The following is a 144179-nucleotide window of genomic DNA, read 5'->3' on the forward strand; positions in this document are numbered from 1 at the left end:
AGAGAAGCTGGGGAAGGCCCTGGGCAAACTGATCTGGGAAGCAAGCTTTGAACAGCAGTTGAACTAACTGAGATCTAGTGGTTGATTCCAATCAAAATTCTTCAGCAACATTATGAATATTCTGAATTAAACTTCTACTGACCAGTTGTATCTTTCTCAGCTTCTGGTAGAAAATTCTTTAGGTTTAGCATTTACATACTTCTTATAAACAACTAAGTGCTTAGGCTCTAGTGATACTGGTGTGTGTGTATGAAGAAGCAAAACTTGTTGTTGTCACTTTGAAAGAACAGAGACTCTCTTCTGCCAGGCAACCAGCAGCAGAACAAGGGGAGACAGTCCCAAGTTGTGCTGGGGGAGGTCTAGGCTGGATGTTAGGAGGAAGTTCTTTCCCGAGAGAGTGATTGGCATTGGAATGGGCTGCCCAGGGAGGTGGTGGAGTTGCCATCCTTGGAGGTGTTTAAGAAAAGCCTGGCTGAGGTACTTAGTGCTGTGGTCGAGTTGATTGGGCAGGGCTGGGTGCTAGGTTGGACTGGATGATCTCGGAGGTCTTTTCCAACCTGGTTGATTCTATGATTCTTTTACACACATGTATCCTTTTACTCAGATTCCATGATTTGTATGTAGATTATGCTGTTTCCTTTATCTGTAAAGTCAGGGTGCAGATATTATTAGATGTCATGGAAAGCTTTTATACTGGGCTTTTGCACAATGGATATATCTAGTTTTCACAACAAAGTGTGCATGACGAGCTGAAAAGTACTGGTGACTTTGTACCAATCCATTTACTGATGAAGTCAGCTGATGATCTTTATTAGCTACTCAAATGTCAGTGATGACACTCTAATAAAAGACATATTTCTGGTTTTATATTGACTGAATATTTTTTCACCTAAAATGCTAGTGAAAATAGGACATGCTGTAAGCCAATGAAGTGTTTTGTACCTAAGTGAAAATAACAAATCAAGTGAACAGTAAAAGACTTAGGCAGTTTAAGAGAAACAATATGTTAGAAGACTATTGCATGCTAATCAATAAGGTAATTTAATTAAACTGTAAAATTTCTAATGATAGACAAATTAATTATAAAGTAGCTGAAAAAGTAAAAGCTTCACCAGTGAATACAAAACCTGACAGAGAATTAGGAGAAAGAGAATAGTAAAGTGGATAATTAGGATTTGAGAAATGTGTCAAAGTTGTGTGTCTACAGCACATGTCCCAACCACAGCTTTTTCATTTCTGTGAAATGAAAGCATTTACATTCACCACAAATTGTGAATTTTCAAGTGGAAAGAGTTTATTGACTTAGTATCTGGGGTTTGGGTGTTCCCTGCCCCCCCACACTTTAGAAATCACCCAGACTAGACTCAGCCAGCTCTGGAAATATGAATGAAGCTTATATTTACAGCTGGCACAATATACAAGCAGATATTTACAGTAGATACAGTTATAGACAGAAATACACAAGGTAAAAGGTAATACAGAAACATAACTCCCCTCCCAGAAACCTGAGTCCCCAGGAGGAGGGGCTCTCAACCACCCCTGCACCTTCCCCCTGCCCCTATCAACCTTACTTCAGTCCCAAGAAAGAATTGAGGTTCGGCCAGAGATTAAGAAGCAAAGTGGGTTAAGCCAAATGGAAGGTGAGGTTAGAGAGTAAGATGTAGCTCAGTCAGCAGCCCCAGCGAGAGAGAGAGTGATGGCAAAAGTGTTATCAAATGCTTTTATTTCTTGTTCCCATACTTCTCAGCAAGGCTGTGAGCGAAGCAGACATCACCATTGTTTTCCTTTCACAGCCTGTAATCTAGTTCTTCTCACCAAAACATTCTAGCTAGCTTCAACCTAGCACAATTCAGCACTTTAATTCCTGTTTCAGTGTCAGTTAAATATTTTCTGTTTGTAACCTGTTTATATATTAGGGACCTTTTTTTGATTTATGATTATATGTTTGGCAAAATTCTGAGATCAAGGACCTTAAAAGATATTAATCTATTGTTCCAGTAAAGTAAGCAAGAAAATGAAAGCAGAATTGAAATAATTTTGACACCAAAACTATTCCCATCTTTGCCTGGTTTATTCATGTGATGGTTTGGGGGTTACCCCGCCCCCCCACACTTTTGTATTTGCCCCAGCTAACTCAGACGGACCCTGGGAATATAGATGAAGCAATTTATTTACAGCTAGCAGAATATACAAGCAGCTATTTACAATATATACAGTTATATACAATTATATACAGAAATATACAAAGGATAAACAACACAAAAGCACAACTCCCCTCCCAGAAACCTGAGTCCCCAGGAGGAGCTCTCAAACCACCCCAACACCTCCCCCGGCCCTCTCAACCTTACCCCAGTTCTCAGGAAGAAAAGAGGTGCAGCCAAGAGGTTAGGGAGCAAGGTTAGGTGGAGCAGGGTTAATGAGATGTGACCAGGTCTAAGGCAAAAGCAAGAGTGAGATACAAAATGGAGAAAAAGTCTTTCTTCTTCCCAGAGCTCTCAGCGAGACTGTGAGAGAAGTTGACATCAATTGTTTTCATTTCACTGCCCGTTATCTAGTTCTTTTACCAAAACATCCCAGCTTGCTTCAAACTAGCACAATTCAGAATACACAATTTGATCAGCTACATTTCATTTTAGGAGCTCAGCTTGAAGGATGAAGGATAAATCTAGTTTGCAACCAGGTTACTACAATGTCCTAGGCCTAATTCAGAGAAAACAGTGTTTTTATTGCTGGCTAATACTGCAATAAACAACAAACTATCGTTTTTATGGTGCTACTTTATAAAAGCATGGGATTGCCTTTGGACTTTGCAAGTTGATGGAAGCTCATGAATAATATATTCTGCCTATCATTTCATTTGCACTCTCTGTCATCTCCACTTTATTCTAAAAGGTTGTATACATATTAGGATAGTACTCAAAGACAACTAATATCATTAGAGACAATCAGAATTGGTTATCTCTGGACTGATGACTGTCTTGTTCTGGAAGCTGGGAGGGAGACATGGTTCTTTTTTTAACATTCCCATGAGTGAAATTAAGACACAAATGAGGTCATATGTCAAGATGGGACTATTTATTAAGAGAGAGGATGGAGCAAATGAAACAAAGAAGGAAATAAGGAAAGAAATAAGGAAGGACGGAAGGAAGAAAGGAAAGAAGGAAGGGAGGGAGGGAGGGAGGAAGGAAGGAAGGAAGGAAGGAAGGAAGGAAGGAAGGAAGGAAGGAAGGAAGGAAGGAAGGAAGGAAGGAAGGAAGGAAGGAAGGAAGGAAGGAAGGAAGGAAGGAAGGAAGGGAGGAAGGAAAGAAGGGAGGGAGGGAGGAAGGGAGGGAGGGAGGAAGGAAGGAAGGAAGGAAGGAAGGAAGGAAGGAAGGAAGGAAGGAAGGAAGGAAGGAAGGAAGGAAGGAAGGAAGGAAGGAAGGAAGGAAGGAAGGAAGGAAGGAAGGAAGGAAGGAAGGAAGGAAGGAGAAATAGAGGGCAGGAGAGATAGTTACCACCCCATGGTCCTTTCTCTGGGGAGGAGGGCAGGAGGGAGAGATGTTCCAGGGCTGCTGCTTACACTGGGGAGACTGAAGAAGGAAGAAATTCGTGAAGGATAGTCAGGGTGAAATTTCTCTTGAAAATTGTATAGGTTGTCTAAAAATCTGGTTTCAAGGAACACAAGAGCTGTGTCCTTTCATAAACTAATTAAAAACAATAGCAGATTTTTGATTGTTTCTTAAATTAAAGCATGCAAAGTTTCAATATCAGTTTAGGATACAATAAACTGCCATTGTTACTAAAGAAGCATTCCTTATTCTCTCAGTTGCTTGTCTCTAGCTTGTATCACCTTCTAGCTGCCAACACAGAAGCTCATAAAGCTGCATGATGAACAGGTCTGGTTAAAAATGTTTTCGTCCAGGTTCCTAAACAGTTCCCCATGGATCACTTCTCTCAGCAGCAGCTTAAATTCAGGAAATGAAAGGTGCATATCCATAATCATTGCAACAAATCTAAATTGAGACTGCTGTGATCTCGGTTGCATTTTGCATCCCCAGCTGTGCACTCTGCTGCATTGCACTGGCACTATGTCTTCTGTAATCATGTGTTGAAACATTATGAGGAGCTGAATGGATAAAAAATCAGGTGTCAAATTAAGGAAAATAAATAAACAAATAAATAAATAAATAAATAAATAAATAAATAGAAGGTGCTAGTCCTTAGCTGGGCCAGTGCCTGAAGCAGTTTACAATGTAGGTAAATCTTCATAGATGATCTGGATGAGGGCATGGAGTCAGTCATCAGCAAGTTTGCAGATGACACCAAGCTGGGGGCAGATGTGACTGAGTTGGAAGGCAGAAGGGCTCTGCAGGGGGACCTTGACCGCCTGGACAGATGGGCAGAGTCCAATGGGATGGGGTTCAATAGCTCCAAGTGCAGGGTGCTGCACTTTGGCCACAACAACCCCATGCAGAGATACAGGCTGGGGTCGGAGTGGCTGGAGAGCAGCCAGACAGAGAGGGATCTGGGGGTGCTGATTGATACCTGCCTGAACATGAGCCAGCAGTGTGCCCAGGTGGCCAAGAGAGCCAATGGCATCCTGGCCTGCATCAGGAATGGTGTGGTCAGCAGGAACAGGGAGGTCATTCTGCCCCTGTACTCTGCACTGGTTAGACCACACCTTGAGTACTGTGTTCAGTTCTGGGCCCCCCATTTTAGGAGGGACATTGAGATGCTTGAGCGTGTCCAGAGAGGGGCGACGAGGCTGGTGAGAGGCCTTGAGCACAGCCCTACGAGGAGAGGCTGAGGGAGCTGGGATTGTTTAGCCTGGAGAAGAGGAGGCTCAGGGGTGACCTTATTGCTGTCTACAACTACCTGAGGGGAGGTTGTGGCCAGGAGGAGGTTGCTCTCTTCTCTCAGGTGGCCAGCGCCAGAACGAGAGGACACAGCCTCAAGCTGTGCCAGGGGAGATTTAGGCTTGAGGTGAGGAGAAAGTTCTTCCCTGAGAGAGTCATTGGACACTGGAATGGGCTGCCTGGGGAGGTGGTGGAGTCGCCGTCCCTGGAGCTGTTCAAGGCAGGATTGGACGTGGCACTTGGTGCCATGGTGTAGCCTTGAGCTCTGTGGTAAAGGGTTGGACTTGATGATCTGTGAGGTCTCTTCCAACCCTGATGATACTGTGATACTGTGAAATGAGCACTCAGATTCTTTTAGGCATCCCCTAAATGAAACCGAGGTGGAACCAAGTATTTAGCTGAGAAGACCACTTTAATCTTATTTTCACAAAGGGAAAGGTTAGCAGCATAGGAAAGGAAGAAAGGCAAGGAAGAAAAGGAGAAGTTGGGATAGCTCTCACTGTGGATCTGGGGCATTCCTCTGGTTCGATTAACTGTCCAGGTCAGTGGGGGAACGTTCCACTGAAAGTTAATCTTCTGTTTTCTTTTATCTAACTGCTTTACATATTCATCTTCTTCTGAAAACAATGTATCCTATTCTGAGCACTCTTTTGCTCCGTCTGGCGGTGGTGCACAGGCCCAGCACCATCACTGGGGTCCTCACAGGTCTCTGGGCTCCTCTGTCTCTCAGGCATAGGCACAGGCACAGGGCTTCGATAGGATTTCATGGAATCAGCTCCACATTCAGGTGTGAATGAAAACATGTCCAGAGAAGGGCAACAAAGCTGGTGAGGGGCCTGGAGAACAAATCCTATGAGGAGAGGTTGAGGGAGCTGGGCCTGTTTAGCCTGGAGAAGAGGAGGCTCAGGGTGATCTTATTACTGTCTACAACTACCTGAAGGGCCATTGTAGCCAGGTGGGGGTTGGCTTCTTCTCCCAGGCAACCAGCAATAGAACAAGGGGACACAGTCTCAAGTTGTGCCAGGGTAGGTATAGGCTGGATGTTAGGAAGAAGTTCTTCACAGAGAGAGTGATTTCCCATTGGAATGGGCTGCCCAGGGAGGTGGTGGAGGCACCATCCTTGGGGGTCTTCAAGAAAAGAGTGGATGAGGCACTTAGTGCCATGGTCTAGTTGACTGGATAGGGCTGGGTGATAGGTTAGACTGGATGATCTTGGAGGTCTCTTCCAACCTGGTTGATTCTATGATTCTATGAAGCCTCTAATCTTGTGGTTTGATTGATGCTCCATTGCCATAGCGATGATGTTGGTTGGTGGTTTCATTCTCCAGCAATGCTGAGGCAAAACATGCAACAGGCTCTGACAAATGCACTCTTAGCTTACACCAGCAACAAAATTCCCTACCAGCAAATGCATTCGTAGCTTACACCAGCAACAAAATTCCCCACCAGCAAGGGGTTAGATTATCAAGTCAGCTTTGATGCTGTTATTTTTTAAAGTAAGACCTTTATCTGTACCACTTCTTCATTTCATCAAACTATACAAATGAAACATGATTGAATTCTCTTCCTTCACAAAGAACAAAAAACTCCTGGGAAAACAACACACTGGACATTTAAGTTTTCTTAGAGCGAAGCCAGTTTTCACTGGCTTCAGGAATTAAAAGAGAGGTAAATCCCTGTTCACTTTTACTTTTGGATCACCTTTGCACTGTAATGAACTTGCCAGACTGCTTACAGCAGCTTTGGGGCTAGTTTGCACTGGCTGTGGGAACAGCATCACTAAAACCTGGCCCTCCATCTACTAATAAAACCAAAGCTTCGTGATCATTTTCCTGTTACACTGGCTGCATCAAGACACAGAGCAAAAAAAGAAAACATAGTGTAGAAAAAAAGGGCAGATATGGAAATATAGCCTATATTCTTCAGTGAGTTTCTACTACTCATTGTCTGCTTAATTATCAGCTGCTTTCCTCTCACTCCGGTGATTCTGTCAGGTGCCTAAGGTGGTAGGAGAAGTGAGCATCCTAAAATGGTGCTAAATAAGCAAGCTAAATGGTAAAATTGCATGAAATATTTCCTATTTAGACAAGAATGTGGCTGTACTTGATCTCAGTGAAGGTCCCAAACTCTCACTTCACAGAAGCTTACCCAGCCTCTAAATCAAGGAAGCTGAGGACATGTTACTTTCTAACAATCTGTTCCTTCAAGTTAAAAAGAGCTGAACGCGATCTCGCTGGCTCCCAGTGTGGTGCTGTGGTTGAAAGGGCTAATGTGATTCTTGGCTGCATAAACAGGGGAATACTCAGCTGGAGCAGGGAGGTTATATTACTGACATAACAGCATAAATGTTTATGTTTACTCTGGGGCTTGAGGTACAAACTGTCGTATACACATCCCCTAGAGAGGTAGCTATTTTCCATGCCCATAATGTTTAAAAGACTGGTAAGAAAAGGAGACTGCTTACCACAGTAGGAAGAAAGCAAGTTATGTGGATTTAGGTGCCAAACAATAAGGTGCTAGGATCTGAAAATACTGACTGCTGTAATGGTTTTTGATAGTCTCATGTCACACAAACAAGCTTGTCCTACAGCAGCGTGAACAATGGATGAAGACCAAAGAATACCTGTACATTAAAACATTTTATCTCTGTGTTGCATCCAAACTTACTGCTCTCTTTATCCTTAATAAAGGTTTTACTTCCAACAGTTAACTTAGAAATGCTTAGCAAATATTGAAATACATGGAAAGAAGAAAGAAATTGAACACTGATATATTTAGATATGCTCATGTAGAAAGATATACAGAGCATGCAGAGTTCACGTGCATATTTCACAGTTGTCTTCATGTCCACTTCCCTTTACAGAATGACAGAATGACAGGAACATCCAGTTTGGAAAAGACTCTCAGGATCACCAAGTCCAACCTAGAACCCTACTCTACAAGATTCACCTTAAACCATATCCCTAAGCACCACATCCAAACGACCCTTAAACACATCCAGGGTCGGTGACTCAACCACCTCCCTGGGCAGCTCAGTCCAGTGCCTGACCACTCTTTCCATGAAAAACTTTTTCCTAATGTCCAGTCTAAACCTACCCAGTCTCAGCTAAGGCCATTCCCCCTTATTCTGTCTCCAATTACCTGTGAGAAGAGCCCAGCACCAGCCTCTCCATAATGTCCCTTCAAGTAGTTGTAGACAGTGATGAGGTCTCCCTTCAGCCTCCTCTTTTTCAGACTAAACAGCCCCAGCTCCCTCAGTCACTCCTCATAAAATTTGTTCTCTAAATCCTTCACCAGCTTCATTGACTTCCTCTGGACCTGCTCCATCACCTTCACGTCTCTCTTGTATTATGCTGCCCAAAACTGAACACAATACTTGAGGTGTGGCCTCACCAAAGCCGAGTACAAAGACATAATCACCTCCCTACTCCTGCTGGCCACAGCGTTTTTAATGCAAGCCAGGATGCCATTGGCCTTCTTGGCCACCTGGGCACACTGTTGTCTGTCTATTACAATTCTCAGAACCTTTTCTGCCAGGCAGCTCTCCAGCCATGCTTCCCTAAGTCTGTAGCATTGCTTGGGGTTGTTGTGCCCCATGTGCAGGACCTGGCATTTGGCCTTGTTGAAACTCATCCCATTAATGTTGGCCCATAGATCTAGCCTATCCAAGTCCCTCTGAAGAGCCTCTCTACCCTCATTCAAACCAACACTGCCACCTAACTTGGTTTCACCTGCAAACTTACTGCTGATACTCTCTATGCCTTAATCAAGGTCATCAATAAAGATGTTAAAAAAGAAGTGGTCCCAACAGAGATCTCTGAGGAACACCACTAGTGGCCACCCACCAACTGGATTTAACTCCATTGACCACCACTCTCTGGGCCCTCCTGTCCAGCCAGTGCTTTATCCAAGAGACAGTGTGCTCAGTCAAGCCATGAGTAGCCAATTTGTCTACAAGAATTTTGTGGGGAACAGTGTCAAAGGCTTTTCTGAAGTCTATGAATACATTTTCCCCCTGGGAAGAAGCACTACTTCCTTCTGATTGTGATAACAATGCTAAACAGCTTTTTATCATTAGACTGGATTTACAAAAGGGGGGGTGGGGGGAGGGGGGGGTGGGGAGACCAAATAACCAATCAAACAAAAACCCTCCAAAAATTCAAGCTTTCAATGAGGGAACCAATTCTGGCAGGACATTCCATGGGGAGATGATTGGTGATGGATACAACCAGAAATCTCAATCTTGTTTTCCCAAGCTAATACTTACCCAAAAGACTATGCTGTTTCTCTGAGAAAACAAATGCATTTTGTCTTTGAAGCGTGTTATCCATTACCTTTGAAGGGGCTGCTTTTAATAATATACAAATCAAATACATCCAAAATAAATCAAACACAGCCAAGCTTTGAACCAGATACCTAGAGGTCCTGATAACATACTCTCATTGAAAAATGTGCTGATAACGTAGCCTACATTTACAAATGCTGCTCGTGTCAAAGGCAGTTAAGGATACTCAGAATCTCATTTAGGACTTGAATCTAAAGAATAATAAAAATGAAATAAAAGTACACATAGGGCACCAAGGTGAAAGTTGGAAATACACTCCGAGCTTATTCTGCCCCTTACATTGAAAACAGCAGTTGGCCACAGCCACAGTCTGAGTGCCTCATCTTTTAACTGTGAGGTAGCAAAATTTATACCCTCAGGCTTCCTATTCTTGTAAGTCAAAGATGCTAATGATGTGCCTGCCGACCAGTGTGACAAAGAGTGTCACTGCTGAGACCCTTTCTTTGAAGCAAACTACAGATTTAAAACTTTCATTTTTTGTCATTGAAAATCCCTTCTAAAACCCTGACATCTTTTCTGACCTCACATAAAGCGCTCTAATGTAATCCTAGTGGGATCACCGGAGCATCAAAATCCACCAAAAGAGTTACCATAATAATGGTTTTTCTGATTAAAACTCAATTCAGCACAATAACCCAAAACCAAAGTATGCCATTTATCCCCCTTTTGCAAACCAGCCACTGCATAATTAGCCTGTAGTTTTAAAAACAGAAGACCAAACACTCCTCAGTACATACTGAGATATGACAGGTGTGATGGTTTGGGTGTTCTCTGCTCCCACCTCCCACCCCCCCACCCCCTCCACTTTGGAAATCACCCAGACTGGACTCAGCCAGCTCTGGAAATTAAATGAAGCTTATATTTACAGCTAGCACAATATACAAGCAGATATTTACAGTATATACAGTTATATACAAGGTGAAAGATAACACCAAAACACAACTGCCCTCTGAGAAACCTGAGTCCCCAGGAGGGGCTCCCAACCACCTTTCCACCTTCTCCCACCTCTCCACCTTACCCCAGACATTGCCTTGTGCCCCAGGGAAGAATGGAGGGTCGGCCAGGGGGATTAGGAAGCAACTGCATTAATCAGAGGGATGGAAGGTGAGGCTAGAGAGAAATGCAGCTCAAAGCCCAGGCAGTGCTTGAATGCCTTGTCTATGTTTATATTCCTGTTCTTACACATCTTAGCAAGCCTATAAGTGAAGTAGGCATCACTGTTGTTTTGCTTTCACAGTCTGTGATCTAATCCTTCTCACCAAAACATTCTAGCTAGCTTCAAACTAGCACAAGAGGCTACTGTGCTGAAAATGTGAAAGCCTTTGGCTTGAACTACAATAAGCAGAGATGATTGTCAAACTGAAGGCTTTGTTTACATCTATCACACCGAATACCTTTTGGAAAAAGAACGTTTATGAAGAAAGATTGCAAATTAGATGATAGCAGAGTTCTGAGCTTTCAGTTCAATGTCAAGATGTTACATTAGCCAAAGCAATGTGAAGGGGTACTCATTTGTATTTTTTTTCCAGGCATGTGCCATTTGTATCTGAGAAGCAAGGTTATTGGCTTAATAAAATACTCATTGCAATAGGAAATATGCTACTGAATCATCTGATGAGCTGGGCTTTCACCTCATAAAAGGTTTTTTGGTTTTCTTCTTTTTTTAAATGACAAATTTTGCCCTGAAAAATGACAGTAAGGGATGTGAAACTACCAATTATCAATCTCACATTTGGGCAATTTAAAAATGAAAATAATAGCCTCATTAACTATCAGCCTTCGGAGGCATGAAATTCCTGCTAGAGATTTGTATCCTCTGTGCAAGTTATCAGGTGTACAAGGCACCAGGAATTACAATTCTGTCTAACTTAAAATCGTTGTGTCAAAAGAAGAAATGAAAGATTGGATATGACAGAGGTGAATGAAACTGCTGTTCCTTCCTTTTTATTTCCCTCAGCTGGCCATAATATTTTTTCTGGTTTTTTTTATCCAACAGCACCACCTTGTGCCACTAAAGCTTTCAGTGCTGGTTGGATGTTTTTTTTTCTTCCAGCTCATCATCATTTCTTTTTTGTTTGTTTGTTTTAATAATAAGATAGAAGCAAAATCCTATAAGTGTTAAAAATTGTAGAGGATGCAAGCAAACTTAATATGAACAGCTCCTAGAGATTCAGGCAACAGCCTTTGGAAGACTTTTCTGATATTAAAGTAGTAAGATGTCCTAATATTTTTTAATATGAATATAGAAGGAGTAAGCTCATGAGGTTTGACAAGACCAATTGCAAGGTCCTGCACGTGGGTCAAGGCAATGCCAAGTACAAATCCAGGCTGAGGAGTGACTGGCTGGTGAGCAGCCCGGAGGAGAGGGACTTGGGATGCTGGTGGATGAGAAGCTCAACATGAGCCAGAAGTGTGCACTTGCAACCCAGAGGGACAACCAGATCCTGGGCTGCATCAGCACATGTGTGGCCAGCAGGTAAAGGGAGTCGAACATCCCTCCCCTCTACTCTGTTCTGGTGAGACCCCACCTGGAGTACTGCAGCCAGTTCTGGAGCCCCTATTACAAGAAGGATGTGAATTTGGTGGAGCATGCCCATGGATGATCAGAGGTCTGGAGCACCTCTCTTATGAGGACAAACTGAAAGAGTTGAGGCTGTTCAGCCTGCAGAAGAGGAGGCTCCCAGGTGACCTTATTGTGGCCTTTCAGCATCTGAAGGGGGTACTACAAAAAAGCTGAGGAGGGACTTTTCAGAATATCAGGGAGTGAAAGGACTAGGGGGAATGGAGCAAAACTGGAGATGGGTAGGTTCAGAGTGGATGTGAGGAGGAAGTTGTTGAGCATGAGAGTGGTGAGAGTCTGGAATGGGTTGTCCAGGGAAGTGGTTGAGGCCCCATCTCTGGAGGTGTTTAAGGCCAGGCTGCATGAGACTGTGGACAGCCTGATCTAGGGTAGGGTGTCCCTGGCCATGTCAGGGGGCTTGGAACTAGCTGATCCTTGTGGTCTCTTCCAACCCTGACTGATTGTATGATTCTATGAACTAAGTACATTAAATGCAATACATTTTTATTTACATATTTTAACTGGTATTTAGTGTCACTGCAATAAGGACATGCTCTGCCTCATCCTGTCTCACATTTTATTGTCTCCTTTATGGCTAATCTGTGCCGAAGGCTGTTTCTAGGAGCATGACTGAAAGCATGCTGAGCCATTCAGTACATCTGGTCTCACATACTCCCTGTATGTTCCAGAGGGCTGTTTCTGGTTCCTTTCATACTAATGCTTTCCAACTCATTTCAGTGTGTGAGTCACTTTACAGCCATAGGGTAACCCACAACGGACATTGCAGAATTACTGAGAATGATATTTGATCTTTTCATCTGCTACTGGTGGTGCGATATTCCACTGCTATCACTCACACAAATTCTACTGTGAAAGGAAGGTTTCCTCTCTAACTGGTGCTTTGAAAGAGGTTTTTGTAGTTGCTTAGGTGATGGCTTCTAAGACTAGGGATGAAGCATGTGTGGAAATTAAGATGTCTTGTAGAATTTCTCATTGGCAGGCTATCAGTAGCATTGCATGTGAATGCAACATTTTGGACCTCCACTCTGAGGTACCTCTTTCTATCCATCTCCCATGTATGGAGCCTAAGATCTGTTTTTTGATGTATTATCCAGGAGTTTTTGGATGTTCTCTCTCCAACCAAATGAATATTTTCAACGACTATGCACATTGGGATAGATTAAGAAGGCTGAACTGAAATCTCTAGAGACAAAGAAAGGAACCAAGTTGTTTTCACATATCCTGAATGAATTATTTAATCACTACATAATCAACAAGGAACAGAGCTAAAGTCTTTTTTAGCTTTAATCCAATAGATATTTTATGGGAGCATCTATCAAATGAGATGTGGAAAGAGAAAAGATTTGTCTATATGCCAGGTACAAAAAGGAAGCTAAGAGTCTTGGTGTGCTTCCTAGATAGAAGCATTTAGAATCATAGAATCAGTCAGGGTTGGAAGAGACCACAAGGATCACCTACTTCCGAGCCCCCTGACATGGCCAGGGACACCCTACCCTAGATCAGGCTGCCCAGAGTCTCATCCAGTCTGGCCTTAAACACCTCCAGGCATGGCATCTCAACCACCTCCATGGGCAACCCATTGCAGGCTCTCACCACTCTCATGCTGAACAACTTCCTCCTCACATCCAGTCTGAATCTCCCCACCTCCAGCTTTGCTCCATTCCCCCTTGTCCTGGCACTCTCTGATATTCTGAAAAGTGCCCCCTAGCTTTTTTGTAGTACCCATTCAGACACTGGAAGGCCACAAGATAGTCACCTGGGAGCCTCCTCTTCTCCAGACTCAACAGACCCAACTCTTTCAGTCTGTCCTCATAGCAGAGGTGCTGCAGCCCTCTGATCCTCCCCATGGCCCTTCTCTGGACATGCTCCAGCATCTCCACTTCGTTCTTTTAATGGGGGCTCCAGAACTGGACGTAGTGCTCCAGGTGGGGCCTCACCAGAGCAGAGAATTTCTCTGCGTTGTTCTTAGAACTTTATTCAGAAAGTATATTAAGAACAAAAATTGGTAGGAGAAAAGTTGTAGTCCAAACTAAATTTCAAAGTTGGATATCAAAATGTCAGCTAAGGAAAAATAAGGCAACCAAATAATTTGCTGAGTACACTTTTCTTGTTTAGTTGTTCTTAACAAGTAATTATTATAAACTGTGTGGCTCAAGTTAACATGCTTTTTTATTTCATCAGGAACTTTGGGGAATGTGTGAACTGTGTCAAAACTGCCTTTATTCAACAACAGAGCACTTAGAAGAGTACAAACTTTATAGTAATATTATTGAGATATTGCACTTATTCAGGGGATCTCCAAACCTTAACAAGGACATCAGTATAAAAAAAAATCAAGCTAGAAAAGTTGAATAAATACATGCACAAATCAAAACAAGATTTTGAAAGAGGAAAGAAAAGTAAGGAGAAATGAAGGTGTAAAACTCCAACTTTGCACTCAGCATGATTAAAACATATCAGGGAGTGATGTTAGATACGAAGTTGCATATTAATTTGTAACACAACACAACAAAAAGCAAATAACGTGATGCATGGAAAAGAACTATTGATTCACAGAACATAGGAATGATAGTGTCTCGCTGTTATTTTGTTTCAGAGACTGCTCTGGGTTTGGGATAAACAGTACAATAGAAATAGAAACAGTATTAGAATTAAAAGTTGAATAAGTGGTAAATGTGTGACTCATTTTCCATGAGACTCTATAGTGTAGAGGCAACCAGCAATAGAACAAGGGGACACAGTCTCAAGTTGTGCCAGGGTAGGTATAGTCTGGATATTAGGAAGAAGTTCTTCACAGAGAGAGTGATTTCCCATTGGAATGGGCTGCCCAGGGAGGTGGTGGAGGCACCATCCCTGGGGGTCTTCAAGAAAAGACTGGATGAGGCACTTAGTGCCATGGTCTAGTTGATTGGTTAGGGCTGGGTGATAGGTTGGCCTGGATGATCTTGGAGGTCTCTTCCAACCTGGTTGATTCTGTGATTCTATGATTCTATGATTTGCACGTATTAATAAACAGTAGTTTTTGTGCATGGTTGCATTGGCTCTTAGAGACCAGTAGCACTGTCTGCTTTCAACCATTCTGCTTGGAATTAGCTATGGTCTTCCAAATGGTGTTTGACATAGTTTGTAACAGACTAGTAGCTATAGACTGTTCCTAATAGTCATTGTGGACATGATTTTCTGCTTCGTACTGCAGACACATTGTCTGCTGTGCCATCTGCTTGCGGAGAGCATGAACAAGCCCTGGCATCTTGTAAAACGGACATAATCCTATAGAATCAAAGCCTTTTGCCCTTTCTATTTACTGGTTGTCTTGGTTTGGGCCAGTTATTTTTCTTTTCAGCTAAGTCTCTTCTAAGTGGCTCTACTTTCTGAAGATGTTTTCACAAACGGTGTCTGATTCTACAAGTGATACCACTTTATAAGGATTAGTATTCAGAAAGGCTTTTTGCCTACACTTGCTCCTATGGAAACCAATCTCACTGCTAAATGGGGTGCCTTAAAGCAAGAGATTGCATCTGCAGGAAGGAGTGTGCAGAACAAGTGACCCTAAACTGACCATCAATGTATTCAATTCCATGTATATTATAATCAGTATATCACAATGTTTAATTTATCTTTTTCAATGGTTAGTGTCCCAAGAGAGCTCTGTTAATTCTGATCTCAGTCCTGATCTGTGTGTCCACTTCCAGTACCCAGCTCCCATCTGGTACTGAATCCATTCTAGGACCTCCCCAGTGTATGCAGTGCAGCATCAGTGGTGCAAGTGACATGATTGCCATTGGGAGGTTAGGTTTTCTGTTTGCTTTGTACTTATTTGCATATGTTTTCTTATTTTCATTTTTTATTAAAGCATTGTTAATTTTCTTTTCCTATCTATAGGTCTGTCTCCTTTTTCTACCCTTTCTCATCCCCTTTGGGAAGGGAAAGAGGTTAATTGCTCATTCATCTATTTACCAGCCCAGACAGCCCCTAACCCTTGACACCATTAAAGACATACGCCATAAAGACGTACCTTGCTAAGTGCATTTGACTCAGGGAGTGATGCCTAGCCTTAAGACAAGTGATGAGAAGTAGCTCACAATAACACTGCTCAAGGTTTTCCATAGAGGGGAAAGTGACTTTTCCTTCCACAGAAAATTAGATTCTATTTGCTGTGTACAGACTCTACAGCACTGCATCTTGCGACCTCATCCACTGCTTTTGTGACACTGAAACCTAACAATTATTTTCTGTGACTCTTTTTCTCTTCTTCTTCTATTTTACCTCTAGTTTAATGTGTCCAAGACGCTGCAATAGCAGTGCTTCATCCCACCAAAGCACTTTGTTTATAACATGAATTACTTGTGTGGTGTGATATAGGGACCTGCAACCATGCCAGACTTCTTGTGAAAGTTCTGGGGCACTGTGCAGGGTGTAGATCAAATCAAATGCTTATCTTGTTTATATTGGGGCTTTTTTTTTTTTGACTAGTCCCTAAAGTTAGAGCTAGACTTATGTTTTATTTAGGAATACTCTAATTTTGTGAATCCAAAAGAGACTTCGGCAATGAAATAAAATAGAATGCTCATTTCTTATGCAGTCATGGGAACAGGTCTTAGTCCAGTAAAGAAGAGCTAAATTGCTTAGCAACATAGCAATACCTACATTGAAAATACCATCTGTATGGCAGGTACAACTGTTCTGAAACACAAAAGTGTGACAGACACCTGACAAAGGGCCCAGACTTGCTAGAAACCGATAAAAGATCAGCTTGACCTCTCTCAGACATTAACTTCCAACTAGTCACAAATGACCACAGCGCATCCTCAACTTAGGCTATATATGGAGTCCTGCTACAGAGCAAGTTTGAATTGGTCTTCTCAAAGCGAGCAGCCTGGTAGTTGTATCTTTTCCCCTGAGACTGGGATATCATCTAAGAATACTTCCATGGACTGAGTCCTCACCTTCCATTTGGTCAATGTACACTTAGAATCATAGAACCAACCAGATTGGAAAAGGCCTCCAAGATTATCCAGTCCAGCCTAGCACCCAGACCTATCCAGTCAACTAGACCATGGCACTAAGTGTCTCAGCCAGGCTTTTCTTGAACACCTCTAGGGACAGTGACTCCACCACCTCCCTGGGCAGCCCATTCCAATGGCAAATCACTCTCTCTGGGAAGAACTTCCTCCTGACATCCAGCCTAGACCTCCCCTGACACAACTTGAGACTGTCCCCTTGTTCTGTTACTGTTACCTGGCAAAGGAGATCAACTCCCACCTGGCTACAACCTCCCTTCAGGTAGTTGTAGACAGCAATGAGGTCACCCTTGAGCCTCCTCTTCTCCAGACTAAACAACCCCCACTCCCTCAGTGTCTCCTCATAGGGTTTGTGTTCCAGGCCTCTCACCAACTTTGTCACCCTTCTCTGGACACGTTCCAGTAGCTCAACATTGAATACTCATGTGTGGGAGGTTTCCCCTTTATGAGTGAGTGTTTGTACATTTTCATTTGTCTTTCTAGAAAGAAAATGTCTCATAATTAAAAGTTAAAGCTTCACTGGTCATCTAATAGTATATTCCAATTTGACATCCAAACTTGTAATTTAATTGTGTCAGAAGAAGTGCCGACTAATTTTGTGTGCAATAAATCCACACTTTTGAATAGATGTTGCTGTCTGCTTTGTGGGTGCCTCTGCTACATCAGGAATAAGAAGAAAATCAAATCCACTGCAAGGAAAGTATAAAGAACAGGCTTTTAAAAAGGTAAATAGCACCCATGCTTTGACAAACACAATGAGATCAACTCTGACCATCTTTGTAAACAGTGTGAATAGGGCAACCCAAAGGTTTAGTGCTCAAATTCAGGACCGGGTAGCTTGTGTTCTGTGTCTTCTAAAAGCACAAGAGAGATTCTCTTTGGTATGTTAGCAGAAAACGATGACCTCTTATATATCTGTGTAGCCTACTTCTAGGTGATCCTGCTCTGGCAGGGGGGATTGGACTGGATGATCTTTTGAGGTCACTCCCAACCTCTAACATTCTGTGTGCTGCTGGGATATACTTCAAGAAGTCAAGGAGCAAAAACCTAGGTGAACTTCCAGAATGTTAAAAGAATGTGTGCCTCAAAGTGGTACTAATATTTTGAATGAGGAAATATAAATCAATTGTCTCTGTTCTGTGAAACAAATAGACAGAAAAGCTCCTTCCTGGAGAATTTCAACAGTAAATTGGACAATAAATTGACAAATAAATGTTAATATTATTTTTTCCATTTTCCCCTATAATTAATACAATTAATATTAATATTTCTATAATTAATATTAATATTACCACTGCAAGAGATGTTGTTCTCACTTTGGTCAAAAATTGTGGCAGTTCATTCTATTAAAGTGAGCAGTGTGCTTAGGAAGAATTTTGCTTTTCAATGCAAAAGGCTTACTCAGTAAAACCTAAAACTATTATAAGTATTGTAATTAAATAAGATAAAGAAAAAAATTAGAAAATTTATCAAAAAAGACTCAAAAGTAATTTGTTTTGAAAGGTACTCAAAAGAATCCACAGAGTGCTGTCAAAGAGATAAAAAAAGCCCTGCTGCATTCCTTTTCAAAACACAGCTTTTAAGTTATCTTTCATTATTTGTAACAGCTGGAAAATAATTTTTCTAGCATTTCTTTCCTTTTCATTTGTCAATTATTTTAATTTCTATTCACTTTTTTCTTTGCTTTACTGTTCTTCTGAATAGACTGAAAATAAAATCATTTGCTTTTATATCATGGTAACCAATTCCATGTACACAACACTTTGTCCTACCAAACCATGTTGAAGATAACCACCTTAAGAATAATTTTTTACTTGAAGGTGGTGCTCCAAAGATAGTCTCTTATTATTTTCTTTATGATAAGTGTGAAATTAAATCAGTCATCATTTAGATAATGTCCTGGGTTAGGGTGGATCCCTCCCCCAGTAGAATAAACTCACCACAACATGGATTTTTTTGGAAAGTCAGGGAAAGATGAAATTGTATTTCTTATAGTTTAAATGTAACAGTGTTGTGGAGGGGGGAAATTAATTGGTGTGAGATGATATTTTATACAAATATATAATTTATTAATTTTCATACTCTGAACTCTCGCCACCCCCAACCACTGAATTTTAATATTAGTATTTGTTTGTTAACATGGTTATGGAAGACATTCTAGCAATAACACCAAACAGAACTATTATTATCTAGCAAACATTCAAACAATAAACAGAGAGGGAGAATCCCCATGGTCAATGTGCCACCTGGGGTCAATATGCTGCTTGCCCACTAAATGGGCTGAAACTCTTTCTATGGCAGAAGGCAGCAGAGAATTACAAAGAGGCATTAAAGCATTTACTCACAGATTATTGTTATTACCCTTGTGGGGGCTACGTCACAGTCCAGACAGTGCCCAAATGCTTTCAGGGGATTTTGTCTTGTTGGATGTTGAGGCTTGAATCTCCCTGGCTTCTGGGGAAAGTACACAGACAATCTCTGACCTTGTCTCCTGGCTTCTTCTGGATGATCCAGGGTCTGCTCCTGGTAAATCGTGGTAGTGGAGTTTACCAGGCAAGCAATAAGGCAGTGTGCAAGAGCAGCACAGCTGTGCACAGCAGAGAGAGCACAGCAAAGAGCAGGGGAGCAAAGCAGGGAAGCAAAAGCAGGTTGTTCACCTGCGTTTCTCCTTTTATCAATGTGGGCCAAGACTAATTGCCCTTTGGACACAAGAACAGCCAATCAGGATGGTAATTAGCCAAAGCATACCATATTAGGCAGGGTCCACAGGCCTGGCTCCCCCAAATATGAGAAGAGCACAGCCCTTGCACCCAGTGGGCCATAAGCTAGACACGTGGGCTTAGACAACCTAGGCCCTGGGCAGGCCAGAATTTATGGTGTCAGGTCTTTTGTGTCTGTTTGTGTCCATTTGATAGGTAAACAGGTATAAGACTATTTTGGGCCTATGGGCCCTCCACAACAAACAGTATAAGGAGAAATAAACTAATAGAGAAATACAATAACCTTAACAAAGATGGGGAAGGGGTCAAGCGGTGGCAAAGCAACAAAGCAGCAGCAGCCAAAATAGCAGCGGGGGAAGATAGCAGCAGGCACAGCTGAAGCAGCAGAAACCATCAAGGGGAAGGTCCAAGCTGTGCGTCCAGACATAGAGCTCTTGACGCTCCAATGAAATGATATTAACTTATCCATTGTTGCCATTATATGGCCTATCTCTAGAATGTTCACCTCTCCACTATGTCTAGACTTTTAGCTCAAACTGCCATAGATAACTTGACAGTTGAACTGTATCCAGGTATGGTAATTATGTCACAACACTAGCCAAAAACCTGTGACCTTTTAAAAACACATCTGGTTTAAAATGACCTTACAGGTATTATTGCATGTCTGAGATTAAAGAGAAACAATTCAGAAGAGAAGCAAATCCATTAAGTTAGTTTCATATTACAGAATAAGAGACCATGACACTTGCCTATCTAGTAAGACACTTGCCTATCTAGTATCCATGTAAGAAGATATTCATCTGTCTCTGCTCATAGTTAAGTAATAATCAAGTATTGTGACCCTTCATAGAATAGAATCATAGAATCAGCCAGGTTGGAAGAGACCTCCAAGATCATCCAGTCCAACCTATCACCCAGTTGTGTCCAGTTTTGAGCCATTCACTACAGGAAGAAAATCGAGGTGCTGGAGCATGTCCAGAGAAGGGTAGCAAAGGTCATAAGGGGCCTGCAAAACATAATCTATGAGGGGCATCTGAGACAGCTGGGGTTGTTTGATGTGGAGAAGAGAAGGCTGAGAGGTCTCATCATTCTACAATCACCTGAAGGGAGAATGGAGTGAGGAGAAGGACAGACTCTTCTTCCTGCTGTCAAGCAACAGGACTAGAGGACATTTTTTCAAGCTATACCAAGGGAGGTTTAGGCTGATTATTAGGAAATACTTCTTCACTGAAAGGGTTCTGAAACACTGGAATGGTCTGCCCAGGAGTCACTGCCCCTGAAGCTATCAAAACAGTGTGTGGACCTGCTGCTTAGGGACATCATTAAGTGTTGACCCTCGAATGCTGAGTCAAAGATTGGACTGGATGATCAAGAGCAATATAGAACTGCTTGAGAGAGTCCAGCACAGAGCCACAAGAACTATTAAGGGAATAGAACATCTCTCTTACAAGGAGAGACTGAGGCAGCTGGGGCTCTTTAGCTTAGAGAAGAGGAGACTGAGGGGTGACCTCATCAGTGTTTATAAATATGTAAAGGGTCAGTGCCAGGATGTTGGAGCCAGGATCCTCTCGGTGATGGCCAATAACAGGACAAGGGACAATGGGTGGAAGCTGAAGCGTAGGAAGCTTCATTTAAACATGAGGAGAAATATTTTTCACTGTGAGGGTTACAGAACAGTGGAGCAAGCTGCCCAGGGAGGTTGTGGAGTCTCCCTCTCTGGAGATATTCAAAACTCTACTAGACATGTTCCTGTGTGATCTGGTATAGGTGATCCTACCCTGGCAAGGGGTTTGGATTGGATGAGGTCCCTTTCAAGGTCCCTTCCAGACCCTGACATTCTGTAATTCTGTGATTCTGTGATCTTTGAGGTCCTTCCAACCACATATATTCTGTGATTCTGTGATTCTGAGGTAATATATGGCATAATCCATGGTTAGAATACCTGCTGAATGAAGACATCTAACGGTTCTGTATCTGAATCAGAGGTACTGATTTTGGCCATTAGTGAAGGATCATTGGTGCTTGGATGCCTAGGAAAGGGGTGGGGTGAATCATGTTCTGAAGACACTGTTTGCTTTGTTAAGCATACAGAGCAACTCTGCCTCTGTCACAATGCTTTTCTTGTGAGCAAAAGCCTTTACCACCCTTTACCTTCTGTTCTTGCCTTTACCTTCCTACAGTCTCCAGCATGTGGCTAACTAGACTCTATAAATGAACTGGAGCAGACTCTGCAATTTACTTTTTTCTTTCTTTTTTTCTTTTTTTTAATGTGTGTTCCAGACCTCAAGCTATTTGAAATGCTAAAAAGCATTCAAGTTTATTCTGAGCTTTTATGTGCCAGGGTGTTCTCCATGGTAACAGGAAAATGTGGTCCAATTACAGAATGTCTTAATAGTGCAGTGGTAAAAGTGCAATGCCTTAATAGTGTAGTATGGCAGGAGTTATCAACACAAAACTGAATAAAGTGCTTTTTGTTTTAGTTTGAACCATCTCTGAACAACCACTGAATTTTAAGTGGTGTGCAACATCAGACATGAAGCTGCCTGCATTTACTTAGGAATGAGAGAGGCTCATCCAGATTTTCTCGACTCTACAGTCAGGCTTCAGAAATTGCTCTGATTTTGGCATCAAGTTTGCCATTAGGCAGTTGGAGTGCCAGCTAAATGGCACCAAACTTTAATGAATTGCGTGAACTACCTCAGTTGGAAAATGTTCTTATTACAGGAAATATTGAGTTCATACAGGGCATATTTAGAGGTTTAACATGTCTATTAAGAAAATCACTCCTCAATTAACATTGTCTCTATTAATTAACAAAAGCACTGACAGACTGGCAATGTGACACACACCCTTACAAGTAGGCAAGAATTGTTAGCAAAAAATTGTGTGGGTTGCTGCCAGGATGAAGGGGAGCCATGGGAATGCAGCTGCAAATCCTCACAAAACAGCTATGAAGGCAGTGAAAAATCACTGCTAAAGCAAGGGATAAGAGAGAGGTTTGTAACGCTGCTGTAAAAGAGAAAGAAAAAGGTACAGAGATAAGAGAAAAAGAAACCAAAAGACAGAAGGGAATATTTAGAGGGGAAAAAAAATTGATTTAAAAAAACTGGAATCAATGCAGCCTTAGGAGAACTATATTACTTTTAATTGATTCAAATTACTGCATTCATTTTGTTTCCATTGGAAGGAAATAGAAATGGGGAAGAGATGTCAGGCTGACAGTAATAAGGAGAAAGAGAAAAGAGAAAAAAACCAAATGAAACAATACCCCAAACACATTATCATGATAAGAACAGAAGGAAAAAGAATATTGTTAATTTCCACTGTGGCATTCATGGTGGGCAAGAAGATTCACGGGTTCAGATGGGATCACAGAATATTAGCAGTTGGAGGGGACCCAAGTCCAACCCCCCTGCCAAAGCAGAATCACACAATCTAACACAGATCACAGAGGAATTCATCCAGACAGACGTTGAAAGTCTCCAGGAAAGGAGATTCCACAACCTCTCTGGAGAGCCTGTTCCAGTGCTCTGTGACCTTTACAGTAAAGAAGTTCCTCCTTGTGTTGAGATGGAACCTCTTGTGTTGTAATACCAGCATTGCTTATTTCTATGGAAAGAGGTAAAACACTATCATTTCAAAATAAACACTTAGCTAAAGGATCAAATACATGAAAGATTATTGATTGTGAAGAGAAGAATCTCTTGTTCCAATTTAAATACCTTTACTTTTGCTTTTTTATTAAAAAAAAAAAAAGGAATCAGAATGGATTTGAAAATCTGCAGTGTTTAAGGAGTAGCCAATACTGAGAAATAAATTCTCCTTCTTGATTTATTTCAGCAAAATTTCAGTGAAATCACTTATATCTAAAAATTATATTCTACTAAGGATAAAACTCTAGCGGCAGATCCAACCATGTGCATCTCCTTTGCTTTTGCCAAAGCAGTGCAAAAGATAATCTTTCAACCAAAAGGAGAAAAATCACTGGAGAAGTAAGACCTAAGTTTAGAGCCAAAATGAGATTCAAGCACCTGATTCCCATATCAGAAAACAAACTCTAAATTACACATCCAGCATCCCTATATAAATCACAGGGAAAGTGACAGGTCTCAGAGTTTGAACTTAAAATTTGTAAGCTGAGTGTTGAGTTGTTTAAGCTACCCATTAAGAAATGTTGAGTATCTGCTGCTTTCTAAATTTCTCCTTACATCAGTCTTCAAGGTCCCTCTTAATACAGCACTTTTTTTCAGAGCATTATATGTAGTCCTTTCAAAGCCAAAGGAGAGACCACAATGTATTTCTTTCCAAATTCAGGGGCAGGGATAGTCAAGCTGGTTCCTTTTCCTCCTTCTGTTTTATGATTGTCTAGGTTAGTAATTTCAACACCTACATAGAGAAGAGAGACATAAAATCAATTTCTTCTTCACATCAAGGCATTCAAACTTAGCTCTAAGAACTCTCAAAAGATCACCCTGCTATGCACAGAAGATAAAAAAAAGCATTCCATTCCTGTCTGTAGAAGTCCTTTGCATCCATAATTAAAATGAATCAGCCCAGAGAGATAGCAAGAACCAAAGTTCACTTCTCCTTAATTTTAAGGTTTCATTTATAAGATTAAAGTCACCTAAGAGTGCAAACCTATTGTGTCATTTATGATGCTTCATATTAAGGCTTTAGCTACTACTTCAAAAAGAAGTGGTTCTCTTGTAGGTCCTGTGTCATATTTCCAACTGTGTTTGTGTGACTCAAATCTGAATTTCAAACATCTAACAACACCAATTCAGACTGCGTTATACAAGGAGTCTTTCTTTCAGTCTGTCTGTATAGGAGAAGTGCTCCAGCCCTCTGATAATCCTTGTGGCCCTTCTCTGGACACACTTCAGCATGTCCACATCCCTTTTGTAATAGCATCATGTCTAGCTGCAGCTAGATCATCATAGAATCATAGAATCAACCAGGTTGGAAGAGACCTCCAAGATCATCCAGTCCAACCTGGCACTCAGCCCTGTCCAATCAACTAGACCATGGCACTAAGTGCCTCATCCAGGCTTTTTTTGAACACCTTCAGAGTCAGCAACTCCTCCACCTCCCTGGGCAGCTCATGCATTTTAGAAAGAGAAAACCACATTATTACGTGTTTTAGTAAGAGGAAACCACTTTATTACATATGCACAGTAGCTCTATTTCAGGATTACCAGTATTTCACATGATCCTCTTCTGCTGCCCACAACTTTTGGAGATTTTGCCTATTATATATTCAATTTTCCTGGAGTAGAATAAGCAAGGTCTTGGTGTATGTCAATATTGGTGGAAAGTAAATTGTTTTTACCACATTGAAGAAAAAAGAGAGAAAGGAAGAAAAGAGTGAAGAAAGGGGAAGGAAGGAAGGAAGGAAGGAAGGAAGGAAGGAAGGAAGGAAGGAAGGAAGGAAGGAAGGAAGGAAGGAAGGAAGGAAGGGTGGGTAGGTGTGCTTGTTTGAAGCTAGCTGGGATATTTTAGTAAGAAGAATTAGATTATAGGCGGTGAAAAGGAAACAATGGTGATGTCTACTTCACTCATAGGCTTGCTGAGATGTATAAGAACAAGAACACAAACATAGATAACAGAGTTGCTTTTGGGGTCTGGCTGCATGCACTTCTCTCTCTCTAACCTGCTGTCTGTGTAACTAATCCTTCTGCTTTCCAACCTCCCTGGCCAATTCTCCAAACTCATCTTGAATGTAAGACAAAGTCTGAGATAAGGTAGAGGGCTGGAAAGGAGGTGGAAGGGTGGTTTGGAGCCCCTCCTGGGGACTCTGGTTTCTGGGAGGGCTGTTGTGTTTCTATATTACCTTTTTAACTTGTATATTTCTCAACATAGCTGTATCTATTGTAAATACCTTCTTGTATATTGTGCTAAGCTGTAAATATAAAACTTCATTCCTTAATTTCCAGCTCAGCTGAGTCCGGGTGATTTCTTAAGTGTGAGGGGGTGGGCAATACCCAAACCATCACAGGAAGGAAGGAAGGAAGGAAGGAAGGAAGGAAGGAAGGAAGGAAGGAAGGAAGGAAGGAAGGAAGGAAGGAAGGAAACAATCTAACTACTTTCTCTGGAAAAATCTACCTGTGCAAAGCCGATGAAGAACAAATCTGAAATACAGTATAGTCCTTTAATTGTCCTAGATATGCATCAGTATACTCATCTGTATAGTACAAAATCATTAAACTTTAAAAGAAGTAAAATTCACACATAATTAGGATCTTAATAGAGTTATCATCTAAGCGTCCTGTAGGTTTCATCTGTGCTGGAGCTGCTTTATCACAGAACAGAAACAGTTCAGTGAGGCTTTCACTGTAAATTATCCTTATCTGCAGTAATTCCCAGAATCATAAAAAGATAATTTGCATATGGGACAGATAAACTGCCCCTTCTAGTATCTTCTTTTCCTCTCCTTCTTGCCTTTTCCTGTGACTACTCACAAGTTAGCTTCCCTGCCACAGAGCTTCAACAAACCTTTGTGCCTGTAAAAGCAGCACATGCTTTATCTCAAATGTGTGTGCTCTTTTACAGTTCCCCTTATACATGTTGTGCCCTTGGTATTCCCTTACTACAAGACAGATTGAGGAAGGAAGCATGAGCCAAACACAGAAGACTAAAAAAGCTGGATCTGAGGATAAGGAGATAAGAAGAGGAAACAGTGAGAAGCATGAGATGGAGAAGAGGCAAGAGAGATGCTGCAAGCCAAAAAAGCCAGTGGGAACAAGAGTGTGAAGTGAGACTGCAGGTGCCGCAACAGAAAAGTATTAATCCATAGTGCATCATGGACCACCTACACAACAAGAAGGAAGACTGCTCAGATTTCAGTAGTTAAGGAACAAGCATTAAGGGAAAAAAATATTTCAGTGAAGCTTGAAATACCCCATTCACTGGAATTACTGAGAGAAGAAAACAAAAAAAAGCAAACAAATGAAAATCATGGATTTCAGACACAATTTACATGTTTGCCTCCCTGAAGTGCTTAATATTGTGGAGTCCTTCCCATTTCTAAATATCTGAAATTCTAGACTCCTATAAAAATCTAGCCTGAATGTATCAATGTCCATGGAAATAGCTTCAGTCTGTGCATGTGAGTCTGCCACGCAATGTCTTAAATCAATAGTGTTGAATTTTAGCATTTCCCTTTGTCATGGCTGGGCATAAATCCTGCCAGACTAGTTTGGCCACTGCACCTCCTCCTCCCGTTGTAGGAGTTGAGTTGAGGAGCAGACAAAAAAAAAACAATGGAGGGTTGGCTTCCATAAGACTACACTAAGCGCGTAGCAATTCATAGAATACAATCATAGAAACAGCCAGGGTTGGAAGGGACCACAAGGATCAGCTAGTTCCAGCCTCCCTGACATGGGCAGGGACACCCTACCCTAGATCAGCCTGCCCACAGCCTCATCCAGCCTGGCCTTAAACACCTCCAGGGATGAGGCTTCAACCACCTCCCTGAGCAACCCATTCCAGGCTCTCACCACTCTCATGCTGAACAACTTCCTCCTCGTGTCCAGTCTGAACCTACCCATCTTCAGCTTTGCTCCATTCCCTCTAGTCCTTTCACTGCCTGATATCCTGAAAAGTCCCTCCCCAGATTTTTTTGTAGTCCCCCTTGTGATACTAGAAGGCCACAATAAGGTCACCTCACAGCCTCTTCTTCTGCAGACTGAGCAGCCCCAACTCTTTCAGTCTATCCTCATGTTCCTATTTTCCAAGTTCTGATTGTTTAGATTGTTTAATTCTGTGTTCATAAATATCCTTTGTGCAAATACTTGCTGTCAACTGAGAATCCAAGCAAATTCATGAAAACTGATTTTTAATAGTAATAGTTTTAATACTAATTGATTTTAATAGTAGTAAAGAACAATTAATATTCTTATCAGAAAAGTAACATTCATTGATCAATATTAATCATAACACTCTTTATAAAAATTATGTGCACTGAAATTATAAAGTACTGATGAACCAGTAATATTCAAATAGCTTTTATTTTTCATATTATTAGAGTTGGAAATTCTCAAATTCAGGTTAAATTGCCTTCATGAAAAAGACATATCATCCCCAAACACAGACAATCTAAAGAGTGTGTATTTTTAATGTGTTTTAGGTATTTTAAGTTTGTGACAGCTAAAAAAAATTCCTTTCCTATAAATAGAAACAAAATAATTGTATTTTGCAAGTGCTAATTGCCTGCTGTGATTCAGCCACTGTTTAAGTATGAATGGACACAGACAACCAGTCTATATTGGGACATCTGAAGGGGATAGAATCATAGAATCAACCAGGTTGGAAGAGACCTCCACGATCATCCAGTCCAACCCAGCACCCAGCCCTAGCCAGTCAACTAGACCATGGCATTAAATGCCTCAGCCAGGCTTTTCTTGAACACCTCCAGGGATGGTGACTCCACCACCTCCTCAGGCAGCCCATTCCAATGGCAAATCACCCTCTCTGGGAAGAACTTCCTCCTAACATCCAGCCTATACTTCACCCAGCACAACTTGAGACTGCGTCCCCTTGTTCTGTTGCTGGTTGCCTGGGAGAAGAGACCAACCCCCACCTGGCTACAACCTCCCTTCAGGTTCTTACTTCTTTTCACAGTCCTCAGATTAAGACACAGAAAGTATTCTAGAGCTTCCATTCTGCTGGTATGAATCAGTTATATACATCATAAACTACCAGCAGAAAGTGATACAGATACCTGTTATAATCCAACAATAAAGTTATTTTGGGGGGAAAATATTTCCACATAGCTATTTTGAATGGAATACACACAGAGACAAACACACACACACATATATGTATATATGGAATTTGTCTATATACACAAAAGATGCCAGAACAAGCTACAGTTTTATTCACTGTAGAAAGCTTGAGAGTGTGGTTAAAAATAATTTTTCATTATTAGACTTTAGTCAAGATAAACATAATCATGCTTAATGCTACTATTCCCTTCACATATTGACCAAGAGCTCAATATTCATATTGAATCCATTCACAACAGAAGATTTAATTAAAAGATGAGAAAACAAAAAATATAAACCTCCTTTACTTTTAAACTCTCATTGAGCAGAGGTGTTTATAAATAAGACAACAATAGAACTGGCTGGAGGGCTTGGCCCAGAGAGTGGTGGTAAAAGGTGTCACATCCAGTTGGCAGCCAGTCACTGGTGGTGTTCCCCAAGAGGCAGTGCTGGGCCTAGTCCTGTTCAATATCTTTATTGATGGTCTGGATGAGGGGACTGAGTCCAGCATCAGTAAGTTTGCAGATGACACCAAGCTAGGAGCAGGTGTTGATCTGTTGGAGGGTAGAAGAGCCCTGCAGAGGGACCTGGATGAGTTGGATGGGTGGGCAGAGGGCAATGAGATGAGATATTTTACAAGGCCAAGTGCAGGGTCCTACACTTTGGCCACAACAACCCCAAGCAGCGCTACAGGCTGGGGGCAGAGTGGCTGGAGAGCAGCCAGGAAAAAAGGGACCTGGGGATACTGGTAGATAGTAGCTGAAGATGAGACAGCAGTGTGCCCAGGTGGCCAAGAGAGACAATGGCATCCTGGCCTGGATCAGGAACAGTGTGGCCAGTAGGACAAGGGAGGTTACTCTTCCTCTGTACTCAGCACTGGTCTGGCCACACCTTGAGTACTGTGTCCAGTTCTGGGCTCCTCAATTCAAGAGAGATGTTGAGGTGCTGGGACGTGTCCAAAGAAGTGCAACAAAGCTGGTGAGAGGCCTGGAACACAGCCCTGTGAGGAGAGGCTGAGGGACCTGAGGGTGTTTATCCTGTAGAAGAGGAGGCTCAGGGGTGATCACATTGCTGTCTAAAACTACCTGAAGGGAGGCTGTAGCCAGGTGGAGGTTGGCCTCTTCTCCAGGCAATCAGCAATAGAACAAGAGGACAGAGTCCCAAGTTGTGCTGGGGGAGGTATTATAGATTGGCTGTTAGGAGGAAGCTGTTGGCAGAGAGAGTGATTGGCATTGGAATGGGCTGCCCAGGGAGGTGGTGGAGTCACTGTCCCTGGAGGTGTTCAAAAAAAGACTGTCTGAGGCACTTAGTGCCATGGTCTAGTTGAATTGGTCAGGGCTGGGTGCTAGGTTGGCCTGGATGATCTTGGAGGTCTCTTCCAACCTGGTTGATTCTATGATTCTATGCATAATGTAAATATAATCTTCAGGAAAGGAGATTGTGTGTTATTTTTGTTTGGTTTGTTAGTTTTTTAATTACCCCCCCCCCCTTTTTTTTTTTTTTTTTTTCTTATTTTTCCAGCTAAATAACTTTTTGGACAGACACATCTCTGCTGATTTAGTCAGCAATGACAGGGATAAAATAGGCAGAAAGTATTACTTAGAAAAATATACCCCAAGACAGCCTTTATATGCAGTATGGAACACTCATCTTGCAACAGTAATTTGGCTTAAATAAATTAAAAGGGACACAGCAAAGAAGAAGAAGTGATGTCAAATAGAAAACAACATGCTTAAAGTGGATGTCCAAGCTGTTTTCTTGGGCCAAGTGTAGTGGACAATAGCTTAAACAATGCTTCTCAGGCAGGAAATTAACATTGTTTAATCTTTTACAGTAGTCTTCCTATGAAATGTTAATACTCCACTGTTCCACCCCCAATAATGATAAGCTACTGGGAAAAGAAACAAGCTGTAAATATTTCACTATCAGTCTTTTTTTTTGTTTTGATGCCTGTGGTCTACCTTTATGAGAGAGGATAAGGAAGATGCAATGATTCTAATCTTGACAAAATACTAGGTATTAACAAAATCCTGCTGTTTTCCATGCTCTGAATAAATGACTTTCATGCTTCCGAGGGTCTGTTTCACTGCTTTGAACCCATTACTCAGGACACCTATAACATCTCAGAATCATTAATTCCATTAATCTCATCTGGTAGGTTAATTTCAGTCTTTTGATGTAGTCTCAGTTGAGTCTTCCCAAAACACTGCTAAATGCCTGGATACATTAAAATGATCCAAAGCAGATATTTTTTATGCATCTTTATTCTTTTCTAGAAGCTTAAATAGCTTCATTTAATTAACAGAAACAAAATAAAATCAAGACAAATAAATAGCAAGACAAATAATACAATAAGTATCTTGCCTTTTTTCTTACTCAGTTTCTTTTTGAACAATAGTCTGAACAAAATGTTGTGGGCTAATTATTACATAACTATTTAGAATCATAGAATCAGTCAGAATCGGAAGAGAACACAAGGATCAGATACTTCCAACTGTCACGGAAGGTAGTTTGGGCATGTCCCTGACATGGGCAGGGACACCCTACCCTACACAGCCCACAGCCTGCCCACAGCCTCATCCAGCCTGGCCTTAAACAACTCCAGGGATGGGGCCTCGACCACCTCCCTGGGCAACCCATTCCAGGCACTCACCACTCTCACGCTGAACAACTTCCTCCTCATAGTCACTTTGAACCTACCCATTTCCAGCTTCACTCCATTCCCCCTAGTCCTGTCACTCCCTGAGATCCTAAAAAGTCCCTTCCCAGAACTTTTGTAGGCCCCCTTCAGATACTGAAAAGACACAATAAGGTCTCATTTAACATCAGAATGGTTTTGTAGTACAGACAGTAAGGTGTTTCATGAGTGTGAAAATTTGACAATACTTTTAGTCTATTCATTTGTCATTATATCAATTAATTATGATGCTCACTTCAAGTACAGTAAGTCATGATGAATTTTATAGGTTGATAATAAATACAGTTCATTTGCAAGCCAAGTATTTTACTGCAAAATATACATTATTTCTCTCATGTACAGAGTAAAGCATTAAGACATATTTATCCTTTCAAAACTCACTTTTGTTTTGATGTTTAGAGAAACTAATTTTTATATGTGCCATAATTTAAAGGCTGTGAAATTAATCATAGAATCATAGAATCAACCAGGTTGGAAGAGACCTCCAAGATCATCCGGTCCAACCTAGCACCCAGCCCTATCCAATCAACTAGACCACGGCACTAAGTGCCTCAGACAGTCTTTGCTTGAACACCTCCAGGGACAGTGACTCCACCACCTCCCTGGGCAGCCCATTCCAATGGGAAATCACTCTCTCTGGGAAGAACTTCCTCCTAACAGCTGGTCTATAATACCTCCTCCAACACAATTTGGGACTCTGTCCCCTTGTTCTGTTGCTGATTGCCTGGCAGAAGAGGCCAACCTCCACCTGGCTACAACCTCCCTTCAGGTAGTTGTAGACAGTAATAAGATCACCCCTGAGCCTCCTCTTCTCCAGGCTAAACAGACCCAGCTCCCTCAGCCTCTCCTCATAGGATTTGTGTCCAGGCCTTTCACCAGCTTCATCACCCATAATTTTTTGCATCATTTCACCTATATTTGCATGGAGTGAAATGGTACAGGGAGATTCCAGATTCTCACAAAGTATCAGTTAATTTATTCTATACATCTCTATGCTCATATTGACTAACTGCCTATCCCACCAGTTAATTCTGTACACCTCGGTTTACATCAATTAGTCTTATGCTCCCATACCCGTGGCAAACTTGTCCCACCACGGCCAGCCAGAGCCAAAAATCCTGTGGTCTATAGAGAAACCGTGAATAGACAGCTTTGCATTTTAACACGGACTGATTTGTTGTGCTCTTCTTATTTCTTTGATGATCAAATTTCCACACTGGTATTTTTATCCCTAATATGTGACTTGGGCTCTTAGGCAGTCCTCTGCCATCAGTCTCATCTAAAAGAAAAATATTTTATTTAAGAGCTGATGTATATGAGCATATGATGAAGGCCCAGATTGATTAAGATATTACTGCCAACTGGAAATATCTTCTGTTATGCCTTATAACCATGCCTAGCACTGACTAAGAGCTTTGACAAGTATATAGCAAAACCTTTCCAGAAAATAAGTCTAACAAGCCAGTTTTTAAGCCTGTTTGGTTTAAAATGGTAGTTTGCAATGTCCTGGCAAGTCTGTTATAGTCTATACTCTGAAGAGTTAAATATTATCTCTTGGGGTGTCCACAGTCAATGAACAGAGAGTCTGAATGCAATGTAGATAATACAAGTGTCAAAACACTGGAATGTTCTTCAATCCAATTAATTGGTAGTACTTATTTCTGCTTTTTCCTGATCTTTGCAGTTTGACTGTCTGTACAGGACATTTTATTACCAGGGGACAGTAAAGAGGATTATAAAATTGTTTAAAAACTGAACATTTGTAGTGTGCTAGTTTGAAGCAGGCTAGAATGTTTTGATGAGAAGAAGTAGATTACAGGCTGTGAAAGGAAAACAATGGTGATGTCTGCATTCCCTCAGAAGTCTCACTGAGGAGTTTGGGAAGGAGAAATGAAAACATTAGATAACACTCTCACCATTTTCTCTCACTCTCGCTTGGGCTGCTTACTGAGCTGCATCTCTCTAATGTCACCTTCCATTTGGCCTAACCCACCTTTGCTTCTTAACCTCTTGGCCGAACCTCCATTCTTCCTTGGGACTGGGGTAAGTTTGAGAGGGGCAGGGGGAAGGTGCAGGGGTGGTTGAGAGCCCCTCCTGGGGACTCAGGTTTCTGGGAGGGGAGTTGTGTTTCTGTATTACCTTTTACCTTCCCTTTCACCTTTCTACCTTATCCCAGACTTTGCCTTACATTCAAGGTGAGTTTGGAGAATTGGCCAGGGGGATTAGGAAGCAGATGGATTAGGCAGCAAGTTAGAGAGAGAGAAGGAAGGCAGCCGAAGCCAAAGAGCAACTCTGTTATCTATATTTGTGTTCTTGTTTTTTTACATCTCAGCAAGCCTATGAGTGAAGTAGACATCACCATTGTTTCCTTTTCACAGCCTATAATCTAATTCTTCTCACTAAAATACCCCATCTAGGCTCAAACTAGCATAGTGAAGGATCCAAGTTAGTAGGACAAGGAGCTATTAAAAATCTGCATCTTATTAGATATATATTGATCCACACTGTCACTATGACCTCTAACTCTCAAGCAAACCTCTGAACTTCCTCTTCTAGTTTCTGTGCGTCTCTGAAGAGTAATTTAAAAGGCAGGTATTGTAATGGGATATAAAATGCTAATGATTTGATATCTAAGTTCTGCTTCGTGTTCTCCTTCATCTGACTTAACTTTAAAATAACTGCTCATTTTAAGTCTGAACATTAGAGCAGATAGTAAATTGCCCATCTTGCTGGTAAAATAAAATAAAGGGGAACAGAATGCAGAATATTTTTAAAGCATAAACTGTGTCCAGTTCTGGGCCCTTCAATTCAAGAGAGATATTGAGGTGCTGGAACGTGTCCAGAGAAGGGTGACAAATCTGGTGAGGGGCCTGGAACACAAACTGTATGAGGAGAGGCTGAGGGAGCTGGGGGTGTTTAGCCTGGAGAAGAGGAGGCTCAGGGGTGATCTTATTGCTGTTTACAACTACTTGAAAGGACATTGTAGCCCTATTCAGTGACAAGGGTGTCCTTTGCATTCAAAAAAATGACCTCTTGGTTCATCTAAAGAACATGACCAATAAATGATAAAGGAAAATAAATATTTATTTACTTACAGTTTAGGTGTCCTTGGTAAATACAGATACTCTGTTTCAAATTTCTACTTTGATATATTCATATGCATGCCTAATTTAATGCTACAGTGTTTTGTACATTTTTTTTTTCAATTACAGACCTTGAAACTACATACTCAAAGACAAATCTTTGTAGTTCTTTTTGTTCCAAAAAGTCGCTTAAAGAAGGAACTTGAAAACATAATTAACTGCAATTCATTCTTGATCCTTTCGTTCCTTCAGAGCTTATTTAAACTTCAAAGTCTTGACCCATTCAAATGATTTAAACAAATGCTCTGAAGTTGCATGAGATACATGGCAGCCAATACAGCTCCTCATAATGTGATTTTTCTTCATTGTGAAATTTCCTAGGTTGGAATGACAGAGAAAACTTGTAATGTCTGAAAGAAGAGAGTTATGTTAAGATTAATTTTATGAAAAAGCAAAATAGGCCCTAAACAAGGAAATACTTTCACCACATTTTTATCTCAGTCTTATAGGCAGGTACTTATCATGCTAAGTGCATTTGGCATATTGTGGTATTTTTTTAGCATGGTCATATAAAAACAGTCTCCAATAGCCAGATTAATACAGACACAATGAAAGGCAAAACAATGACATGGTTCATCATGCCTGGAGAATAGGATGCTCAGGGGTGACCTCATTGCTGTCTACAACTACCTGATGGGAGGTGAGGATTGGTCTTTTCTGCCAGGCAACCAGCAACAGAACAAGAGAAGCAGTCCCAAGTTGTGCAGGGAAGGTATAGGCTGGATGTTAGGAGGAAGTTCTTGGCCGAGAGAGTGATTGTCATTGGAATGGGCTGCCCAGGGAGGTGGTGGAGTCACCATCCCTGAAGGTGTTCAAGAAAAGCCTGGCTGAGGCATTTAGTGCCATGGTCTAGTTGACTGGATAGGGCTGGGTGCTAGGTTGGACTGGATGATCTTGGAGGTCTCTTCCAACCTGGTTGATTCTATGATTCTCCTGTGCACCTTCTTAATTATCTCTTTCAAAGTTCAGTATTTACTTCATACTGCCTTGTTTAGCCTTTTCTCAGTCACAACCAAACAAAGAAAAATAATGTGATGGTACAAAACCAAAACACAAAGTATATGTATATAACCAATATATGTATATTTTCTATCATTTTATTCCTAGAAACCTCAGTGCAATCACACCCTCTTCCCTTAGGAACATACAACTAGTCCTCATTACTGTTACTGATCATTGCAGACTGGCCTCTAGTCATGTTTTTGACCAAAACAACAAGATAAAAGATGTACTGGAGTGGATAATTTTATTCAGAGTTACATTCCTGACAGACACACACATGCATTTCATCTGCCCAGTTCTGGGCCCCTCAATTCAAGAAAGATGTTGAGGTGCTGGAGCATGTCCAGAGAAGGGCAACAAAGCTGGTGAGGGGCCTGGAGCACAAATCCTATGAGGAGAGGCTGAGGGAGATGGGCCTGTTTAGCCTGGAGAAGAGGGGGCTCAGGGGTGATCTTATTACTGTCTACAACTACCTGAAGGGCCATTGTAGCCAGGTGGGGGGTGGCCTCTTCTCCCAGGCAACCGGCAATAGAACAAGAGGACACAGTCTCAAGTTGTGCCGGGGTAGGTATAGGCTGGATGTTAGGAGGAAGTTCTTTCCAGAGAGAGTGATTGTCATTGGAATGGGCTGCCCAGGGAGGTGGTGGAGTCACCATCTCTGGAGGTGTTCAAGAAAAGACTGGATGAGGCATTTAGTGCCATGGTCTAGTTGACTGGCTAGGGCTGGGTGCTAGGTTGGTCTAGATGATCTTGGAGGTCTCTTCCAACCTGGTTGATTCTATGATTCTATGATCTTTAATAATGACATAGTTTAGAAACTCCTCCAAAAACTTGCAAGGTCACCCTATCATGTGTATCCATCTCTCTCACTTACTCATTTCCCTCCTCAATCAATATCACAGGATCACAGGACGTTAGGGGTTGGAAGGGACCCAAGGAGATCGTCGATTCCAACCCCCTTGCCAGAGTAGGATAATACTATCTAACACAGATCACACAGTGTGCTAGAATGTTTTGGTGAGAAGGATTAGATCACAGGCTGTGAAAAGAAAAACAGAATGATGTCTGCTTCACTCATAGGCTTGCTGAGAGGTACAAGAACGATAATCCAAACATAGATAAGGGTGTTGCATTTCTCCTGGGGGAACTGACTGGACTGCATTTTCTCTCTAGCCTCTTTGACATCTCTCTAATTAATCCTCTTTCCTTCCTAACCCCCTGGCAGAACCTCCATTTCTCGTTGGGACTGGGGTAAGGTAGAGGGGTGGGAGAAGGTGAAAGGGTGGTTGGGAGCCCCTCCTGGGGACTCAGGTTTCTGGGAGGGGAGTTATGTTTCTGTATTACCTTTTACCTTGTATATTTCTGTCTATAACTGTATATACTGTAAATATCTGTTTGTATATTCTGGTAAGATGTAAATAATAAGCTTCATTGTACTAGTTTGAAGCAGGCTGGAATGTTTTGGTGAGAGAAAGTAGATAATTGGCTATGTAAGGAAAACATGGTTGTGTCTCTTCTCTCACAGTCCCACTGAGAAGTATGGGAACAAGAAGTAAACATTAGATAACATTCTCCATTTTGTCTCACTCTGCTTTTGGCTTTAGACTGAGCAACATCTCATAACCTCACTGCCACTAACCCTCCTTCTTAACCTCTTGGCTGCACCTCTATTCTTTCTCAGGATTGGGGTAAGGTTGAGAGGGGCAGGGGGAAGGTGCAGGGGTGGTTGAGAGCCCCTCCTGGGGACTCAGGTTTCTGGGAGGGGAGTTGTGCTTCTGTATTGTTTATCCTTTTTATATTTCTGTATATAACTGTATATATTGTAAATAGCTGCTTGTATATTGTGCTAGCTGTAAATAAATAGCTTCATTTATATTCCCAGAGTCAGTCTGAGTTAGCTGGAACATCTTAAAAGTGTGGAGGGGCGGGATAGGAGCCAAACCACCACATTCATTCAATTTCCAGAGCCGGCTGAGTCTGGTCTGGGTGATTTCCAAAGTGGAAGGGGGCAGGTAACACCCAAACCATCACACAGAGGAACATATTCAGTCCCTGAAAGTCTCCATAGAAGGAGATCCCACAACCTCTCTGGGAAGCCTGTTCCAGTGCTCTGTGACCCATACAATAAAGAAGTTCTGTATATAATATGATTATTATAATATAGAATATAATTATTATAATAATATGATTATTAAACATCCATATTTTCTGTGATATAGCCTCATGTATTAAAATCTGTATCTAAATGTAACACTCTGCTATGTGAGGTACTTCATATAAGTGAATCCTTTCCGAGTTGAGAAGAAACAGAATCAGGTGGCTGACGGAGGAAGAGACACAGAGGAATGTGAAATATAAATCAAGCACTCCAAGTTTCTTTTCTGTAAAATAATAGAATAGTTTGGGTTGGAAGGAACCTTAAAGATTATCCACTTTCAAGCCCCTGCCATGGGCAGGGACACGTTCTATGAGATCGGGTTTCTCAAGGCCCCATCCAACCTGACCTTGGAAACTTCCAGGTAGGAGGCATTCACATCTTCCCCGGGCAATCCGTTCAAGCTATACTCCTTTTCAAACTGTTCTATGGCTTTGACATCCATAGAAGACCTCATCAGTGGCATATAACTTTTCAAGAAGTATCTCATGCTGTAGCCTTAAGGCTTGTCAGGTTGCTTTTTCAGCAGAGTGGAAATCTTGATATCTTTGTAGATGACTTCCTTATTTCACACTAATATTTAGATCCGAGGTCTTTCTCTTAGCTAAATATACTTCAGTATCTTCTAGCTTATTAGTTGAAATCACAGGAATGCTGCTTTCTTTACAAGAATGATGAAAGCATAGCAAATAACAGTTGCAGATGATGTTGCCACATAAAACAACCATTTCTACCATTAACATTTCCTAATACCACAGACTTTATATAACATCCTCGTTTTTATTCTCCAGTACTCTGCTGACACCTTCTGGAATAAAATACTAGTCTGTACCTTTACAGCAGACTGGTGTAGTGATAATGATGGAGACAGTAAAATATCTTACTCTGTCACATGCATCAAGGCACAAATTACGGTACAGCTTTTGCATTCTTAGTGTCAATTTGCAGTGATATTAAAGTATCAAATTCTTAGAAGAATTAGGGCAACATAATAGAAGGAATTTATTTAGATCAAAAGGATCAAGTTTCAGGAAAACAGCTATGGTGCTGTTACTGTCAATATCTATGATATTTGATGCTGTTGATAAAATCCTGGCTATTGGAGACAAAGGATTAAAGCAAAATCTCTGATTTCTTTTTTTAAACTTACTAGAGGTTAAAATTAGGAACAAGACATCTTTTCAATCCCTATCTCTGCTTCCCCATTTTATTTCTCCCTATGTTTTATTCCCCACCAATGTGTCTGAAGGTGAATGTCCTCAAGAACATAAAGTATCACCACCTGAGTGTGAGCATGACCCAGTATCCATGACCTCTACATGAAGCTGGCAAGGACAAAAGAAGATTTGTGGGAGATTTTCATCCTTTTGGAGCTGCAGCTGCAGGGCAGGCATCCAATGCATAAAAATGACAACAAATGCTTACATTTACACATCTAAACCCCCTTGTTGACATATTTAAAGACAATTTCATGGACACTCTCATCATTAATGACTGAAACGATTTTTTAAAAATCCTATTGTTTCTTATTAAAAAAACCCAAAACATTTTAAAGAATGTGTTATTCATAAAGGTTCAGCTTCTTGCCTTGGATGGCATCGCAACAACAATGCAGTGCAAAAATGATGAGTGCAAAGAGTGGTGATCAATGGTGCTAAACCCATCTGGAGACCTGTAGCTACTGGAGTCCCCCAGGGATCAGTGATGGCCCCAGTCCTGCTCAATATCCTTATCAGTGACATTGATGAAAGGACAGAGTACCTGCTTAGCAAGTTTGCTGACAATATGAAACTGGGGAGCTTGGCTGAGACAGCTGAAGGCTGCATGGCCATTCAGCAAGACAAGGACAGACTAGAGAGCTGGGCAAAGAGGAACCTAATTATGTTCAGCAAGGATAAGTGAAGAGTCCTGCATCTGGGAAGGAGTAATAAACTGCACCAGTACAGGTTAGGAGGTGATCTGCTAGAGAGCAGCCCTGTGGAGAAGGACCTGGGAGTCCTAGTGGACAACAAGCTATCCATGCGACAGCAATGTGATCTTGTGGCCAAGAAGATCAATGTGATCCTGGGGTGCATTAAGAGGAGTGTGGCCAGCAGATCAAGGGAGATTCTCCTCCCCCTCTACTCTGCCCTAGTGAAGCCCACCTAAAATGTTGCATGCAGTTCTGGGCTCCCCAGCTCAAGAGGGACAGGGATCTACTTGACAGAGTCCAATGAAGGGCTACAAAGATGATTAAGGGGCTGGAGCACCTGCCTTATGAGGAAAGGCTGAGAGACCTGGGGCTTTTTAGTCTGGAAAGAAGAAGACTGAGAGGTGATCTAATAAATGTTTATAAATATATGAGGGCTGGATGTCAGGAAGGACAGGACAGCGTCATTGCACTTTTACTCTCTGACAGAATGAGGGGTAATGGATGTAGACTACATACAGGAAGCTTTGCCTCAACATGAGGAAGAGCTCTCTACTGGAAGGGTCACAAATCACTGGGACAGGCTCTCCAGAGAGGTTGCAGAATCTCCTTCTCTGGAGATTTTCAAGACCCATTTGGATGCATTCCTGTGTGACCTGCACTATCATCCTATGGTCCCACCCTGGCAGTGGAGTTGGACTTGATGAACTCCAGAGGTCCCTTCCAACCCCTAACCTCCTGTAAATCTGATTTATAGTCCCGTCAGTCTTTCTCTGTTAGTCATCTGATTCTGCTTTATTTCAATTCAGTGAAAGGACTCAACACGAAGCACCTCACATAACACAGTACTACATTTATACACACATATTAATACATGAAATTACAACACAGATAGCAAGAATGTTTAACAGTTTCATTGATTTAGAAGTGGAACGAGTAATGCTCACTAACCAACAGAGAAACTGCATTTTAAAAATGAGAGAGAGTGAGAGGAATGGTAGAGTGACCTTGCAAATCTCAGTGAGACAGACTGGAAATGTCCCTCACTAGTCATGAGTGTTGCAGGACTGCTCATCCAAGTAACTCCTTCAACTGGATTAATGAATCTGGCTCTTACTGATATAGATAATGTACAATAATGTGAAGCAGCATTTTCTCCTTTAATATTGGAAGGAATTAAAAAAGTTCAGAGGAAACAACTTAGTTTGTATTGGTCTATAATCTGTGTGAAAAGAACTGGTGATATAGGAAGTCAAGCAATATCCATGTTTATTTTTTCTTAAACAATGTAAAGCTAATATCCATGAAGCTTGAGTTATTGCTTACCAATTTGATAAGCTAACTTCACAGGAAACTACATGCTTAAATCTTTAGAACTTCCAGTAGAAACTGTGTGTGGATACTAACATTGCTCCATCTTGTCTTGGGTTCAAATGCAAGTTCCCAGAGACTCTTATAAATTTGGTAGACCCAATGACAATTTATAGAATTTATAGAGTTTATAGAGTGCCCTCCCCTCCTCCCCCTCCTTTCCCCAAAAGACAGGGAGAGAGATAAAAGGTAGGGACACCCCAATAAATCAATCTCACTCGATTTGGAAGTTAAAAAGGAAAAGTTTAACAATAACTTAGAAAAAAGGGATTGGAGGTAGGGGAGTTTACAAAGGATAAGGAAGGGAAAACAGCAAAATACAAAACAGGGATGGATACAACCCGAGTAGTGTGATGGTGTCTCTGCCTCGTGGCTGGTATACAGTATCAGTGTGTGTGTGCGGTCATGAACGCAGGTAGTGAGCAAGAGGGCGAAAAGAGAAAAGAGACAGGAGAACTCCTGTCTTTTATACCACAGGAAGTGGGGGGGAATGGGCTAACCATCACCTGGAGTGTGGCCCACCCCTGAGGAGGGGCCGAGACCCCTAGGGTCAGGTTCAGGGTCACTCCCCCAGGAGTGTTAACCCTATACATTCCACCCCTTGGTTAGACCACTTCCACCTTCCTAAGAACAGTCTTCTTCTCCAAAGATGGGAAAAGTGTCCATGGGTTAAGAGTTCGTGAAGTCCTTCTTGGTCCCCGGCTGTATCCCAAGGCGATGTGCTCCTCTGGCCCGGTGCAGGTTGCTGAGATGTGAGCAGGGCAGGAACGGAAGAAAAGTCAGTGAAACAGGAACAGTTCTTGTTGGAACTCAGGAAAGTCTTTTTCCTCTGTGAAGAAAAAAAACATCAGGAACAGTCTCTCTTGGTGTCTGGCATCAGGGGAACAGGTGTAGATGAGCTGGCTGTAGACATCCTCTGGAGGGAAATCAGGAACAGTCTCTCACTGCAGGGCATCAGTGACGAATCAGATGCAGGGTTCTGGTTGGACGCCGTGGTGTGATGCGATGTTGTAGGACTCTGGATAGCTGCTGCTGTCATGTAGGTTCTGTTGGACGCCGTGTAGTGGTGAGGGTATAACTACAAAAACAACTTGTAACCCCTTATGAACTATAATACAAGTATTGCACAACTATGATACAAGTATTGCACAACTATGATACAACTATTATACAACTATAATACAAGATAACCTGAAAGTATCTGGAACACATGGAATCAACTCTGAGATTTCAAAACCTTTTCAGCTAAAGAGAGGTTTCTCTGAGGGACACACTCGATAACACCAGTTTCCATCATCACCCAGTATGTGTGACCAGGACCCTCTGCAGATACCACCCCTTTGATAGGTTTTCCCCCACCAGAGGCAGGAGCAACCCACACAGTCTTTCCCAGTAGATTCCTTTCACAGACTACAGGAACTCCATCTCCCTCAACTGTGGGCAGTAGGGCAGACTGAGCAGGACCAGCTCTGTTAACTGATCCCCTGCTGTTCACCAGCCAAGTGGCTTCTGCAAGGTGCTTCTCCCAGTTTCTGAGAGTTCCACCTCCCATAGCCTTCAGGGTGGTTTTCAGCAGGCCATTGTGTCGCTCAATCTTTCCTGCAGCTTGTGGGTAGTATGGGATGTGATAAACCCATTCTATCCCATGCTCTTTTGCCCAGTTGCTTACAAGGTGGTTCTTGAAATGGGTCCCATTGTCTGACTCAATTCTCTCTGGGGTACCGTGTCTCCACAGGATGTGGCTCTGCAGGCCCAGAATGGTGTTACGGGCAGTAGCATGAGGTACTGGGTAGGTTTCCAGCCACCCCGTGCTTCCCTCCACCATGGTTAACACATACTGCTTGCCACTACGAGACCGAGGCAGAGTGATGTAATCAATCTGCCAGGCCTCCCCATACCTGTACTTTGACCACCTTCCCCCGTACCACAAAGGCTTCATGCGCTTGGCTTGCTTTATGGTGGCACAGATGTCACATTCATGGATAACCTGAGTTATGGCCTCCATGGATATGTCCACGGACCTGTCTCGGGCCCATTGGTATGTGGCATCTCTTCCTTGGTGACCAGAAGAGTCATGTGCCCACCGAGCTAAGAACAGTTCACCTTTGTGTTTCCAGTCCAGGTCAATCTGGCAGATGTGGGCAGCCTGGTCAGCTTGGTGGTTATGCTGCTGTTCTTCAGTGGCTCTACTCTTTGGGATGTGAGCACTGATGTGTCGGATTTTAACTGGCAGTTTGTCCAGGCGTGCAGAAATGTCTTGCCAGAGATCAGCAGCCCAAATAGGCTTCCCTTTTCTCTGCCAATCATTTCTCTTCCACTCCTTCAGCCACCCCCATAAGGCATTTGCTACCATCCATGAGTCGGTGTAGATGTATAGCATTGGCCACTGCTCTCGTTCTGCAATGTCCAGGGCCAGCTGGATGGCTTTCACCTCAGCATACTGGCTGGATTCGCCTTCTCCATCTCTTGCCTCTGCAACCCTGCGTGTGGGGTTCCAGACGGCAGCCTTCCATCTCCGCTTGCTGCCTACCAGGCGGCAGGATCCATCTGTGAAGAGAGCATATGCCTTTTCCTCCTCAGGAAGGTCACTGTATGGGGGGGCTTCCTCGGCACGGGTCACTGCCTTCTCTTCTGCTGGCTTTCCAAAGTCAGTGCCCTCTGGCCAGTTGGTGATGACCTCCACAATGCCTGGACGCTCGAGAGTCCCCATCCTAGCCCTCTGAGTTATCAGAGCCATCCACTTACTCCAAGTGGCATCTGTGGCATGGTGCGGAGTCGAACCCTTCCCTTTAAACATCCAAGTCAGGACCGGAAGCCTTGGAGCTAAAAGGAGTGGTGACTCCGTCCCAATCACCTCAGAGGCAGCTCTGACTCCCTCATAGGCAGCTAGGATTTCTTTCTCTGTGGGGGTATAGTTGCTCTCTGAGCCTTTGTACGCCTTGCTCCAGAACCCGAGTGGGCGGCCTCTTGTCTCATCAGGAGCTTTCTGCCATAGGCTCCAGCTAGGACCATTCTCACCGGCTGCTGTATAGAGAATGTTCTTAATCTCTGGGCCGGTTCGAACTGGTCCCAAGGCCATGGCATGGACCACCTCTCGTTTGATCTGGTCAAATGCCACCTGCTGCTCAGGTCCCCACTCAAAGTTATTCCTCTTTCTTGTAACGTCAAAAAGGGGTTTCACAATTTGACTGTACCCGGGAATGTGCATCTTCCAAAAGCCCACAAACCCCAGGAAGGATTGTGTCTCCTTCCGGTTAGTGGGTTCCACCATAGTGGCCACTTTATTCACCACATCCATAGGGATGTGGCGTCGGCCATCCTGCCATCGAACTCCCAGGAACTGGATCTCTCTGGCAGGACCTTTCACTTTGCTTCTCTTAATGGCAAAACCAGCATCCAACAGGATATTAATGATCTTCTCACCCTTCTGGAAGACCTCCTCTGCTGTCTCACCCCATACAATGATGTCATCGATGTACTGCAGATGTTCCGGAGCTCCACCCTTCTCCAGTGCAGTCTGGATGATGCTGTGGCAGATTGTAGGGCTGTGCTTCCACCCTTGAGGCAGTCTGTTCCAGTGGTACTGGACTCCTCTCCAGGTGAAGGCAAACTGCGGCCTACATTCTTCTGCAATGGGGATGGAGAAGAAAGCATTAGCAATGTCAATTGTGGCATACCATTTGGCCTCCTTCGTTTCCAGTTCATACTGCAGCTCCAACATGTCAGGCACGGCTGCGCTGATTGGAGGAGTCACTTCGTTCAGGCCTCGGAAATCCACCGTGAGTCTCCACTCCCCTGTCTCCTTTCGCACTGGCCATATCGGGCTGTTGAAGGGCGAGTGGCTCTTGCTGATGACAAGCTGCTGCTCCAGGCGGCGAATCAGCTGCTGTATGGGTAGCAGGGAGTCTCTGTTGGTGCGGTATTGCCTGCGATGAACTACACGAGAAGCAATAGGTAACTTGACATCTTCCACCTTGTGGGTACCAACCACGGAAGGGTCATCTGACAAGCCAGGCATGATAGACAGCTGCTCTTTGTCTGTAGTCTCTACAGCTGCTATGCCAAATGCCCACTTGTTCCCCTTCGGATCTTTAAAGTACCCTTCCCGGAGAAAGTCAATCCCCAGGATGCAAGGTGCATCAGGGCCAGTTACTATGGAGTGCTTCTCCCACACATTCCCGGTGAGGCTTATCTCAGCCTGCAGCACAGTCAACTCCCGAGACCCCCCTGTGACTCCTGCAATTGTAACAGTATCTGTCCCCCTGTGGCTGGAGGGGATCAGAGTGCATTGGGCACCGGTGTCTACCAACGCTCTGTACTTCTCGGCTTCAGAAGTGCCAGGCCATTTCACAAACACGTCCCAATATACTCTGTTATCCCTGGCCTCCGCCTGGCTGGAGACAGGGCACCTCTAATTCTGAGCAGTGTGACTGCATGAGGCACATGGACCTGAGTTACTGGCTTCACCACCCCTTGAGCGAGAGCGCTGCCTGTGGGACACTGGGGCAACCCCTCTTCTGGAGGAGTTATTCCCTGTGTTTGTCCCCTGCAGTTCCCTTACCCTGGCCCATAGAGCTGAGGTGGGCTGGCCATGCCATCTATCCATGTTTTCCCCATGGTCACACAGTGTTCTCCAGAGTGACCCCCTGTGTGTACCCTGTCTGCTCTGGGCTGGTCTCCTGCGGGGAGGAGGAGGAGCACGGCGGCGTGTGTTCCTTATAGCTGAGACTTGCACCCATTCTGAAGGTGAGGAGCAGTCATCCTCTGCCTTCTGCATTTCAGAGAAAGAGGCTTTCAGCTCGTTCATTTCTTGGGTGAGGGTCTCTACAGTGGCAATTAAGGTTTTCCTCGACAAACTGTCTTCAAACTGTCTTAGGTCATTCACAAACTCCCTGATTGTGGGAAGGTTGTTGGGGTCTCTGCCCAGCAGCAGTGCTCCCAATGTGGGGGCATATGTGGAAGGGGCACACTGAGTCAGTTTCTTTAAGAGGGCTGGCTTCATGCGGACATCATCAGGGTCCGAGGGCCTCTGGTCGGCTCCATAAATTATCTCTTGAACCGCCATTTGCCTCAGGTATGAGATCCCCTGTTCCATATCTGTCCATCTAAGGGGATGGAAAATCATGTCATCCTTAGTCGGGTACCTGTACCTCACAGCTATCAGAAGCCTGGCCCAAAGTGAGTGGGTACCATCGAGCCTTCCCAGCTCCTTATCCACACCTCCATCCCTCGACAAGGATCCCAGCTGTTTCGCCTCCCTGTGATCTAGGTCCACTGTTTCTGCTCCTGCATCCCAGCATTTCAAAAGCCAGGCTAAAAGGGACTGTCCGTTTGCCCTTGCATACTCCTGCCTTATGTGCCTGATTTCCTTTCTGGGCGTGGAGCTGATAAGGATCACTCCATTATCAGGTCCATTTCCAGCTGGTTGCTGTTGCTGGGGGGTGCTGGTTCCCGAAGAGGTCCCTTGCCCTGGATCGGCATCTGCGGGAGGGTTTTGATTTGATCTTGCTGGCCGCGTGGTTATTGGCGCTAGGTGAAGGGGGCTGGGCTGAGGGGGCAGGGTCCGGGGGGCTGCCCTGGGCGGGACCGGAGGCGGAGTTCGGGGCGGAGCCGCGCTAGGGGCGGTCTGCCCTGTCGCCCATCCCCCGCAGTTGCAGCTGGGGCAGTGAGGACCACCCCTCCCCCTAAGCACCCTAATGGCGGCGCCCACTCGATATTTCCACGTGTCCCAGTTCACCGCTATCTTATTAATTCCCAAACCCACATTTACACACAGTGAAATAACAGCTATCCAGTACCATTTCTCGCCCAAAATATCTGGAGCTTCTGTGCTCCAATGCATATACTCAGATTGATTCCATGTTCCAGAAACATTTCTAAACACAGTGATATTACTAACAGAATTCAGGAAATAGGCATAGACTCGGGCAGGCAAATGCTTAGAATATTCCCAGAGCATATCAATGACAATCCAGAAGACATGGTAACTTATAAACTTTAACAGCCAGCCCCACAACAGCCATGCAAAAGCGTTAATGATTAAGACTTTCAGAATATCCATTTTTTAACTTCCAAATCTTCTCTGAAAGAATTCTTTCTACCTAGCCCCACGTTGAGACGCCAAATAAATTGTCTTGGGTTCAAATGCAAGTTCCCAGAGACTCTTATAAATTTGGTAGACCCAATGACAATTTATAGAATTTATAGAGTTTATAGAGTGCCCTCCCCTCCTCCCCCTCCTTTCCCCAAAAGACAGGGAGAGAGATAAAAGGTAGGGACACCCCAATAAATCAATCTCACTCGATTTGGAAGTTAAAAAGGAAAAGTTTAACAATAACTTAGAAAAAAGGGATTGGAGGTAGGGGAGTTTACAAAGGATAAGGAAGGGAAAACAGCAAAATACAAAACAGGGATGGATACAACCCGAGTAGTGTGATGGTGTCTCTGCCTCGTGGCTGGTATACAGTATCAGTGTGTGTGTGCGGTCATGAACGCAGGTAGTGAGCAAGAGGGCGAAAAGAGAAAAGAGACAGGAGAACTCCTGTCTTTTATACCACAGGAAGTGGGGGGGAATGGGCTAACCATCACCTGGAGTGTGGCCCACCCCTGAGGAGGGGCCGAGACCCCTAGGGTCAGGTTCAGGGTCACTCCCCCAGGAGTGTTAACCCTATACACATCTATGTAAGACTAATTCTACATTTCACAGTTTTTATTTAAACTCTGAGGTAGCCTAGAATGGATTTCTCTTTTGCTGCTGCAGTGATTATACATTTTGAAAGATGTTTTCTTTCTTTTATGCTTCTGAGTGAAATTTTGTTGGTAATTAAGAACATCTCATACAGAATTCAGTGGAAAATTTCACATGAAACAGACTTGTCTACAGCTTCTGAAAGCATAAAAAAACATTATATGAGGAATAGAATTTACATGCATAACTCATTCTTATCAATTGCAACAGAGCTTTGCGGTACGGACAAAGACTGCCAACCACATAACCAGGCACAGAAGACATAGGTAGTTCCACTTCTGAAATAGTGGCAAAAATCAAATTAAAAGTGCTAGCAATTACACAGAGCACAGTAATTTATCTCATGTTGTTTTATCATAGAATTATCAACCACATAATCAAGCGTAGAAGACATAGGTAGTTCCACATATGAAATAGTGGCAAAATTCAAATTAAAAATGCTAGCAATTACATAGGGCACAGTAATTTATCTCATGTTGTTTTATCATGAAATTATCAACCACATAACCAGGCATAGAAGACATAGGTAGGTCCACATATGAAATAGTGACAAATATGATATAGTGGCAAAAATCAAATTAAAAATGCTAGCAATTACACAGATCACAGTAATTTCTCTCATGTTGTTTTATCATGGAATTATCAACCACATAACCAGGCATAGAAGACATAGGTAGTTTCACATATGAAATAGTGGCAAATATGAAATAGTGGCAAATATGAAATAGTGGCAAAAATCAAATTAAAAGTGCTAGTGATTACACAGAGCACAGTAATTTATCTCATGTTGTTTTATCATAGAATTATCAACCACATAACCAGGTATAGAAGACATAGGTAGTTCCACATATGAAATAGTGGCAAATATGATATAGTGGCAAAAATCAAATTAAAAGCACCAGCAATTACACAGAGCACAGTAATTTATCTCATGTTGTTTTATCATAGAATTATCATAGACTTATACAATGGTTTGTGCTTAAGGGACCCTTAAAAGTCATCTCTTCTAACCTCCCTGCAATACACAGAGGCATTTTCAACACGATCAGGTTGTTCAGAGCCCCATCCAACCTGACCTTGGATGTTTCCAGGAATGAGATATCTGTAACCTCTCTGAGAAACCTGCTCCAATGTTTCAGCACTGTTATCATAAAAAGAAAAAGTTCTTTTTTATTTCAGAAAGAACTTTGGTTTATTACTGCTGATATTCTCAGAACAGCCTTGTGGCGACAATCTCTAAAACACTAGACCAAACGCAGCTTTTACTGCTGTGTTTCCTACTGAGAATAGAGCAAATGTGAACCAGCACTGTTCTTTCTGGATGAAGGACAAGAAAGTAGAAGTTCTGTCCCACACTCCCTTCAACTCTCATACTCCCAGAAAACACCAAAGCAGTGCTTGAGAACTTGTATGTGTCTCTTGCTTGTCTAGTAGACTGAGAAAAAAAAAAAAAAGAAAAAAATCTTTCTTCTTTAAGAGAAAAATGTTAAAAATATGTTTAGGTGTAGCCTGTTTACAGCTGTAGATGTAGCCAAGAATATAAATGTGAACAAGATCATCTACAGAAATCTTGGTCTACAGTCCTCCATGTACCCAAACCAGAAACAAACAGGAAAAAATACCCCAAGGTTAAAATTCACCATTAACATGAACATGGTGCAGCATAGAGAGAAAATAGTCATGAAATGTGAAACTGTAGATGACTGTAAGTGAAAATAAAGCATAATCAGTAGGTTCTGATGTTCCCTATTACTAGGTGTGAGGAATAGAATAGAATAGAATAGAATAGAATAGAATAGAATAGAATAGAATAGAATAGAATAGAATAGAATAGAATCGAATCAAGTCGACCAGGTTGGAATAGACCTCCAAGATCATCCGGTGCAACCTATCACCCAGCCCTGTCCAATAAACATCCCTAAGGGAGTTTTAGCCTTTTCTGGTTTGTTGTTGTTGCTGTTCTTGTTTTGGTTTTGTTGTTGTTGGGTATTTTTGGTTGGTTGGTTGGCTGGTTGTTTTTTGTTTGTTGGTTTGGGGTTTTTTTTTGGAGTTTTCTACTTTGAGCTAGATACTCCTGGTTTAGGTTTGGTTTCTTGCTTATTTTGTTATTTGCTTTTCCTCAAAGAAGGAAGAATATACCCTAAGTGTAGCAGATGGTTTGCACTCTAAGTAGACCTTTCTGACAGCTTGTTTGCCTGCAGAGGTGCTAATGCTTTGGAGCTTTGTAACCCATGGTCTACAAGTGCTACTTTTTCATGAGCTATATTTGACTATATGCGATCATCTGCTGCAGAATAATATCTTCTTGGCTTGGCAGGTGTTTAATTAATAAAGTATTACAAAAACACTGTTCATGTTAACTGAATAACATATCTCTAGGTCTCAGGAAAAATAATAAGAGAGGGGAAATGAATATCTACACCTTATCTGACCATCCAGATCCACTCACACTCTTCTAAATCATAGAATCAGTCAGGGTTGGAAGGGACTATAAGGATTATATAGTTCCAGTCCCCCTGCCATGGGAAGGGACACCCTACCCTACATAAGGCTGGCCTTAAACACCTCCAGGGATGGGGCCTCAACCACCTCCCTGAGCAACCCAGTCCAGGCTCTCACCACTCACATGCTGAACAACTTCCTCCTCATAGCCAGTCTGAGCCTACCCATCTCCAGCTTCACTCCTTTCCTCCTAGTCCTGTTACTCCCTGATATTCTGAAAAATGCCCCCTAGGTCTTTTGTAGGCCCCCTTCAGGTACTGGAAGGCCACAAGCAGGTTACCTCAGAGCCTCCTTTTCTCCAGACTCAACAGCCCCAACTCTTTCAGTCTGTCCTCACAGCAGAGGTGCTGCAGCCCTCTGATCATCCTTGTGGCCCTTCTCTAGACACACTCCAGCACGTCCACATCCTTCTTGTAATGGAGGCTCCAGAACAGGATGCAGTACTCCAGGTAGGGTCTCGCTTGAGTTCACACTGCAAATGTTGGCCTTTTATCTCTGAGAAACAAGAGTTTCTTGTGCCAGCTATTGGCAGTGTTCATGGTTCAAAATAGGAGCCAAATACATTCCCAAGCCAAAAGGAAGAAGCCATTTTTTTCTTAACGAATACTCAATGGATCACTTTTGTCACTTGATGCAGCCATTACCAAGTTGCCAGCTAGAAAGCTCGTCCTGAAAATTGAGTGCAGCTGTAGCTGTCAAGAAAAGATTGAATCTACTCATTTTTCTAGAAATTCAATAACTAATAAGCCTGGCCTACTTAACAGTGGGTTACAACAACCTGCCAACCTTGAAATAAATCTTTATAGTATTATAATGATAAACCAGAGTTCAGTTTGCTATGTGAGAATGGTCCTAGAGCATTGGTTGTGTGGTGGTATTCTTTTTTTGTTTTTTTTTTTGTAACTCTCCTTCCTACCCAACAGCCACATTTTCTGTACAATTTGTGCTGATTTATTCTTAAATATTAAACAGAAGTGGAGAGGTTTCATCTGCTTATCTTTTTTTACTCTTTTGGCACTTTTTTGTTCTTTCCAGGGAGAGAAAGAAACTTTTTTCACCCTAAAATCAAAATAACTATTTGAAGTGTTCTGGCAGTAGTTTAGGGAAATACTATTATCACTGAATGCCTTTGACAAAATTCTTAGCTTGTTTTCACAAGCAGTTTCTCTCCCTTAGGACTTGTGAGTATCTCACATTTAAAATTGGACTGTAAGTAGATATGCATGAGGTTATAATCCTTTCTGAAAGAGGCATACTTAAAACACTACAACACACTGTGGAAGTTTGATTAATATTGCCTACATGCCAATAAGTTTTGGTAGTCATTGTCAGGCTTCATGGGAAGTGACCTAACGAATGGTAAGAGAATGTAAGTAATTGAAGAATAACAGGGAAAATTGTCCATCAGCTGCAGGCTCTTCATATAGCAAATTATCAAGGAAAACATTGAACAATTAATTTTATTTTGTTACTTTCTTACAAAACCAATTTTCTGCCTTCCCTGCTCTAAGGGAATTCCTGATTGGAAATGTTTCCAATTTTCATTTGAAAGTCCTTGCAAAATTCTACCCAAAGCTAATGTTGACTGACACTTCAAACCATGCATGGTATTGCAGAAGATAACCAGAGCATATTCACATTTGTTTCTTCATTCAGTAGTAAGAAATGCAATAGGGACACACTTTCCACTTCCTTTGTGAAGGTGGCGATGAAAGGAAGGGATATACCAGAGCAGAATAAAGGACCTGGATATCTGGGTTGATGAAAAGCTCAACACAGGCCAGCAGTGTGCACATGCAGCAATCGTGTGCTGGGCTGCAGCAAGAGCAGTGTGGCCAGCAGGGCAAGGGAGGTGATTCTTTCCCTTTACTCTGCTCTCATCAGACCCCACCTGGAGTACTCTGTGTTGTTCTGGAGCCCTCAACACAAGAAGGACATCGAACTGTTAGAGCGAGTCCAGAGGAGAGCCACAGAGTTGATCAGAGGACTGCAGCACCTCTGCTATGAGGACAGGCTATGAGAGTTGGGGCTCTTCAGCCTGAAGAAGAGAAGGATTTGAGGAGACCTTATAGTGCCTTCCAGTGTCTGAAGGGGGCCTACAGGAAGGCTGGGGAGGGACTATTTACAAGGTCTTGTAATGACAAGATGAGGAGTAGTGGATTTAAACTGTAACAGGGAAGATTTAAACTGGATGTTGGGAAGAAGTTCTTTCCAGTGAGAGTGGTGAAACACTGACATAGGTTGTCCAGGAAGGGTGTGGTTTCTCCCTCCCTGGAGGTGTTCAAGGCTATGTTGGATGAGGCCTTGAGCAACCTGTTCTAGTGGGAGGTGTCCCCTGCCTATGGCGGAGAGTTGGAACTAGATGATCCATGAGGTCCTTTCCAACCTAAACCATTCTATGATTCTATATACATATCTTACTATCCCTGCTTTAAAAATGCTGCAAGCATAAGCAAAGACTTGATATTTACAGGTCCACAATTCCAGGACTGGGCTGCTTTCTGTATGGTATAAAACTGTAGACTGAATGGAGCTGCATGGATTTGCACCAAAATAGTCTGACAAGGCTGGTCGTGCCAGATAGATGGCTGAACTAAACCTAGCACTTTATAAAAAGCTTTCTCATAGTTTTAATAGTTTCTTTTTTCTACATATTCAGTAAGCTTGCTTGAAAATTCAGGGTTTTAAAAGATGATGGCCTGCTGTCTTAACTCCCATTCGTATTAATAGCAATTGTGAACATTCAATACTTGTAATACTCAAGGCTTCCTATTTCATCTTCCAAACTGGCAACTCTCCAAGCTAAGGGCTTGATTGTGTGTTTTTGTTTCGGCTGCAATATTTTGATCCATCGTGCTGGATTTGCATGTTTTTAAAGATCTCTAAATACAAGTACACTACAGTAGTGTTTCCTCCTTTTGATCTATATTTTTGGTGAGTATACAGTATTAAACATAAAATTTATATCAATGGTGGATCATTTAGACCTTCTAACTACTCATATTCTTGCTGACACACTGTTGTGCTCATCTGCACTCTCAAACACCTAGATCAATGTTTTTTTTTTCCTTCAGAATCAGAGATACTACATAGACTTTCACAGCCTATAATCTAATTCTTCTCACCAAAATATTCTAGCTAGGCTCAAATTAGCACAGCCTATGAGAGAAACTCATTCCATTCTGTATCTCACGGAATATACATATCCAGCCATTATAATATTACACTATATCTTTCCTCTCTTAGTTTTCCCTCCAGTCTCAAATATTTCCTCTTCCTACTTCCACTTGTGTTCCTCCTTGAAACATCATGAACTTCCTCCTCATCTTTAAAATGCCTAAAAGAGTTTTTCCTCTCAGTTTTCAGTCCATTTTGTTAGCTAACAGTCTTGATCAGCCTCAGAAGATGAGCAACATCCACACTGCTGCAGTTCACTGATAGCCTGCCTGGATGGGTTCGTTCATTTGGTTTGATCACAGTCATTGTCCAAAGTACTTATTGTCTAACTGAAGATTACCAAAGTTCAGCCAGGCTGCCATGTGATGTATGTGTGTATGTTCCTTAGAGTTGCATCTGAAATTGAATGTACAAAATAAAACCCAACCAAAACCCAAACCAAAGAAATTTAAGAAAGTAATCAAGTCTGAGGTTCATAATTGAATTTTTAGTCTTAACATAATGCCCAGTATCACTGAGAGTATTTGTACACAGATTCTATATGTCATTGTAGAATATAGCAGAAATGTCTTGGACAAAATCTTTCTCTAAAGCAGAAGGGGGATAACAGAGAATAGAAGATAAAGGCCTCAGATGTGTGAGATTATTCTCTCATTAAAATGAATGAGAGCTGGCTGTACACAACACTTCACAAGGGCAGATAAGGTGATGTGATGGCCCAAGAGGTATCAGTGCAGTGCAGAAATGGTCATTCTTTCACTCACTCCTTTCAAACTGGAGACAGGCTTCCAGTACAGTATTAGCTTGGATATACATGGCGAAAAGTAATGCAGTGTTATTTGTATCAATTTGCTCTCACCATTACACATGATGGCAAGTGAAAAAAATAAAGTTCTCGTTTCTTTTTAACATGAATGATTTAGATGGTGCCCTTTTCAGAACTATCAGGATAGGACATTAATTGCAGAAAACCTCTTCATCAATCACAAGGGAGATACAGAGAAACCCATTTCCTTGTAAGCATGTGATTCAGTAACAGGATTTTTAATAGTCTCATGGAAAGGCTTTGATAACACTAAATAGATGAATGTCAAGAATGGCTACCAGAAAATGCAAAGACTAGCTAGAGTCCCTGACCTTCCGTCTACAGGGCTTAGACTTGCAATAGAAAGAAAGGAATCACTGTCATGGAAAATATCACATCCAACATAAATGATAGAAGTTCTGTTTAGTGATTTTTTTGTTTGCTTGCTTGTGTTTAATGGCAAAACTAAGTTATTTCTTGCTTTTCATAGTATCATATTGGTCATTACTACTTGACAGGAAAACACAAGTTAATTTTGGCCACAGGCTCTTTGTTTGTATTCCTAGTTCATTTGGCTACCATATTTTGTCAAGGTATCTTAGGCTAAATTCTGCTCTACCCACAGCTATTCAAGTTCCACTTAAGTTCAGATCAATCTGAAAGAGGCCAAGCACATGGTTCCTGAGCAGTTTATAATTTAAAGGTTCTAGTAACAAAGCCATATCAAGTGAAATTCTTTTGTACACAGAAGATGCAAGTAGAGCTATTCTTTATTCCAACAAAAGTGGAAGTAGAAAGATAGGGAAAGATGTTTTGGGGCCATGTTTTTGTGCCATTACAAAAGCACCATGAATCAGAAAAGTCCCTCATCTCTTTCTGTCTGCACTTTTTTTATTCATGCTGCACAATGATTTGTTGTTTATTTTAATCTACTTTACCACTCTTCTTGGTTACCGTACATTTTCTACACAAGCTACTCTAAACATCTTCAGCTGCAGCAAAAGAATGATCGTTCTCTTCAAGCCATCTGGACCAGAGTTCAAAACTTCAAACAAAAGCAAATGTAAGAAAATGCATTCTGTGATATCTAGGTCTAACTTCAAATAAATAAACTAACTGTTTGTATCTTCCAGCATAGTCTGCAGTGGCTGACCTCCAATAGCAAGAGATGTTTTGTTCCAGACATCTCTCACAGTGGAAATTGGACAGTCATCAACCACCACAGGCTGTAAAGATACCTTCAACAATCTAAAAATACTCTGGACCTTCAAAAGAGCAAAGTGATCGCTGTAGTGAATGCTAGTAATCCTGAATGGACTCGGAGATAAGCAAAATGTAGTCTCAAACTCACATTCTTGCCTGAAGTGCTTAGATATTATTCTTGCCAGCTTTTGCCTCTGCTTCTGGCTGGCCAGCTGAGTCAACATGTGTAACATTTAATTTCATGCATACAAGCTTACTGGAATAGTGCCTCCTGTATGAATAAAACTTAATCTATGCTCTAGGACTTAAGCAAGGATAATTTTCTCACTGCAAATACCATCTGCTTTGCTCTTTAATTACATTACTCTCTATAATAGACTTTTTTCCTAATATAAACAATTAGAAGAACAATAACTTTTACAAGCCTATGAAAAAAGATCTAAGTATTTGACATCCCTATTACCCAGTGATCATTGTGACTACAATCACAAAGTAATGTGGATGCAACAAAGTGTTATATGATTTTGGAGTGAGGGACAAAACCGGTTAAGAGTTTATTGTCAGCCAAACAGCAGGACAATTAAAAACAATCTTTTTTAAGGAGGGGATCATTTTCTAGATTTGATTCCAGTTTCATGACTGCATAAACCTACAGAAGTCCCAAGCAGCACTAAAACTTATGGGGGTCTCAGAGCAGAACCTTCTCTGAAATCTGTTTAGTAATTTATCAAATAAAGCAAAGAAATAAGTACCATAACATTAAATTTGTGTTGTTAACCAGCCAAAAGAATTTTGAAATGTCAAAGCATGTTTGCAAACAAAAGTTATTCAACCCTTTGTATGGATTTGATTACAATGTTGTGCTTGGTCCTTGTCCTGGTAGGCATAAATCCTGCCAGGCCAGTTTAACCCTTGCTTTCCTCCTCCTGTTGTGTCAGGGTCCGGGAGTGAACTCAGATGAGCAAACAATAGGGGTTTGGCCTCAGAAAAGCCTTGAGGGCTAGGGGACTTCGCACCACATGCCAGGTGTCATTGTGCTGCCCTCAACATGCCTGCATGGTCAAATGAGGCAGGAAGCTTTAAATTCATTGGCCAAAACAATGGTGCTAGTACCTCCTGGCCAGTTTGCTTTTCAAAATGAAGTATTTAAAGGGGGATGATTTATAAACCCATGCCTTTCTGCATTCAGCCTTTCTCTGCTTTCAACATGGAGCCTTCCTGCTCACTAAAGGCAGCCATGTGTTGCAGCTAACACTAGCGGCTTAGCAGCAACTCCTTCCCCTCTGCCTAGAATATTTTATATTTTACCCAGGGATCATTACAGTGAGTTTGAAAGTGTCTTTGACACCGGAGACTTACTCAGGGACCAAAAGTGTTGTGAGTACCTATGCTGGAGTGAATGCCAAGACTCCAAAAGCATAGTTAGAATTTTTCCTGTTTTTGCATTCCTATTTTCTAAGTTCTGATTGTTTAAACTGTTTAATTCTGTGTGATTGCTTCCTGACGACCAAAAAACCAAAGAATCTCAGGGAATTTTCCTGATTTTTGAATACTAAGAATAAAAATTAATATTTGTACAGAAACTATTCATCATAACTCATAACGATTATTAATTTCCAATACAGTTCTCCAGTTCTTATATCAGAATACTATGTTTCAAATACTTAAACCCCAACACAACTACCTTTTAGAAATCTGTTATATTAGTGTTGTTAATATCCCTGTACATTAACATGTTTTTGTATGCAGTATTTCATAAAGTCAAATCTTGAGTGAATAAAATTTGGTTACATTTCTTGGCAAAAAGTGGTTTTTAATACAATTTTTTTTCTAGTTGACTGGACAGGGCTGGGTGCTAGGTTAGGCTGGATGATCTTGGAGGTTTCTTCCAACCTGGTTGATTCTATGATCCTATGAAAAGACTGGATGAGGCACTTAGTGCCATGGTCTAGTTGATTGGATAGCACTAGGTAATAGATTGGACTGAATGATCTTGGAGTTCTCATCCAATCTCATTGATTCTATGATTCTATGAAATATTTACCAAATTACGTATGTTGCCTTAATGCATTATTTTCTCTTTGTTTGTTTTTTTTTCTTTCTTATTTGCACAGTATCTTGCAGTAGAGCAGTTCATATAGAATGAATTCAAAGATGTAGACAGTGATGTTATGTCCATCCTTTGAGATGAAGCCACCAACAGTGGCTTGATAGCCTCCATATTTGTGAAAATCTTCCCATAAATGAGTAGGTTCAGCTCCCAAGCTAGCCACAGGATAACAGGTTTGTCTTTACCTTCTCTTCCTTGTTACCCTTCACCAGGCCACACCTTTCATACTACCTCAGAGAGGCAGCTGGGCTAGGCTTAAGAAAGGCTAAGGAGTAAATGATGCATTCTCACTTTCCACTTAATTCGAATAATTGACTGCCACTGCTTATTTTGCAGATTTCTGAGAAAAACCTTAGGGTCAAAGAAGTTAAATGAGCTTGAACAAAAAGATGGCTAAGATTTTCTTGTCCTTAACTGTCAAGTAGCTGACATGATATTAACCTTCTGAAGCTAAATATTCACTCACAATAGAATCAGAGATGAGGCATAATTACAATCAGAGTTGTGGATCCACAGCACTATTGAATAAAAACATATTTCTAAGAGACTGAAATGCTTTCTCTGTTGTCTTTTTTTGCACAAATTGTTTGATTAACAGAAAGTAGCATAAGCTTTTTACACTTTCCCAGTAAGCAGAGAAGTGACAAAATCACACCGAAACGATTTTTGAGAGATTAAAAAAAAAAATCAATATTTTATTTAGGAAAACCTAAATTTCAGTTTCAACTATTAAAACTATGAGAAAGCTTTTTATAAAGTGATAGGTTTAGTTCAGCCATCTACCTGGCACCTCCAGCCTTGTCAGACTATTTTGGCGCAAATCCATGCAGCTCCATTCAGTCTATAGTTTTATACTATATAGAAAGCAGCCCAGGCCTGGAATTGGTGATTGTGATGGGTTTGGGGGTTACCCCCCACACACACACTTTGTATTTGCCCCAGCTAACTCAGACGGACCCTGGGAATATAGATGAAGCAATTTATTTACAGCTAGAACAATATACAGGCAGCTATTTACAATATATACAGTTATATACAGAAATATACAAAGGATAAACAATACAAAAGCACAACTCCCCTCCCAGAAACCTGAGTCCCCAGGAGGGGCTCTCAAACCACCCCAACACCTCCCCCGGCCCTCTCAACCTTACCCCAGTTCTCAGGAAGAAGAGAGGTGCAGCCAAGAGGTTAGGGAGCAAGGTTAGTGGGAGCAAGGTTAATGAGATGTGACCAGGTCTGAAGGCAAAGGCAGAAGAGAGAGACAAAATGGAGAAAGTTTACTTCTTCTTCCCAGAGCTCTCAGCGAGACTGTGAGAGAAGTTGACATCAGTTGTTTTCATTTCACTGCCCGTTATCTAGTTCTTTTACCAAAACATTCCAGCTTGCTTCAAATTGGCACAGTGATTTTTATTTCATCATTGTGGACCTGTAAATATTAAGTCTTTGCTTATGCTTGCAGCATTTTTTAAGCACAAATATGAAAATATTTGTGTAGAATCATAGAATGGTTTAGGTTGGAAAGGACCTCTTGGATCATCCAGTTTTCCAATTTGGTCTTCCAGTCTTGAATCTTAGCACAACCTCCCCCACTGCCCAGCGTTCTCTTGGGAAGCCAGGTTGTGACAATCCACTGAATAACATTTTCCAAACACAAAGGGATACATTTCTGTGCCATCATAAACATTTCTTGGTTCCTGGTTTGATTTCTTTTCTGTTTGTTTTGGGGTGGTTTGTTTTGTGTCTGTGTGTTGTGGAATTTGGAGGTTCTTGGTTTTCAGTTTTGTTTGGTTTGGGTTTTTTTTTGCAGTCCAAGCATCAGCCATAACACCTATAAAATATGCATTCCTAGCCATACCCTTCACAGAAACCGCCATGCTGCAGGGCCCTTCACAGATACCGCCATGCCACAGAGCCCTTCACAGAAACCGCGATGCCACAGAGCCCTTCACAGAAACCGCCATGCCACAGAGCCCTTCACAGAAACTGCCAGGCTACAGAGCCCTTCACAGAAACCACTATAATACAGAGCCCTTCACAGAAACTGCCATGCTACAGAGCCCTTCACAGAAACTGCCATGCCACAGAGCCCTTCACAGAAACTGCCATGCTACAGAGCCCTTCACAGAAACTGCCAGGCTACAGAGCCCTTCACAGAAACCGCCATGCCACAGAGCCCTTCACAGAAACTGCCATGCCACAGAGCCCTTCACAGAAACCGCCATGCCACAGAGTCCTTCACAGAAACTGCCATGCCACAGAGCCATTTACAGAAACCGCCATGCTACAGAAACCGCAATTCTATAGAGCCCTTCACAAAAACCACCATACTACAAAACTTTCCTTAAGAGTCCACTGTCCTGATATTGCTGACAGAATTACAGGCCAGCCATTGACCTCAGGACAGTAGCAGTTCTGAGTCAGAGTCTTTGAGGGTTGCAAAGCCTTTTGCAAAACCCTTATTTATACAAAAAAATTGTGGCTCAAAAGGCCCTTAATCGAAAGAGTCAAAACATTGCTTTCATCTGCTTGCATGATGGCAGCCGCTGTTCCAGAGGCTGTTACAGCCTCTGGGAAGGTTTCTCCCCCAGAAGGCAGAAACTGTAAACATAGGCTATTGTTTTGGGAAGAAGACCTTGGGGTTTCAGACATTGTGAGCACCCACAAACACCTGCTGGGGACTGACCCCTGGGGTGGTGCCACAGGTTGTTTTTGGTGAAAATTAGCCAATGTATGAATTAATTATAACTTCAAACCAATCAGTATTGTACACTTGTATTAGCATCAGCCTGGTAAGATACACCTCTTCTGAACACTATAAAAATGCTGCATTTGCCTTAATTGAGCACTTCCCTTTCTGCTCGCTCTCCTTTTGACTGATACCCTTGCTCGCACACACACACGCATCGACACAGACCAGCATTCACTTGGCACTCGCTCGGCATTCGCAGCAACCAAGCTACAACCGGCTCAAGACGGCACAGTCACAGGCAGCGCTACGATCCCCGCCAGCCTTCGGAAGCCAGCGTCCAGCCTGGCCCGGACCTGTGGAAGCTCAAACAGCGCGCCTCAATCCATAATACTCTAAGACTTCTCAGAACGGAATCCGGACAGTGAGTAACTGACAAAACTTAATCTAAAGACTGAATAATTTCTCAAGTTTCAAGTGAACTCTCTCAAATCACAGACTCTCTTCATTTTAGTCATTCTGTATTGTAATTCGCAACCGCGGACAAAGAACTTACGTGGGGTAGTTATAAATAAGTTTGGGGAAGGGGATTCCTAATGTTTATAATAATAAATCTTTTAAATTGTTTCAAATTTGGCCTCTCATTTCATTCCCCAAAACCCAAACAAACTTTTCTCTCTGCAACAGTCAGTCAGGTCAACTGACTCCTGTTGCCACGTATGTATATCCCCTACCACGAGCATCGCAGTATAAAATGAGGAAGCCTACTTTTGCTGGGCCGAGTACAGCTTTATAAATCTTGTATTGAAATTGATATTAATGTGTCTATTTCATTAAATCTGCTTTAATTTCAACCTGTGGATCTTCTCTCCTTTTCCTGGTCTTTGTTTTTTTGGGGGGGTCACTGGGTAACAAAGCGGCTAATATAGTTTAACACCAGCTACGGGGTAAATGTGTACAACCATTAATTTTGGAGTGCCTGACATTATTTTTATCTAAGCTGAAATTAATGCACATTTTTCTTGAAGAATGTTTATAAGTTGGGTTTTTTTTTGCAATTCTCCAGAGAGCACTTGCCTTTATTGCCTTGAACAAATTACTGGTTAAGAAATAGTCTCATCTTACTCATTCTTCTTCCAGTGCCACATGCAAACAGCTTAAAGAGGATAGGCCATGACACAGTTAGTTTGCTGCTGTCATCTTCTGCAGCTGTAAAAAAACAAGCATTTATTTTCACTCCTTCTTTATTATCTTCTCAACAGTTTTCCCTTGATTTGAGGATCTTTCCCTGTATTTCATGACTGATGTGTGAGGTTTTGGAGCCTTTGGTGAGGAAGTTTGAATTATTTTCATCTTTAAAATATTTCTGAAGCACAGTTTGGAACAGGCAGGGCAAGCAGCAAAATGGAGAAATTTGAACTCCTGGTAAACTCTGAGTGACATCTGTTGAGGTGAGACATGGCTGCAACATGTCATGACAGCCTTTCACTGCTTATGACTAGCTTTTCTTCCATCAATCTGTAACATGTAAATCGTTTTGGCACACATCCAGGTCTTCTCAGTAGTACAATATCATTGGGCCATATGCCTGGACATAGGAACTAACCAGGACAACCAACAACTTGGAACTTGCCTAAGAAGGCAAAAACCTGCATGAAGAATGAGAAACCAGACCTTAGATAGCTGCAGTTAAGTTGTTCAAACAACAGAAACCTTTGAAAATGCCTCAGCTACAAAGAAGGGTTTGAGAGAAGATGACAACATAATGAACAAAAAGAAGATTTACTCTGAAGACTTATGTATCAGCTATTTCACCCAGGAATGTGAAAACCCTTTGTAGTTAGCATCAATAGCTCTAGATTCTTGTGCATGTGCATGTGTACAAATAACATTTAACTTCAGAGAACTTCAAAAGGAAAGGGAAGAAATGTTCTGCTTCAAGCCCTTGGGAGGCTGAGGCTGTGACAACCATTTATGTCATTGACAATTTCCATAAGATCTGAAAAAATCACCAGTGACATTTTTGAATGAGATACTTGCTGTGATAACATTCATACGTTTAGTAATAATTTCCTAGAACTGGTTTACTTTGCACAGAAGAATGTGAATATTACATGTTAATTGACACTTAGCAATTTTGCTGTACTTTATCAAAAGAGACATAGAAATAAGCCTTAATGATTTTCTTGAGTTTTACCAGACAATTATGTGTAAGGTAATTGATGTTCTTTGATCATGTCTCAGCTTGATTGTTAACTGATTACAATTGAGACTAATTTGCTTTCATAATTGAATAGCTTTCATTCCCAATAAAAGCGTTTCAGTGAATTATACTGAGTGAATTGTTTGCCTTCGAATGTTGCAAATCTAACTCAAATTGGATGGATTTCAAGTCTGAGCTGATTTGTTTCATTTGTCATCCTGAATATTATTCTGTAAACTCAAATTTCCAAGTTGAATGTTGTTTTGTTTCTTCTTTCGTTTTCCCCCTCTTGCTTGTGTGTTTCCTTAAGCTACTGCAGAAATTAAGTTGCTATTACAGAAATGTCTCTTCTGTTCTAATTTTTTTCCTTTTAGTACCCCTTGTTTTTTATTTGCTTCACTTTTTTAAAGCCAGATGCTGTTGTGACAAACTATTTGACTGATTTGGGAGCAAGATGACTACTTAGAAACCCCAGCAGTTCAATGAGCAAGATATAGATGACAAATTCTCCCACTTTAGAAAGATCTTCAAAAGCTTTCTGTATTCATTAACCCATAATTAAGAAAAAATATTAAGAGCAATATATAGTAGATACAGCTCAAGGTACCCTCAAGAGTAATCAGAAAGAAATGGCTTGGTTTAGGAATATTATCACAGCATCACAGTATCATCAGGGTTGGAAGAGACCTCACATATCATCAAGTCCAACCCTTTACCACAGAGCTCAAGGCTAGACCATGGCACCAAGTGCCACGTCCAATCCTGCCTTGAACAGCTCCAGGGACGGCGACTCCACCACCTCCCCAGGCAGCCCATTCCAGTGCCCAATGACTCTCTCAGGGAAGAACTTTCTCCTCACCTCCAGCCTAAATTTCCCCTGGTGTAGCTTGAGGCTGTGTCCTCTTGTTCTGGTGTTGGCCACCTGAGAGAAGAGAGCAACCTCCCCCTGGCTACAACCACCCTTCAGGTAGTTGTAGACAGCAATAAGGTCACCCCTGAGCCTCCTCTTCTCCAGGCTAAACAATCCCAGCTCCCTCAGCCTCTCCTCGTAGGGCTGTGCTCAAGGCCTCTCACCAGCCTCGTTGCTCTTCTCTGGACACGTTCAAGCATCTCAATGTCCTTCTCAAATTGAGTGGCCCACAACTGGACACAAGCAATGAGGTGACTATTCTGATGGAAATATTAAATGGAGGAAGAAGCACAATTCCAAAGTTTAATAAGTCAACTAAATAGAAGTGAGATAAATCCCTTAAGTTTCATCCATATTTTTAGGGAAACCATAAAGTGTTCTTCACAATGGAAAGTTTAGAAGCTTTTCTTCTGGCCACTATTATTTCCTGGGATGTTATTCAGGAACAGACAAGCTTTACAGAGGATTTTCAACAATTCAGCCACCTATATGGAAGATTTACAAAGAAGAATCAGCGATAAGAAGAAAAATATTTAACAGGCTAGGATAAATAAATGAGATTAAAAGCTGAAGAGTATTTTACTGCTGTTAACATAAAGGATTAAAAATAGGATATTAAAAGAATACTCCCTTTAAAGAACAAGAACTTAATAAGAATTAGAAGCCTTAACATTATTGGGACCATGAAATTAGTATGGAAGAGCAAGAATAGTTCTGTCAAATCTTTCAGGTAACACAAAGCAATTTTTGCTATAGATCAGTTGGAAGACCATGACTCCACAAGAGCTTCTTCAGGAACAAGGGAATCTAACAACGGGGCCAGAAATTTGTACCTTTTCTTCAATATTCTGAATGTTAAATCTCAAAATCCCTTATCATCAAGACAAAATCCATCAGAATCACATTGAAACACCCCTGACATTGTCTCCTCCCAAGACCCAGTACCAACTCACTCTTCATATTATAACTTATTATAGAATCATAGAATCAATCAGGTTGGAAGAGACCTCCAGGATCATCCAGTACAAACTAGTGCCCAACCCTGGCCAATTCAATTAGACCATGACACTAAGTGCCTCAGCCAGGCTTTTCTTGAACACCTCCAGAGGTGACAAATCCACTACCTCCCTGGGCAGCCCATTCCAATGGCAAATCACTCTCTCTGTGAAGAACTTCTTCCTAACATCCAGTCTATCTCTCCCCCAGCACAACTTGAGACTGCGTCCCCTTTTGCTGTTACTGGTTGCCTGACAGAAGAGACCAACCCCCACCTGGCTACAGCCTCCCTTCAGGTAGTTGTAGACAGCAATGAGGTCATCCTTGATCCTGAAAACGTGACCACTGAATGCTAAGAGGAAAAAGCTAACTCTTCTTTCCTCACTATGGGGGAAATGACTCAAGAATGTGTCAAGTTTATAATTCACTTCTTTGAAGGAGATACCCTACATCAATGCCTAATTGCCATGTGTTCTTAAAGTATTAGATTAAAAGAATGTAAAAAACAACAACCATTTTTCTTCCAAAAGCTGCAGTACATTGACTGAAGACAAACAGGGCTGTAGTTAGTGATCTACATAGTTTATTTTCTTTAAAACTTACTTGAAGAAGGAACATATTTAAATAATGAAAACAACTGCAATAAAAATAGTCTTATTTGCTCATGAATAATAAGACATGCAAAAAAGCATGCCTGTTTAACTAAAACAGTTAAGATGGCTTTAGTTGCATCATCACACACCGCCAAAAAGAAAAAAAAAGTGTTCTCTTTTGGACCTGCCATTATATAACTAAATCATCATGAGAGTGGTGAGAGCCTGGAATGAGTTGCCCAGGGAGATGGTTGAGACCCCATCCTTGGAGGTGTTTAAGGCCAGGCTGGATGAGGCTCTGACAAATCTGATCTAGGCTAGGGTGTCCCTGCTCATGGCAGTGGGATTGGAACTAGATGATCCTTGTGGTCCTTTCAAACACTGACTGATTCTATCATTCTATCATCTGTGCCTGTTCATGTTATGATTAGAATTTTTATTCTGGGTCAGTCACTTCTGCCAGGCAACCAGCGATAGAACAAGGGGACATAGTCTCAAGTTGTGCTGGGGAAGGTGTAGGCTGCATGTTAGAAGGAAGCTTTCCCCAGAGAGAGTGATTTGCCATTGGAATGGGCTGCCCAGGGAGGTGGTGGAGTTGCCATCCCTGGAGGTGTTCAAGAAAAGACTGGCTGAGGCATTTAATGACTAGTCGAATTGGCCAGGGCTGGGTGCTAGGTTGTACTGGATGATCTTGGAGGTCCCTTCCAACCTGATTGATTCTATGAATCTATGGTTTTCAGAGTGAGTGATACACTTGTACAAAGGAAATACAAAGAGACACATAGATATTTGCAGATAGAAAACAGAACACCAAATGTAAAAGACTGTACAGCTAAGGTAAGTGGAATGTGAGTTTTGCCTTTGGTAATTTATTAACATAATTCGGATAATATATGTGACATTAATTTAGTATGCATTTCTTTTTATTGTGGGTTTGTGTTAATTTGTTGGGTTTTTTTCTTTTTTGTTGTTTGTTTAGTTGTTTTCTTGCTTGTTTGTTTGGTCTTTGCATCTGATTTCTTATTTTGTTTTAGGTTTGGGCCATTTTTTTGGTGGTTTATTGGTGGTTGAGATTTTGTTTTGGGGTTTTTTGTTTTGTATTTTATTATGCTGTTTTACTTTTCTTATCCATACATCTCTCCCACTCTCTTATTCCCTTTCTCTTCTCTTCTGGAAAGGAAGAGTGATTAATAGAGAACTTTGGCCACTCATCTAGTGGCCATCACCTAGTAATACTACTCAGATCAGCTTTACTCTATGTTATTGTGTGCTACTTTGAAGCAGGTTAGAATGTTTTGGTGAGAGGACTCAGATTACAGGCTGTGAAAGGAAAACAATGGTGATGTCTACTTCCCTCATAGGCTTGCTGAGATGTATAGGAACACGAAATAAGAACATTAGATAATCACTTTCACTGGGGCCACTGGCTGAGCTGCATCTTACTCTCTAACTTCACTCTCCATTTTGGAACAATCCACTTTGCTTCCTAACCACCTGGCCAAACCTCTATTCTTCCTGGGCTAAGGTTGAGAGGGGTAGGGGGATGGTGAAGGGGTGGTTGAGAGCCCCTCCTGGGGACTCAGGTTTCTGGGAGGAGAGTTGAGTTTCTGTGTTACCTTTTACATTGTATATTTCTGTCCATAACTGTATATACTGTAAATATCTGCTTGTATATTGTGCAAGATGTAAATAAATAGCTTCATTCATATTTCCAGAGCTGGCTGAGTCTAGTCTGGGTGATTTCTAAAGTGTGGGGGGGCGGGGAACAGCCAAACCATCATATCTTGCCAGAATAACTTTGAAGAGGAGCAGAGAAGTATAAAAAAGCAGGATGCAGGAAACAGAATTCTGTGTGTAATTTCATCTGAAGAAGTCTGCCTAACTTCAGGCCAGTAACTTTTCCTTCCTAAGATGACAGTGGACAAACACTTCTACTGTAATAGATCTTAGGCTATTTTTCATCAAAGTAACTTCAGACTCAACCTAACTGAATCTAAAGATTGCAAAAATCTGTTTTTTCCTTTCAAAGTTTAGGCACAATCTACAGTGTATGATCAGAATGCATTGCCATTTACCTACCTGTGATGGATTATGTAAAATTAATAATCTGTATTAATTTTGATATCCAGGCAATGATTGTTAATAACTATGAAAACTGTTTATTAACATTAAAACTCACCAAAAAAACTTATTCACAAGGTTCAAAAATGCACAGGTTGGAAATTTACACATGCCAGAAACAGGCAAAACTAGAGCACTTATTTCTTAAAATGGCAAACATAAATATTATACTGGAAGAGGCTTTTAAGTATTTACTCACAAAGTGTAAATCAGACAATACTCAAAGCATGTGGAGGGGTTGCTGTTGGAGTTTCCCAGGCATTTTTCTCAGGAAGCTGGGAGTCTACAGCATAGTGATCCTCTGGATGATCTGTGTGTCTCCAGGATTCCTTGCCTTGACAGGAGACTTGCAGAGGGGCAGGCAGGATGCAATGCTGTGTGCAGTCTTGGCACAATGTCACGCCAGCTATGCAAGCTGACAGCATGCAGGCATTTAGAGCCTGCCCCTGGTAAGCTCTCCAGGAAAATTCAGGATGCATATGAGGCAGCAGCAGCACCCTGAGCTACCTGCTTAGCCCTTTTTATCATTATCCAGCCTGTGACTAATGGGGCATTGGGCATAGGTTAGCCAATCAGAATGGCATTGCGCCAGGCTTCACCACATTAGGCGAAGCCAAGGCTTTCACCCTCCCCTCCCATGGTTGCCTCCCCCAGCACAGAAGGAGGAGCAGGGGAACATGTCTGGGCAAGTGAGGGCAAGGATAAGCTCATGTTTGCCCTGTCAGGCCTATCACCACACTACCACATTATTTTCCTAGCCTCCTAGTAAAACTCTAATATAACTGCAGGATTAACCTGTAGAAGTTGGCGATTCCTTCCAGTAAATAGAAATTACATCTGAGTACTTTTCAAATGGAGAGACACATGATAACACTGATGTGTTTTGAACATCTTATTTATGGGCAAAAAAAAAAATTAAAATATTGGCATTTTTGTGCTTCATCACTCTTCTGAATGGTGAGGTCAGATCCAACATCATAGATGACAATAGTAGAATTTCCCTCTGATTTTAAGTAATTTCACTCCGTATTTTTCTTTCTCTTTTTTACGTGACATGTATGATTCTTTAGGAAAGCACAATGGACACAAGGTGGAGCCAAAGACCCTTTAAACAAGCTATTGATTGCCCTTTTTTTGTTGTTGTTTTTTAACTTGTTTAACGGGGAGATTTTTTTTTTGAAAGAGGCAGGTGAGGAAATAAGAAATTAAATTCAGCAGTTGAAACAAGATATTAAGATAATTAGAAGTGGAATGTAGCTATTACTGTCTATTATTCTATTGTAAGGAAGTTAATATATTTTTATACCAGAAAAAATTAAAAACATTTATCAGTCTATGAGGCTTTAAGGCACATATCCAAACACAGAATCATAAAATCATAGAATCAACCAGGTTGGAAGAGACCTCCAAGATCATTCGGTTCAGCCTAGCACCCAGCCCTATTCAGTCAACTAGACCATGGCACTAAGTGCCCCAACCAGTCTTTTCTTGAACACCTCCAGTGATGGTGACTCCACCACCCCCCTGGGCAGCCCATTCCAATGGCAAATCACTCTCTCCGTGAAGAACTTCCTCCTAACATCCAGCCTAGACTTCCTCCAGCACAACTTGAGACTGTGTCCCCTTGTTCTGTTGCTGGGTGCCTGGGAGAAGACATAATAACATTATTTTCCTTTAAAACTCATAGCCAAAAAAGAATGCAAATTCACAGTGAGTTTTGCATGTAAAAAGCTTGTCCTTTATCCTTATTTCATTTTTATTACTGAATAATTTGGTTTTTGTATTTTTGCTTTAGTTCATGTCAGCTTTAATTACGATATGTGGAAAAGAAAAAAGATAATTATAGTCTGGGAATGCATTTTTTTTTGTTGTTGTTGTTGTTGACACTAACAAACTTTGGAATGCTGTCGTGGTTTTTAAAGATAGCTGACAGAAATTAAACTCTCAAATGAAATTGGAGAAAAAATACAGAATTCTATTTAGAGCTAAATACATTAGAGATAGACATTACAAAGCAATTACCACATCCCTGGCAAACCCCCTTGGATTTTCCCCCAACCCGAAAACTGAATCTAATACTCCTCAGTACTCCAATCCCCACCCCTGTCGGGGTACGGAGGCTGGCGAGAGGCGAGATCAGGGTACTGACGACTGGAGACAGCAGCTTCTAGGCATCTGCGCAGCAGTGCGCTTTATTAAGGCAATGCAATGGCTTATATAGCCCCCAGAGGGGGTGTGCACAACCAGCCTGGGGCTGGCCGAAGTGGACAGTACAGATTGGCCCCAAGTTATGTGTAAGGCAGAGATAGGTTACCTGTGGTAAACAACCTGAGAGTACCACCCAGGGGGTCAGCCCCCTGGGGCAGTGCCTGCCTCAGGGGCGGGCAGATTCCACCCCCTGGCAGCTGTGTGTGGGTTGCTCACTGTTCTCAGCCTAGGCCCCTGGCCAGTAAGACTCCAAGGACACTTCCCATCACAGGGCCTGATGTTTACATTCCATACCTCGTTGCAGAAGAAAGCTTCCCACACACCCCCCCCCCCCCCCCCCCCCCCCCAGTGGCTCTGCCACCCAAAGAGGCCTGAACAAGCCTCTGGAGGCCTGCTGCTTGCTTGTGCTTCCCGATGAAGCGGCTCCCGCCACACACACACGGCAGGAGGAGGAGGAAAGGAGAAGGAGCTGACCTTGGTGTGAGTTTGTAAAGAGAAAGCAGAATTATGGGATTGAATAACAATCTTCCAGTCCCCAGAAGATTTTTTAACCCTATAGCCTCAACCTGGGACAAATGCCAAGAGTAATGTGAGAGAGAGGGAAATTAAAGCTCCTCTCATTCTAATGTGAAATGATTAATCTCTAATCCTCTGAACTGTGCTGATAAGGATTGTCATTATGCATGGAGTAAACACATTCTATATCAACTCCTCTATGGTTTCAGCAGCACCGCTCCCATCAAACCACATTTCATGTCCCCTGAAACTTGGAATATTTTTTTCAATGTTGCTTTATTTTGTTTTGGTTTGGTTTGGGTTTGTGATGGTGTGGGTGTTCCCTGCCCCCCCCCCCACACACTTTAGAAATCACCCAGACTAGACTCAGCTGGCTCTGGAAATATGAATGAAGCTTATATTTACAGCAGCACAATATACAGGCAGATATTTACAGTATATACAGTTATAGACAGAAATATACAAGGTAAAAGGTAATACAGAAACACAACTCCCCTCCTAGAAACCTGAGTCCTCAGGAGGGGCTCTCAACCACCCCTTCACGTTCCCTCTACCCCTCTCAAGCTTACCCCAGTCCCAAGGAAGAATGGAGGTTCGGTCAAGAGGTTAGGAAGCAAAGGTGGGTTAGTCCAAATGGAAGGTGAGGTTAAGGAGATGCAGCTCAGTCAGTAGCCCAAGCCAGAGTGAGAGAAAATGGTGAGAGTGTTATCTAATGTTTTCGTTTCTTGTTCCCATACTCCTTAGCAAGACTGTGAGTGCAGTAGACATCACCACTGTTTTCCTTTCACAGCCTGCAATCTAGTTCTTCTCACCAAAACATTCTAGCTAAGCCCAAACTAGCACAGTTTTGTTTCCTTTTTGCATTTTATTTCCCTGACAACTGACAGACCGGTTGTACGATCGAATGACTGATATTATTTCACAGCTGTCCTCAGCTGGTTCCTCCCACATCTACATGTCTTCCTAAAACAAATGAACAGACTTTGCAGATCAGGCTGCACTCCTCCTCATGTTAATAGCTCCAGATTTAAGTTGATAAAGAGGATTGAGACTTCAAAATTAGCCACCCTACAACTACAGCTAATGAATTACTATCTTAGCTATGAATTACTATCTTAGCTGATGAATTACTAGTCTTAGAACAGAAATTCCCAGCTACTTGTGCAAAAATAATTTTCCAATAGCTGAGATCTTCCCTGAGCTACAATTCAATTAACAACTTTGCTGTGGGAGGTACACCATTCTGCTTTTGAATGGAGAGGCAGAGTGATCTTAAAGCACAGAAAATCAGACTCAATCAATGGCAGAAGCATTTTCAGAGTGGTTGGTAACTATATTTAGCTACTAATAGAGAAATGGTCCATAATAAAAATGCTGATTTAAAATTCTATGCAAATTTATCTTCACAGAAATATTGACACATTGATTCAGTGTAAATCCAACAGAGATCAAATCGTTCTTTGTTCTGAGTTAAAAAAAAAGAGAGAGAGAACAACCTCCTCCAAAAAAATACAAACAAACTTCTAGCCAGGTGGGGGTCAGTCTCTTCTCCCAGGCAATCAGCAATAGAACAAGGGGACACAGTCTCAAGTTGTGCCAGGGGAGGTATAGGCTGGATGTTAGAAGGAAGTTCTTCCCAGAGAGAGTGATTGGCATTGGAATGGGCTGCCCAGGGAGGTGGTGGAGTCGTCATCCCTGGAAGTGTTCAAGAAAAGACTGGTTGGGGCACTTAGTGCCATGGTCTAGTTGACTGGCTAGGGCTGGGTGCTAGGTTGGACTGGATGATCTTGGAGGTCTCTTCCAACCTGGTTGATTCTATGATTCTATGATTCTATGATTCTATGATTCTATGATTCTATGATTTCCCTGTACTTATCTTTCAAAAATAAAACACCCTAAAAGAATTAAAACAAAAATCTTTAGGAGTTTGGGATATGCTTTTTAATCTGCAGTATCACTATTCTCAAATAAGAAATTTAGCTCAGTACAGTAATGTGAAAATAACAGTAAAAGGAATAAAATAAAATGAGAATTTACATTTTTTCCTTGCTGTTTCTGGTCAGTGCATTTGTAATTTTTATCTCTTGAAATGGAGTTCACTGACTGCTACAGCTTATGTTTAGATCTGAACATTAGTTCTACAGACAAAATAGAATATGCTGAAATATCACCATCCTGAACTGGAACACTGAATTTCAGCACAGCAAACTGCCAGTTGTTTTCAAAGCCATTTCTTTAAGGAAGGCATGGACAGACATGAAAGCTGTGTACTTAAAGGAAAGAAAACATACATGAAATCCTGTGGCAGATTGTTGTGGTGAAAATAAATCTGACTTCTCAAACATATTCAAAGTCAAGCTGCCACAAAATTCTGAGAGCTGAGAGTTTTATTAAGCAGAGGAACATAATGTAGTTCAAATATTCCAGTCAAGTGAAATCATTACATTTAGTCTCTAATTCAGTTCTGTAAGTGAAGAAATAGACAATATATTACTATAAATGAACTTCATCTGACAATATAAATGCCAATAATAAAGTGTTTACTGACAAATTAATTGACAAAACTAGTAGACATAGAATAATCACCTAAAACCCATCTTTTACAGGGTTTGCAACAAAGGAAAGCTAGCAATATATGAATTAAACCCAAATTGCCTTTTTCCATGTACCATCAACCTGTCAGCTTCACTTCTGTTCCTGGAAAAATCATGCCACAGATCCTCCCCGAAGCCACATTAAGGTGCATGGAGGATAGGAAGGTATTTCATAACAGCCAGAATGGCTTCATCGAGGGTGAGTCCTGCCTGACTAATCTAGTGGCCTTCTACGACTGAGTAATTACATTAGAAGACAGGGGAAGAGCTGTGGATGTCATCTATCTGGGGTTATGTCATTCATTTGACATGGTCATCTGCAAACATTATTGTCTCTAAATTGAAGAGAAATTGATTCAATTGATGGACTAATTGATGAATAACAGGTTGGCTGGATGGTCATATCCAGTTGGTAATGGTCAATGTCCTGATGGAGATCACTGATGAGTGGTGTCCCTCAGGGATGTGTGTTTCCATGAGTACTGTTTAATAATTTTGGCAGGCAAAGACATAATGTGATTGAGTGCACCCTCAGCAAGTTTATAGACAGCACCAAAATAACTAGTCTAGCTGACATGCCCGAGGGACAGGATGCCCTCCAGAGAGACCAGAACGAACTTGAAAGTGGGAGAAGGTGAAGATCATGGGATTCAAGAATGCCAAGTGCAAAGTCCTGCACCTGGACCGGCACAATCTCAGGATCAATACATGCAGGGGAATGAAGGGATAGAAAATAGCCCTACGGAGTATGACTTGGGGGTGTTGCTGGGTGAAAAACAGGACATGAGCCAACAATGCACATTCACAGCTCAGAAAGCCAACCATACTCAGGCCTGTATCAAAATAATTGTGGCCAGCAGGTCAATAGAGGTGATTCTGCCTCTCTGCTTTGGTAAGACCTCATCTGGAGTACTATGTCCAGCTGTGGAATCCTCAACAAAGGAAAGACATGAACCTGTTGCAGGTTGTGTTCCACACAGAGGAAGGACTCAAAAGTTATCATAGGGATGGAGCACCTCCCCTGTGAGGAAAGACTGAGAGATCTGGGTTGTTTAGTCTGGAGAAGAAAAGGCTGTGAGATCTTATTGTGACTTTTCAGTTATTTCAAAGATGACAAACTTTTTAATAGGTCCTGCAGTGACAGAAAAGACAATGGTTTAAATTAAAAGAGGATAGATTTAGAATTTATTTACAGTGAGGGTGGTGAAACACTGGAACAGGCTGTCCAGAAAGATAGTAGATGTCCCATAGAATCATAGAATCAAGTTGGAAGAGACTTCCAAGGTCATCCAGTCCAACCTGGCCCTGGCCAATCAACCAGACCATGGCACTAAGTGCCTCAGCCAGGCTTTTCTTGAACACCTCCAGGGATGGTGACTCCACCACCTCCCTGGGCAGCCCATTCCAATGGCAAATCACTCTCTCTGGCAAGAATTTCCTCCTGACATCCAGCCTAGACCTCCCCTGGCACAACTTGAGACTGTGTCCCCTTGTTCTATTGCTGGTTGCCTGGCAGAAGAGACCAACCCCCACCTGGCTACAGCCTCCCTTCAGGTAGTTGTAGACAGCAATGAGGTCACCCCTGAGCCTCCTCTTCTTCAGGCTAAACAACCCCAGCTCTCTCAGCCTCTCCTCATAGAGGTTGTGTTCGAGGCCTCTCACCAGATTTGTCACTCTTCTCTGGACGCATTCCAGTATCTCAACACCTTTCTTGGGTGAGGAGCCCAGAACTGGACACAGCACTCAAGATGTGGCCTGGGCAGTTTTGAGTACAGGGGAAGAATAACTTCCCTCACCTTATTGGCCACATTGTTCATGATCCAGGCCAGGATGCCATTGTCTCTCTTGGCCACCTGTGCACACTGCTGCCTCATCTTCAGCCTACTATCTATCAGTACCCCCAGGTCCCTCTCTGCCTGCCTGCTCTCCAGCCACTCTGTCTCCAGCCTGTAGCACTGCTTGGGGTTGTTGTGGCCAAAGTGCAGAACCCTGCACTTGGCCTTGTTAAATCTCATCCCATTGGCCTCTGTCAACCCATCCAGCCTGTCCAGGTCCCTCTGCAATTCTTGGAAACATTCAAGGTTGGGTTAGATGAGGCTCTGAGAAATCTGTTCTAGTTGATGTCCCTGTTCACTTCAAGGGGGCTAGACCAGGTGACGGTTAAAGGTCCTTTACAATTCTATGATTTTATGAACTGTTTTCATATAAATGTGGAGTAAATATTTTGATGCCTTTACTTTTGGTAACATATGATTTTACTCCCAAATTTGAGGTGTCTATCTAAAATAGCAGCTTTAGCTGTATTACATTATGATGTGGTTGAACTCCTTTTTGTTCTGGATGCTTGCCAAGCTGTTGTGCTTTTCTGATTTATACACTTTGTACACTCAGCAGAAGGAAAGCTCTCATTTTTTAAAGTAATTGTTCTCTGAAAATTAATGGTCCTTGGGATACTATGTAACTAAGTAGGCTTTGGAATTTACTTCTAGTTCCTAAATTTTGAAAAAAAAAGTAGTTAGGGTTCATAGTGAAAAGAATTTTCAGTAGACTGCATTGTAGCAGCTAATGCTCCATTTGGGTTCTGAATTATAAACAAGAGAGGGGAACTTGCTGGACATTCTCTTGAATGCAGACTGAATGAGCAGGGCATTGGTTGTAAAAAGAACAACAGTGGTAAAGTCCATATCATTAATTGATTTGCTAAGAGGGATAAAACAGTAATGTATAAACAATTTCTCACTCTTAGTTCCTTTTGCTTTCTACCTTCCACCTCCTCCACTGCTCTTCTGTGCATGACTGAATACCAACCTTGACTGAACTGGTATCACATGAGATATTGCTGGTTTTCTATCTGGGGGTGTAAGAAGAAGGTGGCATTGGCTCCTTCTGGGCTTTCCTTTGCCCAGAGGAGTGAGGATTTGATTTCTGTATTATTTCTAAATTGTAAATAATTGTACATAATTATAAACACATGTAAACATATTTTGCTTATATGCTTGTAAATGTAGCCTGCTGTAAAATTTATCTTACTTCCAAGCCGTCTGAACTGGTCTGGCTAATTTAATTTGAGGGGGTGATTTTCTAACCCACTACAACTGGAGAGCAAAATATGAATTTGTAATCAGCAATCATTTTTAGAATTATATGCTAAAGTAGCTTATTAGAGATTGTGATGGTGTGGGTGTTGCCCATCCCCCACACACTTTGGAAATCACCCAGACTAGACTCTGTGGTCTGGAAATTGAATGGTGCTTTATATTTACAGCTTAGCACAATATACAAGCAGATATTTACAATATATACAGTTGTATACAGAAATATACAAGTTAAAAAAGGTAATACACAACACCCTTCCCAGAAACCTGAGTCCCCAGGAGGGGCTCTCAACCACCCTTCCACCTTCCCCCTACCCCTCAACCTTACCCAAGATCTTGCCTTATGTTTAAGGTAGTATGGAGGATCAACCAGGGGGGTTAGAAAGCAGGTGGAGTAGTCACAAAGATGGCAGGTTAGGGTAGAGAGAGAAGTGGAGCCCAAAGCCCAGACAGCGACTCTCTTATCTATGTTTATGTTCTTGTTTTGATACATCTCAGCAAGCCTATGAGTGAAGTAGACATCACCATTGTTTCTCTTTCACAGCCTGTAATCTAATTCCTCTTGCCAGAACGTTCTAGCTAGCTTCAAACTAGCACAGAGATTCGAATAAAAACACCCCTTTATATATAGACATAAAAATACATATTAAAGGAAAAAAAATATAACGGAAATCAAATATTTCAAGATGAAAATTAAATAGTGTTATATTTCAGTTTAAAATTAAAGCATTTATCTGGGAAATTGCAAAAATATGGTTTCCACTTTGCAACATTTTAATGGATTTATGAACTGTCTCAATCCTGGGTGCTAGGATGGACTGGATGATCTTGGAGGTCTCTTCCCACCTGGTTGATTTTATGATTAACCTATGATTAATTCCGTCTTATGTTATTTTCATAAATATTTGAATGAGATTCTTCAGAGACAGACACCAGTTTTGCCCTGTTCTGGTTTGAATTTCTGAGCACTTCTAAAATTTTTGCTAGCTTCAATAAAATATAGAAGAAAAGCTTTTTCTTGAAAAGCAATATGGATTTGCTTGGATAAGAACCAAGAAAAAAATGGATGAGGATGCAAAATTCTCTTCACTGACTGCAATGTAAGATGCACCTGCTTATCAACCCTCGAGATACTATTAACACAACCTTCTTAAAAACATTGCTTGGAAAATAGATACTAAGCTGTCAGGCTTTTAGGTCTATAAGCAAAATCATAGCTGACTATAGATATAAAGTCTAATTCCACAGGGATAAGAAATTTTTCAAGTGCCTTATAAAGTAAGGGAAAGATTTTAAGCTTAAGAATGTTGTCTTAATGTGATACAGGTAACCTTGACAGTGATGTAGCCAGGAAACAGATAATGAAAATTCTTGCTTTGAAGATAAATCAGTTCCAGTTTCTCAGAGTAGTGATTTAATATTCAGGTTTTGTAACTCTAGCTGTTTCAAAGATGCTCCCTAAGTGTCCTCATGAGTGCTTCTAGTCCTCCCTGGCCCTGCAGGTATTCAGCTGTGCTATGTCTTCCTAAATTGTCCAGTTTAGCTTTTGGGGGGGGGTTTGGTTGTTTTTGTGATTTGTTGGGTTTTTTTTTTTTACCCTGAACAAAAAAAAGGACAAAAAAACCCCCCAAACAAACCACACGAAAAAACCCAAGCCACAATAAAGCAAACAAAAGTTCAAAGGAACAAAGCCAACAAAAACACTAAAATGAAGAAGTAAAAATGGAGAAGACTTTTAAAATAAGGAGAAATAATAAAAAATAGATCTTCTCTCTAAGGAGCTCTAAAATTCCTCCCTTCTTTCAAAGCATTTCCTACTGCAAAGCACAAATTGCAGGGAGTAAACTTCATTTCTTATTCAACAAAATGTTCCCTCTCTATGGAAAATTACAGAAAATAAAGACTCTGAGATCTGTATGCACAAAGGCATCTATTTCATAGCTGCAAAAATAGATGTAGAAACTTCACAGGCTTGAATCTTGACCAAGTAGCCTTAGGATTTAAACTTCTGAAATGTCTTATATGAAACAATTTTCATGGTGGAAGTAGGTTGACCTGAAAAGCAGAGCTTTTTCACTTTATTTTAATTATTTTAATTATTTAACTTGACTGAGCTTTCTTCACAGTCTTTATCAGCTGAAATCTCTTTAGGAACAATGCTTGCCTGAACACATTTCATTTGGGTACAGGAGAGTTTACTATTAATATTCTAATTTCTTGATCTCTTTATGTCTTACAACAAGGAGCTACAAGGATTTTTGATGTATTCCTTGGAAATATATTTCTTTTTTACACATTTTCAGTTAAAATCCTGCTCCTTTATTTAACAAATAAAAATAAGTCCTTATGCTCATTCATTGTCTTTGCTCAATCCCTCAATATTCATTTTGTTGATAAACATTTGTAAAACACTGTTGTGGTAGGTCTGATAGAATCATAGAATCATAGAATCAACCAGGTTGGAAGAGACCTCCAAGATCAGCCAGTCCAACCTAGCACCCAGCCCTAGCCAGTCAACTAGACCATGGCACCAAGTGCCTCATCCAGTCTTTTCTTGAACACCTCCAGGGACGGTGACTCCACCACCTCCCTGGGCAGCCCATTCCAATGCCAATCACTCTCTCTGCCAACAACTTCCTCCTAACATCCAGCCTAGACCTACCCCGGCACAACTTGAGACTGTGTCCCCTTGTTCTATTGCTGGTTGCCTGGGAGAAGAGGCCACACCCACCTGGGTACAATGTGCTTTCAGGTAGTTGTAGACAGTAATAACATCACCCCTGAGCCTCCTCTTCTCCAGGCTAAACACCCCCAGCTCCCTCAGCCTCTCCTCAAAGGGTTTGTGTTCCAGGCCCTTCACCAGCTTTGTTGCCCTTCTCTGGACATGTTCCAGCACCTCAACATCTTTCTTGAATTGAGGGGCCCAGAACTGGACACAGGACTCAAGGTGTGGCCTGACCAGTGCTGAGTACAGGGGAAGAATAACCTCCCTTGTCCTACTGGCCACACTGTTCCTGATGCAGGCCAGGATGCCATTGTCTCTTTTGGCCACCTGGGCACACTGCTGGCTCATCTTCAGCCTACTATCAGTACCCCCAGGTCCCTTTCCTCCTGGCTGCTCTTCAGCCACTCAGTCCCCAGTCTATAGCACTGCTTGGGGTTGTTACAGTATCACAGTATCACAGTATCACCAAGGTTGGAAGAGACCTCACAGATCATCAAGTCCAACCCTTTACCACAGTGCCCAAGGCTAGACCATGGCACCAAGTGCCACATCCAACCTTGCCTTGAACTGCCCCAGGGACGACGACTCCACCACCTCCCCAGGCAGCCCATTCCAGTGCCTAATGACTCTCTCAGTGAAGAACTTTCTCCTCACCTCGAGCCGAAATTTCCCCTGGCGCAGCCTGAGGCTGTGTCCTCTTGTTCTGGAGCTGGCCACCTGAGAGAAGAGAGCAACCTCCTCCTGGCCACAACCGCCCCTCAGGTAGTTGTAGACAGCAATAAGGTCACCCCTGAGCCTCCTCTTCTCCAGGCTAAACAACCCCAGCTCCCTAAGCCTCTCCTCGTAGGGCTTGTGCTCAAGGCCTCTCACCAGCCTCGTCGCCCTTCTCTGGACACGCTCAAGCATCTCAGTGTCCTTCCTAAACTGGGGGGCCCAGAACTGAACGCAGTACTCGAGGTGTGGTCTGACCAGTGCAGAGTACAGGGGCAGAATGACCTCCCTGCTCCTGCTGACCACACCACTCCTGATACAAGCCAGGATGCCACTGGCTCTCTTGGCCACCTGGGCACACTGCTGGCTCATGTTCAGGCGGGTATCAATCAGTACCCCCAGATCCCTCTCTGTCTGGCTGCTCTCCAGCCACTCCGACCCCAGCCTGTATCTCTGCATGGGGTTGCTGTGGCCAAAGTGCAGCACCCTGCACTTTGAGCTATTGAACCCCATCCCATTGGCCTCTGCCCATCTGTGCAGGCGGTCAAGGTCCCGCTGCAGAGCCCTTCTGCCCTCCAGCTCAGTCACATCTGCCCCCAGCTTAGTGTCATCTGCAAACTTGCTGATGACTGACTCGATGCCCTCATCCAGATCATCTATGAAGATGTTAAAGAGGATGGGGCCCAGCACTGATCCCTGAGGGACACCACTAGTGACTGGCCGCCAGCTGGATGTGGCACCATTCACCACCACTCTCTGGGTCCGGCCCTCCAGCCAGTTCCTAACCCAGCACAGAGTGTTACCATCCAAGCCGCGGGTTGACAGCTTAGCCAGCAGTTTGCTGTGGGGGACAGTGTCAAAGGCCTTGCTGAAGTCCAGATAGACCACATCCACAGGCCTCCCCACATCCACCAAGCGGGTCACCTGATCATAGAAGGAGATCAGGTTAGAAAGGCAGGATCTGCCCTTCCTAAACCCATGCTGGCTGGACCTGAGATCTTTGCCATCCCTCAGGTGCGCAGTTATTGGCCCCAAGAGAACCTGCTCCATCAGTTTCCCTGGCACTGAGGTCAGGCTGACGGGTCTGTAGTTCCCAGGTTCCTCCATCCGACCCTTTTTGTGGATGGGGACCACGTTGGCCATTTTCCAGTCTCCTGGAACCTCTCCGGTGAGCCAGGACTGCTGGAAAATGATGGAGAGTGGCTTGGCCAGCTCAGCTGCCAGCTCTCTCAGCACCCTGGGATGGATCCCATCTGGTCCCATGGACTTGTGGGTGTCCAGATGGCTCAGCAGGTCCTGAACTAATTCCTCATGAATTTCCAGGGGAACACACTGCTCCCCGACCCCATCCCCCAGTTTAAGAGGCCATTTGCATCCTCCTCCTCTCTCCTTACTGTTGAAAACTGAGGCAAAGAAGGCATTCAGGACCTCTGCCTTTGCTTCATCATCAGTTATAGTGTTCCCCTCCTGGTCCAGTAAGGAGTGGAGGGTCTTCTTGCCCTTCCTTTTAGCATTGATAAATTTATAAAAGTGTTTTTTGTTAAATTTCACGGAAGTGGCCAGCCTAAGTTCTAGCTGAGCCTTAGCCTCTCTAATTTTTCTCCTACATAGTCTGGCTACCTCCTTAAACACATCAGGAGAAGCCTTCCCCTCCTTCCAGAGGCGATACACCCTCTTTTTCTCCCCCACTTCCTTCAGGAGCTCTTTGCTCATCCAGGCTGGTCGCCTCCCCCTGCGGCTCATCTTTCGGCATGTGGGAACTGCCAGTTCCTGTGCCTTCAAGAGCTCCTGTTTAAAGTAAGTCCAACCATCCTGGACCCCTTTGTTCTCAAGAACTGCTGCCCAGGGGACATTGGAAATAAGTTCCTTGAGCAAATTGAAGTTTGCCCTCCTAAAGTCCAAGGTGTAGGTTTTGTTGAGGTGCCTCCCTACCTCCCTGTATATTGAAAACTCCACTAACTCGTGGTCGCTACACCCTAGGCAGCCTCCCACTATCACATCTCCTACCAGCCCTTCTCTGTTGGAGAGCAGCAGGTCAAGCTGAGCTTGACCCCTAGTAGGCTCGTTTAACAGTTGAGTCATGAAGCTGTCCTCCATGCACTCCAGAAATCTCCTGGACTGCCTCCTCTCTGCTGAATTAAGTTCCCAGCAGATATCTGGCAGGTTAAAGTCACCCACAAGGACAAGATCTGAAGATCTTGAGACAGCCTCCAACTGTTTGTAAAATATCTCATCTGTTCCCTCATCCTGGTTGGGTGGTCTGTAACAGACTCCAACCAGGATGTCAGATTTATTAGTCCTACCTCTGATTTTAATCCACAGGGTCTCTACCCCTTCATCCCTCACTTCTAGCTCAATGGCATGGAGTGACTCTCTAATATACAGGGCCACCCCTCCTCCTCTTCTCCCTTGCCTATCTCTCCTGAAAAGGTTATATCCCTCCAGTATAACAGCCCAGTCATGTCTGTCGTCCCACCAAGTTTCTGAAATGGCAACTACATCGTAGTCCCCCTGGTGGACCAGGACTTCCAATTCCTCCTGTTTGTTACCCAAGCTGCGTGCATTGGTGTAGATACACTTCAGCTGGGCTCTCGATTCAATTGTCCTTAGTTTCCTTCCATCTCTCTCCTTCTCAGAGAGAGTAATTTCCTCACCCACCCCCTTCAGACCTAGTTTAAAGCCCGCCTAATGAGCCCTGCCAACTCCAGTGCCAGGACTCTCCTGCCCTTCCTAGATAACTGCACCCCATCACAAGCCAGCAGGTCCGGCGCAGTAAAAGTTCCCCCATGATCAAAAAACCCAAAACGCCGCCGCTCACACCATCCCTTCAGCCATTTGTTGATATCATAGGTTCTGCTATTCCTCTCTGTGAACTCCCTTGCCACAGAGGGAACTGAGCAGAACACCACCTGTGCTCCCGCCCCATCTATCAATTTCCCCAGGGCTTTAAATTCCTTTTTAATTGCCCTGGTCCCCTTCTTTTCAATTTCATCGCTGCCAGCCTGTATTACCAACAAGGGGTAATAATCAGAGGGCTGGATTAGGTTTGGGAGTCTCCTGGTGATGTCCCTAACCCGGGCACCAGGAAGGGAGCAGACCTCCCTGTGAGACGGGTCGGGACGACAAATGGGTCCCTCTGTCCCCCTCAAGATGGAGTCCCCGACAACTACAACTCTTCTCTTTTTCTTGTTTTTTGTGGAGCTAGTCACTACAGTTGGTGGTGACTGCTCCACCCTAGGCAATGTCTCAGTGGGGTGATCCTCATCGCTCTCACCCTCTGTACCCTCTGCATGCAGCGCCTCATACTTGTTGCGCAAGGGCAGAGGAGGAGAAGGAGAGGGCCGGGGATGATTTCCCTTACTTCCCCTGACAGGGATCTGCACCCATCCCTCACTGTTTCCAGGGGCAGATTCCTTAGCAGGGGGGATCTGCAGAGCCTGCACCCACAGATCCAGCTCCCTTTCATTCTCCCTTATTGACCTGAGCCTGGACACTTCGTCCTTCAGCTCGGCCACTTCATCTTTCAGTTCCGCCACCAAGGTGAGAAGGAAGTTCACCTGCTCACACCTGGTGCAATCGTTCTCCCCCTCCCCTTCAGCAGCAAGCGAGAGGCTGTAGCACTCCCTGCATCCAGTGGCCTGGACTCCTGTGTTTTCCCAGGTCACATCAGTCTGTGTGCACACACTCATCCTGCCCTTTGTAGCACGAGTGACAGGCATAGTGCACAGAGATACTGACAGTCAGAAAGAGGGAAGAAAAAAAAAAAAAAAAAAAAAAAAAAAAAATCTCCCAGCCGCGGGAAGGCTGGCTTTTCACTCTCTCGGCTCGGCAGCCAAAATGGCGGCCGGCGCGGCACGCGGCGGGATTTTAAATCTCCCGCGGCTGACGTCACCAGCCCCGTCACAGTCTCACGCTGTATCGCGAGACCACAGCCCAGCCGTCCCCTCTGCTTACCTTATCGTGTCTCAGAACCACGGAGAGCAGCAGAACGGAGCAGCAAAACCGAACCCGGCAGCAACCCCCGCGGAGCTTTTCACTCTCTCGGCTCGGCAGCCCAAAATAGCCTTATACGTATCCTGGCTTACCCAGGCATGTTTTCCTGCTCCACAGCAGAAACAACCATGGGAAAAAAGACAAAACAACCTGGTGCCATTAAGTCTAAGGCCTTAGCCTGCCCAGGCTTGTCTTGATCCTGTGGTAAATGAGGTACACACACTCAGCTTGTGCCTCCCTTGTGCAAGGCCTATGTGTTCTAGTTTGAAGCAGGCTGGAATGTTTTGGTGAGAAGAACTAGATTACAGGCTGTGGAAAGAAAACAATGGTGATATCTGCTTCTCTCACAGTCTTGCTGAAAAGTGTAGGAACAAGGAATAAAAACGTTAGATAACATTATTCGGCATTCACTCTCACTGGGGCTGCTGGCTGAGCTGCATCTCTCTAACCTCACCCTCTGTTTTGGGCTAATCCACTTTGCTTCCTAACCCCCTGGCTGAACCTCTATTCTTCCTTGGGACTGGGGTAAGCTTGAGAGGGGTAGGGGGAAGGTGAAGGGATGGTTGAGAGCCCCTCCTGGAGACTCAGGTTTCTGGGAGGGCTGTTGTGTTTCTGTATTACCTTTTGTCTTGTATATTTCTGTCTATAACTGTATATACTGTAAATATCTGCTTGTATATTGTGCTAGCTGTAAATATAAGCTTCATTCATATTTCCAGAGCCAGCTGAGTCTAGTCTGGGTGATTTCTAAAGTGTGGGGGGGCGGGGAACAACCAAACCATCACACTATGCTTTTCCTAAATTTGGGTAAAGCAAGTCAATGGATTTGCCTAACACGGTAAGGTTTGGCTAACTGCCATTCTGATTCGCTGTTCTGTGCCCAAAGGCCCATTGATCTCGGCCCACATTGATAAAAGGAGATACGCAGGTAAACATTGTGCTTTGCCATGCTCTGCCATGCTCTTTATGCCTGTTGTTGCCTGTTGCCATTGTTTATGCTGCCTTATTATTTGCCCGGAAACTCCACTGTTGTGAGTTTACCAGGAGCAGACCCTAAATGCCTCCACACGATGGGCCTGTGTAGCCAGCGTGACATCGTGCTGAGACTGCACATCATGAGACATCCTGCCTGCACCTGAAAGTCTCCTGCTACGACTAGAAGTCCTAGATATACACATATCGTCCAGAGGAGCCAGGAGACAAGGTCAGAGATAGTCTGCCTCCTTTCCCTAGAAGCCTGGGAAGAATCAAGTCTCAGCAGCCAACAAGACAGAGTTCCCTGAAAGTGTTTGGGCACTGTCTGGGTCTGTGGCTAGCCCTATGAGTCAGGTAACAATTTGTAAGTAAAGGCTTGAAAGCCTCTTTGTAATTCTCCATTGCCTTCTGCCATAAGCAGAAAGAGCTCCTTTAGTCCACCTCATGGGCAAGCAGTGATTTGCCCTCAAGCGGCATTTGAGGACAGGAATCTTCTCTTCCAGTTTATATATATCAATGTTTATATAATTTGCTGGTTATTACTAGATCTAGATATTATCTCTAAAATGTTGCCATGACCATGTTAGACCCTGACTATTATTAAAATTAGTGGTTGGGGGTGGTGAGAGTTCTGAATATCAAAATTAATAAACAATATTAATTTGGGGGAAAAAAGTCTTGCATTAGTTAATTTCACCTTTGTAACAAACACCAAAGAATCAAACAATAAAACAATCAATAAAAACTCTTTAGAAGTTTCTTATATTTAAGCTTTTTTATTTGTCCAGAAGATGCAGAATTCAAGAACGTACTGCTGATATTGCTGGATCGTATGCAATACTGTTAAAATTTGATCTTTTAAAAAGCCATTTTGGTTAAAAACGTATGAGGTTTGTCTGTCCTTAGTGTAGATGTTTGCAAGCCAAGACTTTTCATTCTGTTGCTCCCCCTTTCAGATGATGGATAAAGATCTGCTCTAGAGCATGATTTAACTCCTCCTAAGGAGGGGAAAGAGTATAGTTAAATGAATCTTTGCTTGGAAATGCCTGTACCTTGCTATTTGAGTATAAAATGATTCTTTAGGGAATATGTCACTTCAGATACCTAAAATTCATGCACATATTGAGAACTGTGTTCAGTTCTGGGCCCCCCAGTTTAGGAGGGACATTGAGATGCTTGAGTGTGTCCAGAGAAGGGTGACGAGGCTGGTGAGAGGCCTGGAGCACAGCCCTACAAGGAGAGGCTGAGGGAGCTGGGATTGGTTAGCCTGGAGAAGAGGAGGCTCAGGGGTGACCTCATTGCTGTCTACAACTAACTGAGAGGTGGTTGTAGCCAGGAGGAGGTTGCTCTCTTCTCTCAGGTGGCCAGCACCAGAACGAGAGGACACAGCCCCAGGCTGCACCAGGGGAAATTTAGGCTCGAGGTGAGGAGAAAGTTCTTCACTGAGAGAGTCATTGGACAATGGAATGGGCTGCCCGGGGACGTGGTGGAGTCGCCCTCCCTTGGGCTGTTCAAGGCAAGGTTGGACGTGGCACTTGGTGCCATGGTCTAGCCTTGAGCTCTGTGGTAAAGGGTTGGACTTGATGATCTCTGAGGTCTCTTCCAGCCCTGATGATACTGTGGTACTGTGATATATATAAAACCAGGGAATCACATCTAGAATTGCACAACCAGTATTCAACACACACTCAGTATATTCAAGAAAATACTGAAAGACCTTCAACTTTTGGTTAAAACGAAGCAAAACCCAAAAATAAATCAAAGAAAAAAATCAGCCCAACCCTCTCCTTCCCAATCAAAATAAAAAAAACAACAAAAAGAGTCATTTTTTGGGGAGAAGAATTAGATTACAGGCTGTGAAAAGAAACAATGGTGACGTCTACTTCACTCATGGGCTTGCTGAGATGAATAAAAACAAGAATATAAACATAGATAAGGGAGTTTGCTCTTGGGCTCTGGGGCTGCATGAACTTCTCTCTATAACTTGGTGCCTAACTAATCCCGACCCTCCAAACATACCTTGAGTGTAAGACAAAGTCTGGGGTAAGGAAGAGGGGTGGGAAGAAGGTTGAAGAGTGGTTGGGATCCCCTCCTGGAGATGCTGGTTTCTGGGAGGGCTTTTAAACTTGTCTATTTCTGTCTATAGCTGTATATATTGTAAATACCTGCTTGTATATTGTGCTAAACTGTAAAATACAAAGCTTTATTCAATTTCCAGATCATCTGAGTCTAGTCTGGGTGATTTTCTTAAGTGTTGGGGGGTGGGTAACACCTAAACCATCACAATTATATTCCAGAATCCATGTATTCTACAGTATTAAAAGAAATATACTACTTTTTGATTAAAAGGTTTGTCAAATACCTGTTTGGATTTTTCAGTAGTAACATGCATCTACTGCTGTCACTGATAACCATCTGCCATGTGAAGTAGCAGTTCACAATTCAGTCTGATAAAAACAGTCTTTACAACATTCTGATATGAAACGTTCTTTTCTGTAACACAGCCTTCACAACCTGACTTCAAGGATTCTTCTTACAGCAGCTGCAGAGCAGGGAGTGGAAGAAAAAAAAATACTGTGTAAACAGTGAATTCTTTTAATCTCTTGTCAATGGACTACACAGAGAATCCAGCTGAAAAAGAATAATTGACTAGATGCTTGTGAGATTTGTGAGTAAACCCATCCTCCCCCCCCCCCCCAATCTCTGGCATGTTGCTGTCTTGTCAGACTGCTCATAGATTATAACAAATTAGAAACATCATCAGCAAGAAACTGTTGTCCCAAGGTAGGATTGCACATAAATAGTAAAAGAGTATAACCTCATCTCAGATACACCATCTTGTGTCAATATAATAATAACTTCCAACTCCATATTTTAAATTGAGTCATATGTAGTATGTATTATTATTATTGAGTCATAAGTATTATGTATTATAATTACTTCTGGAATAGATGAGATTCCATTTAAAACAATGACACTTTGAAACATATAAAGAGAAATATGGTGACTCCTGCCTTTAGAGGATAAATCTCATTTTATTCAATTCTTATAGAAGAACTTTGGCAGTTAAGTGGACCAGTGAATTGACTAGAAGTTTTGGTGTTTTTTGTTTGTTTGTTTTCGTTGCTTAAATATGTTTGTGTATTTTCTGAGGAAGCAAACAAAAGTAACTATCAAACATGAATAAACAGCTTTATGCTGCGAGACATTTTCTATGTTGCCAACATGGTGTGGTTAGATGGGATGCTATCCAGAGGAGGTTAAACTATCCAAATGCCACTGAAATTCAGTAATTAATTCTTATTTTCCTATTTGAAAATCACTGCTAGGGTGTAAACGTGCATGTGTAGATACATATTTTCCCCAAGGATCAGTGCTGGGCCCAGTCCTGTTCAGTATCTTTATTGATGATCTGAATAAGGGGATCAAGTCCATCATCAGTAAGTTTGCAGATGACACCAAGCTAGGAGCAGGTGTTGATCTGTTGGAAGGTAGGAGAGCCCTGCAGAGGGACCTTGACAAACTGGATTGGTGGACAGAGGCCAATGGGATGAGATTTAACAAGGCCAAGTGCAGGGTTTTACACTTTGGCCACAACAACCCCAAGCAGTGCTACAGGCTGGAGACAGAGTGGCTGGAGAACAGCCAGGAAGAAAGGGATCTGGTGGTACTGGTGTAGGAGCTGAACATGAGCCATCAGTGTGCTCAGGTGTCCAAGAGAGCCAATGGCATCCTGGCCTGCATCAGGGACAGTGTGTTCAGTAGGACAAGGGAGGTTATTCTTCCCCTGTAGTCAACACTGGTCAGGACATACCTTGAGTACTGTGTCCAGTTCTGGGTCCCTCATTCAAGAGAGATGTTGAGATACTTGAATGTGTCCAGAGAAGAGCAACAAAGCTGATGAGAGGCCTGGAACACAGCCCTGTGAGAAGAGGCTGAGGGAGCTGGAGGTGTTCAGCCTAGAGAAGGGGAGGCTCAGGGGTGACCTCACTGCTGTCTACAACTTCCTGAAGGGCGGCTGTAGCCAGGTGAGGGTTGGTCTTTTCTCCCAAGCAACGAGCAGGAGAGTGAGGGGATGCAATCTCAAGTTGTGCCAGGGGAGGTCTAGGCTGAATGTTAGGAGGAAGTTCTTGCCAGAGAGAGTGATTGGCATTAGAATGGGCTGCCCAGGGAGGTGGTGGAGTTGCCGTCCCTGGAGGTGTTCAAGAAAAGACTGGGTGAGACACTTATTGCCGTGGTCCAGTTGATTGGCCAGGGCTGGGTGCTAGGTTGGACTGGATGATCTTGGAGGTCTCTTCCAACCTGGTTGATTCTATGATAAAAGTATCAATATGGATACATATGCATATGTGTACCATTTACTATCTGTGTTCATAGTACAAAGGAAAATAAGAAGAACAATAGTAAATATGTGATGTTTCATCAACATTCTCAGCTGAAAATAATTCCTTAGGCACCTCTGTTTTGCTGGCATCTTCAGTGGAATATTCCAACACTATTCTACAATTTCCAGTTTTTGCTAATGTTTCCCACTATGACTAATAAGAAGATGGATACTTTGGTCACAATAGTGATCATTGTGTACTCAATACTTCATGTACTCAGCACAATAAGTAAAGTGTTGTATGCACTGCTACTCTATCATATTCATCAGTGGCTCTATTTTTTTTCTTTCAGCCTTTATTAATTCTACTACATTTTCACAAAAAAAAAAATATTATTTATTTTCTTCTTCTCTGACTTGCCTTTCTTCCAGACTTAGAAAGGACCTCATGTTGCTTCATTGGCCATCTCAATGAAACTACATTGAGGACAACAAAAACAGATCAATGCTGATTTCATCTCCCAGACAATCACCAATTGAACAAGAGGACACAGTCTCAAGTTGTGCCAGGGGAAGTATAGGCTGGATGTTAGGAGGAAGTTCTTCACAGAGAGAGTGATTGGCATTGGAATGGGCTGCCCAGGGAGGTGGTGGAGTCACCACCCCTGGAAGTGTTCAAGAAAAGCCTGGCTGAGGCACTTAGTGCCATGGTATAGATGACTGGCTAGGTCTGGGTGCTAGGTTGGAGTGGATGATCTTGAATGTCTCTTCCAACCTAGTTGATTCTATGATTCTATGTTAATTTAGCAAATTGAATGATCATTTGAATTATCATTTGATGCTGTTGGTGTTGGAGTTTTGGAAACCTTCTTGGACTTGAAGGACTATACCAATAGTGAGCATATAATACAGATCCTATAGCATTTAGCATCAGAACTATATTAATAGTCCTCTTTGAACATGACAGAAATAATTTGTTCCATTGTTACTCTATCATTCATTCTAAAACATAATGTACATCTGTGTAAATGTCCTGTGGAGCAATATCCTGGAAAGAAACAATGCACCTTTTTTAGAAAGGTGAGGGTAACATAATGAGAAATCAATCCAAAGAATTTAATTTTTCTGTAAGCAACAGAGATACAATGACTGAATGATGACTCAGTAATTCCATATTTGTTATTTTCCTGGAAGGTTTTGTGCCTCTCAATACACCATTGTCTTTTAATAATTGTCTGTAAATGCCTCCAGAATAGACAGTCCAATATTCTGCAGTACTGCTGGACAGAGCATTTGTGATACAGGCCAAGATGCTGTTGACCTTCTTGGCCACAAGAGCACACTGCTGGCTCATATTCACTTAACTTGATCAACACTCACAGGTCCTTTTCTACTGGACGGCTTTTAGCCACTCTTCCTCAAACCTGTAGCATTGCATGGGGCTGTTGTAACTGAAGTTCAGGACCCAACATTTATCTTTGTTGCATCTCGTATTGTTGGCTTGATCCCATTGATCCAACCTGTCTGGATACCTCTGTAAAGCCTTCCTACCATCAAGTAGATCAACAGTCATGCCCAATTCGAAATGGTCTGCAGACTTCCTGGAGGTGAACTCAGTTCCATCACACAGATCATACAACCCAACCTGGAGATAAAAGATTCTTCAAATCCACACTCTGTGTAAACAACACTTTCAGTGTTGTGTTCTCTCTTATTAAGTATCGATGTGAAGTAATGTAATTTAGTATGCTTCTGCCAAATTTACACTGGTGCCACTTGGAGGGCAAAGAAGACTCAATTTAGTTGTTGTGAGAGGATATTTTTCTGGTTTTAAGGGCTATGTTATTGAATTGATTTGGGTTCATGAAGCAGTAGGGTCTCACACAGTGACCAGTTGATATTTTCTCTAATGATACACAGTCTTCTGACATTCACCTGCAGCTCCTTCAATTGGCAACACAACTCCTCAACAGATGAAGACATTTTATAGGTTAGGACATGAATCTTCTCTATTCTTAGAGAGAGATCTCACAGCTTCATGTAGCTTGAGATTTACAAGATAAGATCCTTCTTTTGAAGCATATATGAGGCTGTGTACACTGCTATGAGAAGTGTGCCTGGCTCCATCTTTGTACCCCTCTGTATGAACTGCTGCACAAATCACTTCATCTGTTGGCTGTCTCTGTAAACTGCACTCAGTTCACCCATGCCTGTAGAAATGACACCAACAATCTGTATGGTGCTTTGTTTGGAAATTCTAAAGTATGGAATTCTGGAGTTTAGATGTTTTCAATGGGGTGTGTGGAAAGACACTTCTCTCTTGAATGGATTTAACAGGACAAAATATTACTGTTTTTCCTCCAATGACCAACATGTCTTCCTTAATCTTTTCTTCAAAGGGGTAAAAAAAGTGTGCTAGTTTGAGCCTAGCTAGAATATTTTGGTGAGAAGAATTAGATTATAGCCTGTGAAAAGGAAACAATGGTGAGATCTACTTCACTCGCAGGCTTGCTGAGATGTATAAAAACAAGAACACAAACATAGATAACAGAGCTCTTTCCCTGGGTTTTTTGCCTGCACTTTTTTCTCTAACTTGCTGCCTGACTAATCCTTCTGTTTCCTAACCTCCCTGGCCAACCCTCCAAACTCACCTTGAACGTAAGGCAAAGTCTGGGGTAAGGAAGAGGGGTGGGAAGAAGGTGGAAGGGTGGTTGGGAGCCCCTCCTGGGGACTCAGGTTTCTGGGAGGGCTGTTTTGTTTCTGTATTACTTTTTAACTGATATATTTCTGTATATATTGTAAATATCCTCTTATACATTATACTAAGCTGTAAGTGTAAAGCTTCATTCAATTTCCATCTTGGCTGAGTTTAGTCTGGTGATCTTCTTAAGTGTGAGGGTGCAGGTAACACCCAAACCATCACAAAAAAACAACAACTGATGTACAATCTAATCACATGTGAAAATGTATGAGTCATTAAATGCTAAGTTAAACAAAATGCATTGTATACTGCTGTAATGTTGGGTTTGGGGGCTTTGGGGCCTTTCTTTTGGCACTGATGTTTTGTTTTGGTGGGTTTTTTTTTGTTTTGTTTAATAGATAAGTTGTTTAATAGATAAGGGTTGGACTTGATGATCTGTGAGGTCTCTTCCAACCCTGATGATACTGATACTGTGATAAATAAATAAAGGTTTTCAATGTTACACTGGAATTTTATCACTTACCTGTCCAGGAGGACATGGGACCACTGGCTCTTCCATGATAATCTATTTCCTAGAATGAATAATGACATATTTTTCTTACCAAGCTTTTTTTTTTTTTACAAGCTACAACTATTTTTACAGGCTATAACTCATGTTTACCGAGCTACATTTACAGCTTGGGTGGCAACTGACAAAGAATATGGTGGGAATGTTCTGTCAATCATCACACCCTGAGAAGCATACGTTTTTATCTGTAAACAATATAATTCAATGTAAGGGGAAGAATAGATTGAGTTTGGACTTTCAATGAATGTGATGTGACTTAAATTAGATCAAATTCTAATGTTTACAAAGGCAGTAGGCATCCTAAACCCATCCCTGATGTTCTCCCATCTGCTGTATTAATGTAGCCTTTCATCTTCCCCAAAGCTCATTAGTAAAGGAAGTTCAAATATTTCATATCACGATGAAGAAGTTCAAAGATGTTTGCATGACTAATTTATCTATTTTTAACGTCTTTCTTCTGAACTTCCAATGTCCAGGACAAGCTTACAAGTTTCTGTAGATGATATATTTGAGATCTTTGCCTGGTATAATCTCAAAAGCTCTTCTATTGACAGGCAGAGGCAGCACTGTTCTTAATATTGTGAAAAGTACAGTCAAATGCCTGAGGAATTTTCCACCACACATAACCTTGCCAAAAAAAAACCAAACTAAAAACTCCATACACCCAACTGTAGGGAGGTTTGGTGAGACTGTGTTTTTAAATCTACCTTTTACCACAGAGCTGTGCTTCAGGATGCTCATCTTGAAATTATATTTTGAGGTACATTGAGATAAATCTGAAATCCTGGCACCAACAAAAAAGACAGTAGACACAGTGCACATCTTACTCTGAAATTAAAAACCAAAACAAAACAAAAAAAAGAAACACATGCAACGTAGTGTAGGCTAGGATATTACTGAAATAAAAAACTCTCTCAGGCAGCTGGAGTTAGGGAAAGGTCACAAAATTGAATTAATTTTATATTCAACAAAAGACTTAATCAAGGGTTTGGTTGCTGACTTCTCCTCATGTAATTCACTGGACCAGGCTGTCTGAGGAAATGGTTGGATCACTGTGGGAACGGAATGAAGAAGGATAACAACAAACGGGTGTTGGCCTTGATTTCCCACAGCTGCTGGCTACATTATCTGGGAAAGGATAGGTAAGTGACATAGCATTAATGAGGAGAACAAGGCATGGTTATGTAAAGGACTGGGTTGTTCTTGCCTAATTATGCTAATGTGTAGGTGTGTGCTCTATGCTCTGAGACTATACAATGAGAGCCAAAATGATCAATAAACACCTCTGGCATAATTCACATTAAATTGGTCTGGAGTCCATGTGGCATTGCTTTTGATCACACTGATCTGTGTAAGCTCTGGCCACATTCCAGCGGCGACCAGATCACCGTCTCTGGAAATATTTTTAAGTGCATAAATGTGGTGTTTAGTGACATGGTTTAGTGGTGGACTTATCAGTGTAAAGTTTGCACTAGAACTCAATGATCTTAAAGGTATTTTCCTACCTAAATTATTCTATGAGCAGTGTGATTTTCGCTCCAAAAGGCAGAATATGCCTGGATCACCAACTCTCAGCCACTGTTGGATGTCTCTCTGCTGGTCATCTCCAAAATAGCTTACTGCAAGCCAGCAGATCTGGCAAACCTTGGTTGTTTCAAAGTAGCAGACGGGTAAATGTGGATGAGCTGTTTCTGGACATCAGGTGGTGCAGCTGTATGGCCCTACACTTTCTAAAATGGATTTTCCTGCTCAGTGAAAATTAGTTCAAAGAGCTCTGTGCTCTACAGGTATGTGAGTGTCAATGACTTTCCTCCTTTTTATCCTCACTGCAGTTCATTAAAGGAAAAAAAAAAGTCTGCTCTGTTCTCATGCTTAATATTACTGCACATATTTGACATTGAATTTATGTGATCACATTGCTCATTGTTCTACTTTTTCAATTATTGCTCATCGTTACAACCTACTAATATTTTGATGATGGAGAAGGGTGAGGGTGCAGAGGTGGGTTTTGTGAGAAGAGGCCAGAGCATGTGTCTGTATTGGACAGAGCTCCAGGTGCAACTGGGAGCTTCAAAATGAACTCACTACTGCCCAAAGCTGAGTCAGTAGTGTTGGTGACATCTCTTGTAAAAACATGCTCAAGAAAAGTTAAGAAACCCTGTGCAGCAGCTGGCCAGTAGGAGAGTCAAAGAAAATATGAGAAAGAGCTCTGTGGACACCATGGTCAGAGAAGGCAGGAAAAGAGTTGCCCCAGGTGTAGATTGTTCCCCTGCAGTGCTTGGAGGACCACAATGAAGCAGGTATTCAGTTTGGAGCTCATGGAGGACCATATGGACTTGCCCAGGAGGAATCTAAATGCCATGGAGAATTCATACTGGAGTAAGTTTTCTGGCAATGTCTGTGGCCTGTAGAGAACCAGTGCTGGAGCAGTCTGTTCCTGGAGGATTGTACTCCATGAAAAAGACCCACATTGAGCAGTTTGTGAAGAACTGTAGCCAATGAAAGGGAGACTCCCATACTGCAGCAGGGAAAGAATGTGAAGAGGAAAGGTAATGGAGATTAATTATGAGCCTACAGCAACCCTCAATCCCCATCCTTCTGCATTGCCCAGAGGAGGGAGAGTCAGGAAAAAAAATACAGCTCAGCTAAGGCAGAGATGAAGTAGGAGGTGCTCTTAGCTTTGTGTTTGCTGCTACTCTAGTCTATTTCTTAACTGGCAGTAAATTAATCTCCCCAAAGAGAAATCTGTTTAGCCTGTGACAGTACATGGTGAGTGCTGTCCCTGTCTTTATAGTGATCCACTGATTTCTTGATATTATTTTCTCTCCCTGTTATTACTGAGGGGGATGAGAAAGCAGCATATGTGTTTGGGAGCCAGCCAAGGTTAACTCGCTATGGGATAACATGATAGTGACTTGCAATGTGGCTAATGTAAACACTCATAACAATGAAATATCAATAATCAAGCTATAGTCCTCAACACCATTAGTAGAGAATTCTGTATACTGAAGGAGCTCAAAGTTATGATCATCATCTCTAATTCACAGATAAAATCCTCAGATAAAATAAATCATGTCTAAAAAGTTGCCATGTGTGTACCATTATTTAAATGTTTTGCCAATTGATGATTCTTAGGAAAACAAGTGGGGGAAAAAATACCAAGAGTAATTATATTTGTTTTAGCTCATAGTACTAATAGTTAAATTTCCCATTGCACATATTTGTTTAAAGTTATTTCTTTTATTTATACTAATATCATTGCCCCCCAGTGCATAAAACTACAATCAAGTTGCCCAAGGATGTGGTTGAAACCCTGTCCTTGAAGACATTCAACATCAGACTGGATATGGCCCTGGGCAGCCTGATCTAGTTCAAGATGTCTCTGCTGCAATGGATTGGACAAGATGACCTTTGAGGGTCCCTTCCAACCCACTGCAATTTGTGCCTATGAATCTGTGGATCAACCAGAAACACCAAAGAGAAGAGGCAAGATTTGTTGTCTCAACTGCAGAATAAGCGACTCACACTGGTATGAGCAATGATCACAGTTTGATTAGTGTGCAGTGTTTCAGCTCCACTACTGCTTGCTGTTGGGTCATATTTTACTATAAAGATGAATTATATTCACAAAGTACAGCAATAATATGCAGAGGGCCATATCTACTGATAGTCATTTAGCAACATGCCTCTGCTGATGTTTATATCCTTGCCAGTTTATTCATTACAGGAGGATATAAACAACCAGGGCATTATAAAAATCTTGGAGGCTTTTCCAAGACCATCAGAAAACACAGTTCATAAACAATAAATATGACCTGGAAAATGCCTCATTTGCAGAACAATTATAGCATTGTACTCAGGGTAGCACAGTGCAGTACTATACCAACAATATAGCAGAAGTTGTGTGCTAAATTGCAATTGGTTGTGGTGGCCCACAGCATCTGTTAAGGTTGCACTCTTTAATAGTCCAGAATTATGGGAAAATGCAGTCACTTAAACTAAACTGACACTTCTTGGAATTGCAGGCATTTCTGATTGCTCTCTGAGTACAAGTAGCTTGTCTCTACATTACTACCTTTCTCACTTTGTGTCCATACCAATTTCCAATGAAAAGAAAAAAGCTATGGTATTGATAGATCAGCAGGCAAATAATTAAAAATGAAATAAAAATCAGAAGTCTGTATGTCTTGATTCTACTTTAAATTTCCCAGAGACTCAAAAATATTTAATAGATCCAATAACAATTACAGGATGCCCTTCCCTTCCTCCTCCCCCCTGCTCCCTTTTTTTCCAAATAAAAGAAATTAGATGTAGAGGAAAAGGTGAAACACACCCAAATAGTCTCACTTGAACTTGGAAATTAAAAGAGAAAACTCTTACAACAAAGAAAAGTTATTTGAGGCAGGAGAGTTACAAAGAGGTAAAGGGAAGGGAAAACAAGATATATATATATATATATATATATATATATATATATGTATGTATGTATATATATATATGTATGTATGTATATATATATATATATACATATACACACAACCAGAATGATGGCAATGGGTTTTGTCCATGTTGTAGACTGATAGCCATGTGGTAAAACAAAGAGCAGCAGGAACAGAAGGATGGTGCTGTCAGGCAGAGAGGCAGGGCAAGAGAGAACAAAACACAAACTTTCTCTGTTTTTATAAGGGGCTAGACAGGAAGTGGGAACAGGCTAAGCACTACACCTGGAGTAAGGTTTAGACCCACCCCCGGGGAGAAGTCAGATAAAGCCTTGAGAAACCTAATCCTGCTCTCAGATGGGAGTTCATAGAATCATAGAATCAACCAGGTTGGAAGAGACCCCCAAGATCATCCACTCCAACCTAGCATCCAGACCTAGCCAGTCATCTAGACCGTGGCAATGGTCTCATCCAGTCTTTTCTTGAACACCTCCAGGGATGGTGACTCCACCACCTCCCCAAGCAGCCCATTCCAATGCCAATCACTCTCTCTGGGAAGAACTTCCTCCTAACACCCAGCCTATACTTCCCTCGGCACAACTTGAGACTGTGTCCCCTTGTTCTGTTGCTGGTTGCCTGGAAGAAGAGACCAATCCCCACCTGGCTACAACCTCTCTTCAGGTAGCTGTAAACAGCAATGAGGTCACCCCTGAGCCTCCTCTTCTCCAGGCTAAACCAGAATAGCTTGAACCAGTTGAACCAGAATAGCTCCAGAAGTTGCTTCCACTTTGACTAATTCTATGACTTTCACATAATTTTGTTAGCTTAACTATTTCACCTGAAAAGATGGCTTAACTTTTGTAGTAAAGTAAATCCTACAGCACAAAAATAACCCCAAAACAAAAATAGTCCCCCCCCAAAAAACCCAGCATCATCAAAGAGGCATTTTAACCAATAAGTACATTATACTATGGGAATTACAAGCAATTACTTCTTCACTTAAGTAAGGATACTGATAGGCAGCTGACTTAAGCTTCAGTGTCAGGTATGCAGGGAAAAAAACTCTAATACATAGCCTGTATAAAGGAGAAAGGAAGGGAACAGTGTGAAGACCACCAGATTTCATTCACTTAAATCAGTACACAAGTGTTGTGCTGACAAGATTCTCTTCCTGCAGGCACATGCTTTGATTTTCCTGGAGAGTTTATGGTCCTTGAAGAGAGCTTCTTCAGCCTGTGTAATTTAAGTGTCTTCTGCCTATGAGTAAATACTGATTTCAGCTAGTTTGGTTCTAGCTGGGTGGCAAGGAAACATATTGTACTGATAGCTTTGTGCTTTTTCCATAGCAATTATTTCAGTGTAGTAATTAATAAGGTATATAAAGAACTTGTAATTTTGGTAAACAGAGTGGTGTTGACTGAAATAAATATTTAAAACTGGCTGCTTATTTCTTGAAGAACTTTCAACAATTTATTAATTTATTTATTTAAAGGGACATATTATGAGCTTGGCCTGACCTGGCTGAATTTCTGAGTTATTTCAGAAACTGGAAATCTATCAGTGTAAACCAAAACCTAACAAATAGCACTGCAGTTCTTCAGAGGATTGCAAACTTAAAGGGATCAGCTTCGTGGACTCATAGACTCATAGAATCAACCAGGCTGGAAAAGACCTCCAAGATCATCCAGTCCATCCTAGCACCCAGCCCTGTCCAATCAACTAGACCATGGCACTAAGTGCCTCATCCAGTCTTTTTTTTTTTAACACCTCCCTGGGCAGCCCATTCCAATGGCAAATCACTCTCTCTATGAAGAACTTCCTCTAATATCCAGCCTATATGATATCTAATTGAATCTCAAAGACCAAGTCTACTCTTCTCTTTTCCCATTCATAACAGACCCTATTCAAATATCTCATGACTAGGCTAGCATATCTATAACTCTTGCCCTAATTTCCATTGTGAGTGAAATTTCTATGGGTACACTTTGATCATAAATGCTATTGGAAAGGCCACCTGTGAGATATAGAGGGCACCTTTAAATCATTGCTTAAATGAATAATGACTATTTAATAAGCATTTGCTCCTGTTTATATAAGGCTACACTGTTATTCAACACTATAACACAGACAATGGATTTGGTGAGAGAAGTTAATGACTCAGAGTGTTTTATCAAAGCTCTCATGTTAACTTGCCAATATTTACTTTCCCACCAAGGCAGAAGAAAATATACAGTGATAAACTAACTGCACTGGCAAACTGTAGGGAAGCACATTCAAACAATGATAGAAAAGGATTCAACAGATTCCTTCTTCATTTTATTTGTATTAGGCCAATGCCAAAAAAACCTCAGGCTTACAGGAAAAAAAAAAAAAAAAACAAACAGCTTCAGGCAGAAGCAGGAGAAACTGATGACTTAAGACTGTTTTTTGCAGTACAATTCTGGCCACTTTAGAGATGTCCTCTGAGAGATGATCACTGAAGGACTGTCCTCTTTCCTACAAACCAGAACATTTATATATTGGATCACAATAGATTTACAAATTATTTCTCAGAATGGAGAAAAAAAGATATAGAATCCTAGAACCATAGAATCAACCAGGTTGGAAGAGACCTCCAAGACCATCCAGTCCAACCTAGCACCCAGCCCTAGCCAGTCATCTAGAAAGATTTACTCTAAGGTGTGAGTTATATTAGTCCAACTAGCAACAGAACCTTCATGTTAACTTTCATATTTTCAGCTAGGATCATTTTAGTCATTTAGAAACAGCTTCATTTGTGACAATGAACAAATGTTTACCTACAGAACTTTTAACCAGAAGATAAAAACTTAGGAGGCTGGACCAGATGATCTCTCAAGGTCCCTTCCAGTCCCTGACATTCTATGATTCTATGATGTTGCTACACTTATCTCACTACTTCTCCTTTATTCCTTTCTCCAAAGTACCAGTATAATGCAGTAATTCCCACTCAGAATAATTAGTACTGACTTTCTAATTTTATAATAGGCAATAGAAACTGAGCAACCGCCTCCACACACAGTCAGTAAGGAGTCAAAGGGAAAGTGACAGTCTAACCATGACTTTAACAAATCTGATGGTTTGGGAGTTATACCTACTCCCTCCCCACATACACACAATGAAATCGCTCCAACTAGATTCAGCCATCTGGAAGTTAAGGAATGAAGCTATATTTACAGCTTAGCACAATTTACAAGCCTATATATACAGAAATATTTACAGTTATATACAAGTTAAAAGTAGTACAGAAGCATGATAACCTCTCCCAGAAATCAGATTGCCCAGGAGGCTCTGACCCAAACCTCCTCCCTTCTGCCTTCCTCTTTTCCCTCCCTTCAGAAATAACCAGACCAATCCCTGTGTATCTCACGTGATAAATCTGGAGAGATCTGAGTTGAGATGTCAAAAAGACAACAAGGAGGTTAGAGTTAAAAAATGTTAGGTCAGATTAAAGAGTTAAGGCAGATGCAACCACACAGACTAGACCACCAGGGAGAAGGAGCAGAACTGGGAGCTCAGCAGTATGTGAGAATCACAGAATCATTCAGGTTGGAAGAGACCTCCAAGATCATCCAGTCCAACCTAGCACCCAGCCCTGGCCAATAAACTAGACCATGGCACTAAGTGCCTCAGCCAGGCTTTTCTTGAACACCTCCAAGGATGGCAACTCCACCACACTGGATTGGCAGCCCATTCCAATGACAAATATCTTATCTATATTTTGACTAGTTGCATTTCTCAGCATAAGAATAAGTGATACAATATACTGGGTTTTTTTTCTTTCTTCTCATAGCTAGGGATTTAATTTCTCTTAGTAAAATATTCCAATTAGCCTCAAACCAGCACAACAAACTATCAATATATTTGCTCTGTTGTATATTACATTCCTTCATCTAATATACTGTTTGTTTGGTCTGTTTGGTTTATGTTTTTATAGAGGTATCATTTATCTCTTTTTGTCCACAGTACCTTACATCAAAAAAAGGGAAAGAGGAGATGAAGAATGAAAGCAATATTTCACAACTATGCATTGAATCAAAGTGTGATGATAAAGCTACCATTCTAAGGTGGATAAAGGGAAGTATAAATGGACATGACCAAGTTTCTGGCCTTGTGTAATGCTAAGACTCTGAAAGAATTGACTTCAGGCAAGAGAACAACATTGGTATTGTAGTCAGTGCAAGAAACCTGAAAAGAGCAAAAGGGCAAGAATATAAATATTGAAGCTGCTATTTTGTGTTCAATTTCTACCTTTCATGATGTGTATGCTTAAAAGACAAACAAGGCAAATGTGAGGGGAAAAAAAGGAAGTAGAAGAATATTTCAGGGGAAGATTATTCTTTCCTGCTACATTGGAGTGTTTAACTCAGAAATGCTGCAAAAGAATAACAGAAGTCATCAGATAAAGCAGGAGCTTAAGACAATACAGGCCAAGAAAAATATGAACATAGTGCTACTGTTTTTTCAAATGGTCCATAGGGTTTACACAGCAGAAATGCCAAAAAATAAATTATTACTTGTAAAACTGTCTTAAGATCAGAGGCACTTTCCACACTGATACTGAATTTGTTCTCTAAAGTGTCAAGAATGGTAACATTAATTGCTCTCTCTCTCAGTTAGATTCTATTTAGTCACCATTTCTGCTTTTCACTTTAATCCAGGCTTTGCTTGAAAGAATGAAATAACCAAATCAAGCCAAAACACAACTAACTAGTAAGTGTATTTGAATTCTGACTGATAATTTCATCAATGTATTTAGGGAAGGACAGGACAGATCTTCTTTGGATTCAGTTCTCCAAGTGGAGTGGGATGTGACACTATCTTTCTCTTATTTATGCTTTCCAAAATTACAACATTTAAGCCAAAGAGCTGGAAAGCTTACAAGAACACAGGAAGATACTCCTGATTATCACAGAATAATTTAGGTTGGGAGGGACTTCTGGATATTGCTTATTCCAACCCATCTGCTCAAAGTAGAGTTGGCTAACAGCAGGCTGCTCAAGGCCATGTACAGTTGGGCTTTGAATAACACCAAAGACAGAAATTTTGCAAGCTTCCCAAGCAACCTGTTCCAGTATTTACCAGTTTCACAGTAAAAGTTGATTTCTCATATTCATATAGAATTGTTTTAACTTGCATCATTTGTTGACACTGGACACTACAGAGGAGACAGGAGGCAGCAACATCGCTTACCTGTGTTTCTACACAGGTTTTCAGTCAGTAGCTATGCTTCCTTGACGTTCACCTAATTTTTAACTCCTGTGCTAGTTTGAAACTAGATGGAATATTTTGGTGAGAAGACTTAGATTATAGGCTGTGAAAAGGAAACAATGGTGATGTCTACTTCACTCATAGGCTTGCCGAGATGTATAAAAACAAGAACATAAATATAGATAACAGAGTTGCTCTCTTTGGCTCTGGCTCTGGCCCTTCTCTCCCTAACCTGCTGTCTGTGTAACTAACCTGTCTGCTTCCTAAGCCCCCTGGCCAATCCTCCAAACTCACCTTAAACGTAAGGCAAAGTCTGAGGTAAGGTAGAGGGGTGGGAAGAAGGTGGAAGGGTCCCTATGGTTTCTGGGAGGGCTGTTGTGGTTCTATATCACTTTTTAACTTGTATATTTTTGTCTATAGCTGTTTATACTGTAAATATCTGCTTGTATATTGTGCTGAGCCATAAATAATAAGCTCCATTCGATTTTCCAGAGCGTCTGAGTCTAGTCTGGGTGATTTCTTAAGTGTGCGGGGGCAGGTAGCACCCAAACCATCACAACTCCTTAGGGGACAATGCTTCCTGATACTCAATTCCCCTAGAAAGAAATGGAACTGGCTAGTTCACAGTTGCAGTTGATTTTTCTTGTACAGAGAAGCTCTTTTGCAGAGAGACCAAGCTGGCATCTTGCTTCAGAAAGGCAGACTGCCAGCCTACACTGAACTCAGAATTCTAACCTCCAATATCATAAATGTACTGTCTTTCTTTCTCTTCTTCTAACATCAAAGTAGGACTATCTTGAGAATTTGGAAGAAAGAAGAACAGTTCAGTTATTAACCTGAATTAGCTTGACTAGAGCAAGTTTGGAAACAGGGCAGAGTAATAAAAGTGCAGCAAAATGGATGCCTGCATAGGCCTCATACACAATGAATATTTACAGTCCAAGGCATAGCTTTATGGCCTGCTCAGATGATTCTCCCTATCTACTCCACTCTGATGTGATCCCACCTGCAGAACTGCATCCAGTTCTGGAGGCCTCATTACAAGAAGCATGTGGATGTGCTGGAGCATGTCCAGAGAAGGGCCATGAGGATGATCAGAGGGCTGCGGCACCTCTGCTGTGAGGACAGACTGGAAGAGTTGGGGCTGTTCAGTCTGCAGAAGAGGAGGCTGAGAGGTGATCTTCTTGTGGCCTTTCAGTAGGGGCACCCTGAAAGGGGCCTACAAAAAAGCTGGGAGGGACTTTTCAGGCTATCAGGGAGTGACAGAACTAGGGGGAATGAAGCAAAGATGGAGGTGGGTAGGTTCAGAGTGGACTGAGGAGGAAGTTGTTCAGCATGAGAGTGGTGAGAGCCTGGAATGGGTTGCCCAGGGAGGTGGTTGAGGCCCCATGGCTGGAGGTGTTTAAGGCCAGGCTGGATGAGGCTGTGGCCAGGCTGATCTAGTGTAGGGTGTCCCTGCCCATGGAAGGGGGACTGGAACTAGCTGATCCTTGTGGTCTCTTCCAACCCTGATTGATTCTGTGATTCTATGACTCTACAATTCTATGATTCAAGTTAGTGTTGCCCCATCTTCACTTTGTTGCCACTCTAACTAATTGCATTATTTTAGATATGCTCATTATGGTTCCTAAATGCAGTAGAGACATTGCCTGTGATGTATTTATTAAATACTGTGGTTCTGAAATAGACTGTGTTGAGCAATGTTTAAATAGTTTACCTATTTGCAAGTTAGAAAACCACTAAATCACTTGGGGAAAAAAATCACTTCAGATTCAAAACATATAAATAAGTTTTATGTGCTTCCTAAGTATCAGAACCTACCTCATATACATCCCAGGTTCATTAAAAGTACTATGAAAACAAAGTAGCTACTGTAATGAATTACAGTGGCCTCTTATCTAAAATATTCTTGGTATTTGGCTTTGTTTTTTCTAACCACAGGACCTTCTTTAAGAAATGAAGAGTGAGGAAGGACAGACACCATGGACAACGTGAAGGAAGGATGTCTTTTCAAAATGGTTTGCTAACTCAGGGAGGAGTCCTTAAACAAGGCTAGTGGGGAATACTGGATAAACAGAAGCCTGAGAGAAGTTGGAATCACCCAGAGGAATCTATGATGGTGGAGGATCATTACCCCTGTGGAAGCTGCATTAGTAGGGACTTATAAATGTCTTTGCACAGCATGGAGAAATTAGAAACTGTCTACAAACAGTTCCACAGCTGTAGTCTCATTAGGATCACAGATATGTAACAGGGTATGAGTCATGAAGGGAGTGCTGTAACAGATGGATACAGGCTCTTTAGCAAGGATGGGACAAGAAGGCAAGCAGGAGAGGTTGAATTTCGTGCAATGGAGCAGTTAACATGTGTGGAACTTTACTTGGAGCAAAAACCAAGCTGGTCGAGGACAGACCAACATGACTGATGTCATGGTGGACATCTGCTACAGGCCACCTGATCAACAAGCCTTCTAAAGCCTCATAAAGTATTCTCTTAAAAAATGAAAATGAGACAAATAGCAGAACTACAGGCTCAGGCATGAAAAATTATCAAGATTTTAACTTCTTCAGGAATCTGATTGACTGGGTCATGTAGAAGTCTACCCTATACAACCCAGTGGAGCTAGAAGATCTTTGAGGACAACAGCTCTTTATAATGAGCAGTCTAGTAACCACATAAAATAGCCTGTATAGATGAACAGGGAGCACATGGCTAAACTCAAAGGCAAAAAAAGCCTGAAATATACAGAAGGTGGAAGTCAGGAGTGGCTACCTGGAGAAATACAGAGACATTGCTCAACTATGCAGGTCTGAAAGAGAAGCCAGAAGTTGAAATCTAAGTTGATGCCAGAAAAGCGTGTGAAAAGCAACAAGCAGGATTGCTGTAAGCACACAGGCAGCAAAAGGAATATAGCAATAAACGATGCAGAAAAGAACTAAACCCACTTTTGTCTCAGTTTTACTTGGTAAGGTCTGCTTTCAGATTTACCAGGCCACTGAGCCTGCTGTCTGTTAGAGTGGAATCATCACCCATAGCAGAAGCAAAAATCACTGAAAAAAATTGGATATACACAAGTCATAGAGTCATAGAATCAGTCAGAGTTGGAAGGGACCACAAGGATCAGCTAGTTCCAACCACCTTGCCATGCCCAGGGACACCCTTCCCATGATCAAGCTGGCCAGAGCCTCATCCAGCCTGGCCTTAAACACCTCCAGCCATGGGGCCTCAACCACCTCGTGGGCAACCCATTCCAGGCTCTCATCATTCTCATGCTGAACAACTTCCTCCTCACCTCCACTCTGAACCTACCCACATCCAGTTTCGCTCCTTTTCCCCTAGTCCTGTCACTCTCTCATAGCCTGAAAAGTCCCTGCCCAGCTCTTTTGTAGGCCCCCTTCAGGTACTGGAAGGCCACAAGAAGGTCACCTCAGAGTCTCCTTTTCTGCAGACACAACAGCTCAAATTCTTTCAGTCTGTCCTCATAGCAGAGATGCTCCAGCCCTCTGATCAATCCAGTGGCCCTTCTCTGGACATGCTCCAGGATGTCCACATCCCTCTTGTAATAAAGGCTCCAAAACTGGATGCAGTACTCCAGGTGGGATCACATCAGAGCAGAGTAGAGAATCACCTCCCTCCACCTGCTGACCACACTTCTCCTGATGCAGCCCAGGATCTGGTTGGCCCTCCAGGCTGCAAGTGCACACTGCTGGCTCATGTTGAGCTTCTTGTCCACCAGCACCCCCAAGTCCCTCTCCATCAGGGCTGCTCCCCAGCCACTCACTGCCTAGCCTATATTTGTGCTTGGGATTGCCTCAACCCACATGCAGGACCTTGCCCTTGGTCTTGTCAAACCTCATGAGGTTGGCTTGTGCCCACCTCTCCAGCCTGTTCAGGTCCCTCTGGATGGCATCCCTTCCAAAGTCAGTGTAATGACATGGAGAGAATCCAGGTGATTTAGTTAATACAATAACAACACTTTCCTCTATGTTCCAAAGGGCATGGTTACTGAGAAATGTACCAGATGAGTGAAAGAGACAAAACCCACACATATTTACAGATAAAATAGCAAGGAATATCAGGTAACTGTAGGACAATTAGCTTAATCCCTGTCTCTAGACAGATTACAAGACAAATGTATAACTGAAGGATTTGAGAGGTGGGGTCCAAAATGACAATGCTCATGCCATCTCATCCAGTTGGGGAATAATACAGGCCAACCAATTTGTTAGCTGGCCTCCAAAGAGAGAGCCAGAAGGCCAGTCACCTCAAGGGTGTGTGTGGCTGTTGTGGATTCTCTTGCACCCCTCCAGGGAAGCCTTCTTATACAGTTACTTCCCTGAGATGTCTGTATATCATGGGGAATGAATGGGAAGGACTAGAGATGTGAACACACTCAGGGGACCATGATCCACTGCAATTATGGACACATGGTGGGATGAGTCTGTGGAGAAGGATCTGGGAGTCCTATGGACAAGAAGTTGATGATCAGCTAGCAATAGGACCCTGTGGTAAGAAGGCAAATTGTATTCTTAGATGTATTATGAGGAGTTTGAGCAGCAAATCTAAGGAATTTATCATCCTCCTCTACTCTGTACTGTTGAGGCCACATTTGGAGCATTGAATCAAGTTCTGGGCATCCCAATTCAAGAGAGACAGTGAACTTCTGGAAGTAGTGTAACAGAGTGCTACAAGATGATTAGGGTTATGGAAAAATGCTCTTTCCTTCTAAGACAGAGATATAAGAATGATTATAAACATCTGTAGGGCGGGGTTGAAGAGGATGTGGTTGAGCTCTTTTCAGTGGTGTCCAGTGACAGGACAAAGGGCAATAGGCACAAACCAGAACACAGGAAATTCCACCTGGGCATAAAAAAATATTTGCTTCAAGGGTAACTGGAAGAGGCCATCCAGAGAGGTTGTGGAGTCTTTCCTGGAGACTTTCAAGAGCCATCTGGACATCTTCCTGTGCAATCTGATTTACACAAACCTGCTTTATCAAAGGGGTTGGACTAAATGATCTCCAGAGGTCCATTTCATCCCTTACCATTATGTAATTCAGTATAGACAAAAGTAACTCAGTAAAAGAACGTATCACATGAAGTGACCTTGAAGATTGTATTCAGGCTTTCATCTACATGTTGTTAAGCTCAGTAAATGTAACAGTCTAGAGAACTAATGTCAATATCTGAAAATAAGACCAGGAGTCACATCCATTCTGTTTACAAGAATGAAGCTCAAACAAACCCCATCTCCTCCTTTTGACTCATCTGGGAACCAGATGATTTACTTAGCATCACACCACGGTACAAATCAACACATGATCAATGAAGAGGTTTGAATTTATGTTTGGATTCAAATCCAAGCTGACATCACAGCACAGACACACTCTAATTTAAGACATTTCCTTACTCTTCACTGCAGGAATCTCTAGCTCTTTTGCAATATGCTAGTACTGAGATCTGTGACACAGATTTTCATGCCCACAATGACAGACATAACATTTGCCTAGATATATTCCACATGAAACGTCCTTCTTCTGTCATTTCTTTGTAGTCCTTGAAGAGTCATAATGAAATGCTAATCCTCAGCATTATTCCCAGTGCAGACAGCTTTTGAACTGCATCATAACAATTGTGTGATGAACACAGATATCACCATGTATGAGACATTTTCCCTTTACATAGATTTCAGTTTACTTGACAGCTTATTTACTTTATTCTGAGGAGGTTTGGCATTGCTCTCTTGCTATCTGAACTGACTTTAGCCCATAAGGTCAGTGTAGTATGCGCTAATTAAATCCCATGCAAAATTAAATAGGATGCAAACCCCAGTGTTGCTCTGCTACCATGAACACAAAATGAAAGATTATGCACAGTAATTGAAATTGTAGAAGTTTTTTATATTAAAAAAACTACTTAAGAAAGTGTTATTTATGTAAATAAAACGTCAAATATTTGCTATCACTCCATGAAGAGGAAAATACTAATTCAATCCAGCCATCCAAAGCTTATTTTAGAATTGTCTGAGTCTGCTCTCTTATTTTGGGTAGTTAAGGTTACCATCTGCCACACTTTCTTGAACAGAATAGAAACTATCTTGTATTACCAGGGGAAAAAAATGTTGCTTGGTGTGCAGTTTCCTTAGGCATCAGGATAAATTATTTCCTTATGATTGTATATTAATTTTTGTGAGAAAATGCTTGGACTTTTCTGCAGGTTTGAGTATAGCACTGCATATCCCTCAGATTCCTCTTGAGATCTAAACATAGATTCCCTAGAGCTATGTTGAGATACAATGGGGACAGGCCTTTTAACAATCAAAAATCATCTGCCAAAACCCTTTCTATGACGAAGCAACAATACTATGCATCATTTCAGCTTCAAGACCAATAACAACGCTGTTAAAATGACTTTATTTTCTTCATCTATTATATTGCAACATTATGAAATTGGTAGTTTACAGGCAATGTGTTGGTGTTTTGATGACTCCTAAGTCCATGATGGCTTTGTCAAGAAATAATGGATATCAAGAACCTACCTTAGTTAGATATTTGCTAATACTAGTCTACTACAGAGATGCTAGATCAGCTTTGTAAGGTTATTTGTAGTATAAAGGGCTATGTACAGTAGTTCAGTTAGACTTCAACCCTGCCAGCCCAAAGCTACATTTCACAGTCAAGCTTAGATTAGCCTATGTGAGAAGATGAAGCACTAATAAAATGTGACAAATAAATTAGTGTAACTTGGCTTTAAACTACTGTTCTTTTTTTTTTTCCCTCAAGGAAGAAAAAATTGTTCTCTTCAATATTTAGGCAACAAAAGTATATTGCCTGTGTAATAGAGGGGTGGTTAATAAGAGTTTTTCAATTCAGGAATAATGTCTTTTCAAATATGGATTACAAGAAAATTAGCCCAAGACATTGGCTTTGCTCAGAGGACTTTCACAAGCCTGTCAGAAGGGGTGTATCTTCCTTCAGGAGTGCTTTCAACCCAGAAATGCTGTATGCAATCATTACCACTACTTACTATCCCTTTCTCCATCAGCACTTACAGGCTATCTAGCCTTTAAGTGAAGGTAAAAGCTTAAACTTTCATTTCTCAAGACCCAGTTCAAGTGTTTGAAGAAAGTTGAACAGTCACATACTGAAATGTAAATGTGCTGCTAATTCAATATGCAAAGCTCCAGACACAGGTCCATGCAGAGAGGGGGACACTGCTTCATGCTTGCAGTTTTTCTCCACTGCAGTTCAGGAAGAATATCTCAATTCCCCTCAATCTCCTTTCCCCTGCAGAGACCCTGTAGAGACACAGTGCAGCACAGAAGTCATTGTAAGGAGAGCAAGGCATTAAGACCAATGTTTCTTAATAAGCTCTCTGCTCCCAGGTCGTCTTGGAAAGAGGTGACAGTGCAGGGTGGAGGATTTCTGTTAAACATAAGAGTTTTCGTTGAACTGCCATATTGTCCATCATACCAATCAGTTTGTCTTTCAAACTACACCCTGTATCTTCACTCTTGAATCAAGGTTTGGAGACAGATTTAGGAAGTACTAGGTCACCAGCTGTTATCCAGAAGGGATCCTGTCCCCAGGGAATCTTCTTTTCGCCTATAACAAGGCTGAGCCACAGGCTCTGCTGAGGAGCGTAGGGTGTGAGAATAAGAATTTAACCCTCCATCTAAAGTTTATGTCACAGTTTTGCCTCAAGTGTATAGCAACACACATTTTGGTTGTGACATACTTCCTTCAATTGAATTTAGAACTCTTGAAGTTAATTCATTAACCGTGATTCTTTTTTGCTTAACATTTTATCCTGGTTGCCTAGTGGAAGCACTGCTCTTTTAGTGAGACCTGAAATCTGTTCAGATGGGAAAGCTTATGTATTCTGACAAGACATTCTGCATTTAGCCTAACTTAGCACTTGTCATAAATGACAGGCATAAACTGGTGTTCATGCAAGTTAAGGCTTTAATAGAGTTGCAAGAATCAAGCAATGTACAGGCCTGGGTGCATGGGGAGGCTTTGCTCTGCCCTAACACACACCCTTTGCCTTCAGTTTTCTCTTTTTATACCCTATTCTATTACATATTCATCACTAATTCTAAGAAAAGATTGGGTTTTCCTTATCAGTTTTTTTAGGAATGTGAGATGTCTCTTCCACACATGTCTCCTTTTATCTGGTGGTCCCTCTGGTAGTCTTTGATGAAGTAAGGGGACTCCATAAATGTTGTCCCCATGAACTTCAAATTCCTTTTTGTTCTTCTGTTTGCTCATGCAGAAAGGTGGCGCAAGGAGGAATGCATTTCCGTTCAAATTCCCTTTCCCTTTGCTTATGCAAACGTCTGTCTCTTCCACATGCCTCCCTCCTTTGCCAATCTTTACTTATTACTCTTATTTTAAGCCTATTGCATACCTTTGATGGTGGTGCAAGCAGGAATGCAGTTTTATTCAGAATCCCCCTTCCTCCTTGTCTGTGACCTCTTGCCACGAATTGATCGGATCAAACATATATTTCTCACAGCACTCATAGTTTATCACTGAGCATAAAGCAGAGGTTTTGCTGCATAAAGTAGAGGTTTTGCTTGTTTGATATCTAGTCATGGTAAAGAGAAGGTATGTGGACAAAGAGCAAACACCTATTTTCTTTGTTAAATTAACATATTTTGTTACCTGAAATGGGCGTATACCTCGAGCACAAGCCCTACGAGGAGAGGCTGAGGGAGCTGGGATTGTTTAGCCTGGAGAAGAGGAGGCTCAGGGGTGACCTTATTGCTGTCTACAACTACCTGAGGGGTGGTTGTGGCCAGGAGGAGGTTGCTCTCTTCTCTCAGGTGGCCAGCACCAGAGCAAGAGGACACAGCCTCAGGCTGAGCCAGGGGAGATTTAGGCTGGAGGTGAGGAGAAAGTTCTTCACTGAGAGAGTCATTGGACACTGGAATGGGCTGCCTGGGGAGGTGGTGGAGTCGCTGTCCCTGGAGCTGTTCAAGGCAGGATTGGACGTGGCACTTGGTGCCATGGTCTAGCCTTGAGCTCTGTGGTAAAGGGTTGGACTTGATGATCTGTGAGGTCTCTTCCAACCCTGATGATACTGTGATACTGTGTGATACTGTAATTTATTATTTCACACATAATCAGAAAATATCTCACATTAACTCATACTGATAGCAAACTGAAGATTCAGAATTTCAGAATCTAGGAGTTGTTCAGACTGTAACAAAATCCCAAACTAAATTACAAAAAAACTCAAGCATATGAGTGTCCTGGTAGGGCATAAATCCTTCCAGGCAGGTTTAACCCTTGCTCTCCTCCTTCTGTTGTAGAGTGAGTAAGATGAGCAAACAATAAGGGTTTCGCCTCAGCAAAGCTTGAGGGCCAGGGGGCTTAGCACCACATATCAGGTGTCTTGTGCTGCCCTCACCATGCCTGCACAGTCAAAGGAGGCAGGAAGCTTTGAATTCACTGGCCAGACCAATGGAGCTAGTGCCTATTGGCCAGTTTGAAAAACACCCCAACACCTCCCAAATAAACCCACTGTTGTAAATGGGACTAGTTGAAAGCTGAGTTTGGGGTAAAATGTAATGAGGCAGATTTAAAAGTTATGAAATGTTTATTAATATACCCAAAATAATTCCCCCAATTATTGTGGAGTTATTTACAGCTCTCCACACAAGTTCTTGGATGCAGTTAGCAGAACTGTTTCACAGAATGTCTGTGCACAATGGGATTTTGAAAGGTTTCAGAAAACGTCTTTAATAGAGAGTCTGGCAGCTTAATTCGCCGCTTGTGAGGGTGATTAAAATCCTATAGCATCTTGAACAAAGGATGGAGAGTACTCACTCGTCCTAATGTCTGTGGCCCAAAACATAGGCAGGAAAATATTCAGCAGAAGTCCTGTGGCAAACTCCACGTGGGCTGCTGGCTGAGGTGGCTTGAGGCGGCTGAGGCGATGGCGGGCTAGAGGCAGATCAGCGAGCCCCTTTTCCCCTGTTCACCCCCATTTATAGGACAATGGCCAAGGCTAATGGTCTCATTGACCACACAATCACCCAATCACCTCTGGCAATCACCCAAGTAGACACAGAAATGGAAGAACCCACAGGCTGTTGTCTTCCATAGAATGGGGGTGCATACACCTACCAAGGGACAGGGGCGCGGTCCCCATGAAACCCCTCTCAGGCAAAGAAACTAAGTTGCCTGGGGTTCTCTTGTCCTGGGTTTCTTTTGTCCTGTTTTCCTGCCTCTGGCTGCAATGCAGACCACCAGGTAAATAAGAAAATAAGACAGGACATGCTTAAGCCCATTTACCAACACCAAAACCCAAACTCAAAGACAAAAATGTATTTGCAGTCTGCTTTAAAGCAACCCGCACACAATTTTATGTTTGACATGGAGGCATGCAGGCATTTTTTTACATTCACCTAAGTATTGTGCTCAATTTAGATTTTCAGATTATGCCACAAATATTGTCAGATTTGCCTAAGTTTAAGCCATTTTTCCTTCTATATCTTTTACAAACAGCTGCAATTATGAAACGAATCAACACAGTGTCAAGGCCCAAAGAACAGAGATTAACAACATCTCTGTCCAGAGGAGCAAGATCTGTTCTTATGGATTTACGGGTTGTGAAATTAAGGTGCAAACGAGACCATAGATCACCACTGTTATAAATTGAGAATGACTCAAAATCAAAGTGTCCAGATTACAAATTTATTCAATTAGGCAAGTAGAACATGAGCAAAGTTACAGCACTGGACGACAGGGGAGTCACCGCTCTGCCAACTGCCGTGTCAAGTTCTTAATTAGCCTATATTTATACTATGTTGTCTACGTTGTTCCGCCCTGCAAATTACATAAACCCATCCTTTCTACGCATGTTCCTTCTTTTGGGTTAGGGTCTTCCTCCTGTGAGAAATATATAGAATCATATGTTTGATCCGATCAATTCGTGGCAAGAGGTCACAGACAAGGAGGAAGGGGGGGGGTGTTGAATGAAACTGCATTCCTGCTTGCACCACCCTCTCAATAAGCTTAAAGATAAGAGTCATTAGATTGGCGAAGGAGGGAGGCATGTGGAAGAAACAGTCTTTTGCATATTTAAATGGAAATGCATTCCTCCTGGTGCCACCTTTCCTGTAGGAGCAAATAGAAGAACCAGGACTTTGAAGTTCATGAGGAAGACACTTAAGCAAGACCCCTTACTTCATCAAAGATTACCAGAGGGACCACCGGATAAAAGGAGACCTGTGTGGAAGAGACATCTCACATTCCTAAGAACTGATAAAGAAAACCCAACCTTTTCTTAGAACTTAGTAAATATGTAATAGAATAGGGTATAAAAAGAGAAAGCTGAAGGCAAAGGGTGTGCGTTGGGGTAGATCAGAGTCTCTCCTCGCACCCAGGCCTGTACATTGCTTGATTCCTGCAACTTTATTAAAGCCTTAACTTGCATGAACGCCAGTTTGTGCCTGTTATTTATGACACTTCCCTTCTGGTGGTCGTTGAGGATGAAGTAAGCAGTCCTCCTCAGGTGTCCTCTGGTTAACTCGTCTCCAAATATGGGCTTCCTTTGGCTGGTTAAGGTCCCGAATCCCATATGTGGCATGTTTTCTCAAAATTAAGGATGTACCTAAAGCTTAGTCCTTGAAATATGACTGATTAATGTCCCGAGTCCCGTATGTGGCATGTTCTCTCTTATCTCAAAATTAAGGATGTACCTAAAGCTTAGTCCTTGAAATTTTTAGCAATTAGCTAGCTTATTCTTTGCACATTACCACATATAGCATGACCTCTGCAGTTAGGCATATTTCCTGATTTGCAACAGCTGTTTGCGGCTAGGCATACTTAATACTCTATTAAAATGTTTCTTTATTAAACAATTACAATTACCTATTACAACCACAAAACCCAAAACTATTTATTAAAGGAAAAGGTTGGACAAAACAAGGTGGTGGGGAGGGGAAGATAAAGAGAACACCAGGGAAGAAGAGAAGAAGCAGGGAAGGAAAAGAGCTGGGATCATGTCACCCTCAGTCACAGATGAGGGGAGGGAGAGAGAGAGATTCATGGCCCAGGGTTGATCTTCTGTGGAGTTCATCAGGGGTTTTTCTGGTGGTGGTGCAGCTCTGGTAGTCTGGTGGAGGTCCACCCTTGGTAGTCCTGTAGAAGGTCACTAGGTGGTCTGGTGGCAGTGCCACCCATTGGCAGGCATCCTCCTGCCTTTTATGCAGTTTTCTGCTCAGTGTCCAGCTGCAGCTCCCCAGGAAACCTTCCTGTGTATTCTCCTGCATCCGCAGGGGTCCGGTGCCACCGGGGGGAGGGGAGGGCCTCTGCCTCCTCCCTGGCTGTACCTGTCCATGCCCTGAATACACATAAACCTTTTCCCTTGGGGGTAGCTGAAATAAGATGTAGGCAAGCTGGGCATTCCAGCCAGGCTAAGGACCAGGAGTTTCCAAGGCATTGTCCATTGATTTGCATCCCTGAGCTTCCAGCCAAGCACCGAGTCTGAGTCCCGGAGGTTAACAAAGGCAATCTTTATCTTTGTTGATTAGGGAGAGAAGATGCAATCTTTATCTTTGTTGATGAAGAGAGAGAGGATTTAGACTCTTACACACAGGAAAGCTCTTAAACATAAAGTTGAGCCTTTAAAATATTTACAATAGGAGAAAAGTTTATTTTCATGGCCTAATTCTCCATTTCTATTACCAGAAAGCATCACTCAGATTCCATTGTGTTATCGAGACATAAAACTAGTGGGAAAGAATCAAGCTATAAATTTGTGACATAAACCCACCATATTATAAAACATTTCCCTAAAAGCATTCTCCACTTTCACATCCATTAAACCATAACCAAACAAAAAGTATTTTGGTCAAGCTGACCTTGTTTTCCTCCATGAAACATTTACTGCCACCTTCTACTTGCAGAATATGAACATAGTGATTCTTTGTACCTTTAAGCCTCTGGAAGTAAAGTGACAATGCTTGCTGTTTGGAAAGTAAATTAATACTGAATAAAGAAATTTCTAGAGATTGGGTGTAATATCAAACATTGGTGAAAGAAATTTAACATCAGCTTTGATAAAACAGAATCACAACATGAGCCACTTCGAATTTGATTCAGGAAAAATACATCAAGGTGTTTTATATGATAACCTTAAAATGGTCATAGTTTGCAGAGTGTTAATACCAGGTAAACACATCCTGAAATCACTAGGAAAAGATCTAGATGTGTACTATTCTTCCTATCTGTAGTTGTTACTCTGCAGCAACCCTTGAGCAGAAGAGTTTTATTCATGTTTCACAATAAAATGTACCATCAGCATTTAAAGTGGAGGGAAATATTTTCTTTATCACACTTACAATCACTTCTTGTGCAGCCAAGAACAGGATCAACAAGAAGTGGGGAAAAAAACAGCCTGTGTAGAACTTGGTAAACCACACTAAACTATTTCTTTGATTGAGGGAAGAGATATTTGTTAAGTACTGATATGCTATAGAGTAAAAAAGGCATTGAAAGAGCTATGACTCTCTACTTGGAAGTGAAGATGGAAATCACTGGGCTACAAAAAGCATCCTTCATTGCTGCACTGTCCAATATTTTGTCTCTGGACATGAAATGTGCATGGTTTGGCTTTGTTTGGTTTTTTTTGGTTGGTTGGTTGTTTTTGTTGTTGTTGCTTGGTTGTTCAGTTTGGTTTGGTTTTCCATTCTTTAACTTGTCTTTTTATAAGGAATTGTCTTAGCACCAATTCTTCTCTTGAAAGAGATCCCCCTTATGGCACTCCAAAAATTAAATGAACACTTGCCATTCTCATATTAAAGAAAGAAAAATGGAAGAACCTGCTTGAAACCACAAAGATAACAACATTGCAGAGACTGCTTCCTAGCCATGTGATATAGCCCTCAGTGATACCACATTGATTTAAATGGGCATTGCCAAGCAACACTCCTGACAATGGGAAATTATGACATGTCAGCTGTGACCACCAAATAAACTCAAAGGATATCAAAGCATTAGAAATAGACCAGTCACATTGTTGCGAGTGGCAACGATCATGAAATTAATGCTTGTGCATTCCAAATCACACAGCTGCACAGCCTGGGACATCCAAATTTTGAAGTATGTTTAGGCTTGGTAGTTTCCAGCTACCTATAATAAACTTTATGTTTGCAGATGCCCCAGAGTTCTGCATTGCCCAGCTTTATAATTTTGGTTGCACAGTTTTAGGTTTATACAAGGTTTAGCAAAAAAATCATAGTCAAGTACTTATGATGGAGCCTATGTTAAACATGCTTTGTAATATATACTGAATGGTCTAAAACAGTAAGCTTTTGATGGTTCTACCTTAGAGCTTGAATCACAAGCTACTTTAGCTTTCTGAGGTGGAGATGTGTTATGTATGTCACTACCACTGAAAAGCAATGAAATGCAGAAACATGACAAACCTTCTTGTGGCCTTTCAGTATCTGCTGGGGAGGGACTTTTTAGGATATCATGGAGTGACAGGACTAGGGGGAATGGAGCAAAGCTGGAGATGGGTAGGTTCAGAGTGGACGTGAGGAGGAAGTTGTTCAGCATGAGAGTGGTGAGAGCCTGGAATGGGTTGCCCAGGGAGGTGGTTGAGGCCCCATGGCTGGAGGTGTTTAAGGCCAGGCTGGATGAGGATGTGGGCAGCCTGCTCTAGGCTAGGGTGTCCCTGTCCGTGGCAGGGAGGTTGGAACTAGGTGATCCTTGTGGTGCCTTCCAACCCTGACTGATTCTATGATTCTATCAATAATATATTTCAGATCTCTTGCATATTGTTTCATCTTCATGTTTCATCTTCAAGCACTGAAAAGGCTGAGACAGAAGCAAAATTATGGGATTTTTTTTGTTTGGTTGGGTAGTGTACACTATAATGGTTCTGCAGTTCATTTAAAGTACTCAAAAAATTACATAAACAAGGAAAAGAACATAGCAGAGTATTTGGAGCCCCCTCAAATAATGTGTTCTTAGGGTTCTAGGGGTTGGCTTTCTTTTTCTGTTTGATTGCTGATTTTTGGGGAGGAGCAGGGCAAGTATTATTTTTAAAACATCACTGGCAAATAGAGACCCCAGACAATAATTTATCTGTGACAATTTCAAGGATTAAAAATTGTGCTCCAGCGGAATTAGTGAATGTTTTTAACCAAGATGTAATTCAACAAGATTTTATCCAGGAATTCAAAAGCTATTTAAAACCTACTGAGAGTAATTCTGATTTCCTTTAGTAAAAGCCCATACAGATTCCTAACCCATACAGACAGAAATAGAGAGATTAGAGACTTCTCTTTTTCACCCATTTCATAGAAGCGTCTTAGACTGATGAGGTTCTTGGGTATTGCAGCTAAGGGCCTGAACATACCCTTTCATGAAAGTAACTCAATTTACTCATGGCAACATAAAGGAGAAAGTAAACCTGAGGATTGTCTGAAGGGAGAAAAGTATTTACTGTGTTTCTTTAATGCTTATCTTGTTACATTGAAAAAATCAACTAAAAAATGATTTAAAATTAACTTGATGAGTAATCTCCATTTTGTAGTTACTATTTTGTTCACGTGCCAGCTGATGGCGGAGCTGGATGTGGAACTGTAGATGAATATTGGAACACCAGCTGATAAAATCTTGCTTTAAAGAAAGATTGGAAAGAAATGTTACTTGCTTGGCCAAAAGGAGGGAGAAGGTGATGCCAGCTGTGGTGGGATGCTTAAGTAAACAGACTGAGTGGCAACTTGGAGAAAGGATTCTGCACTGGAAAATATGTTTGCTGGGCTATGTTTGGCAGACTACCTAACATTTACCTCTCTGTGCAACAGTAGGCAATGCATTTCATTTGACAAATCTTGAAGTCTCAAGTAGACTATGGATCAAAGTGTATGATGACTTGCTGAATCTTATTTGGTAAGGATAAGTAATCCTGATTGTAATCTTTTGTCACGTTGTCATGGAGGGCCTGTAGGCCTGAAAATAGGCTTATTTATGTCTTGCCCTGCCTGGACATGTTTTTCTGCCTAAACCAGAGGTAAACACATTAAATGGATAAAAGGGACACAACAGACCTGGTGCCACAAAGTCTGATCTGCCAGGAGCCCTGTTGGTAAATAGGTGTGTAAGCCCCACACACCCAGCTCATGCTTCCCTGGGGTAAGCCCATGTGATCCCCATATTTGGGAAAGTCCAGGCAAGTGGCATTTGCCTATTATGGTAAGGTTTGGCTGACTGCCAACCTGATTTGTCATTCTAGTGGCCAAAGGGGCCATTAATCTCAGCCCACATTCAATAAAGAGGGGTACACAGGTAAACAACGTGCTCAGACCCTCGTGCTCTGACCCACTTGCAGTGCGGACTCCCCCTGCATAGCCTGGACGCCATACGTCGATTGCCTGCCTGCGTACCTTACTTGCAGAGCTCACTTAAGCCTGCCTATACATATGTGTGGAGCCTATAGTCTCCTAGCCAGCTGTGCACACTTGCACACCACTGTGGTATCAGGACCAGATCCTGTGTGAAGTCCCAGTGTCCATGAGACAGCAATGTGCCCTTGTGTGCAAGAAGGCCAATAGGATCCTTCAGTGCATTAAGAAAAGTGTGTCCAGCAGATCAGGGAGGTTCTCCTCTGCCTCTACTCTGCCCTAGTGAGACCTCATCTTGAGTACTGAGTTCAGTTTTGGAAAAGACTGAGAGGGGATCTAATAGATGTTTATAAATATCTGGGGGATGAGTCTCAGGAGGGAGGGGAGAGGCTCTACTCACTTGCTCCCTGTGGTAGGGCAAGGAGCAATAGATGTATGCTGCAGCACAGGAAGGTCCACCTCAACACAAGGGGGAACTTCTTTACTGTAAGGGTCAGAGAGCACTGGATTGGCTCCCCAGAAAGGTTGTGTTGTGGAGACTCCTTCTCTGGACACATTAAAGGCCCACTTGGATGCATTCCTCTGTGACCTGAGCTAGATTGTATGATCCTGCTCTGGCAGGAGGGTTGGACACAGTAATCTCTTTGGGTCCCTTCCAACCCCTAACATCCTGTGATCCAGTGAACCTGTGAACCAACACTCCCAAGTCCTTCTCCTCAATACTGCTCTCGAGTCACTCCTCTCCAAGCATATATTTGTGTTTGGGTTTGCCTTGACCCAGATGTAGAACCTTTTACTTGGCTTTGTTGATCTTCATGGTGTTGGCAGAAGCCCAGTTCTCAAGCCTGTCCAAGACTGTCTGCATGGTATCCCTTCCCTCCATCATATACTTCCCCATGAAGCTGCTTTCCAGCAAGTCAGCCCTTAATCTATACTGATACAAGAAGTTGTATAGTGTTCTATAATAACTTCTTCAAATCCATGGGGATTTTACTTAATGTGTGAAATAAAGTTGAAATTAGCTCATGTATTCAACCTTTCTCTGCTGTTTGGAGATATTTACAGGTTTTAGATTCACCATAATATTACATTTCAGGTACATTCAAACCAAAGAAATGGGAGTGTTATTTTCAAGCAGAGATGAACAAAAACATTGAATTCAGGTGTGCTACTTCTAAAGTCAATTTGCTTTATTGTTTGAAAGCATAACCACTTCCTTTTTGTAATAGTTCAATATTAGTTGTGTACACTTAGTGTAGTGTACCTATTTAATAATACCTATTTAATCCAAAAGCAATTATTAGGGAGTAGCAAATGCCAGCTGCTCCTGAAGAGCAACAAGAACTGGTGATGTCTGGGAGACTGGCAGAGCAGATTAGTCAGATCCTACCCTACAGAATACAGTGAGGACACAAGGTCAGTCTGGAGACAGTGATAATCTCCAGGTCCAGCCAGGAGTGTGGTTATAAGGATATATCATGGTGATATTGCAGGGCTGAGTCAAGTCTGGAAGTCAGCCAATAGGTCACAGTTAGGCTCTGGTCCAGAACAGGTCTCTGCCTGGTGTAATGCTAGATCAGGCCTGTTAATGCTTATTAATGTCAGCTTGAAAATGTTCATGCACCATGATGACAAGTTTGGTGCTTGTTTGATACTGCTTCAAGTGTCACAGGCTCTGAAAGCAAAAGACCCTTGAATTAGCTAAGAAGGTCAAAATCATAACTATTTTTCATCAGCCAATCAAAAAAAAAATCTTTATTAAATAGAAAAAAAATGTTCAAATGCATCTGATCAACTTCCCCCAGTTGTGCTGGGGGAAGTATAGGCTGGATGTTAGGAGGAAGTTGTTGGCAGAGAGAATGATTGGCATTGGAATGGGCTGCCCAGGGAGGTGGTGGAGTCACCATCCCTGGAGGTCTTCAAGAAAAGCCTGGCTGAGGCACTTAGTGCCATGGTCTGGTTGACTGGCTAGAGCTGGGTGCTAGGCTGGACTGGCTGATCTTGGAGGTCTCTTCCAACCTGGTTGATTCTATGATTCCCTAAGCTCTACACTTGTTACATTCGATGAAACCCATAGAAATGGTATTGGTAACAGGAACAGTAGGAGTACACCCTCAGCAAGTTTACTGGTGACATCAAGCTATGTGGTGTAATAAACACTTTGAAACGAAGGAATGTCATCCAGAGGGACCTTGACCTGTGCAGACCTCATGGAGTTCAACAGTGCAAGTGCAAGGTCCCACAGCTAGGTCAGAGCAATCACAAACACAAATGCAAGCTAGCTGGGGAACGTATTGAGAGCAACCTTCAGGAGAAGGACTTGGGGTTGTTGGTGGATGGGTAACTGCGTATGAGCTAACAAAGTGGACACAGAAAGCTAATCACATGTCTACACTGGGGTGTTTGTGGTTGGTCCAGGTCCAGCCAGCAGGAAAGCCCCACACAGCTGCTTTCACAACTGCACCTCCTCACCTCATCCAATGAGAAGGAGCATCAGGAGAATCAAACAGCTGTCACAACTATGTCACATCCCAGCTTCTTGCGAAGGACACCCAAAATTTAATCCTATCTTATCCAAACCAGGACATGGGCTAAAATCCTAATGGGGGAGAAATTACCATATTCTGTCTAAGCATTCTTTTGGCCAATCTGCAATATTCACTAAAAATTGGTGAAAATCTTCATGCAAGGTATTCCAGGTATCTAAATTAAGGTATGAAAGTTAAGCCTGCAGTCACCCAGCTTTCACTTGTTCCCCACTTCAGGCACCTGACTGGTTCCTTCACTTTCATCCGAGTCAGGATTCACTTTTCATATGTAAAACTAACTATTTTCGATTTTACTAACTGTAGAAGAATGTAAGAACACATTCAAATGTAGAGGAAGAAGGCCCAGCAGTAGGCAGAGCCAGGAGTGTTGCCGCTCACCCAGAATGTGATAGGTACGAAGGTAGCAAGTTTAATCCATAGAAAGGATGCCCATTTCTGTTTCCTTTCAGCTTTGATTGTCTCATCCTTTGCCTTACTACTACCCACGAATTCTCAATAAATCTGCAAGATGAGGCAACATTTCTCTCAAAACTGTCTGTTCCAGCCTGCTTCAGATGCATGGTACATCAGCTCTCTTCATTGCCTCATCATGTTGAATATAAAAGGTGTCATCTATTTTGCTATGTCAGAGCACAGAAACGAGTAATGCAGCTCAAGATACAGCCCAATGCACTTCATAGCATTTTTACTACCCAAGAAACCTGAAAAAAATAGGATTAGCTAAACTGTCTCAGTGGATGCACTAACATGGTTCAATTTATTCCACTGATTTCTTGGCAAAGGACTGCACCCTGCTAAATGAGAAGGGAATGATGATAGAGCAGTTGTTAAAGTGGCAGAGGGGTAGGGCATGTGGATAAGATCCTAACAGTAACTCAAAAAAGGGCAAGAATGATTGCTCTAAAAATTCTGCAAATAACTTTTTGTGTGGCACTTGGCTCACACAGCATTGAACTAATATTGAGAGACCATTATTGAATTTGGCCTTTCATTTCTTGATTCTCTGGACTATGAATTTTTAGTGATATTGGGAATAATATAATTGATGCCCAACATTTCATAAACCTGATCCTTTTCCACAATAACAATTGTTCAAAGAAGACAAAAATATTCCCTTTTCTCAAAGCAACCTTGTGAGGGTAAATTTATCAATATATATGAGATGCTTAATGTCTACAAAGCTAGAAACCCACAAAAATATCTTGTGGAGAAATAATGTTTACTTTACTTCTCTACTTAGATAGTGTACTTGTAAAGATTATGCCTCTGATTCTGATCTCAATTATGTGTTGTAATCCAGGCCTATCTTCAGATACTGCAATTATAGGTGTAGATGAAGATCAGAATTAGGTCTTATCAGATACTCAGCTACTAGAAGCCATTGTGAATAGATTCCATGCTTCAGACATATATGAAACACAACAGTGAATAGATTGCATGCTCCAGACATATATGAAACACAATAGTTCATAGCAAATTAAAATATGACCTTATTTATCTTTTCTTCTTTCCTTTCACAGACAGTGAAAAATCCTGTTAATATCAGTCTCTTTCCTGTTCTTAGCCTTGCTTTTACTGTTTGGAGCACAGCTTGTGTCATGCAATGAGCAAAATCTGCGCCAAAACACGATTTTCCTTCTCATATTAACCACATGTGCCCATGTTCACATACACATCTATTTTTCAACACAAATATGAGATAATCTGAGATACCTCAGTAGGGTGACAAGCCTGAATACAAAGTTGTTTTAAGTCAGTGGTAGCATTGCATTGATTTCAGATGAATTCTGTATCATACTGCAACTTGACAAATCAAAGAGCTCAATCTGATTGCACACAGTTTGAATAGAAAATTTACCTTCTTGTGGCCTTTCAGTACCAGAAGGGGGTCTACAAAAAACTGGGGAGAGACCGTATAGGATATCAGGGAGTGGAAGGACTAGGGGGAATGGAGCAAAGCTGGAGGTGGGGAAATTCAGAGAGTGGATGTGAGGAGGAAGTTGTTCAGCATGAGAGTGGTGAGAGCCTGGAATGGGTTGCCCAGGGAGGTGGTTGAGGTGTTTAAGGCCAGGCTGGATGAGGATGTGGGCAGCCTGATCTAGGCTAGGGTGTCCCTGTCCATGGCAGGGGGGTTGGAACTAGATGATCCTTGTGATCCCTTCCAACCCTACCTGATTCTATGATTCTAAATAAAGTGTGAGATAATATTTTTCCTGAAGAGAGATAGTATGCTATGTAAGGGATAACAGCAAGGGCTGACAGTCACTTTGACAGAATCTTGGAATTGGCATGAACTTAACACAAGCAAAAAATATTGCTTTCTGTATCTGTCCCTAGAATAGTACCTCTGTATTGATTACTTTCTTGTTGATTAATAAAAACTCAGCACTTACATATTTCAAGTATACTATATTGATTTTAGATAAGTATCTTAGTATTTTACCTTGAATATTCCTATTTTACAACAACATGGTTGGTCATTTGTAAAAGCTGTGGTGTTCATTGAGACTGTTCTCCAAAGGTATTACATTCTGCAGCATTTTATTTTACGTGTTCTTTTTTCTTTCTGATTAGACCTTACAGAATCATAGAATCAGTCAGGGTTTGAAGGCACCACAAGGATCACCTAGTTCCAACTCCCCTGCCATGACCAGGGACACCCTACCCTAGAGCAGGCTGCCCAGAGCCTCATCCAGCCTGGCCTTAAACATCTTCAGCGACAGGGTCTCAACCACCTCCCTGGGCAACCCATTCCAGCCTCACCACTCTCATGCTGAACAACTTCCTCCTCACATCCAGTGTGAATCTCCCCACCTCCAGCTTTGCTCCATTCCCCCTAGTCCTGTCACTACCTAGTAGCCTAAAAAGTCCCTCACCAGCTTTTTTGTAGGCCCCCTTCAGGTACTGGAAGGCCATAAGAAGGTCACCTGGGAGCCTCCTTTTCTGCAGACACAACAGCTCCAATTCTTTCAGTCTGTCCTCATAGCAGAGGTGCTGCAGCCCTCTGATCAACCCAGTGGCCCTTCTCTGGACATGCTCCAGGATGTCCACATCCCTCTTGTAATAAAGGCTCCAAAACTGGATGCAGTACTCCAGGTGAGGTCTCACCAGAGTGGAGTAGAGGGGGAGAATCACCTCCCTCCACCTGCTGGCCACACTTCTCCTGATGCAGTCCAGGATCTTGTTGGCCCTATGGGTCGCAAGTGCACACTGCTGGCTCCTGTTGAGCTTCTTGACCACCAGCACCCCCAGGTCCCTCTCCTCAGGGCTGCTCTCCAGCCTGGATTTGTCTTTGGGATTGCCTCGACCCAGATGCAGGGCACTGCACTTGGTCTTGTTGAAGCTCATGAAGTTGGCTTGGTCGCACCTCTGCAGCCTGTCCAGGTCCCTCTGGATGCCATCCCTGCTCTCCAGTGTGTTTGCTGCACCATACAACTTGGTGTCATCAGCAAACCTGCTGAGGGTGCACTCAATGCCTCTGCCCACGCCACTGACAAAGATGTTGAACAAGACTGGTTCCAGGAATGATCCCTGAAGGACTCCACTTGCCACTGGCCTCCACTTGGACATGGACCTGTTGACAGCCATTCTTTGGGTGTGGCCATCAGGCCAGTTCTTTATCCATCTAGTAGTCCACCCATCAAACCCATATGTCAACAGCTTGGAGACCAGGATGTAGTGCAGGACAGTGTCAAAGGCCTTGCTCAGGTTCAGGTTAATGACATCAGTTGCTCACCCCTCATCTATGAATGTTGTGACCTGTTCATAGAAAGTCACCAGGTTTGTCAGGCAGGATTTACCCTTGATGAAGCCATGCTGATTGGACCCAATCTCCTCTTCCCTATTCTCCTATCTTAGTAGTGCCTCCAGGAGGATCTGCTCCATGATTTTACTGGGCACAGACCTTGTCTGTAAAGAGCATTTTGGTGGTACTTTAGAAAAACAAACAAAAAAAAAAGCCCAATAGATCAGTAAACTAACATCAACCTCTCAACGGGAAATAATCATAATATACTCAGAATGGTAACAATATTGCTACCCAATTACATTAGATATCTCAGGATCCAGTTGCTATCTGTAGCAAACACATCAGCACCTCTTGATTGTGATTTGTTACTCTACTTATTTGGCAATATACTCTATGTAATATATTTTGGTACACGATGCACTGAAAATAATAATGATATTAAATTCATTAAGATGGAATGCCTTAAGCATGAGAAACTGAGTATTGGAATATTAAAGAAGAAAAATTATCATTATACTCATGAAATTTTTAACTATTGCATTCTTTTGAATGGTTCACATATCTAGGATATGAGCAACAGAACAAGGGGACACAGTCTCAATTTGTGCCGGGGGAAGTCTAGGCTGGATGTTAGAAGGAATTTCTCCACAGAGAGAGTGATTTGCCATTGGAATGGGCTGCCCAGGGAGGTGGTGGAGTCACCGTCCCTGGAGGTGTTCAAGAAAAGACTGGATGAGGCACTCAGTGCCATAGTCTAGTTTTGAAGAAGTGAGACTTTTTCAGATCTCTGAAATAGTTCAGATTTGTACATCTTTAAACAAAAATGTTTTCTCTAAGCCTGACTGTATCTCCAGTCTGAAATTTTGACCCCCATAGGTATCCAACCCTTCTGCATTGGCCACAGTTCCATGACCTCCTCCAAGTAATTTGAACATGCTGAGTTTGTATCTCACTATGTTACTTAATTCCTTCTGATTCTCCAAAGCCTTAAGGCCAATGATATGATCCTGGATTTCACATTGCATGTCAGTTATAAGATATCATGTTGCTTTTTATTGTTCAAAGCATTTATGTGATGTTGCTTCCTCTCTGTACTCAATTTTCTTGAATACTCATACTTCACAGTAACTTTCTATCCTTTGATAAAAAATACCAATGTTAATAAATAAATAACTGTGTTAGTTTAATGTTGCCTGTTCTGTCATGCCTGTTTTGAATTTCTAGGCATTTTTTGACACTAAAAGAAATTAGTTCTAACATCTATACATGAAATTTGCTGTGTACCGTCACTTCAGACATTCTGCAACTGCTAATCCAGAAACACATCTCCTTTAAGTCTTGTATCATACCTACAAGTCTCACATAAATATATCACAATTCACAAGTTGAATCAGAGTAGAACAGTCATAAATACAACTGGATCCTGAATACACTTTCACAGTATCACAGTATCATCAGGGTTGGAAGAGACCTCACAGATCATCAAGTCCAACCCTTTACCACAGAGCTCAAGGCTAGACCATGGCACCAAGTGCCATGTCCAACCTTGCCTTGAACAGCCCCAAGGACGGCGACTCCACCACCTCCCTGGGCAGCCCATTCCAGTGTCCAATGACTCTCTCAGTGAAGAACTTTCTCCTCACCTCGAGCCTAAATTTCCCCTGGCACAGCCTGAGGCTGTCTCCTCTCGTTCTGGTGGTGGCCACCTGAGAGAAGAGAGCAACCTCCAGCCAGTTCCTAACCCAGCATAGAGTGTTACCATCCAAGCCACGGGCTGATAGCTTAGCCAGCAGTTTGCTGTGGGGGACAGTGTCAAAGGCCTTGCTGAAGTCCAGATAGACCACATCCACAGGCCTCCCCACATCCACCAAGCAGGTCACCTGATCATAGAAGGAGATCAGATTAGAAAGGCAGGATCTGCCCTTCCTAAACCCATGCTGGCTGGACCTGAGCCCTTTGCCATCCCTCAAGTGCGCTCCTCTCACCCCTTTTCTTTCCAGACCCAGCTCTTCAACCTCCTTCTCACTGGTGGCAGGGAATGGGGATTGCAGTCAGACCCAGTCCATTTCATGCTGTTGTTGCTGCTTCTTCCTCCTCAGTCATCCCCTGAAGTAACATGATGTTTCTCACATGAGAGACAATCCTCCATGATCTTCTACCAGCATGAGTCACTTCCATGCTGGAGTAATCTTCCCAGTAATGGACTGCTCCAGAATGTACTTCCCTCAGAGCGATGACCTTCTTCAGAACCAGTCCCCTGCTCCAGAGTGGGGTTCTCTATGAATTGTAGTGTAGTTACTCTTTTCCCACTGCTGTCTTCTTGGTTCTAAACCAGCCAGACCACCGAGGCCCTTGCAAGTGGCCCTGATTTGCCATACAAGCACCTGCTTATTGGGAGATGCTTACAAGCTTTGTTTCCACTCCCACATTCCACTGACCTGCAGACTCGTTTGTTTACCAATCACACTTATGCATTCTCACAGATGGTCTTCAACATCTGCATTCTCATGCATTCCAGCCATTAGCTGTGTTCTGATATCACTCCTTTCATTTGATTTTCAGAGAAACTGAAAGTCAGTTTGAAATTCATAATCTGCCAACTCTGGGATCCACTCTACACATGGTAATTTTTTCTGTTGTTAATCTCTAAGGACTAAAGGGTCTCAGCCTGCCATGTCACCAGGGTCCAAACTGAAATGGCTGTCTTTGGGTATAGTTTCAATACTTTATTACAGCTTAAACACTAAAACTATATCGAGAAAGGCATACTGGGAACCACAGTACTTATGGCTCACATGCTACACCCATAGAGGGAGGGGTAATGGGAGAAACTGCAATGCTGAATAAGATATGACAAATAATCCCAAGTAGCTCTATTGATCAAAGGGCAGGCTATACTCACCCTATCCCACTGGCCAGTAAAGCTCCTGAGGTGTGTAGATAACAGAGCCAGTCGGCTGCTGTCTCAAAAGGTGGGCATCCCCACTGTGGACCAGCACCTGTTACACTGGTGAGCCTGGTGCCACTCACAGCTCAGCCACCTGTGCTCTCGGTTTATACATGTTCAAAATGCTGTGCTGTGTGGCCAGTACAACCCAGAAGGCTGAATCAAGGAGAGTCAAGCTCCTCTCTTATTTCACAGTTTGTTACATAATGACTTTCCCTACTGACCATGTGCATTGTTGGCTTTGGTGGTTGTGCATCCCCCTAGTGAGGGGAGCCTTCATCATCTTCAGCTCCCTCTGCAGCTGGTTTTCCTCTGCGGAGCCTTTCAAGGTCATTGCTGGCTCCAGATACTGTATAGCCAACACCACATTCTGTACAGGGACAGTACTTGTAGGCTCTGTTTTCCTCAGCTTTATCACTTGAGAGCTCGCAGACCCTATTTCTTCCCAAGTTTTATCTCTGGTAACCTGGCAACTCTTGGTCTGCTGCCCTAGGTCAGATCAGCTACATACCAATTCTTCTTTCTTACACCATGTCCACAGAGTTGTCTATTTCTTTTCCCACTCATCTTCAACACAAAGGACTCCCCAAACAAAGGAACTCACGCAACAGGTTTTCTCCTCAAATATTATTGCAAAGGCAATATTATTGCAAGTTATTAGCTTGCCCTTGGCCAGAGACAGATCCTAGTTGGAGCCTAGAGAGCTTCTCCAAGCTTCTTCTAGAGGCTATGATATTTGTCCCCTCCTCTGCCATCAAAATCCTACCAGATACAAACACAATACAGATACATATATTCAGGCAGTGTCTTGTCCACTCATAGACTCTAAGTTTTTCTTAATCCATTGACTTCTTATTTATTTTTTTTTCATTTGGACAAACATAGTGGTATTCAAATCACCCTTGAGTATAAGAGATATCTGCACAGATCTACATAAGTTGTAGACTGCTATGTAAGCATTTAGAAGACACATGAACTATAACAGAGCATCTCAAATTACCTGGATGCATATATCAAGAAAATTGATGGACTGCCACAGACTGGAGACGGAACATAGAAGCCTACTGAACTTAAACCTGAAGCTCACATCAATTATAGACCAGAAATTATGTCATGGAGTTGTATTACTCAAAGCCTGAGCTTTGACAAATTATTCTAAATCAAAACAAGCAATAAAAACAGGGAACAAAAGTAGAGTAACTTCAAAAATTAAATAACTTCAAAAATTAAATTGAAGGAATATGTATCTGTGCAGGTTAAATAACCTCCATTCCTTCTATAGGTGGAATTTACCATCCTTCTTTGGAATTATTTTTAGAAGTCATCACATCCTATGATGGTTTGGGTGTTACCTGCCCCCCCCCACACACACCCCTTAAGAAAATCACCCAGACTATACTCAGTCGCTATGGAAAATTGAATGAAGCTTTACATTTACAGCTTAGCACAATATACAAGCAGGTAGTTATAATATATACAGCTACAGACAGAAATATGCAAGTTAAAAAGTAATACAGAAACACAGCATCCCTCCCAGAAGGGAGGCTCTCAACCACCCTTCCACCTTCTTCCCCTCTCTCTACCTTACCTGGATTTTGTCCTATGTTCAAGGTGAGTTTGGAGGGTTGACCAGAGATGTTGGGAAGCAGAAAGATTAGTCAGGCAGCAAGTTAGATTAGGGAAGCATTAGAAAGTGCAGCACCAAAGACAGAGAGCAAACAACTACCTTATCTATGTTTATGTTCTTGTTCTTATACATTTCAGCAAGCCTATGAGTGAAGTGGACATCACCATTGTTTGCCTTTCACAGCCTGTAGTCTAATTCTTCTCACCAAAATATCCCAGCTAGGCTCAAACTAGCACAGTAGCAGATAATTCAAAGGAAAACACACTATTTTTGTAGGAATAACCCATCACTTTTACAAATGCTTATCTTCAAGGCAAGCATCTGCCCCCACTAGTTAATACAGACAACAAGTAACTAAAAAAAAAATTGCTAATCTGTGGTCCTTGTTGAAAGAATCAACTTTCACAGGGACCTTTTCAGTGAACACTAAGCCAGAATAAACACATTAAAAAAAAGAAAGAAAAATGAGTTTAAATATGTGATAGTGTCAGTAGATGGAGAGTATACCTGATAAAATGAAGATATAAACACCTCAAAAAGGATTTCAGAAAGAGGGAAAGTACAAAACAATGATTTTAGGATTATGTGTCTGGAAAAGGGAATGCTTGTGTAAGGAAAGTTGTGTACAAATTGTCAGTTCACAGGCTCACAGGATGTTAGGGGTTGGAAGGTACCCAAGGATCATTGAGTCCAACCCCCCTGCTAGAGCAGGACAATACTATCTAACACAGAGGAACATATCCAAGCAGGCCTCAAAAGGCTCCATAGAAGAAGACCCCAGAGGGAAGCCTGTTCCACTGCTCTGGGACCCTTACAGTAAAGAAGTTTCCCATTGTATTGAGGTGGAACCTCTTTTGCTGCAGCTTACACCCATTGCTCCCTGTCCTATCCCAGGGAGCAAGTGAGCAGAGCCTGTCCCCCCGCTCCTGGCCAACCCTCAGATATTTATAAACATTTCTCAAATCCTCTCTAATCCTTCTCTTTTCCAGAGTTCCTTCAAGGAATGTTCAATTCTACTCTGAAAGGGTAAATCATAAAAGCAGATGTATTCAGTTATATTAACAGTACTATACAAACTCAACATACCACTACCTCATAATCTTTACCTAACTAATCTGTCCACAGGAAAGGGGAAAAAAAAAAAAAAAACAACAAAAAAGGATGAAAAACCATACTGCAAAACTTTTTTAGTTGAGGCAGATGTTTTATTTAGAAAGTGTCTTAGCTCTGAAATTTTAAACTTTATTACTAAGTGAAGTTTATTACTAAGTGAAGTTTATTACGAAATGAAGGGCATGCTGTTCAAACAACAAGAAAAGTGATTGTTTAATGATGTTTTGAATTCATAAAGGGTTAAAAAAAGCTTTTTAATGTGGGTTTTTGGTTTTTTTAAGGAACAAGCTAGAATGAATGCATCTGGGGAAGACAGAGGCTCATAAGCAATGCACGGCTATTCCATGTCTGTTTCTCATGGTTGGTTCCATTCACAAAGAAACAAGCTTTCAGGCACCCAAATGCTCTGCAGTAATTATCCTCAAACACTTGGTATTTATGAAAAATGCAATTTACTGTAGGGGATACTTTGCTAACTTCACTACAAAGGCATGTCGCCACAGTACATGCTGCCATGGCTATAATTATCAACCAATCACTGACTCTCACTTATTCACAGGCAAGTTTTTTTCTTAGAAGAACTTGCTCAAGGCTGAAATTTAACATCAGGACCAAACTGGGAAATTTCCCCCACATCTAAGAAAGCCATTCTCGTTTGAAAATTCAAAGATCAGATGAGAGCTCCCTTTTTGAATAGGAACACCAGATCCAGCCCACGCTGTCTTCTAATGACACCATTTCAATATGCCAACTCTGAAATAATGTTCAATAGTTAAAAGGCAAAGTGCTAGTGTAGCTGCTTCAGTAAACAACATAGAAAATGGGTTTCATCATTAATAATACAAGTCTAGACAGTAGGCAGCCTTCTCATGGAAATAAGCCTGAAGCCTACTCCAAACTTGCATAAGATCCTGTTGTTACAAAGAACAGACAGACCCGTGGCTGCACTAAGAAAATGCACCAGCTATGGTGGAGGTCTGTGTGCATTTGGGTGGGTATTCTTCCTTGATCTCCACAGAGGAGCTCCACAGACATAGCCAAGTATCACATGCCTCCATAGAAAGATCAGAGTGTAACACTACATTTAAATGCCAGGTTCACAAATACTTTTTTTCCCAGTCCATTTCTAATGTAATAATAAATATTTCACTCCTATATGTTTCTAGGCTTAACATTTAAACAGTAAAAAAAATCTCCTTTTTCCTTGAATGGAAAGTATTATGGAAGTGTGATTGTCTTTTCATTCTCTCAAAAGAGAGAGATATGCAAAGCACCTGAATCAAATTTGCTTTACAACTGATTACTAGAATGAGACTCCTTTCTACTGATTGCTATTCTGCAGTGTCAGTAGGGTGAATTAAGGATAGACCATGAACTTTCTGGTTCCTTCTGGTTGTTTGCTTTCTTTAGATTTCGTTCAACCCCCCTGAGGGATATTTTCTAGGCAGCCACGTGCAGAATTACAGTCAGCCAGTATACATTACTTTTAATGGACATGATCTCCTCTTGCACACAGTTTTTAAATCTCTTGCTTGTAATCACCTGTTAAAAGATCAAAAATGAAGCCATTGTATGATTTTGCTCTTGTTAAATTGACAAAAAAAGGCAAACATGGCAAATGTGGGCAACTTACACGACTGTATTCATGTAAATAAGTTATAGTATCCGTATAGAGTAAGTGTAAAATCTGCCAAAGGATAGCCCTAAAATGTTCTTTTAAAATATATGTGATGGTTTGGGAGTTACCTGTCCTGGAGTCCTGTACCCCTAAATTCCTCTCCTGCCCGGACTTCGGGGGGAAAGGGGAAAAGCCGCCTGGTTTCCCCCCCCCTCGCCTGCCCTGCAGCCGAGAAGGGGGCGGCGACTGCCCCGTGAGTTCCCGCGCTGGAGCCAGGCCGGGATTGGCCGTGCGCTTTCGCGCCTAAAGTGTGGTAACTCTGCCCTTTGTCTAGCCAAGGTTATAAATATTGGGGGTCTTCCCGCTTTTGGGGTTCCCGCTTTTGGATTTTGCCTGTGCCTGGACGAGTTCGCTCACTCTCCTGTGCCTGCACTGCAGAGAGACCAAAGGACTTGCCTTGGTGTTAGGCACACCTTTGTCTGCCTAACGACCCTTAACGACCCTTAACGACTCCTGCAGCCGCTGGAGGAGGAAGACAGACCGCACGAGCCAGCCTGAGTGAGTGATTTGGCTTAGCTTAATTTAGTAAGAAACCGCTATTAATTAATAGCTGAGTCCTTTTCCAAAAAACTGACTTCCAAATATATATAATCAGATTATTAATGGTATCCTCGTAGAATTCTCATGCAACTGAACCTGTTTATCAAACGAAATTAATCTTTGTATATATAGTTGTGGGGGCGGGTTTTGTAAAAATAAAAAATATCTATTTTTGATAAATTTTCGACTCGGCCACGAATTATTACTGCCCTCCGCAACATTATGGCGCAGTGTATGCAGGGTAGTTCAATCATAGAATTTCTACAAGAAAAGGGATGCCTAATCACAGGTCTTGATTTAATTTGGGCTCAGAAAAATTGTAAAAATCCGGAGAAAATCCTGGAGAAATTAGCTGAGCGCTCAGACCCTGTGATTTCTGAGTCTCCAATGGAGCATTTCTCTGTTGTTCTGGGGTCAGTCGTGACCCAGACTCTGGCCGAATTTGAAAATTATGAAAAAAGAATTCAGGCCTTGGAAAAGGATTTATTAGCCGAAAAAGCTAAATGCCAAAGTATCTGGGAAAGCATGCTGGCGCAGACAAAGAGCCTGACCGCGGCACTGACTGCCCAGATGAAAGAAAGGCTTGTAACGCCTGCAGACACCACCTCTTCGGTCTCCGTGTCTGAATTTGAATGGAGTGATTCGCGGGAATCGGGGAAAAAGGCAGAGAATGCCCCGAGGGGCTCTTCGGGGGAGAGGAGTTCCCCGAAACCAGGCACAAAAGACTCTGCCAGAGACTCAGAGAATTCCTCTGCACATGCCTCTGCGCGGCAGAAAGCCTCAAAGCCACGCAGAAAGCGCAGGTCCCGACCGGACTCTCCCGTAGCTAGCGGAGAAGAGAGCTCCGGTGAGGAGGGCGCCGCGGTGCACAGGCACGTGTTGCCTGTGATAAGGACTGAGTCCGTGAAGGGCAGAAAAGGCGGTGCAGGGACCACCGTGATCAAAAAACAGTTCACAGACGCACAGCTCAGTGACTTACAAGTCAAATATGCGAGAGATCCTGAGGACTCAGTCGCTGACTATGTGTATCGAGTGTCCCGAGCCGGTGGGGACCGGGTCCTTCTAGACTCGCAGGAAGCTGCTGGAGACTGGGGGGACGATGTGTTCCTGACACGTGAACCCGAGGGGACACACAGCCTCACCGCTCGGATAGCCTACTGGGCAAGCAGTGTCCGTCCAGCCTACCGGGGGGAGCCGACGGAACTAAAGGTCACCAGCTCCTCTGAGCTCATCACTGCTCTCCGCAGACTTGCCTGTGTCCAGGCTATCTATGATAAGGGACATTACGATTGCCCGTTTTATGCCCCTGTGGACCCGGAGAGACTGCACCCTATTATGAAGGGTTTGCCAGCAACTCTGCAAATCCAAGTAATGAAGAACGTTGAGAAAATTGAACGTGTGCTTGGAGAAAATGCAGAGAACGATGGTGCTAAAGAGCACGTAATGACTTGGGCTGAACTGTTAACTGACTTGAATGCCCACGGGCTGCAGTTTGGGTTTGGGTCTCCTGAAGGAAAAGGGGCTGGGGAGAGACAGTCTCGTGCTTCTCCCCCAGAAAATCCCAGGACTCTGCGCAGGCAGGTCCGGCCAGTGCAGGACTGCCCCCCCAGGGGGACGGGTCTTGCAGGCTTCTCCCCGAGGGGAAGGGGCAGAGACCAACAGAGTGACTGGAGACCCAGAGAAAAGAACAGTTGGTATAGACAAGCCCTGACTTTAGGGGTACCAAAAACTGTTTTAAGGCAGCTGGCAGACTGGCAGCTGAAGGATCTAGTGCGGTGCCTTCAGAAATCGGCTGCAAAATCCAGAGGCAGCCGCGAGAAGCCCAGCGGTGGCTCCCGAAGTGGCTCGCCCAGAAGCGGCAGCCCCCCCGCTGGGAACTGCAGCTCGTCCCCAGACAGAAAGGTTAACCCTTTCTCGTCTCCCATACGGGAGGCAAAACACTGAATTAGTGTAATGGTGGCTCGGCAGCTTTTAATGGTCAGCAGTCACGGGGAGAGCTACAGAAGCCCCCAGAATAAAGACCTGCTGCCTAGGTGAGCCACGTGGTCACTGACCACCTGCCCCAGTACAAAAGGCCAACCTATAGGGGTAGTGCCAATGACACTGGGTAAACCCAGAGGCTTATATGCCTGGGAAGCCCTAGATGCAAATGGAAAAGGCCACCGGATCAGTGCACGGTGGATCGTCCCCAATTATTAATTGTCAAGCCTGGCCTTTATAGGCCGAGGCAGATTTTGTCTCCTTACAGGTTAAGGTCGAGGCAGAGGACCAGTTCCTGACCACCTGACCAGCACCTGGGAAAAGGAGAACCAGCTACACGAGAGATGGAGTCATATCACCGGGGTGGCCAGTGGATGATGGCATCCGGACCCACGGACTGTGACCTCCAGCCATGGACTCAGAGCATCTAAGGCTCTGCCATGAACTTGGTTGCTCTACCAGGAACAGAGCAATCTTCAAATTGACTGTGTAGCTTTATTTAATACTGTTTGGGCTATTGTTAAGCCTTGTTAAGTATTGTTAAATATTGTTGGGGCGATTAATGTATTGTTAATGTTGGAAAAGGCTAAGCCATATATATATATTAATAGGTTCCTAAATTGAAGGGGGATCACCTCTCACTCAAGTTCTAGACAAAGATGCTCATTACCACCGGGGTGGGATGTCCTGGAGTCCTGTACCCCTAAATTCCTCTCCTGCCCGGACTTCGGGGGGAAAGGGGAAAAGCCGCCTGGTTTCCCCCCCCCTCGCCTGCCCTGCAGCCGAGAAGGGGGCGGCGACTGCCCCGTGAGTTCCCGCGCTGGAGCCAGGCCGGGATTGGCCGTGCGCTTTCGCGCCTAAAGTGTGGTAACTCTGCCCTTTGTCTAGCCAAGGTTATAAATATTGGGGGTCTTCCCGCTTTTGGGGTTCCCGCTTTTGGATTTTGCCTGTGCCTGGACGAGTTCGCTCACTCTCCTGTGCCTGCACTGCAGAGAGACCAAAGGACTTGCCTTGGTGTTAGGCACACCTTTGTCTGCCTAACGACCCTTAACGACCCTTAACGACTCCTGCAGCCGCTGGAGGAGGAAGACAGACCGCACGAGCCAGCCTGAGTGAGTGATTTGGCTTAGCTTAATTTAGTAAGAAACCGCTATTAATTAATAGCTGAGTCCTTTTCCAAAAAACTGACTTCCAAATATATATAATCAGATTATTAATGGTATCCTCGTAGAATTCTCATGCAACTGAACCTGTTTATCAAACGAAATTAATCTTTGTATATATAGTTGTGGGGGCGGGTTTTGTAAAAATAAAAAATATCTATTTTTGATAAATTTTCGACTCGGCCACGAATTATTACTGCCCTCCGCAACATTACCCACCCCCCACTCTTATGAAATCACCCAAACTAGACTCACCCAGCTGGAAGTTAGGGAATGAAGCTTTATATTCACAGCTTAGCACAATATACAAGCAGGTATTTACAAATATATACAGCAACATACAAGTTAAAAGTAATACAGAAATACAATGCCCCTCCCAGAAATCAGAGTCCCCAGGAGGGGCTCCCAACCACCCTTTCATCTTCTTTCCACCCCTCTACCTTATCCCAGATTATGCCTTACATGCAAGGTGAATTTGGAGGATCGGCAAGTGGGGTTACACAGCAAAAGACCATGGAGAAAAGCACAGACACCAACTCTGACAGATAGAGACTCTCACACTGTCTGATCTATGTTTGTGTCCTTGCTTTCATACATCTCATCAAGCCTATGAGTGAAGTAGACACCAATTTATTTAATTATTTCCATTTGTGCTAGTTTGAAGCTAGCTGGAATATTTTGATGAGAAACATTAGATTATAGGCTGTGAAAAGGAAACAATGGTGATGTCTACTGCACTCATAGACTTGCTGAGATATATAAGAACAAGAACACAAATATAGATAACAGTGTCACTCTATCTCTCTTGGGACTGCGTGAACTTCTCTCTCTAACCTGCCTGACTAATCCATCTGCTTCCTAACCCTCCTGGCTGACCATCCAAACTACCTTGAGCATAAGGCACAGTCTGGGGTAAGGTGTAGGGGTGGGGAGAAGAGGGAAGGGTGATTGAGACCCCCTCCTGGGGACTCTGGTTTCTGGGAGAGGTGTTGTGATTCTGTATTACTTTTTAACTTGTACATTTCTGTATACACTGTAAATATCTGTTTGCATATTGTGCTAAGCTGTAAATATAAAGCTTCGTTCAATTTCCAGAGCTGGTCTGGGTGATTTTCCAAAGTATGGAGGGGCAGGTAACACCCAAACCATCACACCATTACTGTGGCATTAACAAGTGATAGGCTGTTGCTCATGTGCTTGATATTTAGAATACTTTTCATCATCTAGAAATTATTTTCTACTCTTACAAGAATTTGCTATTACTAACTTGGAAGTTCAATGATTTCAAAACACTATGTTTCAAGAGCCTGATATTTTGTCTTTCAAGATGGGAGATTAATTGAAATCAGCCTATTCCCTTCTTCCTTTTTCTCCCTTTCTTCAAAAAAATGGGTTTGTTTATTTTCAACAAAGCAACAGTGTGTCCGAAATGTCTGAAGTACTGTACACACCATTCTTCAAGTTCAGGCTGAGTATTTAATAACTCTTGTGATAAATATAGTATTTGCACTTACCCTATGGTCTGCCTAGCTGAGGTTCATTCATCTAAAGCTGTCCTTTGGGTGTAGGTACTAACTTTTTAATCACTTGATCAACTGAAAATTTATGTACTTCCCTTTGTACTCATAATTCTCTGAAGAGTAGAATGTTATAATATTTTAAACCAGTGTCACAATTGCTTAAGAAACTCACACAGTAAGAGGATTTTCTTTGATGCTGTGAACCGAAGTTATAAACAGGATCATTGCGCGGAAGCCACTGCTGAATTTTATCACTGCCATAGAAAGTGGTCTGTCTGCTTACTTCTAAATTGATGATGAACATCAATGTCCCACAGAATCTAAGTACACCAGTTCTCTCCAGCTTCTGTGAACTCTAGACATCTCCTTCCTATGACAGTTTGCAAATACAGAGGAGGAAGTAAATTTTCTTTGCTCTTTCTACAATAAATATTTAATTGCATATTTTAAAATAATGAAGCACAAAACCTACAATCTATGCCAAGGGTAATGCCAGCTAGTCATAGATGTCCACACTTGAGTCTTCTTTTTATTCACTGTAGAGAATTAGGTATAGCAAACAGTAATTTTGATCAAAGTTATAAGAAATCACAACTCGAAAGCTGCTACTTTTCTCTTTTGAACACACAGTGATTTGGGCTGACTAGTTCAAATGCATATATTAACATCTATAACTGGTCAGAGGCAACTCAGATTTAGTAACTTCTGCATCATCTGGGGAGTAGCTATTCATGCTACAGCTCAGCTATGCCAGGGGTGCAAAAAGTTCTCACTTAATCTAGGCAGGCCAGTTTAAATGCTGCACAGATTGCTGCTCCAAGTGTAGAGCCACATGAGTGCAATGACATCTGTCTTTTGCCCAGAGCTTTGTAACTACTTCCATGCTGTGCTGAGCCCTTGCCAGCAATTACAAGCTGTCTCAGCTGTCTTTGCACCACACGCTCTGGCATATCTGAAGGGCTCCTTGGTTTTGATGCTGTACACCAGGAACACAGCTTTAGACCCAAAGTGGCTTCATGCATTTGGACAGCATAGCATCTTTCATCAAGCTAAACAGGCTGTGCATGGGGCTGTTACTGAGCATGTTAGCCCAGTGTGGAAATCCTAACATTATTATATCCAATTAGCATTGATAATGGAGAATTGACTGTGTTATGATTTACATTAGTCAAAGGAATGAACTCATGCTGAAGTCAGTACTGTTAGGACTTGGCTCCTTCTGGCATATGTGCTGGTTCAGGTGTCTCTTCACTTCATAGCAGACTATGCTGTTAACAAAACTCAGTGGGATTGCAGATGCTAGTAATTCACAAAATATTAGAAACATCTCTCCAAAATCTAGGCAAAAGGCAAAGGAAATACAATATTTAATTCTCACTTGATCCTGAGCCACATTTCTTGTTTGCAGATTACATATAATTAACTCTATAGAGGGAATGGATAGCTTATCAAAACAGTGTATCCTTACCTGGTGTATTATCAGCAGCTTGCTACCAGCTTTTACAGATGAGGAATTTAAACCTGGTATGCCCCTTTAACATTACTTTCTCCTTTTTCTCACTTTACAGCTTGAATACTTGCATAGCTTAAGTAAAGGTGGATTTTTGCATCCGTATGTATTTCACTGCATTTTAGTAAGTTATGCAATCAAGAAAAAAGGCACTACCTTTAAGATACTTACAAAGTAGAAACAAAGGCTCTGCTGAAATCCAGAGTTGTGATCTTGCTAGGTAGTCTGCTCCTACCACTCAGGATCCTGAACCTCACCATCTCAAAATCTCTGAGATGCTGCCCTCAAACTTCACTGCTTCAACCAGACAGGTGAGTATCAGGTCCAGCAGTGCTCCTCTCCTAGTTGGCACCTTCACTATTTGCATCAAGAAGTTATCATTGATACACTGGAGGACTGTGGCTGACTAGCAGAGTGAGCCTATCTGTGAATGTCTGGGTAACTAAAATCCCCCATGAGAACCAGGGCTTGTGGTTGAGAGGCAACTGCCAGCTGTCTGTGGAAGGCCTCATCAACTTCCTCATCCTCACCAATTGGCCTGGAATAAACACGCACAACTGTGTCAGCACTGCCAGCCTGCCCCTTGATTCACACCCACAAACTCTCTACTTGCTCCTCATCCCTTCCTGCAATTTTGGTCTCTACTGAGAAAAGAAATTGAAATTCTGAAATGTCAAACCGTTGTGGAGGGGAAATTAATTGATGCAAGAGGAGATTTTCCAAAACTGCTATTGTTTATTAATGCTGCTATTCAGAACTCTCCCCAACCCCAGCCACTAATTTTAATAAGATTTTGGTTCTTACACGGTTATGGAAACATTCTATGGATAATATCTACATCTAATATAACCAGCAAAATAGATAAACATTAATTGAACTGGAAGAGACTACTCCTGCGGTCAATGATGCTTGCGGTCAAATATGCCATTTGCCCAGTAGCTGGGCCCAAGCTCTTTCTGCTCAATGGCAGAAGGCAGTAGAGAATTGCAAAGAGGCATTGAGCATTTACTCACAGATTTTTATTATTATTATTACTACCCTTGTGGGGGCTAGCCACAGTCCAGACAGTGCCCAAATGATTTCAGGGGACTTTGTCTTGTTAGATGTTGAGGCTTGAATCTTCCTGGCTTCTGGGGACAGGATGCAGGCAGTCTCTGACCTTGTCTCCTGGCTCCTTCTGGACAATCTGTGTATATGTCCAGGAATTCTAGGCAGGACCTTCAGGTGCAGAAGGCAGATGTGGTGCAGTCTCAGCACGGTGTCACACTGACCACAAAAGCCAATCGCATGTAGACATCCAGGGTCTGCTCCTGGTAACTAGCAGCAGTGGAGTTTAGCAGGCAAGCAATAAGGCAGTGTGCAATGGCAGCAGGGCTGGGCACAGCAGAGAGAGCAGGCAAAGAGCAGGGAAGCAAAGCAGGAAAGCAAAAGCAGGTTGTTCACCTGCCTATCTCCTTTTATCAATGTGGGCTGAGATTAATTGTCCTTTGGACACAAGAATAGCCAATCAGGATGGCAGTTAGCCAAACCTGACCATATTAGGCAAAGCCACAGGCTCGCTTTTCCCTAATTTGGCACTAAGCAGGCACACGCTAAGTGTGTGTACCCTGGGCAGCAGAACCCTGGGCAGGCCAGACTCAGTGGCTCCAGGTCCTTTTGTGTCCGTTTCCCATGCTTGCCTCTCTAGTGGAGCAGCAAAACATGTCTAGGCAAGGCAGGACATGTATAAGCTTATTTTGGGCCTACAAGGCCTACCACAACACAAACCAAAATTTCTCCAGGCAAGATTTACAGCTAAGTGTTACACACCAGAAAGATGGCTTACAGTCAACAAATTAATTTCTCTATTCTTATGGTGGTGGTATAGTGAGCCTGTTGTTGTTGGTGTTTTTCGTGTTCCTTCTTCATTTTCTAAATTCCATTTCAATTATTCATTTTTTCCTCTGGGACAATTAATGTAAGCTCCTGCTTGCTTTTCTGATTCATCACCAGTCTTCTGGTTCTGAGAACTGAGAAGTGTCATTATATTCAAACAGATTCAGTAACTGAAAGAAGTATTCTTTCACACACTGTAATTACATAGGCTCTCAATGTTCTTTCTCGGACTCTTCTTTGGCGTTAGACTTCTACACAGTTCTGCACGTTGTATATTTGTTGAAGTTTGATTCTTGAACTTTCTTTCTATTTTACAACTCCTTTTTATCTAATAACCTAATAGAAATGTTATTGGAGATACTAGGCATGCCACTCCGCAAATCCTCTACATCTTGTTCTGTTCTTTACTGCATTGAAATAATCTAACGTTGCATAACATTCAAATGAGAAGAGTTGGCCCACTTCATGTGAAAAATTGGGAAATGTTCAAAATCCTTTTTTTCTGGCTGAAAAAAAATCATCAACTCTTGAGTCATTTGCAATGAGACCATCCTAATACCAGTATAACTCAAGCTTAGAGCCCTCATTTATCATCTTCTGATCCAAATCTGCTTCACTCTAAGTTAAAGAACTTGTCCTGAGGTTTTCTTCTCCCACGTAAAAGTCACAAGCTCTATCACACAGAGTTATTTTTGCACTCCTTGTTCCTATAAATATTTAATTAGTAACACAAAGTGAGACTATTCCAATGAGAAAGATAAATTCACACTTACACTGGCATAGAATTGAAAGCATTTGTATAGACTATAAAGAATATTCTGAAGCCATTTCTTCTGTATTTTAAGTGAAATCTGTGACACTTTACTTATTTAATTATTAAGTGGACATCTGAGCTTTGACTAGAAACTGATTATCATAGAATCATAGAATCAACCAAGTTGGAAGTGACCTCCAAGATCACCCAGTCCAACCTAGCACCCAGCCCTAGCCAGTCAACTAGACCATGGCACTAAGTGCCTCAGCCATTCTTTGCTTGAAGACCCCCAGGGATGGTGCATCCACCACCTCCCTGGGCAGCCCATTCCAATGGGAAATCACTCTCTCTGGGAAGAACTTCTTCCTAATATCCAGCCTATACCTACCCTGGCACAACTTGAGACTGTGTCCCCTTGTTCTATTGCTGGTTACCTGGGAGAAGAGGCCACCCCCCACCTGGCTACAATGCCCCTTCAGGTAGTTGTAGACAGTAATAAGATCACCCCTGAGCCTCCTCTTCTCCAGGCTAAACAGGCCCAGCTCCCTCAACCTCTCCTCATAGGATTTGTTCTCCAGGCCCCTCACCAGCTTTGTTGCCCTTCTCTGGACATGCTCCAGCACCTCAACGTCTTTCTTGAATTGAGGGGCCCAGAACTGGACACAGTACTCAAGCTGTGTCCTGGACCAGACTTGAGTACAGGGAAAGAATAACCTCCTTCATCCTACTGGACACACTGTTCCTGATGCAGGCCAGGATGCCATTGGCTCTCTTGGCCACCAGAGCACACTGCTGGCTCATGACTACATTGATCATAGTTTCTTTGAAGTCTGAACATTACTGCCTCGAAGTCATACTCTCAACATTTGATATTTTTTCAGAAAGCCCCGCTCATCTCTAAAGTTTAATGAGCATTATCTGCCCATCTTTTGCTCCTGGGCTCATGGCTACCTGAGTTAGGATTTAGCAGGATTCAACATGATTTTGCAGGATCACCCTAAGTTGTGTGAAAACACATAATCTGTTCCTTCACTTCTATCTGGTTCATATTTACAGAACCCAGTATAAGTGTAGGAACAGCCCTGTGGAGAAGGACCTGGGAGACCTGAGACAGTGATGCTCCTTTGCGGCCAAGAAGGCCAATAGGATCCTGGGGTTCATTCAGAGTGTGGCCAGCAGATTGAGGGAGGTTCTCCTTCACCTCTATTCTGCCCTGGTGAGACCTCGGCTGGAATATGGCATTAGATTTTGGTGTCCCCCATTCAGGAGGGACAGGGATCTACTTGGAAGAGTCCAACAGAGGACTATGAGGATGATTAAGGGGCTGGAGCACCTTCCTTATGAGGAAGGCTGAGAGACCTGGGGCTTTTTAATCTGGAGAGGAGAAGACAGAGGAGATGCATAATAAATGCATACAAACATATCAGAGCTGGGTGTCAGGAAGGAAGGGACAGCCTCTTCTCAGTTGCACCCTGTGATAGGACAAGGGGTAATGGGTATAAACTACACTACAGGAAGTTCCACCTCAACATGAGGAAGAACTACTTTAAAGTTCGCTAAGCACTGGAACAGGCTCCCCAGAGAGATTGTAGAGTCTCCTTCTCTGGAGACTTTCAAGACTTGTCTGGATGCATTCCTGTGTGACCTGAGCTAGATTCTGTGGTCCTGTTCTGGCAGGTGGGTTGGACTCGATGATCTATGGAGGTCCTTTCCAATCCCTATCATCCTGTGATGCTGTGATCCTATGATCTGTGAACTAGTGGGAAAAAGCTCAGGGGACACATGGTCATCATGAAGACCATTCAGTACTCTATTACAGCCCAAATGCTTCTCTTATTTCCCAGGCTGACTCCTTGAAACAGAGACTTGTGTACCTTCCTTTCTTCATATGATCTGCTCAAAATCTTTACGTACAAGGAAAAAATACAGACTGCTAACTTGAAAGTTTTTCTTCTTGCTAAGTAAAGAAGAAAAATGGAAACTCTGCAAGAGATACAGCTTCTCCTATTGTTTTATAGACACGTACTGCAACTTTAAAGGACAGTATTGAATAAATAAATGTATTGTCACTATAAAAAGTTGCATAAGTCACATCTCTCTATTTTATAATGTGAATGCAGGTTAAAGGTCTCCCAAACTTGACCTTTTCATATGAAATATTTGTTTATCTGGCTTACTTCTATGACACGAAATCTCTCTTTTTAGATCACATAAGTAATTGCAGTGGACTTCACTGAACAAATAAACCTACCATGGGTTCAAGATGAAGGGTTTTAAGCTAATTAACATCATTTGCCTAGATAAGTTGTTTACAGCACCATCTACCTTCCAGTGATCATGATAGATTGCTTAATACACGTAAGAATATTAATATACATAAGAATATTCATGGAGTATTTTGATGTAGTAGATGAATATTTACTAGACAGAGGATACATAATGAAAGGACAGACATGATTCTTCCCTTAGCATAATTTAGGGGTTTTTTAACTCTAATGGGAGTTGTCTGCAATTTTTGCAGGGTTTGGGAGTTAAAGATTTATATATTTATGTATGTATGTATTTGTTTGTTTTCAATTAGCTGATGCATATAAACAGCCATTACTACTGTAGCACACTGAAATGTGTAATATGCATGTGAACCAAACACTTTACCTCAAATATGCTGGAAGCTAATACAGACATTTACTCTGGTAGACATGGAACTAAGTAGGATACTCTCAGGTTTTGGGCAGAATTTTTATTTCTCCGTTTTTTTATCCTTTACAGATTAAAAACCATAAAATTCTTACTACCTTAGTAGATCACAGTGTGTAGTTTTAAGTGTTCTTTTCACAGCCTACTGTCTTGCTATCAATAAATATTACAGCATCAAATTTTAAACTCAAGGCATTTATCACAGAGTATGAAAGATAAAATAATTAGTGTTGCTACACTTTGAGATATATCTTCCTGAGTGTTTTGAGCATTCTGTCATTAAAGCCATTTGACTTATTTTACCCATGTCCAGTTGCTTAAGTATATGAACTACTTGAAGGGAGATTTTAGCCAGATGGGGGTTGGTCTCTTCTCTGAGGCAAGCACCAACAGAACAAGGGGACACAGTCTCAAGTTGTGTTGGGGGAGCTATAGGTTGGATGTTAGGAGGAAGCTCTTCACAGAGAGAGTGATTGGCATTGGAATGGGCTGCCCAGGGAGGTGGTGGAGTCACCATCCCAGGAGATGCTCAAAAAAAAGCCTGGATGAGGCATTTAGTGCCATGGTCTAGTTGATTGGCTAGGTTGGCCTGGATGATCTTGGGGGTCTCTTCCAACTTGGTTGATCCTATGGTTCTATGATTTCTGTATTGAAATAAGTCTTAACTAAAAAGTAAATATACCTATACTTTTGACTATACCATGTAATCATAGTTGTATGGAAGTCTTTAGGAAAACTCACAAACTGTCCTTTCAAATGTAAGGCTTTTCCCCAAATTAGGGAGTCCAGTGTTCCACTAGTATATTCCTAAATCAGACACAGATTTATTTGGAGCACTTCTAGAAAGTAGGTACATTAACATAGCTATAAAACATCTGCCGTTGTAATTTGGATTCAAAGCAGAACTTTTAGCAACAGCTACATTAGCACAAAAAACATGGTCGTATCATACACACTGTTAGGTATCCACAACAGGAAAGTAAACATCATTGATACTCAACATTTTAGTGATAACACCAATTAGAAGCAGGATATCCTTGAGAAAAGATATTTGAACTTGGTGTAGGAAAAGAAAACCAATCAGATAGGTTGGGCTGGATGATCTTGGAGGTCTCTTCCAAGCTGGTTGATTCTATGTTCTATGAAATGAATGAAACAAGCCCTGGAGTGCCTTCCTTGTATTTTTCTAAGATCATATACAGTTTTATGACTAAAACTTTCATTTTGTGTTTGTGGTTGCATTTGAGTTTGTTTTAGTTTGTTTTGTTCTTGTATCTAGACTTTGTGTAGCATTGCCTACCTTATACAGTAGTTACTAGTAACATTATTTATTAAAATTACCCAATTTGAATTTAAGTCCACACATAATGTACTGAAAATTTACTCTTCCAACTTTGTATAGTTCTGAATAGACTTTATAACTGTTACTAATGGGTTTT

Source organism: Pogoniulus pusillus, chromosome 3 (genome assembly GCF_015220805.1).
Source record: "Pogoniulus pusillus isolate bPogPus1 chromosome 3, bPogPus1.pri, whole genome shotgun sequence".
Classification (NCBI taxonomy): Eukaryota; Metazoa; Chordata; class Aves; order Piciformes; family Lybiidae; genus Pogoniulus; species Pogoniulus pusillus.